This window comes from Mustela putorius, unplaced genomic scaffold (assembly GCF_011764305.1).
Source record: "Mustela putorius furo isolate JIRA1106 unplaced genomic scaffold, ASM1176430v1.1 tig00003909_pilon_pilon_pilon, whole genome shotgun sequence".
NCBI lineage: Eukaryota > Metazoa > Chordata > Mammalia > Carnivora > Mustelidae > Mustela > Mustela putorius.
This window is the reverse complement of record NW_025422057.1, coordinates 11,202,346-11,318,452: the sequence shown is the minus strand read 5'-3', so window position 1 is coordinate 11,318,452 and position 116,107 is coordinate 11,202,346. Positions and strand designations below refer to the sequence as shown.

General features: G+C 42.3%; 1 protein-coding gene and 1 long non-coding RNA gene across 4 annotated transcripts; one reads left to right on the top strand and one right to left on the bottom strand.

Annotated features, from left to right (window-relative positions):
- Positions 1 to 36,393: 36,393 nt before the first annotated feature.
- On the top strand, positions 36,394 to 115,379 carry INPP5F (inositol polyphosphate-5-phosphatase F). 3 transcript variants are annotated; one of them, XM_045068770.1, is made up of 20 exons: positions 36,394 to 36,737; positions 57,912 to 57,992; positions 74,759 to 74,895; positions 84,754 to 84,882; positions 85,109 to 85,276; positions 85,379 to 85,435; positions 87,922 to 88,120; positions 88,667 to 88,846; positions 89,729 to 89,796; positions 94,912 to 95,036; positions 95,796 to 95,873; positions 96,975 to 97,095; positions 98,307 to 98,435; positions 101,684 to 101,801; positions 103,506 to 103,704; positions 108,843 to 108,914; positions 109,908 to 109,981; positions 110,422 to 110,550; positions 111,098 to 111,185; positions 113,106 to 115,379. In XM_045068770.1, exons 1-20 carry the CDS (start codon positions 36,641 to 36,643, stop codon positions 114,256 to 114,258), a joined length of 3,402 nt encoding a protein of 1,133 aa, XP_044924705.1. In that variant the 5' UTR covers positions 36,394 to 36,640; the 3' UTR covers positions 114,259 to 115,379. The 3 variants fall into 3 exon arrangements, with proteins under 3 accessions (XP_044924705.1, XP_044924706.1, XP_044924707.1); XM_045068771.1 differs by lacking the exons at positions 36,394 to 36,737; positions 57,912 to 57,992; positions 74,759 to 74,895; ... (8 more) ...; positions 96,975 to 97,095; positions 98,307 to 98,435 and having other exon boundaries at positions 101,711 to 101,801; positions 103,559 to 103,704; XM_045068772.1 differs by lacking the exons at positions 36,394 to 36,737; positions 57,912 to 57,992; positions 74,759 to 74,895; ... (10 more) ...; positions 101,684 to 101,801; positions 103,506 to 103,704 and adding an exon at positions 107,334 to 107,601.
- On the bottom strand, positions 86,169 to 92,784 carry LOC123388674. The gene is made up of 3 exons (XR_006603158.1): positions 92,523 to 92,784; positions 91,555 to 91,726; positions 86,169 to 86,737 (listed from the first exon to the last, which is right to left on the bottom strand). It is a non-coding gene; the product is annotated as an uncharacterized LOC123388674 (long non-coding RNA).
- Positions 115,380 to 116,107: the final 728 nt, after the last annotated feature.

Here is a 116,107-nt window from a genome sequence, read left to right as displayed (position 1 = left end):
AAGATTTTATTTATTTGACAGAGATCACAAGTAGGCAGAAAGGCAGGAAGAGAGAGAGGAAGGGAAGCAGGCTCCCTGCTGAGCAGAGAGCCCGATGCGGGGCTCGATCCCAGGACCCTGGGACCATGTCCTGAGCTGAAGGCAGAGGCTTTAACCCACTGAGCCACCCAGGCGCCCCTGAATAATTCTTTAAAATAATTCTCTTAACACACACACACACACACACACACACAGTGTTTCTCTAGACAACCATGACTCACATGCACTGTTTATGCTCTCTGCCCTCACCGGGTCACTGGCTGCCAGTTTCCACACTGTGGTCACTTCTGGATCTATGTCACTGACCCCCCCCTTTCTCCTGAACACCAAACCTCTATGCACAGTTGCCTACGGGGTTCCCTCAGCAGCACCTCCGTTCTGTCACAACACAGGTCTTCCTCAGGGTGAAGCTCGCATACAGAGGTCACCACCAGGGGCAGCAGTGACAGAGCCAGCTGTCCCGGGGGTGGGGGAGGGCCTGGGGACAGACACAGGCCATTGCTTAGCACTGCCCACCCCCCCAGGAGTTGGCATGGAGGGACAGGGCTCCAGTGTTGTTAGAGTTTTCCAGTGTTCAAGGAAGTCCAGAAATTGGTTCATGTGAGATCTCTCCATTTTAAAATATTTTTAAATGTTTTTAAAAACACAGCCAGCCCAACAACCCCCCATCTGTAGGCCAGATTTGGCCTTTGGGCTGTTAATTAGCAAACTGCAAGTTCCACTGTGCTGTATATACTTTATTCCGTCCCCAGTCCCTTCTGTGCCTCCGTTTGCTGTGAGCTGAGTGAGGACTGTGGCCTGGGTTCCCTTGACCCCACTTGGGGTGAAGCAGGTCAACAGGAGAAGGAGGGGCGGACCGAGGGAACGGGGCTGCCCGCTCCCACCTCGACATCTCCCTGAACTCCTTTCTCTCTCCTCTGCCCATCCAAGGCTTCATCCTGTCACTCACAGACTGTCAACAGCACCTTGCTGGGTCTAGTTCAGTGCTGGCCTGCCTTCAAGGTGCCCCAGCCCCTGGCCCCTCCGTTCTAGAGAAGTCTGCAAATGCCTCCAGGCCCACTGTGTAAACACAACTCAAACTCACCCCTGTCACCCCAGCTGTCTTACAGGCCTGCCCGGGTCACGGGTGGTTGTGAGTCAATACTCGTGTCAGACTGAGTTCCAATCCCAGCCTCTTCGCTCAGTAACTCTGTGGCCTTCAGCAGCCTCTTCACCTTTTTGAACCTCAGTGGCTCCCTTAGTTAAATGGTGACAGTGAGTGTGTCGGACTCTGCTTGGGTAACATATCGTCTGGAGGACACCAGCTCACCCAGGACGGTCACCAACAGGAGGACAGTTTCCACCGCTCTTCCCTCCCTACCACCCAATGCCAAGGGCAAAGGAACCAGGGAACAGAGCCATCGTGCTGGTCCTTCTGCTCTGCAACCTCAAGATGGTACGTGGGTCCAAGGGTGGGCGATGGCACCCCATGCCAGTTTCTTCCCTCCCTTCCCATCTCTGTTACCTCCCTGTTCGGGTCTGGATGACATCATACAGTGGACTCCAGGCAGGGAATTTATGGTTGCAAGACATAGGAAACACAGACCACCCCCCACACACTCTTCTGCCCCAGGCTAAAAAATGACCTCAAGCAACAGGGTTTACTGCCAAGACCTCTGAGCCCTAAACTAGGGCAGGCCTCAAGGGGAGCAGAGGCTGAAGGAAAGCACAGAGCTAAGGGCCCACAATCTGCCACTGAACTCAACTGCCAGCAATCCCGGAAGTGCTCTGCTCTCCTCTGCCCACCCATGATGAGGACAGTGGAATCAGGACACGACGCTCTGAGGGGAGTCCTCACGTTGGCAACCACTGGCCATTTCCGAGATGGGCCTCCTGGGAGAATGACCTCAACAAAGGGAGACCAGGAAGCATCATGGCTCCTGGGGGCTGGAACTTACTGCGGGCAAACACGGGGGAGTGAAGACATAGGGACAAGAGGGGCACACAGGCTGTCAATACTCGTGGCATTTGTTGCCTAACGTGGCAGTCACCCCTTGGCACCCCTCAATGGTGTATACGTGGTCAGGACTGAGGGGGACACTCCAATTCCAAAACTGAGACATATAAAGGAAGCCCTTTCATACAGCTCTCAAGAAAATGCAAGCAGATTCGACCCTAGGCGGTGGGGGGTTGAGCCGGACAGAGCCGGCGTGGGGGCCAGCTCCCCACCCAGAGCCTCGAGGTGTACAGGCTCAGCTGCCCCAGCCCCGCAGGCCTGCCTTCCTGCCCCTGCTCCCCGGATGCAGGCAGGGCGGGCCAGATTCGACAAGCGGCAGAAAGGACCAGGCTGAGCATCGTCATGTGGCAGCTGCCCGTGGGTAAGCTCCAGGAACGCAGCCTTTGCGAGCGACAGACTCTTGAAACCGCGTAGCGGCGACTGACCAGTGCAGTGCGGGAGTGAAGAGGGGAGTCACCAAGGTCCCGGGCTGTTGGAGCCGATTGCTTGGGACGTGGTGTGCCTCTGTCAGCTTCTAGCCGTGTGAGGTGGAGAGTTCTAGAAAGGGTGGCAACTGTACTGGCATCAGGGTCATCATCCAGCTTCAGAAGGCCTTCCTCTCCCCTACTTCCCCTTCCGCCCCTCCCCTGACACAGCTTCTATTTACGCCGGACCCTGCCGACACAGGCTCTCCGTGGCCACGTGGTCGCTACATCCGAATCCCGTCCCACAGGTCACAGATTCATCCTCTACATTCCTTCTTCTTTTGTGTGTGTGTGTTTTTAAGATTTTATTTATGTATTCAACAGACAGAGATTGCAAGTAGGCAGAGAGGCAGGCAGAGAGAGAGGGCGAAGCAGGCTCCCTGCTGAGCAGAGAGCCTGATGCGGGGTTCAATCCCAGGACCCTGAGAACATGACCTGAGCCGAAAGCAGAGGCTTAACACACTGAGCCACCCAGGCACCCCCATTCTCTCCACATCTTAGTGAAAAGGCTTAAATGTGTGGATCCGACTGACAGCTCAACGCTTCCCACCAGGCGAGGCAGTTGGCCAACCAGCTCCCAGCTTGTCTGCTGAAGGTCAGCTAGGGCCGGAGTGATGAAGCAGAGGAATGTGCTTTAGCCCACACCTGCTGGATGGCCGTCCCCTCAGCAGAGCCTTGATCTCTTGGAGACCGAGCGCCTGAGGACCCCACCAGCTCCATCGCAGGGCCACACGCTGAAGAACACAACGAGCGGAAAAGGAAAAAGTCCGGCTTTCCTTGGGTGTTAAAACGAGGTGACTTAGTCACTCCTGGTAACCAGCTCGGTCTGCTTCATCCAACCCTCCTCGGCTCCAGGAATCAGGTCTAATTTTTCCAAATAGTTGCATGAGCACCTGCAGGAGTGTCTGGGAGCGGGAAGTCCAGGGCCCTCCTTGCAAGGCCTCTCCCTCCCTCGAACCTCCCACCCACGAACCTCGGGGTGCGCTCACTCAGGTCGGCGGGGTCAGGCCTGCGGCAGGTGCGGGGAGAGATCGCAGGTGTCATTTGTTCACCCTCCGGGGAGTGCTCGCTCCGGTTTGCTGCTGAAAGGGGGCCCTTCCTTGCTCCTTTGGCAGAACCTGGCCGGGATCCCTAAGGCCTCCGCAGAGGGCCGCGTTCCCGACTCCGAGTGCAAAGACTTCCTGAAACGCACGGATACCCCCAGCACGTGGATCCAGATACCCTGCCTCAGCCGTACCCTGGGCAGGACCCGGCATGGGATCCTCACTAAGTCTCAGCCTTGTGGCAACCGGTTGGTAGCAGGGAAAGCCCCCGTGCCTCCGCCTTGAGGCCCGGGAACAGAGGACAGGGACCTTTCCAATTCACTGAACTGCACTCACGTACCTGTTACCAGAAACCGATAACCGGTTTGGTTAGCATGAGGAATGTGGCTGCCCAGGGGTGCCTGGGGGGCTCAGTGGGTTAAGCCTCTGTCTTCGGCTCAGGTCATGGTCTCAGGGCCCTGGAATCAAGCCCCGCATTGGGTTCCCTGCTCAGAGGGGAACCTGCTTTCCCCTCTCTCTCTGCCTGCCTCTCTGCCTACTTGTGATCTCTGTCAAATAAGTAAATAAAATCTTAAAAAAAAAAAAAAAAGAATATGGCTGCCCAGAGGGGTTACAGATGATGTGCAAATATGTTCTGCTAACAGAGCAGTCTGTGACTCTGTGGCATTGGTCAGTGGCAAAACCAGGAGGGGCCCCAAGAAGCCCTTCAGAGGGCTGCACATGGACCCTCCACATCTCCTCCACGTGTGGTGCTGAGGAAGTGCTGGTCACCATAACAGGACTTCTCCAAATACCTTCACCTCAACAAGAGTCTTTGTCAACTTTAACAGAACACAGCCAAATGCTGTCAACCATTCTTTTATTTTATTTATTTATTTTTTTAACCCGTGGGTCTCTGGGCTTCTCATGAACCCTCACTAAGCTTCCTCCCACCTCCCACCCTCACACCCCCAAACCCCTGCTCTCTCCACTTCTGATCTCTCTCACAGAGTTTCCCTCAGGAACTTCCATATCCCTTTCTGTCAGTGGCCCTGCATCTCCCCCAACAGCGTTTCCTGTCTTTGGATCTCAGAGAGAAAGCGCTGCGATCTGGAGATTTTGCCTGCAGAAGACTCCTTGACTATTAGACACTTTCTCATTCTTCCTCCCTGGCAACGAGATTTGCTCGTCAAGAGGTATTAAAGGCGGGGGCAGGCTTCTCCACTCTTTCAAAAAGCTTTATACCACTTTCCACTCAGGGCAACGAGGGCTTACTTGCCCTACATTCTCCTAATTAAAAGAATCCAGACAAGGATTCTTACCTGAATAATGAAAGTTTTAAGGTGACTCGGAGTAAAAAAAAAAAAAAAAATTCTAAGGTGACTCTGACATAGAAGCAGCTGGCATTGATTTAGAAATTTCTCCCAACAGGTGTCCACTTATATTAACATTTTTGGAGGTAATTTTGACAAATTATTGGGTCACAAAGTCCTTTCAAACAAAAAAGATTATCCCCAATACATTTTTAAATAGTTCAGACTTAAAAGTATTAAAAATAGAGTGAAACCCTCCATTTTGATTTTTTTGTTCACTACATTGAACCCTAATGATCCAGATATCAGCAAATACATAGTTCCAAAATAAAATGACATTTTGTAATTATTTCATGAAGAGTTTCAAGGATACATTTTCTTAGAATGGCACAGAAGAGAGAGGGGGAAAGAGAGCGGAGGGGGTAGGTTGGAAGTGAAGAAGTGGGCCCCAAGAATAACTTATTGTTAATTAGTGCAAAATGTGTGGCTGAAATGGTTGATTTTGGATAAATGTGATTTTTTTTTGTGATACATTAGAACATGAAACTCAAAATCTCTCTTTAGAGCTAAGGCTTTACCAAAAGGGGTTAAAGGGGTGAAATCATCCCCGGGGTAGGGGGGGGATTAATTTAGAGTACAGGTTAAGGCTGTTGTAGCCTGCGGCCTCAGCAGACTGGGGTTATTAAACTGATCCCTGGGGTTCTCGGTTCCTAGCTCTTCATCCCAGCACCCCCAGTAACTCACTCTGTGTTCAGCAAGCCACTTTCCCTTGGACTCATGACATTCTGCTTCGGTTCTGTGATTCTTATACAGAATTCAACCACACAAATTATTAATATCTGAGACGAGGTAGCCCCTCTTGACCAGTAGGGGGCGACTGATGACCGTGCCTTCCATTTTTACCCCAACCTGAAGGAATCCTTTACCGCTTTCTCTGGAAGCCATTCTTATGATTGGGAGATCCATTTTGGAATGAATTACCCCTTTCATTGTTTTTATTGTTATTATTATTTCTTATAATACAGATGATGAGCCAACAGAAACTAAAGTCTTATTTGGAAACCAAGTCAGGGAAGCAAGTACAGGGACATGGTGTTGGTCTGAAGATTAGAACCTAGGTGCGCACTCGTCCACTCTTCCATGCCATGGGTGAATGAAACACCCCCCTTTTCTAAAACTGGGGAGATTTGTGAATCAGAAATAATCGAATTTGCAATTTGATTAACATTCCATTCTAATGATGGAAACTGATGATACCCACTGAGATCTGGCCCAGTCACATTTTGGTTGGTTTTGTAGCAACATACACCAGAGTGTGGGGGGAAAAGGCAAATGTTCGCAAGCATGTTAAGGCCAGGTTTATTGTCTCATAAGGAGCGAGGTCAAAATAAAGTTGACCGGAAATAACTGGATTTCCTTGTATGTGACTGGACTACTTTACCCTTGTATGAGAATGGAAACATCAACAATGAGCCATGTTTGTTTCTAGATAACTTGTGAGAAAAACATGGCCACCCCCGCTCCCCACACCACCTTGTCTCTCATAGCTCTTGGTGGTGGCAGTAATTATGGGAAATCAGAGCACCCATCATCAACCCCCCTCTTGGAACCAGAGCTGCCTCCTTCAATGCATAATGAACAAAGTATGGACAGAGAAGAGACAGAATGTGATGGTCAAGTCTAAAGCCTGCATCTGAAAGATACAAGACAAGAGAGAGACTCAGCTTCTTCTTTCTTGGAGAAAGGTGGTGCCAGGGAGGTAGAAGGGCAGGTCACCCCAGCTATCCTTGATAGCTAGAAAAGCTGGACTAAACATATAATGAGATGTGTATGTGTAAGTGAGCCAGCAGTCGGGGGTGAGGATTTGAGGGCTAAGATCCTGGAGAGAAGGGTTAGCAGGCAGATCAGCTTGGAGGCATTTGCCCATTCTCAAGAGGCAGAGAAGCTTCCAATGTTTTATGCTAAAGAGATAAAAATTAGAGTTCACCACCACCAAGGAGGAGGAACCTAAGTAAACTCCCTCAGGCTTTCAGCTGGGACTTCCCAAGAGAAAGCGGTGACAATAGAAAAACACTCACAAAGATTGAAGCCCAGTTTCCAGTCAGTCAAGTTTTGGTTGGACTAAGCCGAGACCCTTAACCTCATTGCGGCTGTCATCTTGTGCCAGCTCATTCTCCGTTGTGGGGAAGGTCCTGTCCCATGCGTTGTAGAAAGTTCAGTAGCCTCCCTGGCCTCCATCCACTAGATAACACTAGCACCAACACCGACCCCCGCCCCCCGCCCCCATCCTCCACCCATCCCCCTATCCCCGCCCCCCACTAAGTTCAGACAGCCCAAAAGTGTCTTCAGACATTGCAAAATGCCCCCTGGTGGGCAAAATTGCTTCTGTTTTAAAACCAGATCTGCCCAGACCCTAATTGCCTGCCAGAATCAAAAATAAATCTCACCATCACAGAGCCTCGAGTTACATACATAGTTCTTCATACATGACATCCAGCACCTAATAAATCATTCTAAAGAGATGATAAAGTTGGCAGAAACAAAAAGACAAACCCACAATCATAGTGGGAGATTCTAGGACACATTTCTCAAGAATTGATGGGATACGCAGAAAAAAAAAAAAAGATCCACCAGATTGGACAACAGCCTTACTCCCCAGCTGTGAAGAGGGGAGGGTTTCTGGAGAGGGCATCAGATCTAGCTGCATGAAAGAGTGGGTTCGGAAGAAAGAGGCTATGATACTGTGATATATAATAAGAACTACATATTTGGTCTCTGACTCTGTTCCTGGCACAGTTAGTTCTTTTTTCTAGGTGGTGAGAGTTATAAAGGTGTCTTGTTATGTGAACGAGGTGACTTTGGAAAGCCCCTCAGTCACCTAAGGGTGGGGACTGGTCACTAGAGGCACCAACCATGTAATCAGGGAGGTGGAACTTTCAGACCTACTCCCAGACCTCCAGAGAGAGGAGAGGGGCTGGAGACTGCACTCAGATCACCAATAGCCAGTGATTTAATCAACCATGCCTGTGTAAGGAAGCCTCCATAACAAACCCCAAAGGTAGGGGCCTGGGGAGCTTCCCAGTTAGTGAACATGAGGGGGTCTGGCGAGAGTGTTCAGCCTGGAGAGCACACAGAAGAGTGCCCTTTCCCCATACATTGTATCTCTTCCATCTGGCTGTTTCTGAGTTATATCCTTTTATAAGCCACTAATCTAGGAAGTAAAATGTTAAGTCTCTGAGCTCTGTGAGCCACTCTAGCAAATTAATTGAACCCAAGGAGGGGTAATGGGAACCTCCACTCTATAGTCTCTTGGCCAGAAGCACAGCTGATCGTCTGCATTTGTGATTGGTATCTGAAGTGGGGGTTTGGTGAGGGCAGTCTCCTAGGACTGAGCCCTTGACCTGCGGAATCCGATGCCCTCTCCAGGTCAGTGGCATCCCAACTGAGCTGAACTGTAGGACACCCGGCTGCTGAAGGAGAATGGCTTCGAGGTATGGAAAAACCCCACACATCAGAGCTGAGCAAGGAGTGTCACGTGGGTCCCCTCTTTCCAGAAGCCTAGTGTTATAAGACCTCTCTTCTACGGGTGTCACAAAGTTCCTGCACACACGCAGATGTTTCTTTTAGTCCTTCCTCTGAAGACGATGCTTGGCTGCTCTGTGAGATCCTCTGTCGTAGCTCAGCCATGTTTGGGTCAGCAGAGGCTAGTAAGGCAGGCAGAAAGCACTTTCAGATCAACTGGGAGGTGTCCCCAATCGAGTGGCAACTGAATTCTCTCCCATCCTGGCCCTTGAGGTACCACCGGGTATCACCAGACTTGGAGCGTCTTACTGTCTGAGGGCAGTCACTGAATTAGAGGAAATAGGACTGAATCTCTGATTTCCTCTTCGTCTCTCCTCTCCCCTCCCCTCCCTCGCCCTTCCCCTCCCCTCCTCTCCTCTCCCCTCTTTTTCCCTCCTCCCCTCTCCTCTGCTCTCCTGTCTTCTCAATATTTTGGCGAGAAGTACCCTAGCATACAGCCAACGGGCCTGTGCTAGTGATACCCGCTACATGGCAGACATTACTCTAAGTGCTGCTAAGAACAGAGAGTGTAAGCCTGGGATAAGATGGATAAGGTGTCTCCTTTGCCTTCAGGGAGCTCGCTGCAGCCTCGCAGGGGCGAGGGGCTGACCGGCAACAGAACAAATGTGGCAGGAGTTTGGCGCCGGGTGCCAGGGCAATGCCTGGCAGAACACAATCTGCTGCAGGTGGAACCCAGACTCCTATGAGTGCTGCATGGAGAGAGAGGACAGTTGACTAAGGGAATCCAGTTAAGCCTTGGAGCATCTTTTAGGGGAGCAGAAGTAACATGAACAAAAGAGCCTGCTGGGGGAAATTATGAAAGGCACTCAGGGAAAATTTGTATTCAACAATGATTGAGAGCCTGCTCTGTCCCAGACAGCGGGCTAAGAGCCAGATTCCATTAGCAACCAAGACTCAGTCCATTCCCCCCATGTTCCTTTGGGCTGATCTAGTAGGAAGGTTGGAAAATGGCTGATCCCTCCCTCTGAAGGGACCCTGATGGGGAGAAGTTCCCCCAGCAAGCTGTCTGAAGTAGCTGGAGCACAGAGGGCAAAGCACTAGAGGCAGACACGTCTGTCAGCTTAGGTGGGGGCCATAGTGTGCCATAAAGTTCAAGCTGAGCTCTTTTGCCCTCTTTGACTGGTGATAGGGAGCTACTGAATTCTGTTGAGCGGGGAAGTGGCAAGTTACACATAGATGCGTTAGGCAACGTCCTGTCTTGTCTTCAATTCTTGTCTCCCTTGGGGCCAAATGGGAGGTCACGACGGAGGGAACATTGGCATGCACTCGGTGGATAGGATGGATCTTGGGACCTGAGCTCCAGCCTGTGGGACATGGAGGCCCCCTGTTAGTGTTTTTCCTTGTTTTACTCCCACTGCCCGTGAAGGGCAGAGGCTTGGCCTGACCAATCGACAAGGCTCCACAGTTAACACCCTGTGTGGGTGGGCTAATTTCTTACATCTTAGGACATTTCTTTCCATATAGATCCCTTGGTCAGTAGGGCTTCATTTTCAGTTTTTTGGGGGGAAAATCTGTCTTAGGCATAATCTCTGTAGAGATTAATTTTCTTTCTTCCTTTATTTTGACATTGACATGATGGCAGATCTCGGAATAAACCAGGTCACCAATGTGGGCATCCGATACTGTTTCCTGCTCACACTTTCCCCTTCTTCCACTAACAGAAGAACCTCAGTTTTACTCTGAGAAAACTCTGACCTTCCACTCTCAAACCACGTGACTCAGCTGACATGAACTCCCTCCCCTACCATTTCTCAGGCTTGGCTAATCCGAGTCCCAGCATCAGCTCCATGGCTTTTGCTGAAGCTTTGAGAATCAGTCTTTGTCCGGAGAATCTGGAGTTTCCAGGGGCCACTGTGCAGAGAAAACAGGCCCCCCTCAATGAAGTCGATCAGAGGAAAACAAAGCTGAGAGGTGGAGTGAGACCCAGTTCTAATGACATCATTTGAATCCCTGGATCCAACCAAGCCTGATGGCTATCTACTCCTGGACTTTTCAGTGTATAAACCAATGCACTTTATTTTTTGGTTTGTGTGTTACTTCAAATGCGCTGGAACTAAGACATTTCTGACTTGCATTTGTTTCTCTTTCTGACCCACAAGTGTTAATCCTTGGGCTTGTCTGGCAGGCCACTTGAGTTGGTGACATAATTTCTTTCCTTCCCCATCTGTAACTGCCTCCTGCTATGGAGACCCTACCAGCAAGATGATGCTGGCAACAGGGTGTACGCGAAGGGGTAGGCCATGGTTCAGCAACATGGAAAGGAGGCTTGGTTTCTAAAGACTCTGGCCCACATTTAACCATAAATATGAATGGATTTCTATAGTGACATCAACATTAGTGGAAATACAAACTGCCCGTTCCAAAGAGAAACTAATCCGGATGTACAGATTCATCATTTCTGCCTCTTTTTTTTTTAAAAAAAAAGATTTTATTTATTTATTTATTTATTTGACAGACAGAGATCACAAGTAGGCAGAGAAACAGGCAGAGAGGGGGGGGGGGAAGCAGGCTCCCCGCTGAGCAAATAGCCTGATGCGGGGTCGATCCCAGGACCCTGGGATCATGACCTGAGCCGAAGGCAGAGGCTTTAACCACTGAGCCACCCAGGTGCCCCCATTTTTGCCTCTTGTTTTCAAATACATATGTATTTTATATGTGTATTCAAGGGTATGTATGTGTGTGCAAGTATATTATATATCTATGTGAGAAAATATGTATATGTATAAATTATCCATACACATATAAATGTATTCATATATATATACTGATCTTAGAAGTAATGTACTTTTGTTGCAAAAAAAATTGGAATACAAAAAATATATATAAAGAAAAAACTTTTCCATGCTGTTAACACTCAGGGATAATTGCTATTTGCCTATATTTCCTTTTATTATTTTTTTATGCATATATACTCTACAAAATCACTAGGCCGTCTCTTTACTTCTGAGTATTGTTAAGTGAAAAAGGATGCAGAGGAGAAGGTTCATGACAGCATTTAGGTTGCATTTATGTGTCTATCTTATGTTTGTCCTCTCAGGTCTGGGAAAAACATATGTCAGATTATAAATAGACGTTTTCTCTGGAAATGAAATGCAGAAAACTTTTACATTGTAAGTTCTACATTTCTGTACTCTTTCAACTTCGGGGGAATGAATAAGGAGTGGCATTTTCTTTAGCATCAGTCCCTCATTCCTTGTTTTATATCACATACCCAGATGAACATGGCTGTCTATCCCCCAACTCATCTGTTAAAACCAGTGTTTAATAAAGTTTAAGTAAGCTGGATCACAGAGCACAGATATTGAAAGATATAGCTAGAAACAACCAGAATATAGCACTCTGCCTTTGAGGCTCTGTATTAGAGCCAGGTGCTACTGACGTCGATGGTAAGCAATCAGATACAGCACACAAACGCGTGCAGGCTGTGATTTAGCGAGTCTGTTGGACATTTGACATGATATACACTGAACCCGAGCGGCTACAAGCCTGATAGAAAGGCACCGTGGACTAAGAGACAGCAACAGGGTCATTGCGACTCCCCTCCTATCAATGAGGCACGAACACAAGGGCAGTGGTCAGGGGACCCACCCCGTCCTGGGGTGCGCAGGGCCCCATGCATTGGTGCCAGAGACGCTGAGCTCAAGGGCTCTGTTTGAGGGTGATCTTATCGAGTACCTCTCCTGAGCCTCCGCTTTCCTATTTTCCCAGCTCTCTTATGTATTCAGCTCCTCTCTCTCTCTTGCTTTCCCCGGCACCATTAGAATATCCTCAGGCTACTCTCATCACGCTACCCAGTTCTTGCCCCACGCCACTCCTCCCTTGCAAAACCATATTTCTTGAAAGAGTCATCTACATTCACCACCTCTGCTTTCTTGCTTTCTGTTTCGCCCAAGTGTTTTGGGAGTAGAAACCCATCCGGATGGCTCAGGGGAGCTGCCCCCCCCCATTGGAAGCCACGTGCAAGTCTAGAAGCACACGGGGTCATAGCTGACGCCCAGCTGGTCTCATAGCAACTTGGAACGGGGACTGCAAGTCCATCAGGATCAGATGCTCCTCGTCTCTCCTTCCCCCCTAACTTTCCTCTCTCTTCCTTTGTTTCTCTCTGAACATCTCTTCCTTTCTGCTCCTCTCTCTACTTAACCACCTAGCTCCATCCCATAATGGCCACTGCAGCGCCAGTCAGCCTCAGGATTTCGGCTTCCACTATCAACAGACGGATGCCCGAGGAGATCGGACTTAATTAGCCTGATAACTTCCTCAACTGAGACAAGTCATAGGTCACTGGCCTCATATTACAGGATACAGCTATTTGGGGGCCACTGGATCATGGACAGAGCAACCTGCCTTAGAAGGGCCTGTGGGGAGAAGAACAGGCCATGAGAAGCATCTTTGTTTCCTCCCATGCCCCTCTCTAACCCAAGGCGATTGGTGCATGTGTTTGGCCGCCTGAAATCTGCTCTCACTGAGGTCATGAACAAGGTCTTTGTTGTTGAATCCAATGGAGAGTTTCAGTTCCTTCTGTATGTGGACGTTTAGCAGCTTTGAAGCTATTGACCTTGCTCCTGCTCCCTTTTCTATGGCCTCCATAAAATGGACAGTCCTTCATTCTTCTCCTGCTTTGCTGTCTGCTTCCTTCCAGCCTTACGGGCTCCTACCTCTCCTCTCAGCGCTGACCTTCCTCTCAGCCCTGATTTTCCTTCCTTCTCCAGACTCCTCTCTTTCTTTCTAGTCCCTCTCTGGGCAGTCTCGTTCTCCCACATGCTCATAATTACCTGCTCTGCACGAATCGGTTCCAACTTCATCTGCCTGACCTCCTCCCAGACCTCTTCACCACCTGGACAGCTGCCCTGGATGTCCCACAGGAATGTTGCAGCCCTTGTGTGTACACTTGAACTCACCACCTCCCCCTCAGACTTTCTCCTCTCCTGCTGTTTTCCATTTCTGCAGATACTGCCACCTCCTCCCCCAAGCCAGAGTTTGGACACCATAGTCCATGTCTATCTCTCCATCACTCTCCACACCAACCAAATACCCAACACAAAAGAATTGCAATAATTTCTTAATACCAAACACTCAGTGGTCTACTTTCTATGTACTTTTCTTTCTCCCTCTTGCCTCCACCATCATTCCTGGGGTCGTTCGAACAGCCTCCTAACATGTCTCTGTACCTTCAGTTTTTCAAACCCAAACCCAGTTACTCCCACAAAAGTGTTCTTTTCCTCCCCCCCCCTTTTTTTTTAAGATTTTATTTATTTATTTGACAGACAGAGATCACAAGTAGGCAGCGAGGCAAGCAGAGAGAGAGAGAGAGAGAGAGAGAGAGAGGAGGAAGCAGGCTCCCTGCTAAGCAGAGAGCCCGATGTGGGACTTGATCCCAGGACCCTGAGATCACGACCTGAGCCAAAGGCAGAGGCTTAACCCACTGAGCCACCGAGGCACCCCTCCTTCCTCCTTTTTATTATCCATTTATTCATTTTTATGTAAGCTCTATGCCCAGTGTGGGGCTTGAATTCATGACCCAGGGTGGAGTCACATGCTCTACTTACTGAGCCGACCAGGTGCCCCTCCTTCCTCCCTTTTAAAAGAAATATAGTTTTAGTACTTTTGCGTATGCACAGAGATGCAAACTACTACCAAGCAGTGAAGGCAGTCTTCCTTATCCTGTTGCTTAAGTTAATGAGAATGCCTCTAGTATTTCATGGATAAATATGTTGGCTGCTTTAATATAAATATATACTTTGTTACTTTTTAACTTCTTGTTATGCCGAATTTTGAACATACACTAAAGGGGACGGATTATAATGTTCTTGTGTTCCTTCCCCCCCAGCCCCAACAACCATCAACCCAGGTTAGGCTTGCCCCATCCCTATCCCAACCCACTCCCCCCTCACATAATATTGTGAAGCAAAGCCCATATATCCCTTCATTTCATTCATAAATATTTCAGTAAGGATTTCTTTTTTTTTTTAATATTTTATTTATTTATTTGACAGAGAGAGAGATCACAAGCAGGCAGAGAGGCAGGCAGAGAGAGAGGAGGAAGCAGGCTCCCTGCTGAGCAGAGAGCCCGATGCGGGGCTCGATCCCAGGACTCTGAGATCATGACCTGAGCCGAAGGCAGCGGCTTAACCCACTGAGCCACCCAGGCGCCCCTCAGTAAGGATTTCTAAAAGAGATTTTAAAATACCATTACCACACATAAAAAGAATTAATAATTCTTTACATCATCAAATATCTAGTGTTCTTATTTTCACCTGTCTCATAAATGTCACACATTTTTTAAAAAATTAGTATCTAAGTAACATCCATACATTGTGATTAGTTGTTGGTTTTTTTTTTTTCTTTAAGATTTTGTTTATTTATTTGAGAGAGATAGAGCATGGGTGGGGGCATTGGGAGAGGGATAAGTAGGCTCCACAGAGCAGGGATCCCAACACGGGGTTTGATCCCAGAACCCCAAGATCATGACTTGAGCTGAAGGCAGACACTCAACTGACTGAACCACACAGGTGCCCCAACTGCTGTGCCTTTACAAGTCTTTTCATCTGTTGGTTCTCCATCTTTTTTCCTAGCAGGGTATTTAGTGAAAGAAAAAAAGAAACTTGTGGTCTGTGGTGTAGGGTTTGCTGATCTGGGTTTTCACTGATTTCAACCCCACAGTGTCATTTCATTAGATCCTGTCTTCTGTATTTTCTGTATATTGGTAACTGGATTTAGAGAATATTCTAGTTAGGTTGGGCTCCATAACAAAATACTGTGGATTAACCAATAAAATTTATTTCTCACACCTCTAAAGGCTGGAAAGTTCCTAGAACCAGGGGCCAGCATGGCTGGGTTCTTTGAAGATGCTCCTTTCAGCTTGCAAACAAGTTATTGTGTGGTGGAGAGGGAGTTCAGATTCCCTTCCTCTTCTTAGACGGCTATTAATCCCATCATGGGGAGGGGGGCACGTTCATGACCTCATCTAAACCTAACTGTGTCCCCACGGTTTTACCTCCAAATAGCATCACAGGGTGGGTAGGGGGTAAGGTTTCAACATGTGAATTCTGGGGGGACACAAACATTCACTTCATTACAGAGCATATCTTTTTTTATTAGTAGCATCATTGAGTCAGACTCTTAGTACACTGGGTCTAAAGGTTAATTGATTTTCCTTAGTAATTTAAACTCCTAAGTCAAGTAAATGTTTCTAAATCTGACTTTGTCCTCCCCTGTGTAAAACCCTTCAGTGATTCCCTCATTTTTCTCAGGCTAACGTTCAAAGGAGTGATCATGTGACTAGTCCAGGCCACCATGTTACCCAAGCCGGCCAATCTGAGCCCTTTACCGGCTTTTTCTGCGGGAGCGGCTGGGAATCTCTTTTGCTATGGGCTCACCCTAAGGGAGACTCAGAGAAATTCCTCTGGAAGTTCTGTCCTTTCTATGAGAGGACTTCTGCTAGCCCAGTGGTGCTTAACTCCAGCTGTACGTTAAGCAAGATCCTCCTCCCAAAAAGTACACAAGCCCATGAAAAAAGCCAGACACAAAAGGCTGCATGTTGTATGATTCCGTTTATATGAATGTCTCCCACAGACAAATCTCTAGAAAAAGAAAGTAAATTGCTGGTTGCTGGGGGTAGGGAAAGGAGGAATGGGGAGTGACTGATGAGGGGTCTGCGGCTTCCTTCCGGAATGATGAAAATATTCTGGAACTATATATCAGTGATAGTCACAGAACTTTAGAAAGGTACATTTTGTGGTATGTGAAGTGTATCTCCATGGAAAAAAAGGTAGCCAGGCCCAGACTCCCCCAAACCAGTTACCTAAAAAATTATGTGGGCGGGGTCCAGGAGTTTACAACTGTAAAGCTCTCCAGGTAACCCGAGGGAGAGAACCCGAAGGGAGGGTAACACACCTGCTCCCTTTCTTTCCCACTTGCTCTTCCCAGGACAAGTAGACAGACTGGCGGGGGGTGGGGGAGTGCTTCGCCTGCTTGCTCGAACTGGGTCTCTGTCTCTCTCCCAGTCTCACCCCTCTCTTTGATCAGTTCAGGAGAGAAGATCTCCAGAAGCCCCGTAATGGCCATAGACCTTAGTCTCTGCTATGAACTGAATGGCATCTCCCCCAAATTCATACATTAAAGCCTTAATCCTCAGTGTGACTGTCTTTGGGCGTATGGGTAGATAATTAAGGTAAATGAAATCGTAACGGCGGGGCCCTTATGGGGTTCTCCGTAAGAAGAGTAAGAGACACCGGGGATGAGCTCACACACAGAAAAGGCCGTGTGAGGGCACAGAAGGCAGCCAGGAGAGAGGCCTCGGGAAAACCCAAACCTGCTGACGCCTTGACTGTGGCCTTCCAGCCTCCAGAACGGAAGAAAATAACATTTCTTTTGTCTAAGCCCCCTGTCTCTCTTATTTTGTTATGGCACTAATAGAATCTCCAATTCAGCGGTTTCTGTCCTAAAGCAAGAGATAGACAATAGCACCTGTAAGTGATGATAAGCTTGTCTTATTTTTCTAATTGTTATACCTCCTATTCTTTTTTTTTTTAAATCATGTTTTGCATTATCTAGAAATTCCAGAAAAATGCTGACTATCAGGAATAACAGGCGTCCTTGTCCTGTCTTAAGTTAATGAGAATGCCTCTAGTATTTCATGGATAAATATGATGTCTGTTTCTCATTTTTTATTTCTGTCTCAGTCCATCGAGGCTGCTAGATAACAAAGTACTTCAGACTGGGTAGGTTTTATTTCTGGAGGGTGGGTGTCCTAAATCAAGGCCTGGTTGGATGAGGACCCTCTTCTGGATTACAGACTTCTTGCTCTGTCCTCACAGGGTGGAAGGGGCTAGAGATCTCTCTGGAGCCCTCTTTTATAAGGCACGAATCCCACTCGTGAGAACTCCGCCTCCCGACCTCATCTGCTGTCAAAACCCCACCTGCTAATACCATCACATGGGGTGGCGTTGAACATTTCAACACATGAATTTGAGGAGGACACAGATATTGAAACCATAGCAGACACATTTCTTTAACTTAGTAAGTCTTGACACGCTGTCTTGTTCCTGCCCACCTGTTAAGACCGTTCTGTTGCTTCCTCTGCACACTCGCTATGCTTTCAACAAAATTCACTACAGACTTTTCTGGACTTGCCACACTCACTGATGACTCCATACCTGTGTATATCCTCTTCTTCGCCCAGGAACCTCCTCCCCAACCTTCAATGCCCGGCAGCTTAGAGAGAACCAGGTAAAACTGTAGTTCCTCTTGAGACCCAGGAGGTAAGGGAGAAAATTCCTGCTTCTCTCCGCCTTTGGGAGAATATTGGAGGAAACAATCTCACCACTGTTCTCCTCTGCTTTGATCGCTTCCTCCTCCTGGGGAGACGGCCAGTTTGACGCACTGCTCTCTTCAGCGGGGAGGTGCGGGTGCGGGGGTTGGTAACTGGTCTTAAAGGCAGGGCCCCAGGCTCTCTCTTCTTTCATTTCCTGAATTCGCATGTGATGCTCTTATATGGTTAGCTCTCCGCCACCCGGCCACCCTCCTGAGGAAGAGGAGAGTGGGGATCTGTCATTCTCTCATTCCAAACACCTCCACGGTGGCAGGGAGGGTAGGTCCAGGGACCCTTGCCCTGAGGGCCCTATCAGTTCAGCTCAGTGGCAACAGAGGAGGACTACATCTCCCTTAGGCCTAGGGTTAAGCCATGGTCAAATCCAGTTTTGACTGGAGCTTTGCATGAAGGTTGGTTTTTGGTTGCCTCTCTGGCTAGAGATTCTTGGACCTATATTCCACTGGTGTGCATCCTGGAGAGGGGCAGGGTGAATGACCCTCTTACAGACTCACTTGGGGCTCTCATGAAAAATTTGCCAGATTTATGTACCCCAGCCTTTCCCTCCTCTAGTAATAGCTAGTGTTGATTGGGTACCTTTAATGAGCCAGACAATATGATCTCATTGCTTCCACCCAACATGCTACCAAATAAGTATCATTATTTCCGTTGTAAAAGAAGAAATCCTGTATACCACTACCATCCCGTCTTAAAGCAAACCTCTGCTTTAAAAAAGTAGTAGACCCCACTGTTCACAAAATCTGGCCCGAGTTTCTAGTTAGTCTTCATTCTGGTTAGCTCTTTAATGTGCCTCTGTATTGGTCCTATGCCTTCCTGATCTTTCCGAAACATGCAGTCTCCTACCTTAGTCCCCACAGTCATTTGATCACAAATATTTGTTGAGCACCTACTGTGTGCCGTGTACGGAACTAGGTGCTGGGGACATGGTGAGTGATCAAGGTGGACACAGTCTCTGACCTTAACGAGTTTTCCTTTACCAGGTCAACACACTTGAATAAGAACAGTGAGTGCTATAAAGGAGAACTTCAGACTGATGGGTGTGAGACAGAGGGAGGTAACCTAATTTGGGGAACCAGGCCGGATTTCCTGACAAAGTGATTAATTTAAGTGAAGGTCTCTGTGTGCTCTCTCAGGCTGCCTTTTGGGCTGGAATGCTTTTCCCACCGATTTTCTCTGGCCCCGGTCCATTATTCAACATCCAGATGCAACGAAATTTCCAAAAGTCTGTCCTTGAATTTTTTGTTAAAATATAAAATAAGAGGCTAGGAAGCCAACAAACAAAACCCCAAAACCTTTAGAAATATTTCATCGTAGGGGTAGAAACTGTTCATTGCATATCAATATCTTTTCCCCTCCTCTTCCTTGGTAATAGCAACCTAAGTTTTAGCTGAGCCTTTGCCGACCCAGAGTAACGTCTGCAGCTAGGCTTGGCTATGGAATGCAAGTGGGTGCTACCACAAGATATGTCCTTAAAAGGAAGGACTGAGCTCCTTTTGCCCTCCTTCCCGTCCTAATGCTCAGTGACTACAAAGACTGGAGATCCACACTGGACCATGCAGACGAGGGCTACCTCCTGGGGATGATGGAAAGGAAGCTGGAAGTAGCGTGGGTCCCAGATGCCCAGAGAAACACTGGATTAGTTTCCTGGGGCTGCCATAACAAATCACCACTATCCATGTGGCTCAAAACAGCAGAAATTTATTCTTTCACAGTTCTGGGGTCTATGTTTTCTCTGAAGACCCTAGAGAAGGATCTTTCCTGCCTTTTCCAGCTTCTAGAGCCCCAGCTGTTCCTTGGCTGGTGGCAGCATCACATCACTCTCTGCCCCCTTGTCACATGGCCTTTTTCTCTGTGTTTCCTGTGTCCTCTCCTCTTATTACCTTTTTAAAATATTTATTTATTTATTTTAGAGAGAGAGGGGTGGGGGAAGGGGCAGAGGGAGAGAATTTTCAGGCAGACTCTCCGCTGAGTGTGGAGCCCCATGTGGGCTGGATCTCAGGACCCTGAGACTGTGACCTGAGCCAAAACCGAGAGGTGGACACTTAACTGACTGAGCCACCCAGGTGCCCCTCCTCTCCTCTTATAAAAACACCAGTCATTGAATATGACGCTTACCCTAAATCAAGGATGATTTCATCTTTAGATCTTTAACTGATTACATCCACAAAGACCGTATTTCCAAATAAGGTCACGTTCTGAGGTTCCATATGGACATGAATTTTGGGGAGACACTATTCAACTCACTATACCCACTATACAAATCCTAAAATGCCTTTTCAAGGGAAGAGAAAAAAACCTGTTTTCTCTTCTTTATGCCATTATTATTTTGGATCGCGGAACCCATACCCTAACCACGAGAGTCATTCTGCAGGGCTTGCCTTCTGCAGGCTACCGGAGACTTCTCTTGGGTAACTGCTTGCCCCAGTCACAACAGGGGTGAGAGGGGGGATGGAATCCTCCCCCAGTGACAGTATTATCAGACCACGAACAGACGCTTGACCCCAGCTAAGCCAGTAGCGTCCTTTCTTCAGGGGACTCAGGACAGTATCTGAACTTGTCTCTTGACTAGAGGAGATATAAATGTCTGAGTTGTGGGGCTGGTTAGCTTCTGTTTATCATGTGGTGAGAGAAACAGAGAAAACTGGTCTCTACATGAAAGAAATACAAAAACAACAGAAGTTCAAAGAGGAAGAGATATGAGTCTGACAGGAAGTCTAAATGGTTTTCAGTCCTTCTTGGTTCCAGGGCTGTAGGAGGCCTGGCTGCATCTGTGCCCCCCAGTTTAGAGACAATCTGAGCAACAGGTCCTGAGAACGTAGCATGGTCCAGACCACACTACATCAGAGGCTATATTGGTCAAAGCACTCTATCCTAGTTCCCACAGCATTTAGGTACCTTTTTTTTTTTTTAAAGACTTTATTTATTTATTTGACAGAGATCACAAGCAGGCAGAGAGGCAGGCAGAGAGAGAGGAGGAAGCAGGCTCCCCGCTGAGCAGTGAGCCCGTTGCAGGACTCAATCTCAGGATCCTGGGATCATGATCTGAGCCGAAGGCAGAGGCTTTAACTCACTGAGACACCCAGGCGCCCAGCATTTCAGTGCCTTAACCCAAAATTATTTCTTGCCTCCCTTTGAAGTCTTAAGCAGTCCGGCAGCTCCTTCTCTTATACCTACGTCATCCAGAAGAGGTGACCTACAAGCTTACTGGAGTAGAGGAAGAGAGAGAGAGAGAGGGGATGCAGCCACCTTTTTTTTGTTGTTGTTAATTTAATTTTATAATTATGTAATATATCTGCAGAGTTTCAAAATCCAATCTACAAAGTATATTTAGATAAATCTAATTTGTTGCCCTGTTCCCGCTACCCTGTTCCCTCCTTTCCACTAAAGATAGCAATGAAAAAGTTATGTTTATTTTCCTTTTAAAAACAGAAACAAATATATGCGTGTAATTTCTTCTCCCTCTTGATTTGGTGCCATACAACTTATCTCCCCCTTGCTTTTCTATTTGTCTGCTGTTTTTTTTTTAATTGTGGTGAGAGATACATAACATGAAACTCACCCTCGTAGCCATTATTGGGTGTACAGTCCAGTGTCATTGAGTACAATCACATTATCATGCAACCATCACCACCATCATCTCAGAATTTCCTCATTTACCCAAACTGAAATTCCATACCCCTTACACAATAACTCCTCATCTCCCCCTGCTCCCTGAGCCTTGGCAACCAAGTGTTGACCATTTTATGTACTTCTTATAAGTGGAATCAGACAATATTTGTCCCTTTGTGACCGGCTTATTTCACTCCATGTGAGCATAATGTCTTCGAGTAGGTGGAGTCGCTTATAACTGCCTCGGTCCAAAAGTGATGCGTGTCACAATCCATTGGTTAGGTCCAGTCTCATGGCCCCAAATGGACTGCAAGGGAGGTTGGGGAATGTGGAGGAACACATGGAATCTTTGGTGAGTACCAGGTTCCATTTAACACACTCGTGTCACATGAGAAACTCTCTTTTTTGCTGAAGCTAGCTTGAGTTGGTTGCTGTCCTTATACCCAAGGGATTCAAATCGTATCCATATATACATGCATCTCAACATCTGAGAAGTGGAGGAAGTTCATAACTGCAGATTCTTTATTTCTAATTGGTAACATTTTGGGACTGCTTTTCAAAATTAGAGTTATGGAATCTTGGTGTTAAAAGAACTCTGAGCCCAGCTAAGGCAATCTTCTAACCTAGCTTTCTGTAGACCATGTATCTCCTTCAACCAGCATGTATTAGACAAGTGCACTGAGCACTTGTGATGATGCATCAGGAACTGTGAGGACCATCGGGGACACAACACTGGCTAACATTTGGTCCCATTCTAGTTCGTGGAAAACAGTGCTGTTGATTCTAGTTACTTGTTTGACCTATGACCTAAATGTTTATTATTGGGTTGTGCTCACGAGGGAAATTTATGAGTATACCATGAGTATATTTTTGAGTCATATAATTTCACTTCTTCTTACTTTCTTAACACTTTTGCTGTTGGTATTACTGTATCAAGATTTCCCCCCACTTTTTTCTCCTTTGTAGTTCTCTTTTTTGTAAAAAATAATAAGGATGTCACATTTTACAAATTTTTGTGACTACTTCTGCCATTTACCTAGGAATGACTCAAACATTTTAAGTACAGAATACCTTTTAAAATTTGGTCCTTAAGGACCCAGAGCCTATGATTTGACATTATTGCACAGCACAAGCGATCAGTACAGATGACAGGGATATGCAGATTTCTTATATGAATGTGGAATTAGGTACGGAGACAGAATCAGTGCTGCATTGTAATCAAGGCACCTGGGTTGTAGGGCTTGGTCCTTCCACAAATTAACTGTAGCACTTTGGAGAAAAGTCTCTCTCTCTCTCTCTCTCTCTCTCTTTTTAAGATTTATTTATTTATTTATTTATTTATTTATTTGACACACAGAGAGAGAGAGAGAGAGAGAGAGAGCATAAGCCGGGGGAGTGGCAGACGGAAGGAGAGGGAGAAGCAGGCTCCCTGCTGAGCAGAGAGCTCGCTGTGGTGCTCAATCCCAGCACCCTGGGATCATGACCTGAGCTAAAGGCAGACACCCAACTGACTGAGCCACCCAGATGCCCCACTTTGGGGAAATGTCTTAAATTCCCTAGATCTTAGCCCTTCATCTGTAAAACAATGCCATTAAACTACCTGAAAATTCCTTTTTCCCCTTAAGTTCTCAGTTTTGATGATTCTGCAGAGAACCAGAAGGAAGAGAGAGTCAAACATCTGGCATGATTTGGAAACTGTTTGAAGAAAGGAAAAAGAAAGTGAGGATACAGGAAAACGCCACCGACAAAGAAGGCAATATAAAATAGTTCGGAAGAGCAGAAAGTGAAGAAGTGAAGTAACACAAGTTAAAAAGGAGAAGTGGAAGGGAAAAAAAAATATTGGGTTTTAAGCTGCATTAAGCTGTCATCAGCTTGTGAAAACTAGTACATACTAGTTCTTGAGAGAATAAATGCTTTTAAGGAGAAGGTGGACAAAGAATGTTGTGGGGTAGAATGAAACAATGTGGGGTCACCCATGAATGAATCATTCAATTTTGTTGGTTCTCCTCCAGACTAAGAAAGAATGATTACATTTCATGGTTTTCTCTAGCCTCACAACAAAGCATGGCACAGTTGAGGGGAATAATGCTTAGGTCACAGTCACGTGACTCACATGACAATGGGCCCCTATTGTAGGGTGTTGCGTGAGTGGCTTACTCTGGTTCTCTTCGGCAGTGGCCATACTGCACAAACGGAGACAGCAGCTCCTAAACAAACCATTGCTTGGTTCAGAGGGAAGGAAGGATGCTTCCATTCCAGGCCTTCCACACCATCCTCTCTCTTCTCTCTAGTTGCAGTTGTCTTTCTCCTAGGGTCAAAGGAAGGATGCACCTGTCTTTAGCTCACTCTCTACCTTCTTAGGGCCTAGGAGACCTTGGCAAGGTCTCAAGTGCTCTGCCTCTCATCTGCCATATCCCTTAATGGGGATGATTATGTACATGGCATTAAGTAGACTGATGGAGCAATCACAGAGTCTTAAGCTGAATAGAAGCTCAAAATATCCATTTTATTATGTTTTTCCTTCTACAGACATTCTTCTCCTTTCATTCTAAAGAATAGATAAATCGTTTAGAGCAGACCATTCCATTTTGGAAGAAGTTTCCTAGGAAAAGCACTGATATCAGCTTTACGGATAGGAATGTGAACTTTTTGTAATGGAAAAGTCACAAAAGACATTATAGACAGATTCTATCTATCTATAGACAATAAGTTACAAGTCACAGAATCATGAATCTTAGAAAAGGGAAGAACTCCTAGAGTTTATTCAGAGAGAGAGATGCTGGGTCATTTCACCAGTAAACACAGCGTTTTCTCCCTTTTTGCCTGTAGAGACATGGCCCTTGGTGGCTTTGGGTATATTTACCCCTGGATACCAATGTCCTGTTCTTAAAATGACTATTGTGGGTTGAATTATATCCCCTCAAAAGATATATTCAAGTCCTAACCCCTGGTACATGTGAATATGACCTTATTTGGAAGTGGGGTCTTTGAAGATGTAATCAAGCTAAGGTCATACTGAAGGCCTAATCCAATGGCTTGTGGCCTGATAAGAAGAGGAAAATTTAGACACAGTCACATGGGGACAATGGAGACAGAAAGTGGAGTGATGCATCTTACAAACCAAGAAACACTGAGGTTACCAGCAACCACCAGAAGCTAAAAGAGGCAAGGAGGGATTCTCCTCTAGAGACTTCAGAGGGAGTGTGGCCTTGCCAACAACTTGATTTTGAACCTCTAGCCTTCTGAAGTTGTAAGACAATAACGTTCCATTGTTTTAAGCTACCCAGTATGTGGTACTCTGGCAGCCCTAAGAAACTAAAATGCTGACCAAATGACCATATCTTTCTGTCCCCTTTCTTATTTTAACCTACAGAATAGGACTAATTCTTCGTCTCAGTAGCTTTGAGATTTTTGATGGAAATTTTAATATAATTAATAATTTTATGGTATTTTACATAGTATTTTTTTGTTAAAATAATATATATTTGACTGGGGAGATGCTTCCAGGACAAAGAGAGACATTCTCTCTCTAGGTCCTCTCCTGTGCTGCTCCCTCTAGGACTGGAGATCCTGCCAGGAGAACCCAGGCATCACGGAAACCATCTGTACATGCTGCTGATACTTACCTCCTATTACCGCAGAATAAAAATAGGTCTTTTAAGTAATTTGAGCTCTCAGGGCTGCTGTGGAAAATCGTCAGAGGTAACATTATTATCTCCTTTGCCTCCTTTTTTTTTTTTAAACTAAAGATTTTATTTATTTATTTGAAAGGGAACATAAGCAGGGGGAGTGGGAGAGAGAGAAGCAGGCTTCCCGCCAAGCAGGGAGCCCAATGTGGGGCTCGATCCTAAGACCCTGGGATCATGACCTGAGCTGAAGGCAGACGCTTAACGACTGAGCCACCCAGGTGCCACCCACGCCCCTTTTTAAAAATGGATTTTCCTCAGAACTTGTTCATATCTTTTCTCTTAACACCTTTTCCTTTTGGTACCTGACAATAATTCTTGTTCTGATGTCATGGGCGTCACCTAGGCAAAGGCGTTATTTTCCCATTCTATCAGGAGCTCAGCTGTTTTCTTTCAATCCATGCACAGACTTAGAACAGAGGAAGATATTTAATTGACTATATTCCCTCACTGTTTGGGTTGCAAAGATGAGTATAAATGGCATGCATCCCTAGCACTGTGGGGTTTTGTGTGTGTGTGTGTTTATTTTAATTCCAGTATAGTTAACATACAGTGTTATATTAGTTGCAGGTGTACAATATAGTGATTTGACAATTCTGTAGATTATGGTTTTTATTGTTTAATCTGTGAAATTGATATAAATCTTGTCGACCTCATGGGTTTTTTGGTTTTGGGGTTTTATTTTGTTTTATTTTGTTTTTTGTTTTTTACATCTCCTACTGCTACAGGCACATACAGCCTGGAATTGACATTGAGCTGATCACCCGAGAAAGGATCCAAGGCTTAATTACATCATCATTAGTGATAAGCTTGCCTTCTACCTCCAAAACAATTTTTGTTTTACCTGCTGAAATAGGAATCCCGTGTCCTGCGTGCCTGGGTGGCTCAGATGGTTAAGTGGCTGTGTTCCATTCAGGTCAAAATCCCAGTGTCCTGGGATCCAGCTCCGCATCGGGCTCTCTGCTCAGTGGAGTCTGCTTCTCCCACTCCCTTTACTGTTCCCCCTGCTTGTGCTCTCCCGCTCTCTTTGTCAAATGAATAAATAAAATCTTAGGGAAAAAAAAAAAGATGCTGTAAAATGAGAATTAAAAAAAAAATGGGGCACCTGGGTGGCTCAGGGGGTTAAAGCCTCTGCCTTCGGCTCAGGTCATGGTCCTAGAATCCTGGGATTGAGCCCCACATTGGGCTCTCTGCTCAGCAGGTTACCTGCTTCTCTTCCTTTCTCTCTATCTGCCTCTCTGCCTACTTGCGATCTCTGTCTGTCAAATAAATAAATGAATAAAATCTTTAAAAAAAAGAACTCCTCTGTCCTGGTGCCAGGCATGTTTTTTGCATGCCTACTTTGCAGCATCACTGTTCACTCCTTCTAGAGTGAATATGGTTAGCTGTTATGTCTTTTTCTTCTAGGCACACAACACTTTGGCTCTCATTCTGTCTCTGAAATTTGAACTTTTTATTGCCCTTTGCTTACCCTTTTTGAGTACTCTAAGAAGAAGACTCTTTCTCATCAGTCTTCATTATGATTGAGGCTTTTATGATTTTTCTAAAAAACTGATTATTCTCAGTCATCTGGCTCGCTCAGACACGGGTACTATTTTTAGCACCCAGCAAACCTGTTGTTTTCAATTAGATTAATAATGAAACTAAATTTCCCAACTCTTGTTTTTTTCCATTTTCTCAGTTAATAAAATATTTGCAATATGTCTCTGAAATGATCATTTTAATAGGTATTCTCAATGATCCAAGAACTTCACAGAATACATTAGTCATGGGTAGATTATTGCAAGTATCTGGTTTATATCTATCTATCATCTATCTATCTATCTATTTATCTGCTTAGAGAAAAGATTCCATATCTTGTAGGGTGATTGGATGGCCCCCCAAGCATGGCTAGGATTGATGGGAAGAGGAGTATGTAAGCTGAAGAAATCTTTGACTGTTATTATGAGCGGAACTGTGTCCCCTACAAATTCTTACAATGAAGTCCTCAGACTATGACACTATGACTGTATTTAGAGATAGAGTCTTTAAGGAGGCAGTTAAGGTAAAATAAGGTCATATGGGTGGGCTCTGATCCCATATGACTGGTGTCCATATAAGAAGAGGAGATTAGGACAGTCTAACACATGGCAGAGAGATAATCATATGAGAACACAGTCAGAAGATGGCCAATTGCAAGCCAAGGAGAAGGGCCTCAGAAGAAATCATCCCTGAGGACATGTTGATCTTGGACTTCTAGCCTCCACAACGGTGAAGAAAGAAATTCCTATTTGTTAAGCCACACAGTCAATGGCACTTTCTTGTGGAATGCTGAGTTGCTAAGACAGCTGGGTACCAGCCATAACCCTTCCTTACTCTGGGTCTCAGCTTCAAGGGCCATGGGTGGGCAAAGAGGAGAAGGATGGGTGACAAAGCCATCAATTTGGAGATCTGCTCTAGGTACATCACCATGGGACCCTCCTTGAGGGCAAGGAAGGAGAAGCAGTTCAGGGAACAGCCCACTTCCAACAGAGACTCCTGGAACAGAGGGAGTCAGCTGTCGATATTCACACTTTAATAATGTGGCTGCTGTCATACTCAACGCCCTTATGACTGATGTTTTACCTTTCCTTAAGAGAAAAATCTTTTTTCTCTAGAAATAGAAGAAAATGAGACAATTAATTCATATAGGTTTCTGTTACACTCTTTATGGCTTTTTCTTCTCAAGACATAAGGAATTGGTTGGTGTATTAAAAGAGGCAATGAAAGAAAACCAAGCCATCCAAAGAGACCTACAAAGGTTCCTTGGGCAAGTGTACTTGGCTGAATCGTGTCCCCCCAAAATTCATGTCCATGAGGAACCCATGAAGGCAATCTTATTTGGAAATAGGGCGTTAGCAGATGTAATTAGTTGTTAAGATGATGTCATACTGGATTAGAGTGAGGAGGGAAGGACATGTGACAGTGATGGCAGAGATGGCAGGAACACAGCTGCCAGCCAAGAAGTGCCAAGGATGGCCAGAAGTCACCGGAAGCTAGGAAGAAGCAGGGAAGGATCCTCTCCTACAGCCTCCAGAGAGACATGGCCCTGCCAACACCCTGATTTTGGACTTCTGATCTCCAGAACTATAAGAGAATAGATTTCTGTTGTTTGAACCCCCCCACCCCACCCGTTTGTGGGAGCTGGTTACAGCAGCCCCAGGAAAGTTAGTGGGGCAGGGAGAAGCACAATGCTTGACAGAGGCTCCACGGCTTCTCAGTGCTATAGAGTAGGGACAGGTCCAAATAAGAGATATCAGCCCTGTGGCGAGTATGACACAAGCAGCAGTAGCTACACAGACCTCAGAAAATGGATCTCGCCTTCCAGGATTAGGTTCTGATAACTTTGAGGGCTATTACTCAGCTGGCTTAGGGTAGGGGGAGGTTCAGCTATGCTTTTAGTGAAAAGTCCAATAAGGCATCTAAAGCAGTCCAGTAGAAGGGCTGGAAGCTCTTCCTTCATCTGCCTTAGTCTTTTCCTCCTGCCACTGAGGGTGAGGTGATGTGAAGTCTAGGCCTTCAGAGAATATAGAATGGATACTACCTGTGTCCTCTCCAGTTTTTCAGTGTCTGCCTCCTGCCTTCATTCAATCTCCCCACCCAGTCTGATGTCTCCCAGTCCCTCTTTTGAAAATTCCAACCCTGGAGCGCCTGGGTTGCTCAGTCGGGTAAGGTCACGATTCCAGGGTCCTAGAGTAAAGACCAACACTCAGTGGGGAGTCTGCCTCTCCCTCTCTTCTGCCCCGCACCCTGCTTGGGTTCTCTCTCTTTCCCTATCTCTCTCATAAATAAATCTTTAAAAAATAAAGTAAATAAAATAAATCCTAAAAAGAAAGGAAAAGAAAATGAAAATTTCAACCCTTCTAACAGGTTAGGACCTACCTCTACCCTCTGTCTCCTCAAGTATTTACTACTTTGGCCTTCAGCCTGTGTTCCTAAGAGTGTTCCTCTCTTGGCTCTGGAGTGTGTGTGTGTGTGTGTGTGTGTGTGTGTGTGTGCATTTTGTAGCTTGGGGGGTGAGCTTGGGTTTCATGAATTAGGAGAGGACTGGAGTGTCTGGCGTAATTCCTGAGAGTTCCTGGACCAGGAAAGGGTGTGACCAGTTCCTTCGGAATCACTCAAGGGCAAGAACACCTTGCCTCAAGGAATGTTCCATTTTTTCCAGAGACAGCCTAGTCTGATATCACATGATGAAAACACTTTCTTCCTATTAATAGCACTTTTGAATCCTCTCCTGGAAAATCTATAAGCCTAGCATTATCAAATCAAAGAATTCTTCCTAGCTCCAATTTCGCCAGAAAGGCTCCCCATGAACTGGAATGTCTCCGTCTGAGTCATTTGGGATGAATGGTGCTATTCTTGAACACGCTATTTCCGATCTCCAAATTTATCTCTTGATGGAAGTGAGTGTGTGGGTGCATGTATACATGTGTTCCCCCACCACGTGATTGTTAGTGGCTTAGAGAGTTGGAGGTGGCAAAAAGAATATCTGAGTTTAGAAAGGAGAGGAGAGGCTAAAATGATGCCAGAGAAATATCTGAAGACAGAAGGACGAATCAAGAGAAGACAAAGAGGAGGCATAAAATTCTCCTGGAATGCAGAAGCACAGAATGTTCTTTTATGCTAGTGTTGGGAGGAAGGTTTGTGGTGCCTAATGCTTTTTAAAATATGGAGGATCCTCTTTAGAAAGGAAAATACAAAATGAGTACAGAATTTGGTACAGGACTTTGGATGAAATCCAAAAGTCCCAAAGCTTATGTATCATTAGGCTCAGGGTGAATTCTGTCTCTAATGTGAATTAAGGCCAACATCCACCTTCAAGTTATATGATTAATATCAATCACTCCTATTCCCCAATAATGTGATTTGAACTAAAATATCTGAATCATGTATATATTGACATATTTCTTCTTTTTAACTTTTTTTTAAATGTTTGAAGTAATCTCTACACACAATGTGGGGTTTGAACTCACAACCCTGAGATCAATTGCCCCATGCTCTACCAATTGAGCCAGCCAGGTGCCCCTATTTCTTCTTTAATATGTATTATCATTATATATACTATAACATATATTATATAATAATATAAATATAATATATTTTAATATATATTAACATTATATGTAAATATATATGTATATTTCATAGGTTCCTAATATGTCATATTCTGTATATATGACATGTTAGGAACCTATGAAATAAACTGAAATCTAGTGGGGACACTTTACACATAAAGTAGATTTTTGCAAAATTATAAAATGACATTTCTTTAACAGTTTATAGCTCAGAACACCCTTTCAGACTTCACTGAATCCTGCTGAGAAACTTGTAAAGAAAATTTTATATTTTCTCCACATTTTACATGAAGGAAGCCAGGCTTAGAGACAAGTGGGAGATTTGCCTGCCCACACAGCTTCGGTGAATGGAGGAGGTGGCCAGACAGGGGCTTCCCACTTACCAGAGTTGATGGGGTCATATGCAACTGGCAAACACTTCTGCATACTGGGCCTAGACCAGGTGCAGGGCTGGTAGGACGGCGGGGAGGGGAGAAGAGAAGAGAAGAGAGTCCATCAGAACTGCCTGCATCACACTGTTTCTCCTACCTGTCTCTCTCCATCTCCCTTGGATTTCTCGGCTTCAAGGTCAGCAGGCAGAACAGTAAGTACTGCATTTCATAGTTAGGGCCAGCAGGAAACAAGGGTCTGGTAGTGAATTGTGAAGTGCTTTCAGATCTGGAGCTTGTCTATTTCTGCAGGTGGACGCCCATCCCTGAAGCTTGCTATCCTCCTCAGAGCCAAACTCCGGAGTTCTCATCATAAACTCACAAGGGGAGAAAAGTCCACATCTTGGTCTTTGGGCTCTGAATGTAAGCCCCGCCCCCACCTCCAAATTGTTTACAGGAGACTTTTTTTTTTTTTTCCAGTTCAAAATGAAAATAATTATGCTGAGTCCCAAGGGAGTAGCAGGCCCTGACTGCAGGACAGCATGGTTAATGTCTGTCTGAGTGTTCCCAGACTGCCCCCTTAGCCCCACAGCTGGAGAGCCTTCTGGCTTAGGCTTGTGCTATTTCTTTCCCTCTCCCATCCTCTAAGAAGGAAGGTATCTTTAAGTGGTCAGATTTCATAGCAAAGAGCTGAAAAAGAGGAAGGAGCCTGGAGAGGAAAGGGACAGGGGTATCTGTGCTGTATGAGGACAATGAGAAGAAGAAAAGTAAGACTGAAAAAAACAACTTACAGAGGGCTTTATAATAATTGAGAAATATTCACAAAGGATTGCATTTCCTTAAATTATTTTTAGCTGTATGGAATGGGTCCTTTTTTAAGTTCGGTGCTGCCCTGGACTGAGTCCCGTGGGCTGTAGCTTTAAAAGCATCACACCTACAACCTAGAATCTTGATTAATTCATAGAACAGTGATGAGAAAAAACGTGAGAAATGATGCACTGCTTATGGGCAACTTAAATGTTAGGATCTCACCATATTTGAGATCAACAACAGCCTTACTCTAATCCTAAAATTAGATGAGGACCCAATTTTGAAAGATCTTTGCCACATCTGCAGCTGATCTCGGGTTACTCATCATGAGCCTTGTTAAAAACATCATCTTAGAGACTTTGCAAATCCCGTTCACTCTTGGCTCCACCCAGCTGTGTACCCCACCCCCTTGCCCAACCAGTCAGGAGCCCTACAAACACCCATCACCCAATACACACCTTCTCTGCTAACTCAGGCTCAATGAGGAATGGCTAGAAAATTGAGGAAAAAGGATGGAGCAGTAGTAGGAAAACTGTAATCCTGTATTTTCTTGTTACCAAGTGCTACCCTTACAAAATGGTGGTAGACTAGGAGATTTTCTTTTCCTTTCACCAGGAAAAGAAACAGTGGATTTAAAATCTGCTAGGCAGGGGGCGCCTGGGTGGTTCAGTGGGTTAAGCCTCTGCCTTCGGCTCAGGTCATGGTCTCAGGGTCCTGGGATTGAGCCCCACATCGGGCTCTCTGCTCAGCGGGGAGCTTGCTTCTTCCTCTCTCTCTCTCTGCCTGCCTCTCTGCCTACTTGTGATCTCTCTCTGTCGAGTAAATAAATAAAATCTTTAAAAAAAAAATCTCTAACATGATTATCTAACAGACAGCATTTTTGACCATTGTTATTGATTTATGATGGTACCAACCCAATAGGTCATCCACCTGAGAGTTATAATTGGTAGAGGGGAAGAACAAGCCACAGTTATGGCTGTGGTTTCGAAAATGTGCTTAAGAAAAATCTCTGTTCCTTATGCTCTGTTTAAAAAAGTATACAGTACAGGAAAATGGCTTATCTACTTAATCATACCTCACTCTGACAGCATTTAAAATGTTAGGAAAGCTCAAAAGTACTAAGTAGGGTATGTAAAATAAAAAGACCCATGCTGGGGTGCCTGGGTGGCTTAGTGGGTTAAGCCTCTGCTTTTGGCTCAGGTCACAATCTCAGGGTCCTGGGATCCAGCCCCGCATCAGGGTCTCTGCTCAGTGGGGAGCTTGCTTCTCCCTCTCTGCCTGCCTCTCTGTCTACTTGTGATCTCTCTCTCGGTCAAATAAATAAATACAATCTTTAAAAAAACAAAACCAAAAAACCCATGCCTTGGATTTCTGGTTGTCCAGACAGAGGTTCTAGACTCTTAGGCAGTAGATTACCTAAAAATGTTTTTGTGTGTGGTCGAAGGACTTTTATACACACACATTTAACTAGTGGTGTTGTTGTTTTTTATTTAAAGCATTAAAAACACATGGTTAAAAAAACCAAACTGTACAGGAATATAAACTGAAAAGAAGTTTCTGCCCTCCTTGTATTTCTCATCCACTTCCCTTTCCCATTGCTCTGAGGGAACTATACTTCTTTGTATTTTATTTCAGAAATCTTCTGGGCTTATAAAAACATCTCTCTCTCATTCTCCACTTTTAAAAACCCAAATGGCATACCTTAAAATACTATTCTGCAATTTGGACATTTTCTATTTAACAGTATATCTTGGACATTTTTTTCAAATTAGCTTTTTTAGAACTAATTTTTTAACCATTTTATTTAATTGAAAAGTAAATGCCTAACGGTGAGGAAGTGAGAGAGAACTGGCTTTAGACAAATATGAAATGATCACTGTAAAGGCTAATTATCTTCCGTCTGGAAGGAGATTAGATGCAGAGAGATTAGATTCACACAAAAAGACACACACAAAAGAATTATCATAGCTGGTTAAACAATGACTTGGGTGGACAATTTTATCAGGCCAATTAAACACTGAGTACTTTTTAACCCCCTAAAGTATAGAAATTAAGGAGATGGTCTTCTCCAGTGAACAAAGCAATCTCTTTCTTTCAGACCAATGTGACAGTCTCCTGAGAGGCCTTCCCCCTTTTGTCAAACAATTTTATGTATGTCAAAGTGCTCCAGAATGGCTGTGACACTTTCCAATTGTCCCTGGTGAAATTATGGGAGGAGGTAGCAGAAGTTTACTGGTAGGCAAATCCATGAGAAACCGGCTGAGCATTGGTCAAATGTAAACATTTGGCTTGTAAGTGCCCGGGGCCTGTAACCACCTCCGTGGCAGAGCTAAGAATGAGCAGCCTTCTGGCAGGCAGAACATGTATTTTGTTAAAAGTCCCTCCTTTGGAAGATTTCTCATACACAAACAAGACTGAAGAAAGTTCTCATAGACAAACAGCATACAAGACTGTGGACAAGTAGATAGGAAATGATGTTAAAAGTCAAATTTCACCAGAGAACACTAGAGTCCAATCAGAACCCCCAAAATCTCAGAGACAAATAATAAACTTGATACTGAAGGCCAAATCAATAATCAGAGTTGAGTCATTTACCATCATTATTTGCGGAGGTTCAACTATGTGGACACGTTTCCTCACATTCATTGATTTCAGGGCTGGAAGAGCCCTTGGTAATCATCTCTTCTAAGATTTCTGACTTGACTGGGATCACACAGAGTTGGATACTACAACCTACCTCCCTAGTGAATATGCTTAAAGGAGTATAAGGACACCATACATGGAAAAGAAGATAGGGTCATCCCTGTTTAAAAAGCAGTACAGCATCACATGGACTTTTGGGTACAACCTGGGTGACATCATTCAAGGGCAGGAGGGCCTCGAATTTGGAAGCTGGAAGAGAGTGATGGAGGCTAGCAGATAGCCACAGGCCGGAGATGGGGAGACCAGCCATGGAATGGGGAAGCTGCAGGGTCTGAGGTTCAAGAATTATGTAGAAGGAGCAAGGCAGGGCAGGTGTGGCAGGAGACTGGGGACCTGATATCTGCTAAGGACAGAGTATATCCTCTTTTCATTCATTCTGCTCAGCCAGGCATGCATTTAGAGAGAGAGGGGAGAAAGTCAAGTTTAGGAGCAACTTTTCTTCAGGTTTTCTCTCTCCTAAAGGTTCTGCTTGTTAACTCTGGATTTATAGGTAATCGACCCCATGGAATGGTATTAGTTAATGATTGACTGCTGTTTTCTGCTAAGCTGCTTCAGACAGGTTTTTTTCCAATTAATTTCATTTTAAAAAGTGGTGCTTAACTTTGGCTGCATGTTAGAATCCTCTAGGTAGCTTAGGAAAAAATGCTGATGCCAGAGCCTAACCCAGTTAGATTCCGATTTCATTGGCCTGAAGTCTTAGCATTGGTGTGATTGGAAAAACTCCCCAGCTAATTCTAATAGGTAGCTAGGGTTGGAATCATTGATTCGAAACACCAGGAAAATTTTCAATCAACCAGCCAATTCTTTTCAAACAATTACAATAGCATTGTTTTTGTCACATCTGACAATGCAATTAATTAAAAAAAACACAGAATAATTTGTAGAACATACAGTCATCAGAGGGCTTTTTCATTACCTATTCATTTTTGCTAAGGAAAGTCAACATATGGCTGAATTCAACAGTAAAGCGGAAACTGATGCTTTTACTGAATCTTGTCTCCATTATCTTCTGTGTCCAACTCACATCACAAAGCTTTGATATGGTATCACTCCTCTTGATTTTTATGTTTAAGATACCTGGGCAGACCAGGAGACTTGTTACTTATCAGAGATTGCAGGACAGTTTGTCATCATGGGTCTTTCTGTGCTATGGAAATTCAGCAGAGAAATCAGTGTGGGCTGGAATAATTAGTAATATGGAATTCCTTGCTGCTTTGGGGGCCCTCTCACTTTTATCTAAGCAGAAGGTTAAAATTATTGCCTTCCTTTTCTTGTCTCGTACCTTATTTTTCCCCCTTCCCTTCTAAAACATTATAGAATGCAGGAGCTAGAAGTAGCAAGACTCACTGATATATAAAACTGAGAGTGTAATTTAAAGACCATTTAGTTCCACCACCATCTGAGACCAGGAGAGCTTCCCCAGTTCACACACTAGATCACACCTGGAGCTGGACCTGGAACCAGGGACCTGACTCCCAAGCCATATTCGGTTCAACATACCAGCTGGACTTCCAAAATAGCTCAAAGATTTTGGGGTTGGGGGAGGCTTGTCAGACTAGATTCCTTCCACTTCACTGATGACTTATTTTTTTGACGTCTTCTCAGACCCCTCTTACTTAATTCGGAACACGATAGCTTCTGAATTTTGCTCCCTCCTTCCTCGCTAGTTAGAGCCCGGTGCCAATACTTGTGTGTTTCTCACTGTTACATGCTCCTGGATGTGTATTTGTTGAATACCTGCTGTTGTCAAAAGTCACAAGGTTCTAAGAGTAAATATCGACACAGAGGACTGCCCTGCTCTGAGGAGAGCCTGGCTGGGGCTAGACCCTGGAACCAGCGTGTTGGGTTGCATTTCCCGGCTCTCCTGGCCTGGGTCTCTGAGGGCAACTCAGGCCCCGGGAGGAGGAGGTTTCAGGCTGGATGTAAGGAGTCGACGGGGCTTTCCTCGGGGCTGGTGAAAGTAGTTAATAACCCGCTGGTATGGGAGGGAAGATCCCAAGAGAGAGCTTCCGCTCGAGAAGTTACACTGCGTGAGGACGGCCGGCCCCTGACTCAGCCAAGCCGGCCCTCGCCTCGGGAGGGAAGGCGGGCCCACCAGGGGCGGGGCCTAGGAGAGCCGAAGCAGGGCTGGGGGAGGAGGAGAGCAGGGAGGAAGAGCCTGGGGGAGGAGCCAGGAGGAGAAACCCGGGAGAAGCTGGAGGGCGGCGGGAAACGGCGGAAAGGGGCACCGAAAGGAGAAAGAGGCGCGCGGAGGCGACAGGGAGGGGGAGGAGCCTGGTCGAACCCGGGGCGGAGCCACTGAAGGGGGTGGGGCCTGGAGCTGTGCCAGGGGCGGAGCCGGGCAAGGGGCGGAGCTGGGGGAGAGGCCTCTAAGGCCGCTGCCGCTGCCGCCGCCACCGCCGCCGGTGCGCGTTCTCCTCCCGCGGGCCTGGCCGCTGGGGCGCTCCCTCAGTCGCTGTTCCTCGAGGCGCGGGCTCCGGCGGCCCCGGCCGACTAGGACGCCCCGAGCGCCCCCCGCGGGCAGCCGCCGCCGCCGCCGGGGCCGGGGCCGGGGCCGGGGCCGGGGGCCGCGGAGACAGGGGCGCGCCTGGCCGCCGCCGCCTCCTCCCTCGGAGCCCGGGGCCGGCATGGAGCTCTTCCAAGCCAAGGACCACTACATCCTGCAGCAGGGCGAGCGCGCGCTGTGGTGCAGCCGCCGCGACGGCGGCCTCCAGCTCCGACCCGGTGAGGCTGGCGGCGCGGGGTGGCCCTGGGCCGGGCCCGGCGCGGCGGAGCCGGGCGGGGCGGGGGGCGAGGAGGGGGCGCGGCCGCCCCTCGGCGCCGGCAGCCCGGCGGGCGGGCGCCGCCTGCGGCCCAGGCACCCGGGGCGGGGTGGGGCGGGGCGGGCGCGAGCCGAGGCGCTCGAGCTGTCATTATTTCCTGACGGGAGGGAGCGCCTGTCTCGCCTCTGCCGCTCCGCGGGGGACAAAGGGCCGGCGACCCTCGTTCCTCCGAGCGCGCCTCCGCGTTGAGATCCGCTCTGCTGCCCGGGAGAGCGGACCGGAGCCGAGCCGCAAAGTTCGGGCGAGGGGCGCCTGGCCTTAAAGGCCTCTTCCACTCCGGAGCGGCTCTGGCACGTCCTTTGAGACAAGTTCTGGGTTCGAATCCTGTCCCGATCTGGGGCCAGAAACGATCGCGCTGGTTCAGTGGAACGTCCTGCGGGAGGGTCACTCCCTGTTGACATCTGTGTGTTTCTGGTCCCTTCTTGTTAGAGGGGTGACTTCGTTCTGGTGACCTCACAGGCACCCGATTTTAAAGCTCCTTTTCTTTGACTTTAGTATTACAACTGAACTGCGTTGTAATGTTGAACTTTTAATACTTTCGTATGACTCAGTATTGTCATACAGCATGGATCGTGGGGCCGTGTCTGGGTGTCGCGTAAGCTGGTAGGAGATGCCTAGGTCTGCCCGGATTAGTCTGTGTGAGGAAAATTAGTTGACAGCGGTGAGTCAGACTGCAGCGCCTGCCCTCAGAGAGCGGACAAGGGTCCAGGAGGCGGCTTCCTTTGTGGGGGAGACTGGGTAGCACCTCCCCGTTTGAGGTTGCCTTTTCCTAATCACCTCAGAGAGCTTTCACTTTAGAAGTGCGAGAATGGAGTTCTAAAGAAATAGCCAGAACATTTAAAATTTATGTGTAATTCTTGTGTGTGATGTAGACAAGGATTACATGGTCTGAATGGAAAAAAGTAGAGAAAGTCCAAATGAGCATTGCTTATCACAGCTGTTACTGTGTATAAGATGGTTTCCAGGGACCTTTCCCCTTAATGTATTATTCCCAGTCCCCACAACAGCCTTACAGAAGCCAGTGGTGGCATCCTCTTTTTCAGGTGAGAAGGCAGGTGTGAAACTTGGGTAACTTGCCTGAGCTCACAGAGAGAGAGCCTCCAGAACACTTTCCGGCAGGTTCTCCAGCTTTCCTAAGAAGACCTACTTGATCTGTGAGAGCCGTGAAGGAAAACTTGTTATTCTTCCCAAGGCTCTGGGTGTATTTCCTAGCTATTACATTTAATTCCTCTATTCAGAATGGAAGAGAAATGATTACACCCAGAGAACGTTCTTGATGATTTTGGGACCAGAGTCGTTGTAGATAGGATAATTGTGACCAGTCTCCAGTCATTCTCTTCTCTGTTTTTCCTGATTTGACCATTTGCCTGGCACCGCCTTCCCCGCCCCCCTCCCAGGTTGGGGTAAGGCTTCAAATGTTCCTTGAGGAAAGGTAGATTGCAAAATTCTCGAGGCTGCCAATGAGCCAACTCTTTAGACTCTTAGGGCTTGACGATTACAGCTGTACGGAACTTGAGATCATCTCCAGTTCATTGGACAGAGCACTTTTCTGTGCCTCATTTCCTCAACTATAAAATGAGGGTTGGGCTTTTGAGTCCTTGTACATCACAGAAATGTTTTTAAAAACAATGCCAACAACAAGAACAAAAAACCAAAACCACCCCGGGGTGCCTAGGTGGCTCAGTGGGTTAAAGCCTCTGCCTTCAGCTCAGGTCATGATCCCAGGGTGCTGGGATCAAGCTCCACATCGGGCTCTCTGCTCAGTGGGGAACCTGCTTCCCTTCCTCTCTCTCTGCCTGCCTCTCTGCCTACTTGTGATCTGTCTGTCAAATAAATAAATAAATAAAACAAAAACCAATACCAATTTGTTCAGTGTTTGTTCAGTGTACATCTTGGAGGACCAGAATTAATGTATTTTGTAAAGGAATAGGATCTCTCTAGGTGGTCACCTGTGAATTTGGGCAGTTAAGACATATATAAATAGAGAAGTCTTGGCTTTATTTCCATTTCTAGGGCCAGTCTCCTTTCTCTTAGCCTCTAAGATGGACAGAGGTGAACCAAGCTAGTTGATTACATGCAAAGAGATAAGGTCACAGGAGTCCTCAGAATAGGAGGGGTTTTAAGTGAATTATTTGTCATTTTCTTTGGTTTGTGTTTGTTTCTTGTACCAGGAGGCTCTCCAGTCCTAATGGTTGCTTTGGGATAAATTACTCCCCTCAAGTGAAGTAAGTCAACTCTTCTTGGATGCTGGCTAGCAGCTTTCAGTGGAAGGCTACTGAGACCCATACTTCTGAGCTAAAGAAACTGAGATGAGTCACAGGATTAAGCCTTTAAGGAATATTCACAGGGTAATCTGGGCCTAGATTTTTGGAGTAAGCCATGTGATTTGTATTACTGTATATATATATCTGAAGTCCATATCAAAAGGCAAATTTAAAAATTTTTAGAATAAAATGTCTGTAGTCTTTGCAGTTAAGTTTATATCACTTCTGAGGATATAGGAGACCACAGAGAGAAGTAGAACAAAAATCTAGAGGAAGGAAGAGGCCATTATGTTTCTGAAGTACCAGTCTGTTTTGATCTTTAGGTATTCAAGGGTACCCAGTGAGTAAGGGATCCCATGCATTAAACTTCACCAAATAGTTTTTCTATGCAGTGCTCAAGATCCTTTTTAAAGAATGGCTATTAATAATGGTATTTTAATTGGATAAGTGCTTTTCAGATCTCTTTCTATAGGATCATTTAATATTGTTTTCATTTTATTAGATCTTTTCTCTCTGCTTTCATGGACAGTTTTGCTGTTGTTTGTAATGACAGCATTTAAAATCTCATTGCTTCCTATTGGCTATTTAACTGAATAGATTACTGACCAAGTCCTTTTCTTTTCCAAAGGGCAGTATTATATAAAACCAAAAAAGCCTGTGGGCGTAGTGGTTTTTGTTTGTGGCTATTGAACAACCTGAAACAGTACTTTAATTTTTCCTAGAGACATCAGAAGAATCACTATTGATATTTAAAGTTAAAATGATCATTTCCTGAGCCTGGAATGCTTTCAGCTCCTTTGCCTGCCTAATTTGTTAGGCATAGCTCAGATACTGTGCTCACCGTAGCCCACGTTCCTGGGGTAGAATTATTGGTCATTTTTATCGTGTTTCCAGGTGCTTTTTATGCCTAGTGCACACTTCTCTTATAGTCCATAATGCATCATCATATGAAAATAGTTTACTTGCTTCTTCCCTAGTGGACAATGCATTCCCCAAGGTAGGAACCGTACTTACTCATCTTGGAATCTGGACTTTAGAGTAATTAGGACAAGGAAGGTCTTTTTGGTTGAGCTGAGGTAAAGTGCAAGTTTTTTTCTCCGTAATATCATTGCCATAAAAATATGATGTTGTGTTATGCTTAATATTAATTTTAGGCCCTGTTTTAGAATATCTTCTAATTGGGGCAGAAAATCTCTGTGCAGCTGGGTGAGGAAGTAAATATGAGGAAAGTGAATTTCCACTTGTGTTTTTTTTCTCTGATTTAGCATCACCTTTTTTTTTTTTTTTAAGTCTTTGTGGTAATATTCCGTATTTTCATCTTTAACATTATTTAAATTTTTTCAATTTTTTCTTCTAGCTAAACTCTTGAGTACTGTTATTTTTTTTCCTGGTCTTTCCAGTTTCTTAAGGGTAGTGAGGAGTCTGCATTCATATCCAGCAACTGCTTTTTGGTGGATGCTTATGTCTTTTGCAGGGTAATGACTACCAGAGATTGTTTTATTTTCTACTAGGAAAAATGATAAAGCTCTGTGTGAATATTCAGTGATCTCCTAAGAGTGGTGTTTTACTATCTGAGAATAAAGATTATAATTTAAAGACTTAAAAAGGACTATAGTACAGTCTACTATTGGGGAAGGGTGATATAGGAAGGGTGATATAGTCTTATCACTTTAGTCTTAAAATTGCTTCCACTAAGTCCTTGTGGCTTTGTCTGATATGATGGTGTTATGTAATTTCCTGCTGAGTATTGCTTCTTTCTATTCTGAGACTGACCATAAAAAGATGGCAAAGCATCTGTCATATACCTAACATTCATAAGCATGTAAACTATATTTATAGATATGATACTCTAAATGATGAATACCAGAGAACATTTTTTGGAGGGGATAGTAGCTCTGTTAGAATTCACAGAAACCTTAAAAAGTGTTCCTGTTCTTCTTAGAGATTTTTGTGTATGTGTGTGTGAAAATTATTTTTAGTATGTCATATGAAGTTAACTTATTTTGAATGAGAAATTATAGTTATGGAATTAAAATCCACATAGAACTTTTATCTCTTTTGAAGAATCATATGAAACTAGATTCAGTTTATTTAGAGTTTTCAGTGTCATTTGGTATTTACTTTGGAAAAAAATGATTTTGAACTTTATCTTTTAATTTTTTTTTTGAAGATTTTATTTATTTGTCAGAGAGCAAAAGAGCAATTGAGCACAAGCAGGGAGAGCAGCAGGCAGAGGGAGAAGCAGGCTTCCCACTGAGCTGGGAGCCTGATGTGAGACTCGATCCCAGAACCCTGGGATCATAACCTGAGCTGAAGGCAGACACTTAACCAACTGAGCCACCCACACATCCCTGAACTTCATCTTTAAAAAAAAAAAATCATGTTTTCTAAAAATTCACAAATTACCATGCCAACATAATAGGGCATTTTAATTTATTTTTAAAGATTTTATTTACTTATTTGAGAGAGAGAAAGAGTGTGTGAGAGCATAAGCCGGGTGAGGGGCAGAGGGAGAAGCAGACTCCCTGCTGAGCAAGGAGCCTGATCCCAGGACCCTGAGATGGTTACCTGAGCCCAGGTGCTGTAGGGTATTTTAATTTAAAAATTGATTATTTGGGCGCCTGGGTGGCTCTGTTGAGTGACTCATTCTTGATTTCAGCCCAGTGACTTCATTTCATGATCTTGGGATTGTGGGATCAAATTCTGCGCTCAACTGAGGAGTCTGCTTGTCCCTTTTCCTCTGCTCTTCCCCCTGCTAGTGTGCATAGGTGTGTGCTTGCACTCCCTCTCTCTCTGGAATAAATAAGTAAAAACTTTTTTAAAAAAATTGATTATTAAATCTATTGTAAAAATCTTTTTAACCATTTGGTTGAATAACTAGGTTTTTCTCCTGATGTTTTTGGTCTTCTTTTAAATCGCTTAGCAGTGTTATACCCCAAACCACTTTTCTCCCATATTTTATATATTATATTTTATATTAATATTTTATATTTCTAAGAGGCTAGTAGTTAGGTCGATTTTACATTTATTTTTATGAACATTGATGCATGCAAAGTAGAAAAGAACCCTCTTTCTAAAGTAACCCCCCACTTCTTTAGCTTCAAAAAAATAGTCTAAAGTGAATGATGACATTTGCAATCAAGTAGTACAGATTTGGGGAAGTTTTTATGCATATTTTGTTGTCTACTTTGTCAACCGAGTTTAATAGTAGTAATAGCAACAGTATTGAGTATTTATGTATTGAGCATTTTTCTGAATCAGATACTGTATTAAATATTATAAATACAGTATTTATGTATTGAGCATTTTTCTGAATCAGATACTGTTCTGAGCCCTTGATAGGTTCTATATCATTTCTTCCCCACAATAAACATCAGGAAGAAAGTTTTGTTATCCTGATTTTCTAAGTGAGGAAGCTGAGGCACAAACAGGTAACGTGTCCAGATTCACAGAGTAAGAGGATGAAGCTTCTAACCCAGTATATGACTCCAAAGCCAAATTTTCCTCAATAATGACAAAAGTGTTTTACAAACCTTTCTACTTTCTTGACTACAGTTACAGGATTTATATTTTTATGGGTAATACCTGAAATATATCTTTAGCTATCATAATCATTATAGGGCAGTGTATGGAGAAAATAAAAAAGCCTCAAATGTCAAAGCATGCATATTGAGAAAGGATCTATATGGAATGAACGGACGATAATGGGACTACGGGTTGGTTCTTGGGCCCTACCCCTGCCCTGACTTCTTGTTGCTAAATTAGTTTATGTAGTTGCGGAGAATATTATTATAGAATAGATTGCCAAGTGCTTTTTCCAAGTTATGGTCAGTTTTAAGTTTTCAGATCATCTGCAGTTTGGGAAGGGAATAGATACAGGGTAGATCTTGGAGCAGAAACCTTGATATGTACTGACTGGGAACTAGTTCAGCCAGTGATGAGCAACCTGAAGCCTTTCGCAGTCCGTCAAGAGTCCCAGATCCAATTTCACAGGCATCCTTGCAGAGCACATAAAGCAGAGAGGGAGTGGAAGAGAGAGGTCTCCAGGAAAACCACCTTTAAAGCGGACTAGAACCTTTGTAGAATCACTGGTTCCTAGATGCTTATGTTCTCAGGCCTGAGCCAGCAGATGCCAGGACTTGCCAAAGGCTGGAGTCAGAGAAGAGGCAGTGTCGAGGCCTTGTAGGCTAGAGCATTTAGGTGCCAGAAACCAGGGAGTCCTGACAGCTTGGTGTTTCAGAAATTTGGATGCATTCATGCAGCTCCCGGATGCCCAGAAGTATGACTCCCCTTGTCCTAACTGCCTACCTCAGCCCCAGTAAAGAAAAGGCAGGATGGATGTACCCCCATTTCCCTAGCACCTGGCCCATAGCAGGTCTTCTGTATAAATCATATTGAATGAATTGAAATGATTCTAGTCCCTGGTCGACCTTGCATATCTTCAGCAGCAAAGGTTCTATTGGGAGGATTAAATCGAGAGTATAAGAGTAGAAGACCAGAACACTGCCTCTCTTGCCAATCAAAACAAACAAACAAACAACCCAAAAAACCAAAACCTATTCTTGTTGTCATTTTACTCATAAAGGGGGGAAATCTAACTTTTAAGTCTGGGATTCAATAAATCTCTTCTTGTTTTGAATAAAATGGGATACAAAGACATTTTTATTTTTCTTGAACTGGCTCTTATGCAAAACAAAACAAAAAATTCACTTGTTGCTGAATTTATAACAAAATTAGGTGACATATTTGCAGATAGATACTAGACTATTGGAAGATCAGACTAGTTTTGCTGTTGGTTGGGTGGTTTGGTGTGGTTTCGTGGGGATTTAAACGTGTTAGATCTTTGTAAGCTATATTACTATTTTTGTATGAAAAAGCTGTAAACTGGTCTATTTCTGTTCAAGTGTTTTAAAAATTTAGTCTTGCAAACACAAGCCCCGAGAAGTAACAGCAATGTTCTAGAGCCTTCAAACAAATAATTACTTGTTAGCTAGTCTAAGTTATAATCATTATGTATTAACTGACCATATTGAGCTGAGAAGAACATTTGGAGTATATTTAACAAAATAGAGAAGTAATACATGTTAAAAATTATCAGTAGCTGTTGATAATATTAAGTAGTATTTTAGAATTGATGATAAACACCGAACATTTAGCATTATAGTACTATCACAACACATACTGGTAGGATCTTAATTAAATCCCATGCTCTGTTAGGATGACTCATTTTCCCGTTGCTGTGAGACCCTTACAGAAACTGCTCTCATTCACAAAAAAAGCATCCACTCCTGCCTGCTTTCTTTGGTAAGGCTGGTTGAATGAAATACAGGTTGATTTTAGGTCTGTGTTCCTTGTTTTTTCTTTTAAGTTGATTCATTTTATTTCAGAATCATGAATTTCTATAACTTGATAGTGGGATATTTAAAAGTACATTTTCTTTATGAATCTTTTTTTTTTTTTTTGAAACAACTTTTCACTTACATTGAACTTCAAATTTCACAGTTTGTGCAGTGGTCAATATATACAATTTGAAAAAGCCAGAAGATCTGAAATAATTGGGAAATTTAAAACCCTGCCTTAATGCTTTTAGTTTTAGTAGTTTGCAGTATACTATCACTAATGCTCCTGAATATCATTATGCATTGTTTTTTTTTTTTTTTAAAGATTTTATTTATTAATTTGACAGAGAGAAATCACAAGTAGGCGGAGAGGCAGCCAGAGAGAGAAAGAGAGGGAAGCAGGCTCTCCGCTGAGCAGAGCGCCCGATGCGGGACTCGATCCCAGGACTCTGAGATCATGACCTGAGCCGAAGGCAGCGGCTTAACCCACTGAGCCACCCAGGCGCCCCTTATGCATTGTTTTTATGCCAGGTGTATACATTCTTCTCTCTACTTCAGGCACATAGACCTCCCGCACCCTCAGGGTACAGAAGTTGTTGAGCAGAGTCATAGTTTGCTACTCTTCCTCCTGGGCTGCTGTGTTTCCTGACTCCAGGATTCATTTCTAGCAGCTCTTTCATTTGTTCCCCTTTAGCTCTTTCCACTGTACATCTCCCTTGACTTATGATGGAGTTGCATCCTGATAGCCCATTGTAAGTTGAAAATATCGTAAGTCAAAAGGGCATTGAATACCCCTAACCTCCCACACGTAGCTTAGCCTAGCCTGCCTTGAATGTGCTCAGAACACTTTAGTTAGCCTACAGTTGGGCAAAATCATCTAATGCAAAGCCTATTTTATAGTCAGGTGTTGACCGTCGCCTGTAATTTATTGAATACTGCACTGAAAGTGAAAACAGAATGGTTGTATGGCTATAGAATGGGTGTTCAGTGTGTGGGCTGTTTACCCTTGGGATTGCATGGCTGACTGGGAGCTACAGGTAGCCGGGGCTGCCCTGCATTGTGAGCATATGATATTGGCATAACAGTATCCCAGGGGGAAAAAAAAATTTAAAATTCAAAATATAGTTTCTACTGCATGAATATTGCTTCTGCACCATTGTAAAGTCAAAAAGTCAGACCATCAAGGGGCGGGGGACCACCTGAACTCCCTTTTCACAAAGAAGCCACCTCGTTTCCCCCCTGTAATTTTGTGTTCTGTTTCTTTCTCCTTCCAAATTCTACACAGTCTCAAATTCTGTGAAGTCATTTATTTATTCTTTAAACACTTATCAGGACCTGTCTGCTGGGCATTGTGCCAAAGAAAAAGGTGGCTAGAACACTGTACCTTGTAGCTGAGGTCGTGGTCCAGTCGGGGAGAGACCTACACAGGGTTCTAGAGTGACAGATGCTGTGACAGAGCTTAAGGCCCAGTTCTGTTGGGAGGCTTGTGTTGAGTATTAAAATTTGAGGATTAAGTGTTGTCTTTTTTTCAAGGTAGTGAAAATCTGTTTTTCTTCCTAATAAAGAAAATGGGAAGAAAGGTGCTCTTTTTTTTTTTTTTTTTTTTTTTTTTAATTCTGTGAAGTTTCTTCCAGCTCTAAATAATAGGGTTGCTTCTGTCTGTAATAGTGGAAAGCCCTGGAAAAATAGCTGTATATACTGGTAGACTTTTAAGGACTTTTTTTTTCTTGGCAGACAATACTCTTTGTATGCATAATGACTTCATCCTAATTGGGTACTCAAAGAAAGAAAAAAAGGGTTTATGAGAATGAGTAGTGCCTAATGGCCAGAGTGAAATCTTACAGGCTCTCCCCCTTACCTCCCACTCACAGGGCACTGTGTTTGACCTAGAAGCATCTTCATTTGAGGCCTATTAAAAGGGCCAATTCTAGACCTGATATGGATTTGAAGGCCAAGCTTTTCTTTGGGGACGTATGGTGGCAGAATAAACAATACAAGCCATCCTCAATGGAAGAGAGTAAGAGTTTTGAATAGAGTTTTGGGAAAGGCTAGGAAATCATTTGAACACCAGCTGGGAGAAAGGTTGCATCTATTTAATTATTGAAGTGTTAATTTTATGCATCTTGGTTGAAAGCTCTAAAATGAGGAAAGAAAATACCAATTGTTAGCTTTGATTTAGCTTTCAGGATCCTATATCTGAAAGATACATCAAACAACAGTTTGGGGGAACACAGAAGGTGTGGGGTATATCCCATCCCTTGGGTAATGCATTAAGAGTTTATTATTTGAGGATTTTATCTAATCCTTATTTGAACTGACTATATTGTCAGCTTCTTAAGGTAATGAGTTTGGAAAGTCGTAATTTAAGCTGTACTTGCCTTCATTTATTCTCAAGCCATGTCTTTTAACATGTGTCTCCTATGCAATATTCGGAATGCCCTGTGAAGTCCATACCTTCCATAATTTTGTACGTTTCCATTTTCAGCAGGTCCTCCCAGAACCTGATTACATTGTCTGACCTTTCACAAAAGTCTTTTTTATTTTATTGTCCTCTGTTCTTTTTTGAGTTGCATTGGCCTTTTCATGAGATGTGACAGTTGGGACTTTGCAATGTCAGAGAATCATAACAATTTTTAGATTGATTATTGTAGAGTTTAAAAAGCCATTTCTGATATCCTTTATGATCATAGTCAAAACTTTGTGGCTCTGTTACTGTACCATAATTAGATCCCCATCTTAATAGAAAAGTCTAGAAATTCTTAAGATCCCTTTCCTAAGTAGTGTCTCATCTTTTAAATATTCTTAAGGTTATTTTTTTGAAATATTTCTTTATACTAGATTAGATCAGCTTTTAAGCCAACTAACTATGTTATGTGATCTTTATGGAGTTCCTAGTACTTTATTTCATGGGAGTGTTTCCGGGAGCAGGCATCATCTAGAATCAAACTGATAGGATAAAATTACTAATGCAGGTTCCACCCAATAACCCACAATCCCTTAGACCAGTAATTCTCAATCTGCTGGTACATTAGAATCACCTGGGGGAGATTAACAAAATACCTGTGCCAGGGTCCCACCCTAACCAGCTGGCTCAGACTCTCTGAAGGGTTGGGGCCCAGGCATCCGAATTTTCTAAAGCTCCCAGATGATGATCCTGAGAAGCCAGGATCATCAGCAGCCATTGAGTTGGAGTTCACCCCACGAAATCACCAGCTGCTGGAACTTCTAAACTGGGTAGCTCTTTAGCTTGCTGAATGCTGGAAAATAATAACCGTTAGAGAGTTCAAAAAAATATATATCAAACTTTGCAATGATAAGATAGCACTTGAGTCAAATTATTCCCTAACATGTTTTCCTTTCTTCATTAAATTTTGAGAACTGAAGCATGAGCTAAGATTGGGAACTTTCAGTTCCTCATGTTAGAACCCTTGTCGTCATCTGTTTGAATTTGGTGTTGGTGATTGTCTTTTCAGAGCAATAATATCCTTTGTCTTTAGCAGGAAATGAAACTTGGTCTGATTATTTATGCATACTCTAGCACCTTTTTTTTTTCTTAAAGATACAAGTGAAACTACCTATAAACTTCTGTAGATGTGTGAGACCCAGGCTTATCTTGGGCTGAGGGAGTGCCAGTCACTCTGGGCTCTTGGAATGGATGACTCATGGGCTCTGCAGGCACACCGTATTTAATCACTTGTTTTCTGTGTACCAGGAAGAGGAGGGCATATGAAAATAGAAGCCATATACTGCCCAATGGGTCTGAAATAAGCGTGGAAATGTTGCCCTAATGGGTCAAACAATTGAGCTATGACCAAATACCCAAATGTCTTTGGGTATATGTTACTTTAATTATTTCACTAATTTAAATTTGACATTATTTCTAAAGTGCTGTACTTTAGTAATTTGTAAGCAACTCTACCAGAGAAATTTGAAATTCCTAAATTTTAAAACCTATTTGCAAATTTCAAATGTTTCTCTTTCAAATTCGCATGACACATGGGACTGTACTTTTTGAAGGAAAGGTGAGGAAGCAGTATGTTGGTTGGAGCAGATCCATTACACGGCTGCTCTCTGTGGAAGGATGTCCACTGGTCACGCTGTCTGCAATGCCACTGCCTTCTGCTTCCAGAGTAGACATTAACATTGGTGACAAGGTGTCTGTTACTTAGTGTCGTTGCCACATATGCTCAGACTAATAGCTGCGTGTGTCCTGTGTACCCACAGACTCTGCTAAGGCCACTTCTTATTTCCTTGGTGAAGAGTAACAGGTTAAAAAGGTATATACATTTTGAGGCAAACTGTGTGCGAGGTGCTGTACCAGGCAGCAGAGTCCCAGCAGTTTAGACAACACCACTTCCTAGGCCTGCCAGTTCCATTGCCTGTTGAGGACTTCCTCTGTTGTCTTGTCTTGTCTTGTCTTTACATGGGCCAGGGAAGCTATGTGCCCCTGCTAACCCTTTTAAGATAATTTAAAGTGTCCTAGAATTTTCAGGTAAGTCTTCCATTGTGAGAAATTACAACTGCACTATTTATTGTATTTATTGAAAGATAAATGCTTTTAGTATTAAAAGCACCATATTGGAAAAGACTGATCTTTTGGGGCTTCCTTTAAAAACAGTAAAAATGAGATGTTAGTCTTATTAAATGTCATTGAAGATAAGCAGTTGGTAGGAGAAAATCCATTTTCCATTTCAATCTTTCATGTTTACTTTTACTTAATTATTCATTCATTTGGTTCAATAACTATTAAGTGAGTATCTGCTACCAGTGGCAAGTAAAACAGGCATAGAATTAAATAAACTGAAAAGTTGACACTTAAGTCTCTCCTTTAAGTGGTTAATTGAAACTGTACATTTATTATAATCATTAATATATTAGGAGTTATTTCTACCTTTTATTTATGTTTTCCATTTATTGTATATATGTGGGAGGTTTCTGTTGTTGTTTTTTCTTTTTCCTACAACTTTCTTTGTCTTCCATTGGAGAACTTAAATTTTCATCAGGTGTCTCTCTGTTGCTGACTAAAAGTTATACATTCTATTTATATTTTTCTGTGGTTTCTCATGATTTAGGACCCAGTACTTATTTTTACATGTATAATATTCGTGTCTTTTCTCTAAGTATATTTTTACCACCTTTAGATTTTACCTCTTCTAGAGTCTCCCTCTCTCCTGTGTGTGGAGGATCACAGGAAGGGAGAAAGCTGGCTCTCGTGCTCAGTTTTGCCATTTGGACCCAGATGGGTTACTGGGACCGAGACCAGATGCCTAGTTGGGAGGTGCATCAGAGCTATAGGTCTGTGTTTCATGATTTAAGGGAACAGGATTCTGGGGCATATCTAGGCGTTGAGATAGTTTCAAAAAACATCTATTACTCTGAAAGGGCTTTCAGGATTTATGATCCTGCCGTAAGATTTAATAAGTAAGAACATATTGAAGTTCTTTTTTTTTTTTTCTTCTGTTCTCTTTAACAAAATCCATATGTAAGACCCTTGAAATAAAAATCTTGGAGATATTTGAGTGGTAGAAACCTGAAATTCTAAACACATACAGATTTTCCAACTTGAGCTAAAGGTTATTGAGTGTTTATGTGCCAGACGTTGTGTTGGGCACTTGCATAATTCTCTCATTTGATGCTTATTACAACTCTGCAAGTTAGACGGTATTTCCACTTACAGCAGAGGAGCTGTTGCCGAGAGGAGTTCCGGGACTACCGTGGAGCTGACAGTCTTCACCTGGGCCACAGAGAGCAGGCGGCACCCTCATTGTGCCCACATCCCCTGACTGTCTCGTCTCTTGGTCCTCACATTCTGTCTCCTATGCAAATCTGCCTCATCTGGATGGAACAGCTCCTGCGTTTACTCTCTGTTGTCCCCCCAAGTGGTCCCTGTGTAGTTCTGCAGCCTCCTGCTTACAGCTCGCTCTCCACACCACAGGACCAAACTGTCTGCAGTTCTCCGTGCATTCAGTAAATATTTGCATGCCTGTTAGGTGTTGAGCAGCCTGCCAGATGTAGGGCTGACCAGAGCGTTTTGAACGATCTGAATGGGGGAGGTCTTGGCCTGGACAAGGGTAGTGGCAGTGGGGTTGGAGAGAAGTGAGACATTCATCAGATATTGAGAAGATCAATAGGACTTGGGGAGGAAGAAAAGCATTTTGGAAGTCTCCCAGGTTCTGGCTTGTGCAACTGAAATGATGTTGTTGAGCTGAAAGCCCTGTACAGTTGTGAAACGAGGGTGTTACACTCCAGTGCGTTTTGTAGGGAAACTTATGGTGATAGAGGTACATTAAAAAGAATCCTGCACTAAGTGGGAAATGGTGTTCTGATTTTGACAAGTCTTTGTCACACTGGGCACAGCCAGCCCTGATGTCTTTATCTGAAATAGACCAAGTGACCGAATCACATAGTGTTAATTACTTGACCTCAACTTCTCTCTCCATTTCCATGCTGTACCTTCATTTGTCCATTCAGCATCTTGGAACCTGCTGTGTACCATGTACTAGGGACATATAAAGCTCAATGAGACTAGGTCTTGATGAACTTTCTGTTCAGTCAGGGAGCTAGGGAAGTCAATAACTAGATGCCAGTAATTAGAAACCAGAATAAGGTGCCATGATGGAAATACGGGCAAGGTTCAAGAGGGCCACAAAAGACTGCCTGATGAATTCTACTGGGTGGGAGGAGTGGGGAATAGATCAGGGCACACCGGTGACTCTTGTTCTGAGTCTGGAATGAAAAGCAGGCAGAAGTGGGTGGGGAGCAGCATTCCAGACTCCGCGTGTTCACACTTCTGGATGGTTGTAAGAAGGCCAGGATGCTGGGGGTGGGGGAACGCAGTAGGAGAGTGGACAGGACCAGCCCATGCAGACTTTTCCAAGGAATTTGGACTTTGTGCCTAAGGCTCTGGGGAGTAGAAGCGATACATTTGGATTAGCAATGTTCTCATTTGTCCTTTTCTAATGCCTACTGTATTTGTTTCACGGTATTAATGTTAGACAAACTTGAATTCGGGACACAGAGCACTATTTAAAAGCAGTTATTACATCCTAGGAAACAGCAGTTCTCCAGAAAGGTATATTAATCCTGAATGTGTATGTGCCTAACAATGCAGTCTCAAAACCTCTAGCAAAAATTAAGAAGGAGAAATGGGAAAATATATACAAGGTGTGAGAGTAAAAAAGAAAAATAAGCCCTCTCTCAAAAACTTTAAAGTTAAGTAGTCGAAAATATTAGCAAGTATACATACAAGTGTTGTTCAAAATAATCAACAAAGTTGAAATAATGAGCCCCAAATTTAAATAGCATGTTCAGATGTTTGAGATCCTTAATAAGGAGTACTTTTTAAATCATGTCCTGGTGAAATATGGACCTGGAAGCAAGAAAATTTCATGGAACGTTTCTTTTTACCTGGTGCAGTTTTCCAGTTTTCTGTTCTATTCTGTTTCATTGATGTTAATGCTGATCTTGTTATACAAAATAGATTTCATGACCTGCTAATGGATTGACCCTTTTTTCCTTGAAAACACCAAGTTTCCAAGCACAAATAGACCTTTTTAAAATTGACTTTCTGGATTTCCCTCACCATTCCAAGCCTCTGGTGCCCCTCTCTGTCCCCCTCAGTCCTACCTCCCCGCAAAGGAAAGAGGACTTCGACTCCCGTTTTTACTGAGTCAAGGCCATCTGATCTTTTCCTTTGCTGCTTTTCCATTGCTATATTTAGCCTTTCACCTTCCCGACCTGGAAAAAGGTAGTGTCATTTCTTTCTGATGGCAGCTTTTACACCTGTACTTTTGACTTCATCATCTTCTGTTTTCTTCCTTGAATATCTCTTCTGCTTCATATTTCTCCTTGATCATCCTATTAGGAACACAGTCTTTTTTCCTTTTTTTTTTTTTTTTTTTTTTTAAGATTTTATTTATTTATTTGACAGAGAGAGAGAGTACAAGCAGGGAGAGGGATAACCAGGCTCCCTGCTCAGCAGAGAGCCTGACGTGGGCCGGGATCCCAGGACCCTGGAATCATGACCTGGCCCACGGTAGAAGCTTAACTGACTGAGCCACGCAGGCACCCCAGGAACTCAGTCTTAATGGGTTCAACTGGCTATCTCTGGACCTCAAAGATTATCTGTGACTATTCTTTTTAGTCATTAGAGGACAGGACTTGGTCGTCTTGATAGTTTCTTTCTAGTTTTTATTTATTTTTTACTTTTTAAAATTTTTTTTAAAAGATTTTATTTATTTGTTTGATAGATCACAAGTAGGCAGAGAGGTAGGCAGAGAGAGAGAAGGGAGGAAGCAGGCAGGCTCCCTGCTAAGCGGAGAGCTGGATGCGGGGCTCGATCCCAGGACCCTGGGATCATGACCTGAGCTGAAGGCAGAGGCTTTAACCCACTGAGCCACCCAGGCACCCCTAGCTTTTATTTTTAAAGTTTTTAATTTTTTGAATGGCTGATGTATTCCCCTGACCCCAATTGCCAAAGATGGGAAAGAATACTGATTTAGGAGGCTCTCACCCACATTCTCTTTCAGCTGCTGTATACTCTGTCCCTTCTGTTCCTTCTCCCACTCTGGAGAGAAGAGATATTTCAGTGGCATTTTTTATTCTACTTATTCCCTTCCTGTCCTTCCCTGGCTGCCTCTTTGGTGGTTCATGTTAATTTCCTACGCATTCCTCACTTCCCACCCCACTCCCCTGGGCTATGTAGCTCCAGGTCGTTTCAGGCCTGCTGTTCCTTTCCCTCCTCTGAGGCTCTCCCTCCTGTCAATACTGTCAGCCAGTCTACGGCTGCAGTCTTGTTTTATTTATGCCATTATCGGCCTGTGCTGGCCTCCAGGAAGCACATGCTCATTAGTTTTTTATTCACATCTTCGTAATTGGCCTCAGTTTACTTTTTCCGATCTTATCAATCCACATCTCCACCGCAGTCACTGGTCTTCTGTTCCAGGCAGCTTGCTCCTTTATTTTTATATCTTCTTAGCCCGGTACAGCGCCTGCTTCCTGGCAGGTACTTGCTAAGTGTTTCACCACTGAAGGGACAAAGTTGAGAACAGACTTTGCACTTTCCTCTGCACTATTTTTCTTGCTGCTTTTCTTCTGCCTAAAGTTCCAATTATGTGTAACTGTTCTTGGATGCTTTACCTCTGACGTTGTCTTCCTCTTCCATGTTTCTGGGCTCATTTGGTACCCAAAGGGTAGAGTCCTCCAACTGTAGTCTGTTCTTCTGAGCTCAGGGTACAGGGTTATGGGTAGTTGGAGCGATTTCCTTAGAGGGGTATCTGTGTTGGTAGATGTTGAGACTTGGCTTGCCTGAGAAGGAGATTCTGGCACGTTGTTTGAAGAGAAATCAGGGTATTTTAGTCTATACACCAACATGAATTCCAGTAGAGTAGCTAGACTTTTAACAAGGAAGTAAAATTAATAAATACTTAATACTGGGTAAAGAACTTTTTTTTGAGAGAGAATTTTTTTTTAAAGATTTTATTTATTTATTTGACAGAGAGCGATCACAAGTCAACAGATAGGCAGGCAGAGAGAGAGGGGGAAGCAGGCTCCCTGAGCAGGGAGCCTGATGCAGGGCTTGATCCCAGGACCCTGAGATATGACCTGAGCTGAAGGCAGAGGCTTAACCCACTGAGCCAGGCAGGTGCCCCAAGAATAACTTTTTAAGTGTAAAGGTAATGGAAAAAGGAGTGGTACAGGAATTAAAAATTGAAAATAGGGGCAGACACGTCAGAGTCGACATCTTTAATAGAAAGGGGTTCAAATCAATAAAGAACATACAGGATGCGATAGAAGATATGAGTGAGAAAATCCTAGAAGAAGAAACATAAATAGCCAATTGTGTAATTGTTAAATTTTACCTGCAATGAAAAGAAAATAAACATTATTTTAGGCAATGGATACCAACAAAGGAGAACAATTTATAAAGAAATCTAAATGGTGGCAAGAGTACTTTAAAACAAGCATTTTCCTATGTTTCTGGCAGAAGTCTAAGTTAGTATAACCCTGTGGAAATCAATTTGGTAATGTCTGAAAGCTTTAAATTTTCTTATGTTTTCACCTACTAATTTCATTCCCAGGAATCTGTCCGAGAGCTCTTAATTACAGAGGCAATAAAATATTTGCAGGATGTCCATTATTTATTAGTATTTTAAAAAAGATTTATTTATTTTTTTTTATTAACATATAATGTATTATTTGCCCCAGTGATACAGGTCTGTGAATCATCAGTCTTAACAATTCACAGCACTCCCCATAGCACATACCCTCCCCAGTATTCATAATCCAGCCACCCTATCCCTCCCCTCCCACACCACAGCAACCCTCAGTTTCTTTCCTGGGATTCAGAGTCTCTTATGGTTTGTCTCCCTCCCCAGTCCCATCTTGTTTCATTTTTTCTCTCCCTACCGCCCTGCCTCTCAAATTCCTCATATCAGAGAGGTAATATGATGATTGTCTTTCCTATATGATGATTGACTTACTTCGCTCAGCAGAATACCCTCTAGTTCCATCCACGTCGTTGCAAATGGCAAGATTTCTTTTGATGGCTGCATAGTATTTCACTATATATATATATATATATATATATATATATGATATCACATCTTCTTTATCCATTCATGTGTTGTTGGACATCTAGGTTCTCTCCAAAGTTTGGCTATTGTGGACATTGCTGCTATAAACATTCAGGTGCAGGTACCCTTTGGATCACTACATGTGTATCTTTAGGGTAAATATCCAGTAGTGCAATTACTGGGTCATAGGGTAGCTCTGTTTTCAACTTTTTGAGGAAGCTCAGTACTGTTTTCCAGAGTGGCTGCATCAGCTTGCATTCCCAACAACAGTGTAAGAGGGTTCCCTGAAGATGTATTTATCTTAGTGGGAGCAAGTATGTGTGGGGAGGGGCAGAAAGAGAGTGTTTTTTAAAAAAAAATTTTTTAATTTAAGTTCAATTTAGTTGACATATAGTATATTAATAGTTTCGGGGTGGAATTTAGTGATTCATCAGTTGCATATAACACCCAGTGCTCTTTAAATCAAATGCCCTCTTTAATGCCCGTCAGCCAGTTACACCTTCCCCCAACCTCCTCCCCTCCAGCAACCTTCAATTTGTTTCCTGTAGTTAAGAGTTTTTTATGGTTTATTTCCCTCTGTTTTTATCTTATTTTTGCTTCCTTTCCCCTATGTTCATGTTTTGTTTCTTGAATTCCACATATGAGTGAAATACGGTGCCTTTTTCTGACTTATTTTGCTTAACATGATGACATCTAGTTCCATCTGCATGGTTGCAAATGGTTAAGATTTCATTCTTTTTATTGGCTAAGTAATAGTCCTATATATATATTCATATATATATATATATATATATATATATATATATATATATATCTCCCACATCATCTTTATCCATTCATCTGTCAGTGGACATCAGGGCTCTTTCCATAGTTTGGCTGTGGTGGACATTGCTGTTATAAACATTGAGGTACAGGCGCCCCCTTTGAATCACTATTTTTCTATCTTTTGGATAAATACCTAGAAGTACAGTTGCTGGGTCATAGGGTTGTTTTATTTTTAACTTTTTGAGGAACCTCCATACTGTTTTCCAGAGTGGCTATACCAGTTTGCATTCCCACTAACAGCATAAACGGACTCCCCTTTGAGAGAGAGATTCTTAAGCAGACTCCACGCTGAGGGCAGAGCTCTACACGGGGCTGGATCTCGTGATCCCGAAGTCATTACCCCAGCCAAAACTGAGCGTTGGCCACTTAACTGACTATACCACCCAGACACCCCATCACAGTTTTTTTTTTTAAAGATTTTATTTATTTGACAGACAGAGATCACAAGTAGGCAGAGAGAGAAATGAGAGAGGGGAGAGGCAGGTCCCCTCCTAAGCAGCAAGTCTGTGCGGACCCGATTCCAGGACCCTGGGATCACAACCTGAGCCGTAGGCAGAGGCTTTAACTTACTGAGCCACCCAGGCGCCCTGTGTATTTTTTAATAATGGGGGAAAACTGGAAATTGCTTAAATGCCCAAGAGTAAGGAAGTGCTTCCTTTAGTGGAAAATTACGTAGTCATGAAGTTAAAATTTTGAAGAGTATTTTAAAGACATAAGACAATACTCAAGAAATGTTACAAGAAAAAAATGAGCACACATTGCTATATTTGCGGTCTTGTGATGCAGTAGCACACAGGCATATGACCTGAACCGTAGCAAAGTAAGTTTTCTGGCTGGAGGATGGGAGTGATAAAATATTTTTCCAATGTTATACAGTATGACTTTTATAATATGAATGCATATTATTTAAGAGGTAAATATTGTCTTATTGGTTGGTTCCACGTATGGGTTCTGTAGCCGAATGGTTAAGAGCACAGGCCATGAGTCATGTAGGCCTGGCTTTGAATTGCAGTTCTGCCCAAAGAGAAGTCAACTTTATTTGCCTCCCACTGAATGTATCATTAACAACAAAGACATTCAAGATACAGTAGTCAAAACTCAAATGAATTTGGAGACTATGGATTATTAAGTCTGTAATTACCCCATGAGTTACAGATTGATTATAAATTTCCCTAAAATAAAATTTAAATAGTAATAATTAAAATGTAATGTTAATTTTCTACTAAGGGAAATACTGTTTTCGTCCTTGCTAGTTTTTTCCAGCTATGGAGCTACTACTAGTGTTACATTTATCTCCATGTGTATAACAGCCTTTTGCAACCTGGGTTTTACAAGAGAATTAAGCCCTGATGTCCTCCTACATCCACTGAGTGTAATGAATGAGCCTCTTGCCTGGTTGATTAGAATGGTATCAGTTACATGCCGTCTTTGGGAGAATTGCGGAAAGTCACCCAGAGCATTCTGTTCTGTTCTGAGGAACCCTCATTGGGATGCCTGGCACAGAGTAGGCTCTCAGGAAATGGCAGTGGGGTCTTAATGGTTTTGCCACAGAAATCACGTAAAAAAGCACTGGCTTTCTGGATTTTTTTTTTTTTTTTTTTTTTGGTGTGTGTGTGTGTGTGTGTGTGTGTGTGTGTGTGTGTAAGTTTCTCTGGGAAAGGGCGTTTTCCAGGGTGTTATCCAGTAAGTGGCCTTCTCTCTGGCTGTTTCTCAAATCTTGTCTTTGAATCTGGGACTGACTCTGGGCTACGGGGCTGCGGAGGACTCCCCTGATTCGCCCTCTTGCAGTGTAGCAGCCTCTTTCCTCCACTGCAGGGCGCCCGAGTACTGCCTCCTCTCCGAGAAGCGTGTCGGCTTGTCATTTCTCTCCCCGTAATTGTCCTCAGAGCAGAACCTCATTCAGGCCTTGGATTTAATACTTTTACACAAATTGCTTTATAGTAATGTATTCAGTTCTGGATATTCATAACTACCCTTTGGCAATGTTGATCATTTAAAATAGACTGCCGGAGATACTGTTTTAATATGTTTTCTGATGAATATTTTCTCATGATTGCTTCTTATTTTCTTTTAGCTACTGATCTACTCCTTGCCTGGAATCCCATTTGTTTGGGATTGGTAGAAGGTGTTATTGGGAAAATTCAACTTCATTCAGGTATGTTTCCATAAAGTTCTTCAATCTGTTAAATTTAATGGCACATCCTATGACATTTTCTTCTTTGAAGATAAATGTGGATTTTGTTATGGCTTTGATTCTTTTGCCCTAATTTTAGGTCTGCCCAAAGTAGTTATAAGTATCAAATACCTGCTGTGTGTCAGGAATTATGCTAGTTGGTAGAACACAGCAGTGAGAAAAAACTGACCTCACCCTTGTTTAGGAAGATAGACATCAGTAAGTAATCACTGAAATAAATATATAATAATTTGGTAATTGTGGTACGTGCTCTGACAGATACACCAACTGCACTGATTTCAAAGGAGAAGGTGGTAGGAAGAAGGCTGGTGAAGTAGGCAGATGGCAGACCACGACTGTCCAACTTTGAGTCAGCTCTCCGTTCTGGATACAGTCAACTCTGGCTAGGGAAGTGTGTGGTTCTCCTGGCATGCAGTGCAGCCCTTTCCAAGTACCCTCATCAGGGCAGGCAAAATGGTGAAGGGTCTAGGTTGTTCATCAGGCCCTTGCTTAGAAGACAGACACTTGTGTCTGAGGTTCAGAGGGAATTTTGATGATGAGAAAAGAGAGATTATATAGGTAGGTTCCAAAAAGTCCTGAAAAGTACCAACTGAAATATTTTTTTTTTTTTAAAGATTTTATTTATTTATTTGACAGGTAGAGATCACAAGTAGGCAGAGAGGCAGGCAGAGAGAGAGAGGAGGAAGCAGGCTCCATGCTGAGCAGAGAGCCTGATGCAGGGCTCCATCCCAGGATCCTGGGCCGAAGGCAGGCGCCCCCTAACTGAAATATTTTAACACTGTATTTAAATATCTGTTTTTCCTTTGGCATCAGTTTTAATGAGTTATGAACTATAGATGACTTTACCATCATCGTGTAATTGAGAGTCTAGCTACCTCTATAGTATTCCCTTTCTTACTCTTCTAAAATAAAATTGTTGTGGGGCGCCAGACTGGCTCAGTGGGTAGAGCATGTGACTCTTGATCTCAGGGTTATGGGTTCAAGCCTGAGGTTGGATGTAGAGATTACTTAAAAATAAAATCTTTTTTTTTTTTTTTTAAGATTTTATTTATTTGTCAGAGAGAGAAAGGGAGCGAGAGCGAGCACAGGCAGACAGAATGGCAGGCAGAGGCAGAGGGAGAAGCAGGCTCCCTGCCGAGCAAGGAGCCTGATGTGGGACTGGATCCCAGGACGCTGGGATCATGACCTGAGCCGAAGGCAGCTGCTTAACAACTGAGCCACCCAGGCGTCCCAATCTTTTTTTTTTTTTATTAAGATTTTATTTATTTATTTGAGAGAGAGAAAGAGTAGGCACGAGTGGAGGGGGAGGAGCAGAGAGAGAGGAGGACAGAAAGAATCTCGAGCAAATTCCTCGCTGAGCAGGAGCCCTACATGGGGCTCGATCCCAGGACCCTGAGATCACGATCTGAGCCAAAGGCAGACACTTAACCTACTGAGTCACCCAGGTCCCTAAAAATAACATCTTTTAAAATAAAATTGTTGTGTATTTGGGAACTAGGTTGATTTCTGTGTGTTATAAAGCATGTATTGCCAGAGACTAATTTTTCTTTGCTAGATTCTTTGGTTATTTTTTAAGGTTTGCTTTTATTATGAAGTATTTCATAGATACAAAAAGCTATTTACCACAGATGTACAGTACAGGTTGTTGTAAAACACACACATACCTGCCACCCAAACTAAGAAATGCAACGTAACTAATGTCTTTAGATCCCTCACTGTGCCTTCCTCCAAGTGTGTCCTGCTTTCTTCCCTTCAAGAGCACTTACTAGTTTTGTGTTTATTCCCTTGATTTTCATTAGTGCTTTAATTACATATGTTTTCCTAAGTAATATGATGCCGAGGTTTGTATTTGAGGGACTTTCCGTAAATGATATTGAGCTGTTGTTTGTTTCCTGTCCCCCTTGTTTTCCCTGTCCCCCTCCATTCAACTTGATATTTTTGAGATTTATCCATGTTGATGTATGAAGCTCGAGTTCTTTATTTTCACCCTCGTATGAATATATCGTCATTTGTCCTTTCTCCTGTCAGCGGGTAATTTTTTGATGGTTTATTTTTTGCTACTGGAAATAAAACTGCTATAAACATTGTTGTATTGTCTTTGGTAGTTTTGTAATTCTTCTTGTATGAGGAGAAAAGCATTTAGACATTGTATAACCGTGCTAAGTATTTTAGTAACACTCTCCTACCTGTCCACATTTACATAAATATATTTTTAATTCATTTATATGCTGACAGGATAATTTCATAGCTGAGTGTTCTGAGCTAAAACTCATTTTCTATTGTTTAAATGAAGCTCATGAAACTTTTGAGTTATTTTTCTTCAGTTTCAATCACATCCTGGAACAATGAATAAATCACTGAAATCAGTCAGGAGATGTGAATCCAAACTTTATTTATTAGCTTTGAGATATAGAGGGGGTTACTTAACATGGGTTTCATTTGTCTATTGCTAAGACCCCAGGAATTCTTTAAAACAACAACATGTAATATTATACGATTCTGTGGATTGGCCTAGAGGCTCTTTTGCCCTTTATCTTCTGTTGTGTGAGGTCAGCTGGGACTTTGTCTGGCACGTCTCTGTCCATGTAACTCATCTCACAAGGCCTCCCCTTGGGTCCTCTTTTTATACTGGATGCCTGGACATTTTTCCAAGATGGGGGCTGGAAAGAAGAAGACCAGTCCCAGTGTGCAGAGTTTTATCAAGCCTCGACTTGTGTCACTGAGCTTGCTAATACTCCACTGGCCAAAGGAAGTCACGTAGCCAACCTAAGAGTGAACATCAGAGTGGGCTTCCCAAAAGCTGATTCACTGGGGCCACGATGCCTGTGAGCCTCTACTTTGAAAGCTGTAAAACTAGAGTAAAAATAACTGCTCTCTTTTTTCCCCTGCAGTATTAGGAGTCTAAATGAGATAATATACCGGAAGGTACTTAATAAATTACCACCGTTTTATCAAGGCTCTTTTGGTTGCAATTATGTGTATCTGCATACACAAAACAGAGTTTTATTAGGAACCCAAAGGACCAAAACCAAGAAGTGGATGCCTTATGGTGTCTGAGATTACATTTTTGGGCGGGTAGTCTCTAAGCATCACTTCTCCTATATATTTCCTTTATTTTTCTACTCTTGGCTTTCTGTTTCTGTATATTATAAGACAAAATTTCTGCTTTTGCATGGTACCCTCAACCCTCAAGCCCCTAACAGGAGCCTGCCTAGCCGTCAAGGACTGAGCAGTGAGTCTAGTTCAGACTCCTCGGGACAGAGATTCTTAGCGGCCCTGTCTGGGCCAAGGGCATTCCCTGCTCACAAAGTTCAACCACGCTCCAGAAGTCTACTTCTTCAGTCAGAGAAGGAGGCCTTGGACTTGGCAGAGAACCCAAACATTTCATACAAACAGCAAACAAATATAAGTTGTTGATTGATGAATTTATGATACAGTAAAAGTCTGGTCATTTTAGGTGGTAAATATGGGCATCTCCTGCTGTCAGTCTTGGTTTACACGTGCTTTCCCTCCTGGCACTGCTTGCCTTTGTTTGGACTCTGAGCAAGTGATAAGCAGTGGGGGTTCCTGTCTGCAGGACGTTTTGGAAAAGGGAGAGGTGAAGAAAGAAAATATAAGAAAGGCAGGAAGAAGTAATTGCTGTACTTTTTTTTTCCTCCTGTCACATCACTTTTAAGGCTTGGCTCTTAAGAGAGGGAGTGGGGAGGAAACAAAGGAACATCTTTTCTGGGCCCCCTGCTGCTCTTCCTTCCCTCACCCACCACCCACCAGAGACAACTGCAGCCACACCCCGGTGTGTCACTCCGCCTCCACGCAGCCCCCAGCTCCCCGCCCTTCTGCATCCATCTTCCCCCTTCTCCCTTGGCTCCCTGCATCTCTGCCCTGGGATGCCTCATCCCCATCCCTTCCCTCCCTGAGCCCCACTAAAACTCCTGCTCTGGTCACACCTTCGGCCTGGCTGGTGGGAGATACGCTCCCAGGATGGACTAGAACTAACACTGTCACTTCAAGTGCATTCTCCCCTGGGAACATCTTATCTTCTGGGGGTAAAGGTTGGGGAAATAACGTGTCTGTACTTAAACTCTTTCTCACTCCTGTTTCCCTCCTACTTATTCTCCATATTTCAATGCACGAATTTTTGTTCTTGCCTAGTGAGATGGGAACATAAGTTTATTTGAACAGCTGTCATTGACAGTCTAACAGCGGCGTGGGTGAGCCATGCCACCGTTCCTGATTGTCACTGAACTCTGAGCTCTGTGGAATGTAAGCAGGCATGACTTAGGTACCGGATTAGTTTGTGAGGGCTGCCATAGTGAAGGCCCGTAGACTAGGGGACTTAACAGAAATTTATTTTCTCACAGTCTGGAGGCTAGAAGTCCAAGATCAAGGTGTTGGCAAGAGGTTTCTTCTTTCTTTCTCCTTGGCTTGTAGATGGCTGTCTTCTCCCTGTGTCTTTACATCATCCTGACTGTGTTCACACTGCCCTTTCTCTGAGTGCATCTGTGTCCAGATTTCCTCTTCTAAGGACACCACTTGCATTGAATGAGAACCCCCCCATAACCTCATTTTAACTTAATTACCTCTTTAAAGACCCTGCCTCTAAAATAGAGTCACATTATGAGGTACTGAAGGTTAGGACTCCAGCATATGAACTTTGGCAAGACAGTTCAGCCCGTAACAGAAACTTAATGTCTATTAGAATGCTTATTACAAAAGTGTACCAAAGAGAATTCTTTCCCTTTATTTCACGGTGAGATAGGCCATTCACCAGATATCACTGATGAGGCACCAACCCCAGAGTTGGACTAAACTCGAAGATCACATAGTAACCTTGGGTCGGGTTACTTCACCTGAACGGCCAGTCACCCACTCTAAGACAAAGCTAACACCTCCTTGATATGATCATTGTGAGATTTAATTAAACTCCTTTAAGTGCTTAGCATGGTTTCTGGTACTAGGAAGCATTCAAAAGATGTTGGCTATAAATATCCCCTCCTTAGTTTTAAAGGTCACTTAGAGGTGTCAGATATTCTACCAGAGAACCACTTAAGTCCCGGCTATATAATTTTGAATAAATTTTGAACTTAGATTGTTTTTTCCAGTAATGTTAATATTGCTGAAACTAATGATATTAACATGTCATTAAAAGACTACATGGTGGGGATTATAAAAAGACATGTTTTTAGTGGTTAAATATTAGCATCAGGGTAAGTTATATTCCATAATCTATGTACCCCTTTTTAAAAAATGTGTGGCGGAAGAATTTTAAAGTATTATTTAGTTGCATCCATGGCTGATAAGTGCCCTTCCTTTTAGCAGGCTCTGCCAGAAAATTGTTCTGTTAACCCTGGTGTCTAGGAAATACCTTTTTAGAACCATTAGCCTTCCTTGGATGTGGAAGGCCTCTCTGGCGGGCAGGTGGACTTTAAGCTCGGGCGTAATGTAGTGTCTCTTCACAATTTGAATGTCTGACTTTGGTTTGATCAGTGGGGTTTATCAATATGAAGAACAGAAAATAGAAGGAACGTGTCATGTGCTAAATAGATGAAAGAAAAGCTTCATGAAATATCAACATATTTTATCCATTGTCGGGTCCAGGAGGACTTAAGAATAATAGTTAGATTCTCATCACAACTGTAATTACTCATTAATTTTTCGTTTTCCTTTCTTCTCTTAGTCGCAGCCTATCCCGTCCCCTAAGGATAAGCTGCAGGGAGCCAGGGGCTGTGTCCCTCTCTGCTGGCCTACAGCAGGGCTATTCATAAATATTCAGCAAATACTTATGACTTTAACAAATAATTATGGAATGCCTACTGCATGTCAGGGTCTGCACTCAGTGATGGGGACTGTGGGGTGAATAGGGGACTGTGGGGTGAATAAAACTTGAAGCTTCCAGGAGTGTAGGATTGGATTCAAGAGGTCGACCTCACTTACCTGATCACACTGTGCGATCATTAGGCTTAGGCTTCTGAAGAAGAGTGTGAGATGCTGTAAGTACGGGATAGAGGGCCCTGACTGGTGCAGTGGGGGTCCTGGATGGACAGCATCCCTGAGGATATGATGTCTGAGTCCAGGCCTGAAAAATGAGTGAGATAATCTGGACAAGGCCAAGGTAAGGGCAGAGAGTGAGAGGAGAGACGATTCTTGGCAGAGTCAGCAGCCCTGCAAAGGCCTACATGATTGATGTTTTCTCTGGGATGTTGGGGAGATTGCTGTTATCTTCACTCAGATATCCATGAAAAGGTTGCATTAGGCTGCAGACTTTAAATGGGTCACAAAAACTCTTTCAAATCTATTCTGAAGGTTGAGAAGAAGATAAGCTCAATTAGGGTAAGAAGTATCAGAACATAAAAACCGAAAGTATATATTCCGTGATATTTTCAGAAGTAGTTTGAAAACTGTCAGAAATCTTGATTAATTTGGCAATAGAGGCTCTTGGTTTGGTGACTGAGTTACTACTCTAAGTGTTGTAGACTCAGAGACACCGTTCACCCAAGTAGCTCTCATTTGTTAAAATAGTGCTTGCCATCTGCTGTTTTTCCACTCTTGAAGTCGTGAAGATGTCTCAGTCATTAAAATGGTAGAATGTATTATGCATATGGTTTACAAAGTGTGATTTTAGTCTGCTGGGAAGACTTTGCTGGGATAATGACATAAAATATTTTTTATACTTCAGTGATGAATGAGTGGTTACTAGCCTTGCTTCAATACTTTCCTGAAAAGCCATTAGAAAACCCCAGTTTTTGAGGATATTGGAGGGAAAGGGAGAGAACCTGGCAGGGCTTCTTATGTTTAAATACTAGTATAATTGCTCACGGTTGCATTGTGAGAGAAGTAGGTTGTTTTATTGTCTACCTACAACTCACTATTACAAACACGTAAGGATTGGAATAATGGTTGTACAACTCCATACATGTATTAAAATCGCTGAGTTGTGGGATGCCTGGGTGGCTCAGCCGGTTAAGCATCTGCCTTCAAGTCAGGTCATGATATTAGGTCCTGGAATTGAGTCCCACATCAGGCTCCCTGCTCAGCAGGAAGTCCGCTTCTCTCTCTCTCCCACTGTTTGCTCTGCCTGTTGTTCCCCCTGCTTGTGTGCTCTCTCTCTCTTTGACAAATAAAAAATCTTTTAAAATCCTTGAGTTGTATACTTACAATGGGTAAATTTTATCACCTATAAATTATATCTCAATGAAGCCATTAAAAACATTTAAATCAGAAAGTAGCTTTTGATGTATTCTGTTGTCATTACTTCTGATTTTGTCTTAATTAAAAAGTTAAACACTTCTCTCTTTCGGTAATTTCTGGTGATTTTTTTCACGTATTAAAGTTGCTTTGAGGGAAGTATTCAAAGGCAGTATTACTTCTGACACTGTTTCTGCCAAAATAGGAATGATTTAAAATGTAATTCAAATCCAGTCATTTTATATTCATTTTGTTATTCACGAGGATCTCAGAATTATTTATTTTGGAGGTAAAAGTTTCATTGGTGACTAGGTTCCTGGCCAATGCTTAAAAGACTCTTTACTTGTAGTTTAGGGCACCTGTTTTATGAGTGGCTTTGGGTCTGGGAATTAGACAGCTAAGTGGCATCTTTCCTCGCTCTTTTCTGCTTCCTTCTGCCTCCTTTTACTCTCTCCCCGGGTACATAGGTGCTGAGTGGCCCCTACCACCTCTCTTGGCTCCCTTCAGCCTCTTCCATTATTGTACACTTCAGAATTTTCCATTGCCTCCCTTGTCCCTAATCTGAATTCCATTCTCCTTGGTGCAGATGGTTCTACCTTCCTGGCGGGAGCAACCCTTGAACTTGCCACATGATTGTGACCCATAGCTCTGGGCTTTCCTAAGGGCTGGCACACAAGGAAGCTTCTTGTTGCTGAGCCCGTCTGTCATTGGCAGATACGCGTATTTTCAGGCAGAGAGATTCTCTAGAGATGGGCCAGCGTGCCTCTTAGGTTATTCTACTACCATTTCAGTTCTTTTTTTCTTTTAATATTTTAATTATTTATTTGTTAGAGAGAGAGAGAGCGAGCATGATCACAGGCAGAGCAGCAGGCAGAGGCAAAGGGAGAAGCAGGCTCCCCGCCTAGCAAGGAGCCCGATGTGGGATTCGATCCCAGAACACTGGGATCATGACCCGAGCCGAAGGCAGCTGCTTAACCCACTGAGCAATCCAGGCATCCCCAGACCCATCTGTTCTTAAACTCCAGTTCTCCTCAGTGATTTCTGTGGTGGTGATATTAAAAGTTTTTAGCTTTGGAAAAAGAAGAGGATTGTTACAGTAAGAGTGACTGTATGTATGGACCACCTACAAAGGTGCTTTTTATATTTCCTCTCGTATTCTTTTTGAACTTTTTATCTTTCTGAAGAGGTTGCAATCAAATTATTATCAGGTCTAATTGTTGAAGAAAAGAAATCTTGATAAACCTAGTAAGTTCTCATTTACTTAGATGTGGGCCATTGTCAGCCATCCAGAGCAGAAAATACAGTTTACTGGTTGAATTGACTTGGTTCTCAAGTTGGTTACAGCCTGTGGGCTTAGGGACCCCTCTTGTAGGTGACTTCCAACCTTGAAGCATGCTTGTGTCATCTCTCCAACAGTAATTTATCTTCATGATGGTAGACGGTAGACCAATATGGGGCACCTGGGTGGTGCAGTCAGTTGAACATCCAACTGTTTATTCTGGCTCAGGTCGTGATCTTATGGTCATGAGGTTGAGCTCTGCATCAATCTCTGTGCACAGCACCGATCTCTCTGCTTGAGATTCTCTCTCTTCCTCTCCCACCCCTATTCTCTCTCTCTCAAATAAATAAATCTAAAAAAAAAAAACCAATTATACTTTATAAACTTATCTGTAATTATACTTAGTAGGTAGGAAAACATGTAACACATTGAGGTTTTTCAAAAAATGTAAGAAAACGTAGCACTTTAAGGAGGATAAGCTGTAGTTATATGGAAAATGTTTTTATATACAAATTCATTTTGCCCAAGGATACTTTGACTTTTCTAGTTCTCTAAGATTATTGCAGACAAAAAAGGGTATAAGAGATTATTTCATCTTATGGCCAGTCATTATTAGAGATTTAAATTCATCATAAGCATTGTAAGCTGACCTGAATATGCTTCTGATTCCACCATTTGTCTATAACAAGCCTCCTGCCCTGGATACTCTCCTTGTGAGTTATTGTCAAAATGTTCTGTAAACCCAGACTTTGGGAACCTTTAGTAGGCAACAGAGCAACCAGTCAAGAAATACTGAATAACTGCTATGTCTGAAGGATTAACAAATTAATGATTGGCTTTTTGGTTGGTAAGAGAATTAGAAGCCCAGTATGACGTGCTTTTAGCTACCAGGTACCTGATTAAAAAAAAATGGTGCTGGGGTAGTGTTAGTATTATTTGTAACTCCACTTACTTGATGCACGAGGCTTCCTGAAAATATTCAGGGATGTATAGTGCTCTATTTCTATTAGGAGGGGCAAAAGCATTTCTGCTAATATAGCTTAAAACAGAAATGGCTTTATTTGTTTATTTACTTATTTATTTACTGAACTTTATCCCCAATGTGGGGCTTGAACTCATAAGCTTGAGATCAAGAGTTGTGTGTTCTACTGCCTGAGCCAGCCAGGTGCCCCAGAAATGACTTTAAATATAAAAACAAAACATTATATTAGATATACCATGAATTCATATCTTTAGAAATTTAAATTCAGGTATGAATTTGCATAAAACCTACCCTACAGATTCATGCTCATATTCATATAAAAGTAGTAATTGGCCAATTAATAGCTTATGCAATGTGTATCAATGAAGTAGGTTTTAAACTTTTTTTTAAAATTTTTATTGGTTTGAGAGAGAGTATGAAAGAGCCCAAGAGAGCACCTGGGAGCAGTGTCCCAGAGGGAGAGGGAGAAGCAGACTCCCTGCTGAGTGGGGAGCTGGATGTGGGGCTCAGTGCCAAGACCCTGGGATCATGACCCGACCTGAAAGCAGAGTTTTGACCATCTGAGCCACCTGGGCACCCCAGTGAAGTGGCTTTTATGCATACATCAAACTGAATTTAAATTCCTACCAAAGATTTGTGTTAAAAAAAAAAAAAAAGGCAACAAAACAGGATCTCTTGAATTGGAACATAATTTATCCTGAGATAAACCATTAAGATTTCTCAATTATTAGCTTCTTTTATAATGTATAGTGTGTTAATATATAATGGATCATTTAAAGAGACTTAATACATTCAAAAAACTGAGATCAAGAGAAATTAGTCTGTTTCTGACAGCAAAAGACAAGCAATATTTGAAGAGATAATAGCCAAGAATTTTCCAAAACCAATTATGAATACAAGTCGCAGCTTTAAGAAGTACTTTGAACCACAAGGGGGAAAGTATTAAAAAAAACACACACACTTTGGTGCCTCATAATGAAACTGACGAAAACTGAAGACAAAGAAAACACCCTGAAAACAGGCAAAGGAAAAGTGCACATTAAGTTCAGAAGCATCAGTGAAACTTGAGAGAAACAATGGAAGCCAAAAGATAGTGGAACAATATTGTCAAAGTGCCTGTCTGGCATTCTGTACCTTTAAAATCTAAGGAAAATAAAGACATTTTGAGACAAACTAAAACCGAGAGAACTTGTTACCAATAGTATCTGCACTAAAAAGAAGTACTAAAGAGAGTTCTTCAGGCAAAAAATAAATGACACTCCATGGGAGCATAGAGATGTGAGAAGGGATGGAGATCCATGGAAAGTGTAAATAAGTTGGCAGATTTAAAGGAATTAGTTTGCCTCTCTGCAAAGTCTGTTCGTGGGTGCCTTGGCTGCTCTGAAGGCTGAAAGCTGCTGGCTGGTGGGGGAGCCCGTAGGAAGCCCCCGTCTTGGCTGGTGCATGGTGGCTTGTGTTTGATCCCAAACATGTTTGTATCTGTTTAACTCATTATTGTAATCACATAATTTAATTAAATAGTCAGTAAGCACATCAGCTCTACGTGCAAAAGGAAGCTGAGCTGAATACTCTGGAAATACTAGATAAAACTGTGTTGCATTAAAAAGAAAAAGCATAAACAGCAGCCCCGAATACCCATCAGTGGCTCATCCTCAAAGAAAAGTTTTTGGTAAATCAATGTACATCTGAATGTTTCATAGGAAAAATAAAGTGGAATTTTTTTTTTCTTAAGTCCTCTTTAAGCTTTCAAGTAGGATTCAAAGGACTAGTGCCAAAAATGGTAACTAATTGCTCTCACAAAGTTGGGAGTTTGGATTTGATCTAAAGAATATCCATGGAATGGAGAATAATGGTCAAATGGAACTTTAGTTTTATCCATTAGCATTCACATTTTTAAGCAAATAGAATGTATTCATATGTTCCCCATAAAATTAAAATAAATAAAAATAAAAAGGATTGCTGGACACTTATCGTTGGATCAAATGCTGATCTTTTCTTCATGTCAGAAGGATGACATGTAGGATCTCTACATGTTGAGAAACATGTAGATGGAATACTTCCTACACGTGAGGTCATGAGTGTCTCTCTGAAAACAGTTTTTTCTGAAATTGGATGAAAAAAATTTTTTGATGAGAATCTTTATTCCACAATGGTTTGTCCCCTTTTAAGTGAGTCAGTTCTTGTCTAGAGTGAGCAGTTCAATCTTTTCCAGGACTATTGTTTTGCTCTACTGGTCATGCTTTTCAAGATAATGCCTTCCTTCTCACTTTTCTTATCTTGCTGGGAAGTCAGAATTCCTTGTCTGTCTCTTCCTGGAGAAGCCAGGGTTACAAGACTGACTTTTTCTTCCACCGTAATGTGTTTAAAAGGGTGAAAGAATGTCTTTATGCCAAAGGACCTTGCTAGCCTAAGTTACCCTTCACTCTTGGTTCTCCCACACATCTGCATCGCAACGTGGCAGCCTTAATTGAGCCAAAAAAATTTTCTTTTCCTGGTGGGTGATATAAATTAATACAATAGCCTGCCTTGGTGCTTTTTAAAAATTTAATTACACCATTATGCCTGACACATCCTGGGACTGCTAAACACTAGTGCCTGGATACTTCCACATTTTTGTTGTCTTGAAGTTCGAACTATAAAGCATATATTTGAGTCATTTAATCCTGTTACTAACATGCTCGTTCTCACCAGACTTTCCAGGCTTCTGCGGTTGTTAAGTGCTGTTTCACCTAAAGCAAAATAAATATAGCATAGATGTTTTTCCATGTTTTCCATGAGGTTTTTTGGTTTTCCTTTATTTTCTAGAGTCATTGATTTTGCCTGAAGATAACTCTGTGTCCAATTCAAAAATCTTCATTTTCTTTTCATTATGAGAATTTTTAAAAACTTATTTATTCATTTATTTGACATAGAGAAACAGAGCATAAGCAGGGGGAGTGGGAGAGGGAGAAGCAGGCTTCCTGCTCAGCAGGGAGCCCAATGTGGGGGTCAAGCCTAGGGCCCTGGGATCACAAACTGAGCAGAAGGCAGATGCTCAACTGTCTGAGCCACACAGGTGCCCCTCCATTGTGATAATTTCAATTCATTTTTTGAACACTAGTGAGAAAAGGTAGCTGTTTGGAATAGTGTTGATATATTTCAAGAATTAGTAGCCTGCCAGGGCGCCTGAATGGCTCAGTTATTAAACCTCTGCCTTTGGCTTGGGTCATGATCCCGGAGTCCTGGGATTAAGCACCACATCAGTCTCCCTGCTTAGCTGGGAACCTACTTCTCCCTCTTCCTCTGCTGCTCCCCTGCTCCGTCTCTCTTTCTGTCAAATAAAAAAATAAAACCTTAAAAAAAAAAAAGAATTAGTAGGCTGTCCTAGCTTTACCTTTGGTTTTGGCAGAAAATACACTTTTTAGTGTTTTTTTCTCTGCTTCACTAGGTTAAAACTCCTAACAAGTTCTTCTTCTTCTTTTTTTAAGGAGCAGCTTTAAAAAGTTTGATATGTAATCCACATGCCATAAAACTTACCCTTTTAAAAGTGTACAATATATTCTCAAAGTTGTACAACCATCAGCACTAAATCCAAAAGTTTCATCATCCCAAATTACTTTGATTATAACTAGCCTATATCTATTCCTGTACTTTACTTTTCATGGTTTTGGTTTTTTGTTTTGTTTTTGTTGTTGTTTGTTTGTTTGATCCATGTGTGAGACTGAAAACAGACCGGAGATTAAAAGACTTAAGAGAGCAATTAACCCAATGCCGTTCGTAGGTCTGGTTGGAAGTCGACTATAAAAAAGACATTTTTTAAAATCCGTGATCCCCACATGCCCAGCTGCTAAATTATTTCAAAGCAGACTCCAGGTAACCTGTTTAACCACAAATGCTTTAGTATGTGTTCCAAACTAATTCATGATATACACTCTTCCCACCCCTTTATCATGTACTAGGTGCCCATATTATGTGGGTCTGTTTCTGTCTGCTCTGTTCTACGCTGGTATTCATTTGGTGGTTCCTCTACCAGTACCCCCATTGTTTTATTTACCCAGCTTTCTAGGATGTTTTGCTACCAAAGGATGGTTAGCATTCGTTGTTAACTAACAGTCATATCAACCACAAAAATTATTTGATCCTCATAGCTATTCTCTGCAGCAGGCAGTTTTATCGCATTCCACAGATGAGAAAACCAAGAAGTCAGTCAAGTATTGTGCTGCCAAGTACAGGGTAAAAAAGCAGTGAGTTAGGGGCACCTGGGTGGCTCAGTCAGATAAGTGTCTGACTTGGTTTTGGCTCAGGTCATGATCTCAGGATCCTGGGATCAAGCCCATATCAGGTCTGCGTTCAGTGTGGAGTCGGCTTGGGATTCTCTTCTCCCTCTGCCTCTACCCCTGTGTTTGCTCATATGCTCTCTCTCTCTCTCTCTCTCTCTCTCTCGTTTTAAATAAGACCTTTAAAAAGAAAAATAAGTGGTGAGCTAAAATTTAAGTCTGAATTCTGACCTCAAAGTCCAGAACATTAAAGCCTCCCTGAAAAGGGAAGGCTGCTCTTTACAGATTCTTTTTCCCTTTTTGATCATGTACATTATATTTTCTCAGATTTAATCTTCATCCTAACTTCCCAGATCTATTGAACTTCAGTCTATACTATATATATTTTTTAAAAACACCTCAATTTTTCACATTTTTTTCTGTTGACGTAACTAACTAAACTCTAAAAACATGCATATTTCATTTTAAAGTATATTTGAATTTGTAAGTTGTATTTCAGTATTGGCAGTATCAGTGTTTTGGGGGGAAAAAATGATGCCTTTTGGTTTCCCAAGTGAGTTTATGAATGGAGTGAAACCTCTGTTAGAAGGTTAATATTTTTATATTTTGTCACTGTGCCATTAGATGGTTTATTGGCAAGATATTTATTGCATTTGCTTATGCACATTGTGTTATTCATTTCTGTTATTTATTAAAACTATAATTTGCAATGTTAATATGAAATGTATCCAAAGTCAACTTCGGCATAAAGTAGGAAAAGGTTTTCGTTAGGGTTGGCTTGTCTGGGTAACTGCCAGCACTCTAATTTGTTCAGTGTAAAATAGAAATTATTCCTGTGAGGTTAGGAGACCTATGGTAAGGGTTTTATTTTGTTTTATTCAACAAAATGTATTGACATTTAACATATGTTGTTTGTTGCTAATTCCTACCCTTCTGAAGCACAAGTATCATGTTATATGCTTTATTTATTATGTGTTTGATTTATTATATGATAGGTGGTTGATAACTGATCTTGATCCATGCCTGAAATACTCCCTAGCCCTTGGTAGGACCTTGGCTAATGTTTCATGATAATGAATAATGAAATGGCCTGTAAAAAACTTGAAACTTCGGAGTAAATTTCCACCCTACTTTATAAAGAATTATGAAACTCTTCCAAACTCTTGCATTTATGAAATGCCTAAAGCACATCTTCAAAGCACGATCCCTAAAATGAGAGTTGATTGATATTTGGGGGAAATTGAAATACTATATATCTCTTTTAAGAGTGTTTTTCATATGGTGAATATGTATGCTGGTTTTTCATAAGAAATTAGTGAAACGCTATTTCAATTTTTTTTTTTTTGGTGCTAATTAGGTAGTATTTCTTTTTTTTTTTTTTAGGTAGTATTTCTTAAGGGTATAATTTCATAAACTGAAAAATTACATTTGCATGCTGTCTTTCATAGAGCATTTCTCATTTAATTAAAAATCTTTGTGAAAAGTAAAAATGTGGATTGGAAAGACACTTGGGCCTCTGGGTGTTTTCTTTCCTTCTTTCTTGTATTTATTAAAGATTTCTTTAGTTTGTTTTACCACATTACCCCCCCCCGCCCCGCCCATTGTCCTCAATACATTATTTGCTCAGTGCTAGTGTACACCTAAAGTAGTTTTGGAATTGCTAAATCATACCCTTCCAACAAATTCACTATTATACTATACATACAATATTATATATAATTCTTTTTGTCTTTATCCTTAAAAAACATGTTTTCCAGAGTAACATTGTCCATTCGAAGCAGAGTTGAATTGCTGTTTGTGTTTTGTTTTGAGTCCCCTTCCCAGCCCCACAAACACATTGTGGAACTGTTTCTTTATTTTTGAGGAGATATGAAACATCACCATGGTTCTAAGAGTCGGAACTATACAGAAGGATATATTCAGAGAACTGTCATTTTCCCTGATCCCCCTTCTTCTATCCTGTTTCTGCCTACCCTCCGTAGGTAACCAGTCTCATTAACTTCTAATTTATTGCTCTTATTTTTTGTGTAAATTTGCAGATGTATGCATATTTTCTCATATCTTCTTCTTTTTTTTTTAAGATTTATTTATTTATTTTAGAGAGAGGGAGAGAGAGAGCCTGTATGGGGGGATAGGGGCAGAGGGAACCCCAAGTAGACTCCCCAGTGAGCACAGAGGCCTCCATCCCCACCCTGGGGCTCAGTCGCAGGGCCCTGAGATCACGACCTGAGCTGGAATTGAGAGTCCGGTGCTGAACTGACTGAACCACCCAGACACTCCTCAGATCTTCTTTCTTACATAATGGGTGGCACATGCTAGATACTCTTTTGTGCTTTGATTCGATAATATAATTCTTATATGATTTTATTATCTCCTTGTTCTGTAAATGTATACAGTTTATCCATGTGCTATATCCAGGAATCATTCCTTGTCAGTTACTAGTCCAAGCCTCTCATTCTTTTCTGTATCTGCATAGTACTCCACAGAGTGGCTGTGTCCTAGTTTACTGAGCCATTCTCCTATGTCTGGACAATCAGGTTGTTTCCAATATTTTGTAATTACAAACTGCTGCAATGAATAGACTTGAGTGTACATACTTTTAGGTTGATTGTGTATCTTCAAGGTAAACTCACAAAAGTGGGATTAGTAGGTTAAAAGTAAGTGTATATGTTTTATTACTAGGTATCACTTAATTTCCCTCCAGAAAAGTTCTACTTTTATTCCTACCAACACTGTGTGACATTGCCTGTGTCCCCACAGCCTTGTTAACGAATGTGCTGTCATATCTCCATATTTCCCCCCAGTCTGATGGACGAAAATGGTATCACTGTATTTTAGTTCACAGCTCTCTAATTTAAGTGAGATTGAACATATCTTCACATGTGAGGGCCATTTATATATCTGTCATGTGCTTTACTTTAAAGGGTTATCTCTAATGTGTATTATGTTAGATTATTCATCTTCAGCTTGCCAGGATAGTGGTCCTTTATGGATACCAGACATTGGTGTGACGTTTCTCTTTCAGATCTTCCATGGTGGCTTATTTTAATTCGGCAGAAAGCATTGGTGGGCAAACTTCCTGGAGACCATGAGGTGTGTAAAATTACCAAAATTGCTGTGCTGTCCCTTTCTGAGATGGAACCTCAGGATCTTGAGCTAGAGGTAAGGTGGAAGTCTAAGGAAATTTTATGGAAACTTGGTATAAATATAATAACAAATATGAGTATTTGGTTTAATTAGGCCAAAATCATAATTATAGAGCTGGATGATTTTTTGAAGTAATTTAGTCCTTGTTTTTCAAACTTCACTTTAGTAGTAGAAACTTTGTTTCAAAATCTGTGAAATCCAGTATATCAGATACATAAAAGCTGAGCTGCTTTGGTTGAGGTGGCGGGTGGGGTGGGGGGATCTTTGGGTCCCTGCCCACGTGGCCTCTACTGGAAAGCCACCTTCTGCTTCTGGGGAGCCCTAGGACTCTGCATAGTACAGTTTGAAAACTCCTAATTTGGGGGAGAGGAGGGGTAGTCAAGAAGGTGAAATTTAACTTACTCTATATGCCTTTTCTCTCTATTTCTTGAAAATTTTCAAGTGTATATTTCTTTTGTAATTTTTAAAAGTTTTTTTGTTTGTTTGTTGCTGTTGTTTTAAAGAAAGAAACCACCAACCTAGTGCAGTCTTTTAATTTTTCAGGAGGAAATCAAGCCTATAGTAGAGGGACTTAAGTCCAAAATAATGAGATTTCCCAGGGCTAGTATTTTTTTTTTACCACACTGTACTGCCACCTTGTAGAAGTAACCCACGAAGGGAGTTGTATCATGTTTGCTATTGGTGTGGATATTGGCATCTAGGAGTATCATCACTCTGCCCTAGCCCTACGATCCTTTTATTTTATTTTATTTTATTTTTTAAAGAATTATTTATTTATTTTAGAGAGAGAACAAGCATGGGGGTGGTACAGAGGGAGAGAAAGAGAATCTCAAGCAGACTCCACGATGAGCAGGGAGCCCAGCATGGGGCTTGATCCCATGACCCTAGGATCATGACTTGAGTCGACACCAAGGGTCAGCTGCTCAGCCAACTGAGCCGCTCGGACCACTCTATGAGGTGAGCACTGTTGGATCCAGGCTGTACAGATGAAGGAAGGAGGCTTGGCAAGAGTTAAGTCCCAGCTGCCAAATGGTGGGGTCTGGACCTGGACTCAGGCTGTCTGGTCCTGTATCACTCTTTCTGAGCTGCCTCGTTGTTACGTAAAGAGCGGGTAACAGGTAGCATAGCAGCCACGGCCCCACAGTTCAATACATGTTTTTCCAGGCCGGGCTCTTGGGGTAGAAGTTTAGAGACAGACAGTTTAGAGACAGTTTTAAAAAATAAATAAAAATATAGCTGTTTTTATGCTTCAGATTTTACTGGTAATTTGACAATCTAATTTTAAGAAACCGACGTTGAAAAGAATTTAAGAGGCACCTGCATGGCTCAGTCAGTTAGGGCTCTGCCTTCAGCTCAGGAAACAGTCCCAGGGTCTTGGTCCCGCAGCCAGCTTCCCGCTCAGTGGAGAGTCTGCTTCCCCTCTCCCATTGCCCCTCCCCACCTTGTGCTCTCGCTCTCTCAAATAAATCTTTAAAAAACACTTATTTAAGAGGACGCTGATAGTCTCTTTATTACAGGAATCAAAAAAAAAAAAGATTAGAGTACTTCCTATTCCCCTTTATTGGTACTAGAGCCAGAACATTATTCATTATTGCTGACCCAGAGACAAATAACTTCGGTAGCAGTTAGGCCTATTAAAAGCAGGTCTCTGTGGTTTTGTTTGCATTTTATTATAGGGAAGAGCAGACAGACAAGCAAAAATTCCGTTAGTTTTCTGAGCCAATAAATTTGTTATCGATGTCTTTGGATGGCTTTGCTGACAAAATGAAAACTAGGCATGTCTTTCTGTCACCAATCTTCGCCGTGAGGGGGAGCATCCCGGTCAACATTAAGCCTGGAGACCCTGGAAGTTAGATTTAGAGCAGGCGACCGGCTTGTCTAGCACTTACCCGCCTGTCAGTCATCAGCTTGCACATCTGCACTCCCAGCCCTGGGGAAATGTACTGTTACTCCTGGTCCAGAGAAGCTTGGACCCCGTGTTGGATTTTTCGAGGTTTTCTGATGCCCTTTTGCCCACCAATCTATAACATTTTTGAGATTAGTAGCTGACTGTTGGATAAAGCTTGGGGGGGGGTGGTTAGAAGATGACATTTACATGGAATTTTTAAGCACAAAAATGTGAATATTATGAAAACTTGAAGTTTTTCATTTTTCATATTTTCCTCTTTTCTATCTTGATATTCTAAAGTAAAACAGATTATCTTTTTTTAGCTGAAAAAAAACCCCAAAGTTATAATTTTTCATAAAGCTAATATCACCTTAAAAAAAAAGATCATCTTTATTTTATTTATTTATTTATTTATTTAAAAAAAGATTTTATTTATTTATTTGACAGAAATCACAAGCAGGCAGAGAGGAAGGCAGAGAGAGAGAGAGAGCAGGAAGCAGGCTCCCCGCTGAGCAGAGAGCCCGATGCGGGGCTCGATCCCAGAACTCTGGGATCATGACCTGAGCCGAAGGCAGAGGCTTTACCCCGCTGAGCCACCCAGGCGCCCCAAAACAGATTATCTTTAAATGAAAATGAGATTTCCCTCCACATGAGATAGTTGAATATTTTGACAGCTCTGTTGGACCCTACAAACTACAGGACTTATCAGGGGACATTACAGGTATGGTTTATGCTCCAGTTGAAAATCTGTCATGATCCTTGTTGATTGGGGGATAACATGATATAGAGAAAACACTTCCAGATCCTATTTTAGGGAATAGTTTGGCACACCTGTTTCTGAAAAGATTATCATTTTAGAAATTTGGACTTAAGCTTTTTCCTCTTCTTTTAGTCCTGTATTATGGTAGAAGCAGTTTCCAACAGTGAACAATGGGAGGAAGGGCTATGTTGAAATCATGAATTGTTCTCTTATTTTCTGACACGTTAATTTAAATATTTGGGATCTTTATTTCAATTTCCATATAAATCCATTTAAAAGGTTTTAGAAGCTTGATAGTTTTGTTATTTGCTTTGGTTTTTGTGGGGTTTTTTTCTGTAGTAAATTGTAAATGAGAAGGGGAAAAAACCCACTACTTAGAAATAATCATTGTCCATATTCCAGTGAGTCTTAATGGTTATTTCCATTTGCCCCAACTACTTTGAAGGAACAATATTACTTTTAAATTTTCTGAAAAGTTTTCATTTTTTGCATTTTACATATTTTTCCTACTTCTATTATTTTTCATAAATATACAGAACGTATGCACATGAAAAGATGTTTTTAAACAAAACCAAGTCTTATATTTCATTCTACATCTTTCTAATTTGGCTGCCTGTGTATCACTTCCATTGTTCTCACCCTTGCCCAGCAGGGCCCTCACGCTCTTTAGTGTGGTCACTGTCCTCAGATTTGCTAGGGCCTCATCTGTCTTCTGTAATTGGAGCAGAAGCAATTTTATTAGAGAGACTATAATTAATAGATTTTTCTAGTTTTCTGCCTCGATTGCCTTTTTACCTCAAGTATAAGGCTTGTTTGCCAATTTAAAAAAGAAACAATTCAAAAAAAAAAAAAAAGAAAGAAACAATTCACATACTACACAGTTTACCCATTTGCAGCTTATAATTCAGTGGCTTTCAGTATATTCAGTTTTGTGACTCTCACCATAATCGGTTTAGAACATATGCGCCTATGTTCTCCACAGAGAAACCCTGTTGGGTTCAAACCTCATTGGCAGTCATTCCTCATTTCTCTCCACACTCCAGCTCCATCAGTCCTAGGCAAACTCTGATCTGCTTTCTGCCTCTCTAAATTTGCCTCTTCGGAACATACCTCATAAATGGAGTCCTATAATGGGTGTCCTTTTGTGACTGGCTTCGTTTTATTTAGCACAGTGTTTCAAAGTGAGTGCTGGTCATTGGTATATAGCATATTTAATTCCTTTTCATCCACTATGTGGATCTGTTGCATTTTCTCTCTCCATTCATCAGTTCATGGATAGTTGATTGTTTTCACTTTTTGGCTGTGATGAATCATTCCGTGAACATTCATGCACAAGTTTTTGGTGGGCATTTGTTTTCGCCTCCTGCTAGGGCATCCACCTAGGAGAGGAATTCCTGGGTCGTATGGTAACTCTATGTTTAACCTTTTGAGGAACTGCCAGACTGCTTTTCAAAGCGGTATAGCATTTAAAAAAAAAAAAATCTATACAAGGTTATGAACAATCTATGGCGTTCAAAGAGATGAGAACATAGATGTTCTTTCTTTTGAGAAAACATCCTTTAAAGTTTTATAGGCTACTGTCCCGTCTGCATATCTTACTTGCTGTATCTCAATGCCCTTAATAGATAACTGCATCATTTTCCACATTTGATTTCCCTTTAGATGTCTGTTTAAAATCTTAGCTCCTGGGCGCCTGGGTGGCTCAGTGGGTTAAAGCCTCTGCCTTTGGCTCAGGTCATGATCTCAGGTTCCTGGGATTGAGCCCCACATCAGGCTCTCTGCTCCGCGGGGAGCCTGCTTCCTCCTCTCTCTGCCTGCCTCTCTGCCTGCTTGTGATCTTTGTCAAATTAAAAAAAAAAAAATCTTAGCTCCAGATGGATATAGATATCAGCTTTTAAAGGAAAAAAAATTATTTTCCTTTTCTTAAACATCAGCAGCAACGTCCCTTAATCTTGGTTGTAAAACATAAGCTCCTAGACTAATAGAAAAACTAAGGGAGCATCATGGGGCTCATGGTGGTGGTTTTCTTTTTGAGATTGTGTGTATCAAAGTTGTAAGGACCTAAGCACACTGCACAGAACTGCCTGGGCCTCTGGAAAGGGGAAGATGATCCCACTATCAGAGCGCTGCATGTTGTAATCCCAAGAGCTCTGTCTAAACAAAGCATCTTTGGACTGGATGTGATCCCAAGAAGTTATTTTCTCTATCCTTGTTTTTCAGTAGGACTAAATTTAACCCTTTTAGGATTAAGGAATGTACTTGTTGGGATGAACATTGGGTGATTATAAAAAATACTTAGGAAAAAAATGGTAGCCTACTTAAAAAAAAAAATGTAACCCTTTAAAAAATGATAACTTATACCGTTCTAAAGGTAACTGCATCGAAGATTCTAAAATGTTTATTGTTTAAAGTAAATTTAAATCTCTATTTAGAAAAATTGGTTTTAAGAGACAGAAATAGACTTCCAGATTAAGATGGTACTGTGAGTTTGTGTTCTGCTATACAGATCACAGTCCTTATCTGAAAAATTGGGGGCCTTATTTATCTTAGAATTCAGCATTTGAGGGTTTTCAAAAGTCCATTTCAAATATTCTGTCTACACCCAGTGAGTCTGGGCATTATGCTGTCATACGACGCATTCATATTTCCTGAAGAAGTGTAGGAATATTCATACTAAGGGATATAAAGGATGACCGTCAGTGGTCTCATGTTTGTTCAGGCCATATTTGGCCATTAAATGAATTTTGTAACAAACTTAAAAAATAAACCTGCAGGTTTCAGAGATTTTTAGATTTGGGTGTTATAGATAAGGAAGTCAATGGATATTGGGATTGGGCTGTGTTCCAAGCCTAGGAATGGGCTTTCTTTCTTTCTTTCTTTTAAAGAAAGAGAAAGAAAAAAATAAATAAAAAGACCTTTCCAGGCCTAGAGAGAAGCAGCATCATGGACCATACATGGGTGGTAGATTGAACTGAGACCCTAGGCCTCCTGGGTTCTGGGTCTGGAATGAGGTAGTGGGAGCAAGAGATTTGGCCACTGCACAGTAAAGGGAACTTAAACGGGGTACAGGGAACTTAAAAAGGGTACTTGGGGGTCTAATGCTGGAGTGTGACTCCCTAGCTTAGGAGAGGAAGCTTGTTAGGTTGTCTGCTCAGTGTGGGATAATCATGCATAAAGAATTCTCCTGTCTGTTATGTAGTAGCATCTGCCTTGAGAAATACTGCTCTGGGCAACAGATAGTGAATCTGTTAGCAATCAGCATGAGGTAGTTGGGGTTGATAGAGAGCTACTAGGGGAAAATAATGGAAAATGGTCACTTGGTTTCTTGCCAAAGGGGTCCAGTAGTTAGTGCCGTTAGTGAGGTGGGGCAACCAAAGGAAAAACGATTTGGGAAACAAATGTTGATCAGTTTGGGGGATGCTGAATTTGAGGGACTAGTGTGTCAGTAGCTGGGAGATGTTACATTTTTATATCATGAACTCAGCTAAAGAGTGGCGTTAGAAATGTGTAGTTAAACATACCAGCCACTGTTAAAATGAGAAAGAAAATGTTTTCTAGACTGCATGAAGGGGAAGAGAGCTAAGGGCAGAACATTGGGAAACGCCACTGTCTTTAGAGACAGAAAGAGAGGCCAACAAAGAAAACGGAGAAGGATCAGTCAGAGGAGGGGGAAGAGCCAAAGTTGTGGGGACCAGAGAAAGAGACCACAGCAGTGATTGTCAGTGTCCTGTTCTTAGAGACAAGATGTATACTCTTTGGAGTTGAGGTGGTCCTTATTTTACTTTGCCTGAGTGGTCCCATTGGGCTTTCACTCTTTGACCTACCCCAACCAGACCACGTTCTCACAAGTGTTTGTACCCTGCTAACTCATAGGAGATTCTAGAGTCGAGGAATGGATTAAAACTCTGTGTTAGAAGACGGTAGGAACAGAGGACAGGGGGATGAATGAAGGGAAAGTCCTGGTCCTAGAGGGACGCAGCAGGAAACTAGCTTTGCCAAGAAAAAGGGACTTCTGAGAGTGAGCATCACCTGGGTACAGATGAGATGTGCTGCAACAAGGTTACTTTAGAATAGCTAGGTCTTGAGCATGGGCTTCAAAACATTCCTGGGGGAAATTTTGCTAGCTTGAATACTCTTTTTTTTTTTTTTAAGATTTTATTTATTTATTTGACAGAGAGAAAGATCAGAGAGGCAGGCAGAGAGAGGGGGGAAGCAGGCTCTCCCAGGACCTTGAGATCATGACCTGAGCCGAAAGCAGAGGCTTAACCCACTGATCCACCCAGGCGCCCCTAGCTTGAATACTCTTAAGGAATAACTATGTCTGACAAACGTTTTAGAAATTAAAATTGCAACAGTTTATAAGTAGTTTAGGCATGTTTTCAATTTTGTTAAGAGTGTTATTAATATGACTAGATAATTAGTAACATTTTATATAAAAATTGCTAATCCACAGTTGTTCAGTGTTGCAAGCAGGGGCAGGGGACTAATAGGAGAGCCTCTTTTTAAAACTGCTTCCTGGGGCTCCTGGGTGGCTCATTTGGTTAAGTGTCTGCCTTTGACTCAGGTCATGATCCCAGGGTCCTGGGATCAAGCCCCACGCCAGGCTCCCTGCTCAGTGGGAAGCCTGCTTCTCCCTTTCCTTGCTGCTCGTGCTCTCTTGCTTTCTCTCTGCCTCTCAAATAAATAAATAAGATCTTAAAAAAAAAAAAAAACCTGCTTCTCTACTGCCCTAATAATTCTGCGCCATCGAAGATGGGGGTGTGTAGGAGATATTCATGGAAGATGGGGAGTGACCTTTTCACGGGACTACTTACACGCATGCCCTGCATATGAATCTGGAGGTTACCATTTATATTTTAGCATCAGAGATGATTCATTCATTTAACAAATATTTCTTGAGACCTCCTTGCCAGGTGCTACGAAGGCACTAGAGATACAGGAGGCCACAAGACAAACACGTCTGCCTTACAGAGCTCCCATTATAATGGGGGGAGGACAGATCATAAACATCAGGATAGTAATTATGTAGTATGTTGGGAAGTAATATATGCTCTGGGAAATAAAAGCTGGGCAGAGTAAGGGTGATGGGAGGAGTGCCTGGGGTGGAGATGGTGGTAGGAGGTCTGGGAAGAGGACAGCTAGGACAAAGTCCCCAAGGTGGAAGTGTTCCCGACGTGTTGAGGAGCAGCCAGGAGGCCAGTGTAGATGCGCTGGAGTGAGCAAGGGGCAGAAAGTGGTGGGGGCAGGGGTAAAGGCAGTGGAAGGAAGATGAACATCTGGTTTTGGACATGTTGATTTTGAGATGCCTGGTGGAAATTCAAACAGAAATGTTGGGATTTGTGAGTCTAGAATTTTGGGAGAGGGCTGAGCTGGAAATACCCATTTAGGAAGGAGAAGCTGGCATATGGAAGATATCCGAATCCATGATATGGGATGAAATCACTGAGGGAGAGAATGTAGATAGAGAAGAGGGTCAAGAACTGAACCTCCTGGTGGCCAAGACATTAAGAAGTCAAATGGTTGGAAAGGAACCAGTAAAAGAGGTAAGGGAGAGCGGTGAAAGCCAGGTGTACAGTGTATCAGAGAGGATGAGGGAGTAACGAACTGTGTCAGATGCTAACCGAGAGGTTAAGATAAGGACCAAGATTCTACCCTTGTGCTTAGCAAAGGGGAGGTCATTGGTCACAGTGAAGGTAGCAGTGTACAGGGGAGCAGCAGGAGGTTGGGGGCAGTGAGGAGTACAGAGGACTACGACGCTAGCACGACGCTAGCTGGCATAGGAGGAGGCGTCAAGTGAAGGTGTAAGAGGAGAGCTACATCCACGTGTTTCTGTGCTGATGGGAGTGTCCCGTGCAAGGTGGGGAGAAGATGCTGGAGCAGTGTCCTTTTGCTCAGTGCTTCTCGCCTTCCCTGTCAACTTGAGATCCTGTTAGTTTTGCTTACTTTTTGGGAAACCATGAGCTCAGTTTTGGCAGGACGGCTGTGAGTGACTCATCTTCAGTCCCCTTGTGTTCACTGGTAGAGCAGGAGCAGCACCAAGTTGTAATCAGGTTGCAGAACTCAGGGGAGGAGAGGGTTTGGTAGCCATAATCTTGAAAAGGCATAAGATCTGCAAGATTCCATTATGTCTGAATACAGACCGGTTCTCAGTTTCCACTTCCAGTTTCCCCTCAGCTTTATTGAGAGATGATTGACAGAATTGTCCACTTCCAAATTTGATAGAACAGGCATGCCTTTACCCTTTTTATTCAATATAAGATCAAAGTTTGGACTATCTTTTGCTCTTCTCGTTAAGGTTTTTTTTTTATCCTGTTTATCATCTAGTAATCATTATTTAGTAAGACACCACTTATAATGGGCATTAACTGTTTGTTCTCAATGAGAGCCTACTGCTTAGTGTAGTAATACAACCAGTGTGTTGAAAAAATGGAATTAGTTTGCATATGGATAATAGAATCTTTATGTACCTTTCAGAATATTTGCTTTGTATGTTGAGCTGTATGAAGTTATTTGTAAGACCCTTGACTCTAACCAGGTAGCCTTCTTTAAACCTCTGTGCCCTTCTAGTAATACGTTCCCACCCTCTTCCTCATCTTTGTCAGCTGGACCGCACATTTCCTGCAGCCTCTGCTTACAGCTTCTTCAAATTTAATCTGTGGTCCCAAAGAGTATGTTTTCATGCTGATTCTTTTCGTGTGTGTGAGGATAGGTGGAGAGAGAGTGGTTGACATGTCCAGCTTATAAGATTCCCAGTAGAATAGACTCTTGACATCTTCTTGACCAAAATACTCAGTTAACCAGCATGAATGAATGTTTAGCACAGATGGCTGGAAAGTAATGCCCCTGGAGCATAGCAAATGTGTATTTTGCAATAGTTTTAGTCTTAGATGCCAATTTTCAGAGCATTAACAACCAGAGATCTTTTTCTTCGGTTGTATTTGATAAGAATTTACTGTAATTATGACCTTAATCTGAATTTCCCACCCCTAAATCCTAAGGATATCCTGTCCTTTATTCTTTGCTTATCCTTTACTGTAACTTTCTAATCCTTGAAACCAGAGCTGTGCTTTCTACGATCAGCTCGCTACTTGGTCACTTTACTAATAAGCCTTGAGGTTTTCTTTTGACCAAAGTGCATGAGCAGTAGCAGCCCCTTCTGCACTCATACCTGAACATTTAACAAGCCGATACAAATAACAATTTTCTTCTCTTCCTAATTATTTAGCTCTGTAAGAAGCACCATTTTGGAATTAACAAACCAGAGAAGATTGTACCATCTCCCGATGACTCAAAGTTTCTACTGAAGACCTTCACACATATTAAAACCAATGTGTCTGCTCCTAATAAAAAGAAAGTAAGAGTTTAATTGATATGGGCTTGGAATTCATCTTTGATTAGTTTTAAATCGAAGGGTAATTTTCTCCCCTGTAAATTTGTTTTCAAACTGCTTATCCTATGAAAGCACTGTCTGTGCCTGGTCCTTGGGATCATTTTCCCTTGTCTCCTAGGAAGTTGGATATTATCCACATGCTGCTGCACATTTGAATTCCTGTGGTAATTAGTAGCTCAATTTCTTACAGGTTAAGGAAAGTAAAGAAAAGGAGAAGTTGGAGAGGAGATTACTTGAGGAGTTGCTAAAGATGTTCATGGACTCAGAGTCCTTTTACTATAGCTTGACCTATGACCTGACCAATTCGGTGCAGAGGCAAAGCACCGGGGAGAAGGATCCCCGTCCCCTCTGGCAAAAGGTACTTCTCTCATAGCTCAGAGTGGAACAATTTATGGACCTGTTTGGCTTCTGTAGGAAAACTCAGACTACATGTTTCTGAACTATTCTCTGCCTTTTCCAGGTTGATGACCGATTTTTTTGGAATAAATATATGATACAAGATCTTACTGAGATTGGTGTGAGTAATGGTTTCAAAAATATCCTATAGTTATAGTTATGAAGCAAATATTTTTCAATTGTATTAAGATGAATTAACAATCTCACTAAAATGGACATTGAGGGATGTGTGTGCTGTTGTGAGTGCTGTGAAGTGTGTAAACCTGGCGATTCACAACCTGTACCCCTGGGGCTAAAAATACATTATATGTTTATTAAAAATTTTTAAAAAACTAAAACTAAAAAAAAAAAAAAAAAAAAAAACCTCACTAAAATAGGGTGCCCTGGTGGCTCAACTCCACCAGGCTCACAAGGCCATGTGCTCTTGATCTCAGGGTTGGGAGTTTGAGTGGGTGTGCAGCCTACTTTTAAAAGCTTTGTTTTGTTTTGTTTTGTTTTAACTAAAAAAATCTCACAAAATGTTTTCCCCTCTAGAATGGGAATCATTTAGCTAGGAAAGCCCAGGCATCATTTAAGGCAATTCACAACTCCACTGCCTAGCCAAAGGCCTAGCTTTTTAACAGGTTCCTGTAGGATAGTAGTAATTTAAGGCTGTGGGACTAATGTCCATAGGGTTCCTATGAAAGACAGGGTTTTTTTTTTACTCATTGGAAATGTTGAAGCCCAAATTTCCTTTAATGATAGCAGTCATTTAACTTTTCTGTGTCATCGGGGAATTGGAGGAGACCAATCTCAAAGGACGTTCCAGTACTGCCAGTATATGAATCTGGGAAGATAGGGAATATGTGAGATTATTGCTTGAGGTTCCTTCCAGGTCAGTGATTACTTTGTTCCTTTACTTTGTCCCGTATTTCAGAGTTATGACCGTCCAAGGACAATTCATTCACTCAGTCCACAAATATGTATGGAAGGCTTGCTGGGTGCTAGTTACTGTTCTGCACACAAAGTAGGCAAATAGCTGAATGGGTAACATATTGTCTTTTCATTAACTTTTCGAAAATTTCAACCCCTTTTTCTCCTTTCTTCCTCTCCCCCTTGGCAGTGGTTAGTATAAATGATTTTGAACTTGAGCAGTGTCTACCACTAGATATCTACCATGCCTCTCTTCAGAATGAGGCTTGAAAATGTTCTCAGCTCTTTTTATGAGGCTGACCAAACTATGACCACAGAAATTCAGTGATGGGGAGAAAAAGAAAGGTGACTATAATGCGAATTTTTGCCGTTTGCTGACATACTGAGTTCTAATATGTTTGGCAGAGTTTTTGTCAGACACTTGGAATTACCATTAAAACTGATGACTTGCAGTCGAGATGCATTTGGCAGTGTACATTTCTCTTTTCCTGTCAAGAGTTTTGCATGATTGCTGGAACAAAAACACAAACAATGAGGATGGTGGTAAGAATAATGAATGCAAATAGACACTTCACTATTTTCAATTCTAACCACCTTCCTAAGACCCTGTCTGCGTGCTCTGTAAAACAAAACATAACCGTGGGACAGGTCCTGGCTTATGTGGCTGTGAACAATGAGGTAGGTTTGAAGGTCATGCCAAGGCTAAGGCTGGATACGGTTGTGGAGATGTGAGAGAAAGAGCAAGAGCAGCTGCCTAGAGCAATTTTTACCTTTACTGTCCCTGCACACAGTCAGCTGGGAAATTCGAGTTTTCTTAGCCTGAAAAGCACAGAAGCAGATGTGTCTAAGTGTAATTAATATACTCCTAATTATGTTGGGTGACTTGGTAAAATAAGATACTCGTGGAAGGATTTTTTGTTTTGTTTTGATTCATTTGCTATGTGGATTTTAGCTTGGCAAGGCAAGTTTTTTTTCTAAACTAGAAAACAGAGCCAGTCTTTGCTTATAACAAGGTGATCAGAGTTGGTTGTATTTTATTAAAGCCTTGATGCAATGGGGAGTTAAGAATCAACCTCTATGTTGGTTTTTGTTTGTTCGTCCGTTTCTGTGCCAAGGGGAATAATCACAATCGCTACATTTGTTAAATACTTAATGATAAGGCAGGAGCTAAGCCAAACCCTTTTTACATTTTACTCTTCTACACAGTCTAATGAGGTAATGGTCTCTCCTCTTTCTCAAAGCAGGACATTGAGGCACGGTAAGGTTAAGTGATTTACCTGAGTGAGTGAGTAAGTGGTAGAGCTTGAGTTTGGTACCCAGGCAGTGTGGTGTCTATGTTGGGGGCCCTCTCAGGCAGCTTTTTTTTTTTTTTTTTTAAAGAAATCTCTATACCCAACAGTGGGCTCGAACTCACGACCCTGCAATCAAGAGTCATGTGCTCTATCAACCAAGTCAGCCAGGCCCCCGTCAGGCAGCTCTTTTTGAACTGGTCACCACAGAGAAAAGGAAAGGCTCTCCCCTTTGTCCTCCTCCCTCCTTCCTTCCTGCCCTCCTCCAATATGCAGGAAACATGGTTAAAAAATAGAAGGTTTCTCCTTCTGGTAAACTCACAAATACGTGCTAGCTTCTGTATGGGTTTAAGGGAGCAGCTGTGCTGTACAGAGGGAAGCAATATGACGCTCATATTGTTTTCAGACACCAGAGGTGGACTTCTGGATTATCCCCATTATCCAAGGTTTCGTGCAGATTGAAGAACTGGTGGTTAATTATAATGAATCATCTGATGATGAGAAAAGCAGCCCAGAGACCCCCCCTCAGGAGTCCACCTGTGTAGATGACATTCACCCACGATTTCTAGTGGCTCTCATTTCACGCCGAAGTAGGCACAGAGCAGGTGAGTAGAGGGCAGAAATCGTGTGCAAGTGAAATTTAGATGAGAATGGTAAAGCTTCAGATGTGTTGAAATGCTAATGACAATAATGGATTTGGAAACATAATTGGCTTCAAAGTGCTCAGTGACTCTAAATAGTGTGATGTAATTGGGGACCAATTTCTGGAGGGAGGTGCATGGGGGAGAGTTAACAAAAGCAGAAAGAAAAGGAGGTATATATATGGAGAAGAGAAGAGAGTCACTTGGGACGTGCTTCTAAATACCATTGTTCCCACTGACAGCCTGGATCATGGTAATAAATCCTTCCTGAGTGCTAGCACCCTTGGGAAAACCCTTCCCTTTCAGTTCACAGAAAGTATCTTCGCTTCAACTTTTAAAAAACAATGATGCATATCGTTATGAGTTTGGGGGAAGTTGTTACTGTTCTGCCTGCTGGTTGCACATGAGATCCTTTAAGCTATCCTAAAAGACGTCCTTGGTTAAGGAGCATATCTGATCAGACTAAATCATTTCTTTACGTTGCTGTTTTCTGTTTTAATTGTCTTTTAGGAATGCGTTACAAACGGAGAGGAGTGGATAAAAATGGGAATGTGGCGAATTATGTGGAAACTGAGCAGTTAATTCATGTTCATAATCATACTTTGTCCTTTATTCAAACACGAGGCTCCGTGCCTGTCTTTTGGAGCCAGGTTGGGTATCGATATAATCCGCGACCCCGGCTGGACAAAAGTAAGCTTGTCAGTTACTCGGTTTGCAAGTGATGATTTCAGAGAGAATATTTTTTAAAATATTAGTTATTTTATGGGTTTTGATTTGCTGGGCTTGGTACTTCAGTTAAAATAATAAAACTGTGTGAAATTTAGTAGTGATATAGTATTTGCAGGAATAATAATGATTGTTGATAATCTAAGTAAGTTATTTAACAATGAAAAAATTCCCTAGCAATAGAGTAAAATTAGCTTGTTTCACAGATTTTAAACCATTGTTTCCTTGGAGAATACTTTCTTAAATGCTTACTTTTGGTAAAGGGTAAACGTAGCCAGTATTATAAAAGTAGGAAATATCTGAAGATGGCATCTACAAAAAATAGATAAGATGCCTTTACTCAGATGTCTCACTGTGAAAGGTTTGTTTTTGTTTTAAATACTGAGGATTTAACTTCTTCCAGTATTTTAACTGTAGCACAGAAATAGCTAAGTCATGTTGTCAGTCTAATCAGATTACTCAATGAGGTTGATTTTGAAAATTGTTCACAGAATATTTTCTCTCAAAACTTAGTATATTTTTGTGAGAATCCAGTAGACCTTCAGTTTTTACTCTCTTACTATAAATTACATGGAGCTCTTTCTAACAATAGGCCAGATGCATGAACAATAAAGGTCCTAGTTTCACAGTGTGTACTTCCAATGTAGTTCAGTTCAGTCTGATTGGGAAAAAAAGGAATCTAGGATCTTTGGCTTTGCATTTTATTTTAAAATAGTGGTTTTGGACCATCTTAGTTATATTTGGTTGTCAATAAATTATTGAAACGTAAAATTAAAGATGGAATAGACACTAATTTCTGTCTCAAACATTAGAAGGAAAAATAGATTTTGTATCACTTCTTTGTAGGTGAAAAGGACACTGTTGCCTATTTCTGTGCCCATTTCGAAGAACAACTGAAAATTTACAAAAAACAGGTGGGCTTTGATCTGTAGTAATAAAATGTTCCTTCATATTCAGCCATGATTATATATCTGTTTCTTTAAATTTCATGAAAATAACAATGTACTATTCATAATTAAGCAAAATGGCATCTTGTCATGAAGTTGAAGAACACATAAGCTAAGAGTATTTTCAATATTCCTTAAGAAGAATTATCACTGAGTCAGCTACTTTAGACTGTTTTTAGCTAAGAGATCAGTCTGTCAGTTAGTTGCCACAGGCCAGAAATTATCTAGAGTAAGAAATGAAAGGCATCTCTCAGTACAACTATAGTCCCACCTCCAGAAGATAACTTGATATGTATCTCTCAATGTCTTTTTTCTCTGCCCATCTTTCTTACATATTCATATGTAGGAATGTGATCACATAGACTAAAATCAAGTGAAAACTGTTGAGTAAAATTCCAAGTTCAATAAGATGACTAGATTTCAGATGAGATTCCTATAGAATAATCAGTAAGTCTTACCCATCAGCAATGACCAGTCTGAATGTGTAATGCTATAGGATGCATTTTTCTAACAGTAACAACAACAAAAAAAAAATAGGAAAAAATAACCTAAAACCTAATAAACAGACAAAAAAGGTAACATGTATATGGAGGCGGGAAGTGGGAGAAAGAATGACTAGAACACAAAAGAAAACCTGAATAAACAGAGAGAAAATACCATGTTTCTGGCAGGAAGGACTAGTACTGAAGAGATGTCAGTTCTTCCAAAATTAATATATGCACTTTGTGCAATCCTTGCAAAGACAGCCTGAGCAGGAAAATAAAAAAGCAAGCCCTCAGACTGAAAAAAAGTATGAAGTTGATAATAAGAGATAAAGACAAGTAATTGGGGAAATGAGAACTCTGACACATTGCTGGTGGAAACAGAAGTCGGTACAGCTGTTACAAATGGCATTATCAATCAAAATCTGCTTAGATCGTTAGTCCAGTAGTTTTGCTTTTTAATATCTATACTAAATATTATATATAGAAATCATTTCCAGGTGGATATGGATCTGACTTTGAAAAGTTAAACCATGAACCTTTTAAAGGAAAATAGAGAAGTTCTTTTGTTTTCCCTTTTAAAGTCCCACGGCCTTCCCCCAGCCTCTCTTTGGTGCCCCAAGAACACCTTTTTGACCTAATTAAGCCTTAATTAGGGCTTAAAAAGTGCTAACCAAGGGGCACCTGGGTGGCTCAGTGGATTAAAGCCTCTGCCTTCGGCTCAGGTCATGATCCCAGGGTTCTGGAATCGAGCCCCGCATCACTCTGCTCACACTGTTCAAGCACACACACTCTCTCTCGCTCTCAAATAAATAAATCTCTTTAAAAATAGTAAAATAAAGAACTTCTATTTATTAAGCGGCACCATTGAGAGAATGGAAAAGCAATTCAGAGTAGGAGAAGATATTTCAGATTTTTAAAAATATACATCTAAGACAAAAGACTCATATCTAGAACTCTTATTTAAAACTTATTTTTAAAATAAGTCTTATAAACCCCCCTCCCCAAAAAGATGTCTGGCCTGAAAGAAAACTGGACAAAACACTTGAGCAGAGTTCACAGAAAGGTATATTTAACAGGCCAGTAAACATATGACAGGTGTTCCATTTCATCAGCCATCCGGGAAATGCAAAGTAAAACCACTGACACACCAGAATGACTAAAATAAAAAGATAGTATAAGCCAAGTTTTGTTAAGGACGTGGAAAAACTGGAACTCCAAGACAAAAAAATCTTAAGTCTACCTGAGAGAAACCGGCGTTCAATCCACGAGGTCTCTCCAAGAACGTTGATTGCAGCGTCACAGAACCCCGACTGTTGATCAGGAGGTCAGAGGATGAAGTGTGGCACATGTAAAGCATTGGATACAATGGCTTAGAAACGAGGCAGAGATGTAGATCTGTAGATCTGTGTGTACTAGCGTGGAAAGATGTTGAAATCACACAGTAGAGTGAGTAAAGACTGTAACAGCATATGGTGTGTTGCCATTTAAAACCCCACAAAACAAAACCATGTAATTCTTTTCCATATCTGTGTTCTCACACATATGTGGATGCGCATGTGTATCAGCACACCTTTATATGGGCTCAAAGGGCACACAGCACGCTGCGAACCCTCATCACCTCCGGGGAAGGCTGTGGGTCTGTGTTGAAGTGAAGAAGGATTTGACCTTTATCTACATTTGAACTTTTTACAGTGTGAATAAGTTCATGTATCAGCAGTATGTGGAGTTATCGCTAGCATTACAGAAAGTAAGCCACGATTCCGATATAACACATAGGGGCACCTGGCGGCTCAGTTGGAGGAGCCCTGTGACTCTTGATCTCAGGGTTGTGGGTTCGAGCCCCATGCTGGGTATGGAGATTACTAAAAAATAAAAACTTTAAAAAAATGTAACCCATAATCATTGTGCGAACTGTAACAGTACTGAGATGTGTAAAGGAAGCAGAAGGAGTAACCTCCTCAGCACCTTCATCCCTGCTCTGTGTTGACTTTCAAAAACTGTTTGGACACATCAGTTTTATCTGTGTATGTTCTGAGCAGACACCTCCTCCTTTCTAACAGTACCCCAGTAATGTTCCCTTACCCACCTGCTCCGCACAACCCCCCCTCCCCCAGTCGCTCTCTGAGAGGCGGACCCGCAGGTCGCAGGTCGGTCTGACTCAGGGTGGCTCCACTGTTCCTGTTGCCCGTGACCGGTTTGGGCACTGACCTGTGTGTGTTCATCGGCAGCTGGGCCAGTGAAGTATGATGTGAGGGAAGTCTCCTGGACGCTTCTGGGAACGATTTCCTGCTGTGCTAAAAAGAGATACAGGAATCAACAGTCCCTCCGTGGTGGTTGTGTTTGGACTTGAGATGCTGCTTCAGTGTCAAAACTGTGAACGAACTAACCTGAGCCCTGACCAATATGCCAAAGATGGCAGGACAGATGGAAAGACTTGGTATTGGTGCCACTGAATTAAGCAATTCTAGAACCATGCAACCTCCTGACTTCTTTTTCTAAGATCTGATCAGTGATTTGTCATTTGCAGCAAAAACCATCTTGCACCTGCATAAATACACATTTATAAAATTAAGTCAGTGGAGGGCTGTACAATATATACTATTCTGCAGCTGTTTTCACTTAATGTTTCCTGGCTGTTTTTTCTCTATTTCTCCATTGATGCAGGCTTAGGATATAGTTTTTGCTAGTGTAAAAATTTTCCAGAAAGCAACGTTCATATATCTGGGGATTCTATGTGCTTCATAGAGTATGTTTCTAGAAGCAGAACAGCTAGGGCAAATAGTAGGTGGATAATATTGACACCTGCCCCTCGGTTGATCCCCAGAAGATCACAACAGTTTATACTCTCAGCAAGAATGGGAGCCAGTGCTCACTTTCTCATATACTCACCAATGCTGACTCTGTTTAGGATTCAATGTTTGCCTCTGGATAGGTGAAAACTAGTTTTCTGTTATAAATTTGTATTTCTTTGGGCTTTTTAAAAAGTTTTTATTTAGGGGATGCCTGGGTGGCTCAGAGGGTTAGGCCTCTGCCTTCAGCGCAGGTCATGATCTCAGGGTCCTGGGATGGAGCCCCACATCAGGCTCTCTGCTCGGTGAGAGCCTGCTTCCTCCTCTCTCTCTCTGCCTGCCTCTCTGCCTACTTGTGATCTCTATCAAACAAATAAGTAAAATCTTAAAAAAAAAAGTTTTTATTTAAATTTCAGTGAGTTAACCTACGGTATAATGTTTCAGGTGTACACGATAGTGATTCAGTACTTCCACACAACACTTCATGCTCATCCCAACAAGTGTCCTGCTTAACCCCAGTCACCTGTTTCTCCCGTCCCCCCCAGCACCCCTTCCAATAACCATCAGTTTGTTCTCCATAGTTAAGAAGAGTCCGTTTCTTGGTTTGTCTCCCTTTCTGATTATTAACAGTTGTAGCCTCATGTCTGTTGGTTCTGTGTATTTTCTCTTGTGAATTTCCTCTGTATCCTTTATTCTTATTTTCTAACTAAATTTATAGCACTCTTATATCTTATTGGTTTTGTGTTACAGATATATTCCCCCAGGTAGTTTTTTGTTTCTTTTTGTTTTGTTGTTTTACCTTTGCTTACTTGTATTGTCATTAGTTACAGAGGTTTTAAATTTTCATGTTGTCACATTTGTCCATCTTTTTGTTTATGCCTCTGGTTTTTAATCTTATGCTTAGAAAGTCATGTCCCATTCTAGAGTTATGGAAACATCACCTCAAATATTCTTTTTTTATAACTTAAAAAAATATTTAGGTCCTTAATGCAGCTATAATTTATGCATAATGAGATGTAGGGGCTAAAGTAAGTTTCTCCCCTCTATTCTAGAATATTCTGGACTTCCCCCAGAATTATACTGTTACCATAGTTTAGATTCCTCAATGTACGTGGTCTGTATCTTGGCTATTTGTCCTGTTCTATGGGTCATTCCTCTGTTTCTACACAAGTACTACCATCTTAACTGCTGTAGACTTAAGAGTATGTTTTGCTCTTCAGTGGATCTAGTCCTCTTTTATTAATAGTTTTCAGAGCTTATTCTGCATATTTATCCTTCCGGATGAACTTTAGAATTAACTTGTCAAGTCCATAGGAAGAGCTGATCAAATTTTGATTGGGATTGTTAAATGTTCAAATTAATCTGGAGAGACTTGACATCCTTACAGCACTGGACCTTGCTATCTGGCATCATAGTGTCTTCCCATTTACTCAGATTTTCTTTTTGGTATTTCAGCAGTTTTATAGTGTCCATATGTAGGTCTCATATATTTCTTTTAAAAATTATTATAAATAACTTAAATATTTGTTATGATAAAGGACCTGGTTTTTATTATGTATCCCAATTGGTTATTGCAAATACGTGATGCATAAGATAGCTATTAATGCTATTTACATAAATGATTCTCATAAACTGAAATATAACAAGTGAAAGCCTAATTTTATGGAAAAAATGGATGCTTGAAGGGATAAATTTCTAATTGTGGCTATAAAATATTTCTAAAACATAATTCCAAATAAAGTGATTAAAAACCACATTGAGTTTTTAACGTCTGACTAAACTGAATTCGTTTTTCCTTACTCTCACAGGTTATTATTAACTTGGTAGACCAAGCAGGCAGGGAGAAAATTATTGGTGATGCGTACCTGAAGCAAGTGTTACTCTACAACAGTTCACAGCTCACTTACGTCTCATTTGACTTCCACGAGCACTGGTAAGAGGGCTTCCTGACCGGAGTTCTGACCCGGTCCGGTGTTTGCCGCACGTGCTGCCATGGCAACCTGTCGCTTCCTGTCTTCCTATCGGAAAGAAACATCTCTTCTTGTCATTGTTATTTAGTTTTGATTTTCACATGAGCTTTATTTTGGCTGAAAATTTAATTGTTCCTGCATTATTTAGTCCTTCTTTTCCAAAACAACATGAGAGTTCCATTTTTCCTTTTGTCACCTGAAGAACTTCTGGAGCTTTTCCTTTCTGCTTCGGTCCAAGCCTGGCAAAAGTAATGGAGTCCCCTTACTTAAAAGTCATTCTCTTGTCTCGCCTTTATTGCGTATTAGTAATACTCCTTTCCCTATGGATCAACCTTACCAGCATTTGCTCCGGAAAAAAAATAATCGGTGAATCATTTTGATGGTAACTTTAACCTGTGTGTACTCTGAAAGCCGGTTCTTTTGTCATAATCCTGGCTCTAATGTGGGTTCATCTACCCAGGTATTGAAAATTTGGTGGGGGAAAGAAGCTTCTGATACCTGTGATATGTTTCAGTGTATTCTTAAATATATTTTCTTTCACAATGCAGATTAATTATAAGCATTTATATAGTTGCCCATATAATTTATAGTGATGTTAACCGCCTGTACTTAAAGCAATAATTTTAATTTTTCCAAGCTACTTTAAATATTGTATCTTAAGCTGAAAAAAAAAAAAACCGTTACTAAAGTTGTTTTTTTTTTTCCTTTGGCATGAATTTTAGCCGAGGAATGAAGTTTGAGAATGTTCAAACACTAACAGATGCCATTTGTGACATTATCCTTGACATGAAGTGGTGTTGGTAGGTGTTCCATAAGTCAATTTGATATAAACTCTTAGTCTGTGAAATCACATGTATTTGGTACTACTTAATAGCAGCAAGCTGAAAAAGCATTTTTCTTTCATTTTGCTTCCCAATTCCCATTTTCCTTTTCAAGAGTGGCCGTCATTGGGCAGTGATAGCTTAGAACAGGGCAGAGGTGTCAGGTGGTCAGGCAAAATGGAGTGACGCGCTCTCTGGCTGTTCTTTTACTCCAGTAGATGTTCCGTGGTCGACATTTCCTCTTTCTCTTCTCTCTCAACATCCCTAACATGGCTTCGAGGTACTTGGTCTCAGTGTGCAGGCATTTCAGAATTACCAGAGAGGGGAAAATGAAAATTATCAGCAGGAGGGAGTTGTAGGAAGAAGAAACTGGATTAAAGGATTGGAGAGAACATTTGATTAGACAGAGAAATTAGACACACAAGACATCTGCAGGACTCCTCACTGAGTGGTAAAGTGACTTTGTCTGCTCGAGCTAAATGCACTGAGATGCATTTCTCCTTGCAGTCAAAGGGGACAGGCAAGATGGTGTTTTAAGTGCCTTCTGGGGGCGCCTGGGTGGTTCAGTGGATTAAAGCTTCTGCCTTCGGCTCAGGTCATGATCCCAGGGCCCTGGGATCAAGCCCTGAGTTGGGCTCTCTGCTCAGCAGGGAGCCTGCTTCCCTTTCTCTCTCTGCCTGCCTCTCTGCCTACTTATGATCTCTGTCTGTCAAATGAATAAATAAAATCTTAAAAAAAAAATTAAAATGCCTTCTGGCTTTAATGTATAGAAGAGCATAATCCAGGATTGTGTCAGGTCTGCTTAGTAGTCAGTGAGACTGAAGACAAGTCATTCTGCCCTTCGGTTTTATTTTCTTTTGTTTGTCTTTAAAATGGGGATAATAATGTCTTATCAACTTATTGTGTGAGTTAACAACAGTGTCCACGAAGTGCTCAGTAATGCCTGTCACATAGTATTCCATCAAGTGGATAACCAGTGCTCCTGATTAGTTACTGCTATATTCTAAGGAACTGTGGTTTTTGAAAACCTCATTAAGGTATTTCATATTGTAAAATAATCCCAATCTATTTTTGAAAAAGGGTCGATCAAGCCGGGGTGATATGTAAACAAGAAGGGATTTTTCGTGTCAATTGCATGGACTGCCTGGATCGCACCAACGTGGTCCAAGCCGCCATCGCCCGCGTGGTCATGGAACAGCAGGTAATTGGGGGGTGGGGAGGGTGCTGCATTGTAAGTATTCATTTCTGCTTCTTTCCCACATGTAAACAAGTACATAAAATCGTTCTGTAGAACATTTACAGCATACAGACAGTTGCATTAAAACCTGGAAAGTACAACCTTCAGTGGAAATAAGTTGATTTAAGTGGCATTTTCTTAAGTACTCATTTCAAAAATGTGAGGCCCAGCATTTCAACGTCGTCGATCGGGTGGGCCTGTGTGGCCATACACCTTTTTCCTCTTAGCTCCACCTCGGGTCTTGTACGTTTGGGGCTTGGAGTCTGCGGCGCCTTCTGCTCAGCCAGCTGGCGCTGTGTGAGACTCTGCCAGTAGGAGGCGCCAGAGGAAGACCGTGAGGCTGGAGGAGGAGGAAGGGACAAGCTGCTTCGCCTGTCTTGTGGCGCCTTCTCTGCAGCTGTTGGCTCCTTTGGTGCCACAGAACTAGCTTTTATCCTCCACTCCTGTTGGTGGCGGATGCTTCCTGCAGTTCCAGCATCTGTTACTCAGTGTCCCCCTTTAGATCTCCAGCCCCACAACACCTGAGTGTTGCGTTCTCAAGGTAGACATTCTTAGCATGGGGTCTGGGCGTTTTTGATGGAACCTCGGTACTGTGTTTTGAGATGGTGAGTGTCTTCCTTCTCACTGTGCACAAAGCAGCCAGGTTTTGAGTCTAAGCCCTGGGTCTACCACGTATTTGGTGTTGACCCCATGGAAAAGCTCGGCCTCTCTCAGCTTCTATCTCTTCATCCTTAAAAGGGACGTAATAAGAGTATAGATTGCAGCAGGTTGTTACCAGGAGCCAATGAGATAAGTCGTATAAAAACCGCTCTCAGAACCCCATTCTCCACCCAGGGCTCGCACCTTCTGGGCACTCATGGCTCTGCTACTGCTAATGTTGTTGTTTTAAGAGGCTTTTTTGATAGTCTCACTGCATCGGCAAATTTAAAACAAAGGCAGAATAGAATATAAGCCTACAGCAAGACAGTGAAATATTTCATTCTGTTTAATCATGTGTAGCAATTGATAAAACTCTCTCTCAATAGTGCTCTATTTTGGAAACGTCCGGAAACACCATTTCTTTTATTTGAGGGTCCAAAATTGTACATGAACATGCTTCTTTTTGCTGCAATGTATATTTTATGCTATGGTTTCCTGCCTAATATGTACCTAATCCACCAATGTGTTAATTTTAGCTGAAAAAATTAGGTGTGATGCCCCCAGAACAGCCACTGCCAGTGAAATGTAATCGGATCTATCAGATAATGTGGGCCAACAACGGGGACTCCATTAGCAGACAGTATGCTGGCACCGCCGCTCTGAAGGTAAACACCGAAGGCCAGCTTTTGTGGGTCATTCTGTGGGACGCAGGAGGGGGTTTTAAAACAACCTTCTTCTTGAGAGAAAGCTACTTGGGCTACAGATGGTAGTCTATGTACTTGACTCCTTTCTGAAAAGTTTGGTTCATGCAGGGGTCACGTATTCCAGCTCTCCTCTGGCCAGGAAAAGGGAGCACCCATTAGCTTAAAGGAGGAAATGGGACAGACCTAAGGAAGAGCGCCTGTTGTCTCGGGAGGGGGCTGTTCTGCTTCCTTCTGCGGACAGAGGCCCAGGGTGGCTAGATCTTCCAGTTTCCCAAGGGAGTTTGGAAATCCGGAGTTCTGTGTGAAATAATTGGTTTTTGAAATGTTACACGGATAGAACATGTCTGCTGTTAGAATACGGTCCCGAGTATATTTGCCTCTGCTGAAGTTGAATCCCAGTCCTGCCCCTTACTAGCTTCGCAATCTTGAGCAAGTCACTTAACCTCTCTGTGTCTCTTCATTTGTAAAACCGAATAATACTAGACACACTTCAAGACTGTCGTGGGATTATATGAGTTAATGCATGTGAGGGCTTAGACCATTTCCTGGCACTCAGTAAATGCTGACGAAATGTTTTATTATCTTTTTGTGGTTGTTATGAATAAGTCTTTTGAAGATCCTACAGAGCTAATCTTCACAGAATTCAATTTAAATATAAACCATATTTACTAGGCACCAAATACTCCTTCTGTGGCCAGTAAGAAATGATGGAATTAGTTTACATTAGTTTTATGTTAATTTTCCTTCAAGGTAACAGTTTATCTCTGGATATTTCTTTTCTTTTTTTTTAAAGATTATTTATTCATCTTTTTTTTTTGACAGGGAGAGAGAGAGATACAGCGAGAGAGGGAACACAAGGAGGGAAGTGGGAGAGGGAGAAGCAGGCTTCCTACTGAGCAGGGAGCCCGATGCCGGGCTGACCTGAGCTGAAGGCAGACACTTAACGACTGAGCCACTGAGGCACTCCTCAGGATATTCCTTACAAAAAATTGTATCAAGTCTGAACAGGCCATCAAATCCATCTTCCGGTTGAGTGATAAATATAAAAAAGCTTTTTATTAATTAAGGAAATTGGACTTTCGAAGTCCTTGTACAAGTTACTGATTAAAGAGAAATACTTTTATGCACCCAATATCAGAACACCTAAATATATAAAGCAATTACTAACAAAATTAAAAGGAAGAATAAATAGCAGTACAATAATAGTAGGGGACTTTATTTTATTTTTTCAAGATTTCATTTATTTGAGAGAGACAGAGCACAATCAGAGAAGGGGAGAAGCAGACTCCCTGCTGAGCAGGGAGCCCAATGTGGGACTCAATCCCAGGACCCTGAGATCATGACCTGAGCTGAAGGCAGACGCTTAACTGACTGAGCCACCCAGGCACCCCAGTAGGGGATTTTAATACCCCATTCTCCACAGTGGATCATCCAGGGAGAAAATCAATAAGGAAACAGTAAATTTGAGCAGGACGGTAGACCAACTGGACCCAGCAGACGTATATAGAAAATTTCATCTAGGAACAGCAGAATACATATTCTTCAGAAGCACATATGGAACATTTTCCAGGACAGATGATAGGTTAGGCCACAAAACAAGTTTTAACAAGGTTCAAAAAGATAGAAGGTATTTCGGGTATCTTTTCTGACCACAGTGGTGGTCAGAAATGAATGAAAATGAATGTGAAATGAAAATAGAAATCGGTAATAGAAAAATTAGAAAATTCATAAATATGTGGAAATTAATACACTCCTGAACAATCACTGGGTCAAAGAAGAAATCAAAAAGGGTTAAATTAAAAAAAACAACAACAACCCAACTTGAAACAAATGAAAATGGAAACACAACTTAGGGGATGTGGCAAAAGCAGTTCTAACGGGAAAGTTTATAGCTATAAATGCCTACATTAAGAAAAAAGAAAGATCTCAAACAACCTAACTTTACTAGAACTAACTTTACAACAAACTAGAAAAAGAAGAAAGTAAGCCCAGAGTTATCAGAAAGAAGGAAATAATAAAGATTAGAACAAAAATATTTGAAAGGGAGACTAGGAAAAACAATAGAAAAGATCAACAAAACTAAGAGTTGGTTTTCTGGCACAACTTTTTTATTTTATTTTATTTTTTGTTTTGAAGAGTTGGTTTTCTGAAGAGATAAAATCAACAGACCTTTAGCTAGACTTATCAAGAGGAAAAAGGACTCGAAATTATAAATGAAAGTGACATTACAGCTGATATCACAGAAATACATAGAATCACAGGTGCCTGCTCTGAACAGTTATATGCCAACAAATTGGACAATGTAGAAGGAAGGGATACATTTCTAGAAACATACAACCTACCAAGACTGACTTTCGAAAAGATAGAAAATTGGAGCAGACCAACGAGTAAGGAGATTTGATGAATCAGTAAGCAAAACCTCCCAAGAAAGAAAAGCCCAAGACCAAATGGTTTCACTGGGAAATTCTACCAAATATTTAAAGAAGAATTAATGCCATTTCTTCTCAAGTTCTTCCCAGAAATGCTGCAGGATCTCATTTATATGAAGGATCTAAAAAAACCAAACTCAAAAACAAGACTTTGGTGCTTGCCAGGGGTGGGGGGAGATGGAGAGATGATTAAGCGGCACAGACTTCCAGCTAAGTCACTGCCCTCTAGGGACTTGCTCCGACACTGCTGTTGTGAAAAGCAAGAGAAACAAAACAAAACCATTTAAATCTTCGTTGGCTCATTCTATAGCAATTGTAATGGGCAGCAAGGGACAGAACTCTCTGCTCTTGCTCCCCATATACACACGTCCACACACACTGGTTACATCCCATTGTAATAAACTCTAGGGCACTGTCCACCCTTTCCCACATCAGAAATTTGTGATTTTTGAGTATCATACCAGTTTGAGGCTTGAAAATCTTCTTTTTGTTATATAGGAAGTTTGACCTGTAAATTATAGAAATTCTACAGACTGCCAAGAGAGGATTTACTTTAAAGCACCATCCAACTGTGAAGACTTGATGCCACAAATAGCACTTTAATTATTTGATGTGCTTGGGTCACAGCCAAATACTAGTAGATATTTTAACTTAACTACATTATTTAGAAGTTATAATAAAAAGCCTACAGAATTTTGGCCTTGTATTAAAAGCCTACACTGACTCTGGGGACATTCTTGTGTTTTGAATCAATTGTCAAAATGACTTTTTCCTTGACAGGGTGACTTCACAAGGACAGGAGAAAGGAAGTTAGCAGGAGTTATGAAAGATGGTGTTAACTCAGCAAATAGGTATTACCTGAATCGGTTTAAGGATGCTTATAGGCAAGCTGTTATAGGTAAGAAACCTAAATGCTTTTCTTTCTTTAAAATTTGTTATTCCTCTGTGACTAGGGTTTCACAGAAACCAACTTCATTAATATAGTTCATGTTTTCTAATATACTTGTGTTTCTATATTCAGCATTTTACCCAAGAAATCAAGTTCAGATTTTTACATGACTAGAATTTGATGAATTTTTTAGGCTGAGGCAACAAAAGCAACCGCTTGTTTCCATATGTATTTGTCGGGTTGTTGTTCATGTCACAGAAAGCAGAGTTGAGGTCCTGGAGTATGGAACAAGGTAGCCTAGAGCCTCATCAACTGAACACTCCACATTCAATTTGTTTTTCCATTACTCAGGGCTGTGAGATATAATGAGAGGTCTTGCTTTCCCCCATGTGACATTTATCATGTGTTCTTGCTGTGGACAGCACAGCATCCTTTCCTGTAAGAATGAATGAACATAGTATCAGGCTATCAGATTTAGGGATAATCCTAACCAATTCTTATCATTATTTGGAAGAGGAAATGGAGGGTAGCTTGCCCAGTGCAATATATACGTTGGCAAATTTTTTAAAATTTAATTTGCATGGAAGTATTACCTCATAGGATTAAAGTAAATGCAGAGTCTTCTGGACTAAAACCAAAGTAACAGCTTGTCCTGTGGTCTCTGGGAATATTTTTTAAATCCTATTTTTTAATCTGATTTTTTGTCATACATGACATAGTAGGGCCTTGGCACAGGCCAGTTAGGAATTTGAGATGTCTAGTGTAAAGAAGTTTGGTTTTTGCCACAGGTAGGATTTGTATTGACTGGAAAACTGGATTTTAGCAGTTTAGTCAGGGAAAAATAGGATACCTTTCCTCCGTTGATTGACCTAGCGACTGTTATGTCACTGCGGACCCAGGCTCTGTGTCTCTGTCTCTGTCCACAACATTAGCTTCACCTGAATCCTGAAGCTGGATTTCTTCAGAGGTGAGAGAGAGAGAGGCCAGTAGCAGTCTGGGCCTACTGTTTCCCCTCGTAAGGCCAGTGGTCTGCATCTCTGTCCCAGAAGCTGCCAGTCTCTGTCCCGCCCGTCTGTGGGGAATGGATTACAGTGCTTCCTAAAGCTAGAGCTGCATGCCACACCATGACGAAGTTAGCTTGTCTGTTCAGATCCTATGCCCGTTTTATTTTTATTTTACTTTTCATTTTTTAAAGTTTTTAAAAATTTATTTGATAGAGAGAGAGTACAAGCAGGGGAACAGCAGGGAGAGGGAGAAGCAGGGTCCCACTGAGCAGAGAGCCCGACGTGGGGCTCGATCCCAGGATTCTGAGATCATGACCTGAGCCAAAGGCAGACACCCCACTGACTGAGCCACCCAGGCACCCCCCCATGCCCATTTTAAAATCAGCTTGTCTTTGTTATTGAGTTGTAGGAATTCTTTATATATTCTGAATTCAGGTCCCTATCAGATGATTGTAAATACTCTCACCCATTGTGTGGGTTGTCTTTTCACATTCATGATCTTGCCCTTGAGACACAAAAGTTCTTGTGATGATATCCACTTTGTTGATTTTTCTTGTTTTTGTTGTTTGTGATTTTAGTGTCATATCTAAAACAAAAAAGCCATATCCAAGACCACCAACATTCATGCCTATGTTTTCTTATGAGTTCTGTTGTTTTAAATGTTATAGCCAAGTAAGATGATGATAGATATTAACACTTTCTACTCTAGATTTGATGCAAGGCATTCCAGTGACGGAAGATCTTTATTCCATATTTACCAAGGAGAAAGAACATGAAGCTTTGCACAAGGAGACTCAGAGAAGCCACCAGGAACTGATTAGCCAGCTGCTACAAAGTTATATGAAGTTACTGCTGCCTGATGATGAAAAGTTCCATGGGGGCTGGGCCCTCATTGACTGTGACCCTAGGTGAGTTGGACTGATGTTCTAGTAACTAAGGACACTAGTACTAGTGGTCATCCATAAAGCTAGGGACATGGATGTGTGATGCGTGGCAGTTTTCAGATACAGGGCTGGTCACTAAGGCAAGCTGACTGAGGCACTCACCGTGGGTGCAAAATTAAGGGGGCATTACAACAACACAGTAATGAAAAAAAATACTTTAAAGCAATATTTGATGTTTTAAAAAATCCAAATTGTAGAACTGCCATTCACAGCTGACTTGATTTCTAATCCTGTAATTCCCATGTAAAGTTGGTATCCTAGGTGAGGAGGTTAAAACTATGTGAAGTGTGTTTAGCTCTGCTATTTAAAGCATGCTACAAGCAAGGTGTTAGCTGCTTGCTAGTTTTTGTCTTGCCTCCTGTGTTTCCCACCATTACTGTTTTACTAGAAACTGCTGCCTTTGAAACTGTAAGACAAGGTGATGCGGACGGAGTAGATAATGAAGCTGGTGCTTTGGAATCAGTGACTTTGAAGGTCATGTTTTGGTTTGTTGTCTTCGAGAAAAGGCCGAGACCTGCCTATCAAGTGTCTTAGTATCTTTGTGGTAATGGGAGAACTTTGACACCCTGTGGCTGGTCCCGGTGTTGGCCCCTTTGGGAGGCACAGGTGATCTGGAGCCTTCCATTTGGGCCCTGGAGGAGCTGGAGCAGGAGCCAGCAGTGTTTCAGAACAGTCTTTTCTTCTGCCTTTCATTCCAGAGGAGATGCTTTTTCAGATACAGAGTAATTACCGTCTTCAGATTCACTTCATTTTCATCTCAGGTGGATGACTCTCTGATGGGTATCACGCGTCCATTGGAATTTCCAAAATTAACTGTGTGTCTGCATCGTGATTACACAGTTCTTTAAGAACCCGCTTTGTTAGCTCTTTTCTACTTCATCTTGTGGTTGCCATGCTTTATAATACTGATAAAATTTCTTTAAAGTCGCCACTGGTATTTTTCTTCATTTGCAAAAGCTTGAATATTTTGTAGATGGTGGACAGTTTTCCCCTGAAGGTATATGTGGAAACTGGCTCTTTGGTTAGCTGAGTTGCTACAGAACGCTTGTACAGTCTATCAGCTGAGCCAGAGCCGTGGACCCAGAGCAAGACGACTCTGACGGAGCAGGGAGAAGCAGCTCTGGGAATGCCTGTGCTGGCTCACAGCCTGCCAGCCAGCCATCAGGCTTGGGGTCTTCAGTAGTTAGTACCTGTCTGCCTTACCCATTCACTCCTGGGTTCTGTGTATATGTTTTTAAAAACACCTTTAAGATATAATTCATTATCCATCCACTTAAAGCATACAATTTAATAGCTTTTAGTATGGTCACATTTTCACTACTCTCAGAGAAAGCCCTGTACTCACTAGCGATCACTCCCTCCCTGTTCTCCTTTCCCTATGGCCAGACAACCACTAATCTACTTTTTGTCTCTATAGATGTCCCTGTTTTGGACATTTCATATAAATGGGATCACATAACATGTTCCCTTTTGTGTCTGGCTTCATTCCTCCTTATAGCTGAATGGTATTCCGTCCTGTGGTTAGAGCCCATTTTGTCCTTTTTCTTCCACGATGGGCATTTAGGTTGTTTCCACCTTCTGGCTTTAGTAAATAGTAATACTGTTTTGGTTTGAACACCAGTTTTTATCTGGGGGTACATACCTAGGAGTGGAAATTGGTGGGTCATGTGTAATTCTGTGCTTAACTTCTGGGAAACCACCAAGCTGTTCTCCACAGTGATTGCACCATTTGACATTCTCACCAGCAGTGTATGAGGGTTCCAATTTTTCCACCTCCTCGCTAATACTTTTTCCTTTTCCTCCCCCCCCCTTTTTAAAAAAAATTGTACTCCTTCTAAGGGGTGTGAAGTGGTATCTCACTGGTTTTGGTTTGCACTTCCCTACTAACAAAGGATGGGAAGGATTTTTTCTTGTGTTTCTTGGCTATTTGTATATTTTTCTTAGAAAACTTGAAATCCTTTGCCCATTTTAAAAACTGGTGTCTGTGGTTTTTTGTTGTAGAGTTGAGCTACGTGTTTTGGTAAATAAACTTTTACAGGGGCTAGGGCTAGGGTTTGCGTGAGCGAAGTGAGCAAGCTTGTACAGCTACAGGGTCGGATCCTGTCTTTATCTAAAACGCTGGTGTTTTGTTCGTCGTATTTTGGAATTTTGATTTTTTTTTTTAAGTATTGCACTAACAATTATCTTGATGGCTGGGTGTTTTTGACGACCTCTGAAATTTTGCGCCAGAGACTTGCCGCACTGCAGTCGCAGCCGCTTAACTCTCTGGCAAAAAACCAGTTCCGGCCGCAGTTGGCAACACACGCAGCCCTGCCGCAGCGGGAACGGCCCGCTCCTGGCGCCTGCTCTCTGCCCTCCCCTCCCGCGCGGCCCCGCGCCGTGCCCACACTGCCCGCGGGCCTCCCCGGCTCCGCCGCCGGGGCCTGTTCTGTTGCAGCCCCGAGCTCGGCTAGGACCGCCCGTGGCCAGCCCCGGCACGGAGGCCTGCGGGTCGCGCCGCTCCTTCCCCCAGCCCTGCGCCCCGTTGCCGCCAAAACACTGGGATCTTGGTGACAGGTGCCTGGGGGCGCGCTCCGGGTCCCGAGAGGAGCCGGGAAAGTGGAAGGACGCCCGGCGTCCTGCCCAGCTGCCATCGGGACCTGCACCGGCCCACTCCTTCTTATTTTGCCCGGCTCCACCGGACCCGCTTTTTCCACCCCGAGTGCAGGACCACTTCCCCCGGTTCAGAGGAGCAGCCGCGCTGTTGGGCGTGTGAGCGCAGGAGAGCGCAGTGCCGCAGCCACCCGCGTCCCTTGGGTGACGACCCCTTGGGTGTGGGCGCGGTCCGGTGAGGGTCTGGTGAGGGTCTGGTGAGGGTCCGGCGGGGGTCCGGGGCACTGCGGGCTCCTCGGCGCCCCGCCCCACCGCGGGGCGGGCGTTGTGCGGGGGCGGGCTGGCGGGGACGGGCGCGCATGCGTACTGGGCGGGTGCCGCGGCAGCGGGGGCGGCCGGAAGCGAGTGGCGGCTCCTGGGCGGGGCTTGGCTCTGCAGTTGCCGCAGTTGCCGCAGTCTCCGCAGTCGCTGCAGGCGCGAGGTCGGGTGCAGGCGGCTCTGACTGAGCTTCGACTTCTCGACGGACGGACGGACTGACTGACTGACGGACACCATGCCGCGCTCCCACAGGCCTCCGCCAACCGCCCAGCGGCCCACCAACGCCACAGGCAATGCCACTGGCAACGCTGCCGAGCCCAAGCCCGAAGGCGGCAGCCTGGCCACGACTTTCAAGATTTTTCTCCTTTTTGCAGGACTGATGGTTAAAGTTCCTGTGGGCTTGTATTTTTCCTGCAAATTGCTCCTTTTCCAGAGTCTCCTGTTAATGTCTCCTGACGACAGTGGCTTTTACGCGACCATCGTGGCGGTGGTGGGGCTGCATGTGGTGCTGGCGGTGTTCGTGTTCATCGTGTGGAAGGAGGGCATGCCCGACTGGCAGGAGAACAAGAACGAGTAGAGCAGCCCGGGAGCTGCGACCGCGGGGGGTGGGGAGCCTGGGGGGGGTCTTTCTTTTCTCATCCGTGTTGACAGTCGTGTCCGTTGTGCGCTTCGGGGGGAGGGTGGGGGGAGGGGCTCTTTACTGCGGCGGCGACCCCAGTAAAACCGCGGGTGGGGGGTGGGGGGCTGTTTCCTGACCGCCTGTTCCGTGCCCAGTGCTTTGTGTTCAGACATAGTGTTTGTGACTGAGGATCCGGGAGGACTGGTGTAGATACGACCGCCCGGGCGGGGGCGGGGGGGCCGCGCTGGCTCGGACGCGTAGACCCGAGCCGGGAACATGTGTGCGGACGTGACTGCGGAGGCTCGGCGGGGGCGCCCGCGGCCGGCGCGCGTGTAAGTACCGCGGCGGGCGGGCGGGCGGGGCGGGCGCGGGCGGGCGCGGGCGGGGCTCCGCACCGGGGGCCTCGGGCCGTCGGGTCCTGGCGTCTCAGTCATCGTATTTTTCGGTCGTATTTTGGGTGAAAACTGAGGGGGATGTGTTACGTTAGCGTGAGCCCGCCGGCGGTCGGCTGCGACGAGGGGCCGCTGATGTAAATTACTGCGGGTTCCAAGTTTGGTGCGTCTGTCCCCGCAGTACGCAGGAGACGATGACCTCATTCTGACGCAGCTGAAGGATGTGACTTCCATCGACAAGTGATTTTCCCCCTACTGTTTTCCATTTGTTTTTCAGTAGCATTTTGGTAAATCTTGGCAAATAGGGATGAAATTCAAAGGGAGGATAGTGGAATTTTGAGACTAATTAGAATGTAGATGGATTCCCACCTTGTGATTAGAGGTTGTTGATATTACATGACTTAGAGAAGTTTTGAGTTCACATTTTGCCTGCTTTATCTGTTGTTTTTTTGTAGATTTTACATGTCAACCATTTTTTTATTAGTAATTTTACAGAAATGTATTTTGCTGTACGTTTAATGAATTCATCAACACTCATCTAGTTTCCGACCCTTTGTTATTTGATTTGTGAGTGGTGGTAAAATACAGCAAAACGGACTTAGAAGAAGGAAATGTTTACTCGTTCTTTAAAAGGCAAATAAATTGATACATCTGGAGTAAGAAATATAGAGTGGTTTGGGCTCGGTTCCAATTTTTGCATCTAAATCTATGGATTTTTATCTATACATAACTATGTAATTTTTTTTTTTTTTTTTCAAAAGATGCATCCTACATGTGTAAAAATATCCTTCCCGTGCAGTGCCCTTTTGATGATTAGGTCTTGTGAGATAATCTAGACGTTTCCTTCCTCGGAGCCTGAGGGTTTTCCTTTCTTCCCAATCCCCTTTCCCTGGAAATTATCTTATTTCCCTGAATCCTCCTACCTCCTTGACCACCACTCTCTGAGAAGGGACCTCTTCTCAGCTGCAGCCCTTTCCTGAACCCCCCCCCCACAAAACTCAAACTGCCCCCCCCCCATGGATAGATTGTATGCATCTGACTTCAAAAGTGGGATTCACTGATTTTTTTCTACCACACCCCCCCAGACACAATGATCTTAAGTGGTTCTGCTATAGGGGTAATCTTGATGAAAATGCAGATAAAGATGAAAATATTTAATTACCTGTGTCATGTCTGTTTAGCCTCATTGACGCTACTCACAGAGATGTGGATGTGCTGTTACTGCTTTCTAACTCTGCTTACTACGTGGCCTAGTAAGTTTGATTTAAAGCTTTTAATGGTTCTTGTAATATGAGTACATATCCTTATTAGGGTCCATGACATTAAGAATCTGGTTTTATATATTTTAAGGAACTTCATGGAACCCTACATAACTGTTACATCACTGTTAATTTGAGAATGTGATTTTAGCACTTAGCTTATTTAATATTCTTTTAGCACTTAGCTTATTTCCTATATTTCATGTTTTGATGTACTCCATATACTTTTAAATAACTATACATTTTTTATTACTATACAATACATATTTCTCCATTGTTTAGCACTGATACTTCCATTTCATTGCTATTAGCAATGAAATAGTTGTCTTTGTGCAGATAATTGTGTTTGTACACACACACACACACATGCACACACCTGCCTCTTTGGTTACAAGAGTCTGATCAATTATTATACTTTTGTGGTTTACTGCCAGATCTCCAGAAACACTAATTAACAATGCCACCAGCAAAAAAAAAAAAAAAGTACTTGCTTGTTTGCCTTACCAAGATCAATTTTTTTTTCTCTAAGTAAATTCTTTCTTTCTGGCCTTTTACGAACAATTTTTTAAAGTCATTGGCCCAGGTGCCCATTGGCATTGATTATATGGATTTTTTATTCTTGAGTTTGGGCAGCAGGTTTATCTGCTGTGTTAATCACAAACACATACTTTCAGTATATGTAGGTGTTTGCCTTCGCCTTCCTTTTAGTTTGTTGGTTTTGTTTTGTAGAAGTTTTTATAAAACAAATTATATTTTCTTAACTGATTTTAGTTTAAGATCCATAAGATGATTCCCCTTTAGCTACTGAACTACATATATGTTAATCTCATTTCATCTAGTTTTTAAATGTTTAAACTCTTTACCCAAGAGTATATTGTGCCCTGGAAGATTGTAACTGCATAGAAGTTGCTCCTATTCTGTCTCAGCTGATGAGCCAAATATGGTTTTGATTTTAATCCTATTTTTACTTCCTTTCCCTTTATCCAGTTATGATGATGAAGTTGATAAAGTAAACCAGTATCAACGACTAAGTCTAGAAGACCTGGAAAAAATAGAAATAGGTAAATTTTAACATGCTAACCAAGTCCTAGAAAGCAAATACTGTTCTTCCAAGAGTGGGCCACATTGTTTGAGCAAGCAGTATGACTTACTAAAATCAGAAAAGGATACTGATATTGCAGCTGGTCTATTTCTTAGGACTCATTTCTATTCTTTAGATTAGCAGTGAATGATATGGTCTAGTAATTATTTCTTTAATTGCTTATCTTATGACAATTCACGCAAAGATCAAGAAAGTTTAAATACTTGAGACCGAAGAAGAGTCTTTATTTAGTTTCATCAAACCAAATCATCACAATAAGCTTGTATTGTGTACTCTTATTTAGAAGAAATAAGAAAAATGTGCTAAAACCTAACTGATGAATAAGTGTTAGTATTTTGAAGATACAGAAAAATGAATTTTATGTGAAAGGTTTAACCATATTCACATTTGGGGTTTTAGGTCCCGAGCCCACTCTCTTTGGTAAGCCGAAGTTCTCCTGCATGCGACTGCACTACAGATACAAAGAAACAAGCGGCTATTTCCACACCCTGAGAGCTGTAGTGCGCAGTCCAGAAGAGGATGGGAAAGGTAATGAGGAGATGACCGTATTCGGTGATAACTTTTGATCTGCTCTTCTAAGTTACAAGTGGAAGTGAGGACAGTCCATACCATTATAAACGGAACATAGCTTTATGACCCGAAATAGCCACTCTGTCCCCCAGAAAGCAGGGAAATTATTTGAACTGATGTAGTTGGGGTAAGGAAATCTCAGTGTTTGGTCACGGGGTAATCAGGGCTGCTTCCTACGAGGCGTGCCTTTCACGGACAGTAGTCAGGGGACATTTCTGTCTTGTTCACCACTGTTGCCTTGGCATCTAACACGGGACAAGTGAGAAGAAACTTTTAATTCCAATTGATTTGGTTCATTTGTCCTTTATTAACTCTTCTGTTAAAATACGTTTTAGAACATTTTGAATTAGTGGGGAGAGTAGTAAACAAGCAATTTTCTGTAAATTTTAGCAAATAAACTTGTATTTAAATGTAGGACCACAAATTTCATTTAGGGGTCTGAATTACAAGTGCTATTTTAGTATGTTTTTGGAGAAACTGACAAGCAGTTGTGTTTGGGTTTCAGATACCCTTCAGTGCATTGCAGAGATGCTACAGATAACCAAGCAAGCCATGGGATTAGATGTACCTATAATTGAGAAAAAACTTGAGAGGTAAGTATACTACTACAATTTTCTCAAGTATAAAAAAAGTATTATCCAAAGTCCCATTTCTTTAGAAGTATTTGCAAAATGGGGAGAAATCAAATTGTGGTATAACATATTGGTATTTAGACTGAGACGTGTCAAATTTCTGTGGATCAAAAAGTAATACTTTTAAAATTTGCTCTTCTGAGAGTCCATCTAGAAATACATTATTTGTGGCCATAATTTAACCAACTTTAAAACATACTCGCTGTCATTTTCTCTATGAATGCCGGTGGGTTAAGAATGCCTCTAGATTATTTCACATTAAAATTTGGATTTCCCATTTGCTTATGTTTCATGGTCCACATTCGACTAAAGAGCAATTTGCTTATCTAGAGAAAAATTGTTCAGTCTTGTGTTAGTAGAGAGAATGGTTTCCACAGCTCTTTAACATCCTAATTTTTATAAAACGCTCATGACCAGTAAGTCCATACTGAGGCATGTGGCAAATACCAGTCACTTTTGCTTGTATTTGTAGCTATCATGAGGGATGCCAAATAAGAAAATCCTGTGTTAAATATGCTGTATCTTTTAAAATAATTGTAGGTAATCTACAGGAAATACAAGGAAACAAATTCTCCCCCCTCCCATCTGAATCCAGCCAAGTTGGAATGGGTGCAGACAGATTTAGTTAAAATGCTGTACATTCCCATTGATGGTCTGTGTTGGCTTGGCTGGTTGTTTAGGTTGTCAGTGTGGTAGACCTGCCCAAATGGTAGCCACTTGCCACGAAAGTGACCATAGTAGTTCCCCTCCTCCCCCATCCATGTTCCTGTTAACCTGTGGTCAGCCCTGGTCTGGGAGCTCTTGATGCACTGTCGCAGGGCCTGTGTCATATACTTCTTCTCACCGTGTAGACACTTACCATCTCACATCCTCACCAGAAGGGTGAGTAGAGTACAATAAGATATTTAGAGAGATTAACTTTTATTTATAGTCTTATCAATTATTCCTGTTAATCTCTCACTCTGCCTAGTTATAAACTAAACTTTATCACAGGTTATATATGTATAGGAAAAAACATAGTACATATAGGGTTTGATCCTATCTGTGGCTTCAGATGTTGGGGATCTTGGAATATATTCCCCACAGGTAAGGCAGGTAGGAACTGGTGTTGTCTGAATTTTGGATTGGGATTTTTGTTTTTTATTCTCAAAATACACAAAAATGCAGGCTGAGGCAGCCATTGAGAGGCTTCTCTCCCTTCCCTTCCTCTACTGCTTTCTCCTCTGAATGCCAAAGAGAACCCAGTTGAAGGAAACATGCAGTAATAATGATCAAATCTAAAGACAAAGTTTTGATCCAGAAGAACTCAACATGATTAACCCAGCTACTGCAAGGAGCTTCCATGTAGGATTAAGATCTTACAGATGTAGTGTTTCCACAGGCTGGCTCTTCACTGCATGGGCTGCTTGAGGGCAGGACATGCAGGAAACTGCTTGCTGGACTGGGGTTAAAGTCACCCAGCCAGGGCACTGTTCCCATTCAGTGCCCGGGGACAACTTGTCCATGTCATTTATAAAGGCTTCTGATGCCTAGCTGTAAACTGCTAACACAGTGGTTGCTTCAAAGACTTGGGACCAAAAAGAATAAGATCTCCCATTAATCATCTTTTAATAGGGATTATATGTTGAAATATTTTGTACATATTGGATTAAGTATCAAAATTTCATGTTTCTAATATGGCTAGAAAAATTTAAAACTACATCTGGTTTACATTTCTTTTGAACAGTACTGTTCTAGTATCAACTCCAAGGGATTACCTGCATTTATTAGCAGTGCATGGTTTCAGAAATTGGGCCCAAAGTAACAGCTTCCTCTTACAGTAATTATAACTGGTGTATTGGATTTCAGAGGGAGTGAACTTTTTTCTCTTCTAATTTATAGGAAGAGCAGTAAACCTCACGAAGACATCATTGGCATCAGATCTCAAAACCAAGGCTCTTTGGCACAGGGAAAGAATTTTTTAATGAGCAAATTTTCATCTCTAAATCAAAAAGTGAAACAGACCAAATCTAATGTAAATATTGGCAATCTACGAAAGCTAGGAAACTTTGCCAAACCTGAAATGAAAGTTAACTTTCTAAAACCCAACTTAAAAGTGAATCTTTGGAAGTCAGATAGTAGTCTTGAAACCATGGAAACCACAGGTGTGATGGATAACAAAGTCCAGGCAGAGTCGGATGGGGAAATGTCTTCGGAGAATGACTCCTACCACTCTGATGAATTCCTTACAAATTCCAAATCTGATGAAGACAAACAGCTAGCTAATTCTTTAGAGAGCGTCGGGCCAAGAGACTATGTTCTTCCTAGTTGTGGTATTATTGCTTCCGCGCCTCGGTTAGGCAGCCGGTCCCAGTCCATCAGCAGCACTGATCTTAGCATTCACGTTCCTTCAGAGGCTGCTGCCCCTGGAAGTGGGTCTGGAAAAGGCCAAGAGTCTCCTTTGAAGAAAAGTCCTTCTGCTGACAACATATACATATTGACTGGCTTTGCCAAGCCTGTGGACGTTTACTGCCATAGATTTGTACAAGACGCACAAAACAAAATGACCCAGCTGTCAGAACCAGGGTCTGTTTCTCAGCAGGTTAGTGAGGAAGGAAATCAAATGACCAATCAAATTTCTAATGAAGAAACCCAATCTGAATCAGCAGCACAGATACCTTCTCGGCCGTCTCAGTTAGATGTGTCTTTTCCTGCAGCAGGTCCCCAGTACTTGTCCGTCGAACCAGTGCATCCAGCTGTATCTCAAAAGACCCCTGGTTCTGGCTCCAGCACGGCTGAATTTGAGACAGGCCTTCACGTAACTCCTTCTCCTTCAGAGGGCAGTAGCAGCAGAGCAGTCTCTCCCTTTGCAAAGATTCGAAGTTCCATGGTCCAAGTTGCTAGTATCACCCAAGCTGGCTTCACCCAGGGGATTCACTTCGCAGTGGCAAAGGTTCAGAAGAGCCCTGCAGAACCTGAAGGGGTTAATGAAGTCCAGCAAAATGAACTTAAAAATATGTTTACACAATGCCAGACACGAATAATTCAGATTTAATTTTTAGCCACAAAGAATCCTATGGCTTTTATTTAATCCAAAAAGAGGTTTCACATATTAGGCTATTTTAACCTGTTGTTTTTGAAGCTAGGAATCACAAATTCGAATTATGTTTATCGGGAAAGTTTTTAAAAGGAGCTGAACTTGGGCAGATTTCCAGATTTGAGAGCCAGGACGAAAGAAGCGTGTCATCCTAGAACGTGTAAACGTGAGTAGCTCATACACTACAGAGCAGTTGGTGTCTGAAAGTAATTTGGGGATAATTACTTAGAGACATAATAACCTGAACTTTTTGTGCAATGAGAGGAGAAGTGAAGCGTTGGAAGTAAACACGAAGGGTGAACATGGACACATTGAGGGGAATAGCTTTTTCATAATTTGTCTTGTTTGTCCATCCATTTCTGTGTTAAATATTTAGTTTTTAGTGACTTTTGAGTGTTACTAGTACGAAGAAGCATTTGAATATTAAAAAACTCTAGTTTAGTTTTGATGGCTTAACCATTCCCTATTAAGAGTAAATTGAGGTTTACTGGCACTGCAGTCAAGAAAGGTATGCCCATTTGATCCTCATTTTCCCCATAGTCTACTTAAATTTAAAATACTCTGCCCCTTGTACACCCCAAAGTCTAGAATTAAAGACCTATCAGTCATAAAACCTGAGACACCAGATGTAACTACCAGCACCTATTAAATTATTCTGCTGTTTTTAGGAATGGAAGACTACATTTTATCAGATACTGGCAATTCTTGAAATGAATGTTCAGGTTGTAATTTTTTGCAGGGGAACATTTCTTAACCTCTTGTCTAGACTAAAAACCGCAGAAAATTTAGTCTGATGCACAGCTGTACTAGAACTGATTCATGACTATAATCCTGACCCCATGGAACCGTGGCCTCACAAAAGCCCATACAAGAACGTTGCACACCTTATTCCAAACAAGTATTGGTTTGTCTGGTATCTTTAGAGCCTTACTCTGTTGAAGTGATTCTCAGCTAAACATTATGTCTGTTGTAACTTTGATAAGTATTTCAACATTTGTTATTTATTAGTGGTATCTTTTTTTTGGAAGTGTCAAATCTTGTGACTATTTAAAATAAAACACCATTGTAATTTAAAGTGACAACGTGTATGAGAATTCCTTAAATAATACTTTAAAGATAATGTTGATCTCTAAATCGGGTTAAAAAATTCTTAAGGTTAAGTTTGCTATAATTGATCACTTGGGTCTCAGCCTTTCCAGTATTTTCCTCTTTTAAGTGTTTATATGTAGACTTTAAAAATGAAGTGCATCACAAAAATCGAATTTTAAACATCCAAACACAAACCGAACCCTTTATTCTGTTCTTTTCTTCCGGTCTTGAAAGTATTAAAAGTGTGGCACAATGGGAGAGAAAATAAAAGCAAAGGTCAAGTGATAAATGTATCTTTTAAGCTCCACGAAATGTGTCCCAAAGAGATTTGTGGAAACTAAAAAGAAGGCAATGTTTAATTCCAGGCAGGGTGTTATGGTCAGTTTCCCACTGACTCCAATAGGAATAGCAAATGTTCCTGTCCAGTGTGTGGGCAAACCAGGAAAGAAAGGTGGTTCTGAAGCCCAGGTTCCAGGCTCCTTCCCCAGTGAGAACCCAACAAGAGACTGCACAACCTCCCACAGGAAGCTTTTAGTAAAGGTTTCCCATAAGGAGGGCGTCAGACCTTTTTTCACACATTATGGGGTCTTACAATAATGAAAAATAACCCAAAGTACTAATAATTGGGGAAGTTTTGTTTATTTGAAAGAGCACTTTCCCTTCAAGGGAACTTTTCTGCAAGATCAAGCAAATTACGTACTTCTCTTTGGTAAATTAC

Coding starts and splice junctions, on each gene's coding strand:
- INPP5F (XM_045068770.1), top strand. CDS start 36,641: ATGGAGCTCTTCCAAGCCAAGGACCACTACATCCTGCAGCAGGGCGAG. Junction 101,802..103,505: donor TTATAGGCAAGCTGTTATAG/GTAAGAAACCTA, acceptor TTTCTACTCTAG/ATTTGATGCAAGGCATTCCA. Junction 111,186..113,105: donor ATTGAGAAAAAACTTGAGAG/GTAAGTATACTA, acceptor TCTAATTTATAG/GAAGAGCAGTAAACCTCACG.